At 40.2% G+C, this 121,896-nt stretch overlaps 7 protein-coding genes and 1 long non-coding RNA gene across 19 annotated transcripts; 5 read left to right on the top strand and 3 right to left on the bottom strand.

Moving 5' to 3' along the window:
• The first annotated feature begins 3,158 nt into the window (after positions 1–3,158).
• LOC131203789 (uncharacterized) lies at positions 3,159–8,217 on the top strand. The gene is made up of 4 exons (XR_009156481.1): positions 3,159–4,920; positions 5,046–5,154; positions 5,258–5,394; positions 7,974–8,217. It is a non-coding gene; the product is annotated as an uncharacterized LOC131203789 (long non-coding RNA).
• Positions 7,930–27,777, bottom strand: DDX25 (DEAD-box helicase 25). Its single transcript, XM_058194394.1, has 12 exons — positions 27,626–27,777; positions 25,976–26,033; positions 24,730–24,792; positions 22,562–22,697; positions 21,767–21,859; positions 21,083–21,185; positions 18,903–19,017; positions 16,214–16,391; positions 13,183–13,420; positions 12,007–12,169; positions 10,030–10,218; positions 7,930–8,014 (listed from the first exon to the last, which is right to left on the bottom strand). Exons 1-12 carry the CDS (start codon positions 27,713–27,715, stop codon positions 7,953–7,955), a joined length of 1,488 nt encoding a protein of 495 aa, XP_058050377.1. The 5' UTR covers positions 27,716–27,777; the 3' UTR covers positions 7,930–7,952.
• Positions 27,778–28,029: 252 nt separating this feature from the next.
• On the top strand, positions 28,030–37,125 carry PUS3 (pseudouridine synthase 3). Its single transcript, XM_058194690.1, has 5 exons — positions 28,030–28,114; positions 31,919–32,309; positions 33,518–34,074; positions 34,259–34,449; positions 35,122–37,125. Exons 2-5 carry the CDS (start codon positions 31,929–31,931, stop codon positions 35,439–35,441), a joined length of 1,449 nt encoding a protein of 482 aa, XP_058050673.1. The 5' UTR covers positions 28,030–28,114; positions 31,919–31,928; the 3' UTR covers positions 35,442–37,125.
• Positions 28,134–38,998, bottom strand: HYLS1 (HYLS1 centriolar and ciliogenesis associated). Of its 6 annotated transcripts, XM_058194697.1 has the most exons (5): positions 38,876–38,925; positions 37,144–37,197; positions 32,145–32,184; positions 31,617–31,698; positions 28,134–30,548 (listed from the first exon to the last, which is right to left on the bottom strand). In XM_058194697.1, the coding sequence occupies exon 5, from the start codon at positions 30,516–30,518 to the stop codon at positions 29,601–29,603; it is 918 nt and encodes a 305-aa protein (XP_058050680.1). In that variant the 5' UTR covers positions 30,519–30,548; positions 31,617–31,698; positions 32,145–32,184; positions 37,144–37,197; positions 38,876–38,925; the 3' UTR covers positions 28,134–29,600. The 6 variants fall into 6 exon arrangements, with proteins under 6 accessions (XP_058050680.1, XP_058050677.1, XP_058050675.1 ...); XM_058194694.1 differs by lacking the exons at positions 32,145–32,184; positions 38,876–38,925 and adding an exon at positions 38,977–38,998; XM_058194692.1 differs by lacking the exon at positions 32,145–32,184 and having other exon boundaries at positions 38,876–38,967.
• Positions 38,999–39,244: 246 nt separating this feature from the next.
• RPUSD4 (RNA pseudouridine synthase D4) lies at positions 39,245–46,477 on the top strand. The gene is made up of 7 exons (XM_058194200.1): positions 39,245–39,419; positions 40,487–40,652; positions 41,292–41,493; positions 41,690–41,783; positions 42,645–42,795; positions 45,595–45,692; positions 45,870–46,477. The coding sequence occupies exons 1-7, from the start codon at positions 39,276–39,278 to the stop codon at positions 46,092–46,094; spliced, it is 1,080 nt and encodes a 359-aa protein (XP_058050183.1). The 5' UTR covers positions 39,245–39,275; the 3' UTR covers positions 46,095–46,477.
• SIAE (sialic acid acetylesterase) lies at positions 42,880–80,295 on the bottom strand. Of its 5 annotated transcripts, none has more exons than XM_058194198.1 (12): positions 79,968–80,088; positions 77,448–77,633; positions 75,540–75,698; positions 73,536–73,711; positions 72,430–72,568; positions 71,931–72,114; positions 70,703–70,812; positions 70,487–70,620; positions 63,525–63,676; positions 61,444–61,639; positions 46,162–46,250; positions 42,880–43,468 (listed from the first exon to the last, which is right to left on the bottom strand). In XM_058194198.1, exons 2-12 carry the CDS (start codon positions 77,491–77,493, stop codon positions 43,465–43,467), a joined length of 1,389 nt encoding a protein of 462 aa, XP_058050181.1. In that variant the 5' UTR covers positions 77,494–77,633; positions 79,968–80,088; the 3' UTR covers positions 42,880–43,464. The 5 variants fall into 5 exon arrangements, with proteins under 5 accessions (XP_058050181.1, XP_058050180.1, XP_058050179.1 ...); XM_058194197.1 differs by having other exon boundaries at positions 42,881–43,471; XM_058194196.1 differs by lacking the exon at positions 42,880–43,468 and having other exon boundaries at positions 46,084–46,250.
• PANX3 (pannexin 3) lies at positions 46,621–54,565 on the top strand. The gene is made up of 5 exons (XM_058194199.1): positions 46,621–49,620; positions 51,700–51,842; positions 52,076–52,290; positions 52,796–53,445; positions 54,440–54,565. The coding sequence occupies exons 1-5, from the start codon at positions 49,440–49,442 to the stop codon at positions 54,472–54,474; spliced, it is 1,224 nt and encodes a 407-aa protein (XP_058050182.1). The 5' UTR covers positions 46,621–49,439; the 3' UTR covers positions 54,475–54,565.
• SPA17 (sperm autoantigenic protein 17) lies at positions 80,118–85,979 on the top strand. 3 transcript variants are annotated; one of them, XM_058194201.1, is made up of 5 exons: positions 80,118–80,254; positions 82,285–82,464; positions 83,279–83,349; positions 83,953–84,015; positions 85,587–85,979. In XM_058194201.1, the coding sequence occupies exons 2-5, from the start codon at positions 82,311–82,313 to the stop codon at positions 85,797–85,799; spliced, it is 501 nt and encodes a 166-aa protein (XP_058050184.1). In that variant the 5' UTR covers positions 80,118–80,254; positions 82,285–82,310; the 3' UTR covers positions 85,800–85,979. The 3 variants fall into 3 exon arrangements, with proteins under 3 accessions (XP_058050184.1, XP_058050187.1, XP_058050188.1); XM_058194204.1 differs by lacking the exon at positions 80,118–80,254 and adding an exon at positions 80,526–80,644; XM_058194205.1 differs by lacking the exon at positions 80,118–80,254 and adding an exon at positions 80,532–80,636.
• The last annotated feature ends 35,917 nt before the right edge of the window (positions 85,980–121,896 follow it).

Raw genomic sequence — 121,896 nt, 5'->3', positions numbered from 1 at the left:
CATTAGGTGTATAAGACGCATCCAAATTTTCACCCTTTTAGGGGGGAAAAGGGTGCATCTTATACTCCAAAAAATATGGTATATTGCTCAACAAGGGAAACTTGATGTACTACTGTATCTTTGTGCAGGATACAATGCAAGGATTCAGCATTCTTCTTTCTCTTCTGGAAAACAATCTGTGATTTTTAATTATTACTAATAACTTCTGATTGAAATTCATAGGGAAGAAATTCCTGCCGAGTTCTGTCATCACCTTGACGCACACCAGACTGCAACCTGTGCCTGTCGAAGCATTCTTCCTCTGCCTCCCAAATCAACAGTTGTTAATTATATCTGTTTAACTGGAGTGAATCCAAAGGGAGAAGAGGCTCATAACCAGCAGAATTAATTGGCAAAAAGAAGAGATAATTTGCCTTTCTGTCAATCGAGATGGTAGAGATTCTGGTTGGGCTTGCAAGCACAGTCAATGTCTCCGAGAAATAATGACATCAGATCTCAGAAGATCAATATGCAGGGAATTAATTAAGTCAAAATAGACAAGACAAGCGAGCTGCACCGCAGCCGTTGGTTCCCCTAAAGGTACTTCTGTCAGTGTCTGGAGACTAATGGTTGTCTTGTCTTCAGTGGGAACTTTGGTGCGATTAAACAGATAGAAAGTCTGCGGTAAGAAAAGGGCCACGCCAAGGCAGATTTGCCATGATGGCATGCCTTCTTTCTTCACTCTTTTGGGTAAATAAAACCTAGGAATTTGGAATCTAGCTTTTTTCCCCTAACAGCTCATTCTCCTCTTCTTTTGACTGCCTTAATCTGCTTGTTTAGTAAGTAATAGAAAGCAAAGCCTCCATCCAATATATTAAAAAGTTAAAATATCATTTGCAGAGCACAGATGTTATTTAGGCACTTGGAGTAAATAGAGGACCAGGACTGATTTTTTTTCAGGCCCAAGAGCTCAGTGTGAAAACAGATTAGAGGAAAATCCACCCCCTTGACTGAAATCACAAGGGCATTTTAAAAACACCGGGAGCTTCCTTGCCATCCACTGAAGCCTTAAAAGTTTCTCGGAAGATAAAAGGGCAAAATATCATGAAGTCCAGGGATATAATTAAAATGCAGACATGAAAGGGAGATCACCCTCAAGGATCAAATCATCTTGACATTGAAATAGGAGTTGGGTCTCAAATGTTCTCCTACCGATGAGAATGGGGAGAGAGGTAACCTGGATATTTTGCTCCGCCTGAGTTAATTTGCATGAGCTATCATTCACAAAGCATCTCTCTCCCTCTCTCCCTCTCTCCCTCTCTCCCCCTCTCCCTCTCTCTCTCTCTCTCCCCCTCTCCCTCTCCCTCCCTCCCTCCCTCCTTCCTTTAAAGATCATTGGGTGAGAATATGGAGAAAGACACAAATGTCTGTCCATTTATCACCAGCTGCTAAGAACTACTTTTCAAGATAGATACAGGATGAAGAAGCGTTACACAAGTTAGGACAAAGGAACTGTCATTCATAGCTGCTGGAAGAATGCAGTCACATAAATTGTGCCTCTCCTTCGCCAACAGAAAGTTCCAGCTTGGGAACATTGAGTTTTTAGTAACAGGAATCCGTTAGTTCCTCATAAATCTATCAAGTAAAGTTTAATCAGGACAGTGGTGGGTCATTTGGATGTTTCTTGAGATGATGTTGACGATGATGTTGAAAGGGATGATGTTGGCAATTATACAATACGAAGATTAAAAGCACCCATTTCAATTAGAACTGCTGACTGCATTGTATGTAAAACAATACTTATACCAGCTAAGAGCTGGAGAGCCCACAGCCATTCGAAAACAAGGATCTAAGGCACTTTTTTTCTTCAATATCCAATTTTAAAACATACATTTTGACTTTTTTTCCTGAAAAAAAAAATCTCATTTCAGTGACACTCTTATGAACAGACAAGAAACCAGCCCTGTTAGTCCATGGTAGCAAAAAACCAGGAAGAATCTGGTGCAGGTAGTCCTCAAATTACAACCACAATTATTGAGCCCAAAATTTTTATTGTTTGTGAGAAATTTGTTCAGTGAGTTTTGCCCCATTTTATGACTTTTTTTGCCACGTTTGTTAAGTGAATCACTGCAATCCTTAAATTAATAACAAGGTGATTAAACGAATATGGCTTCCCACTTGACTTTGCTTGTCAGAAGGTCGCAAAAGAGGATCACATGACCCTGGGACACTGCAACCGTCATAAATATGAGTCAGTTGTCAAACATCCAAATGTTAATCATGTTACCATGATTCAGATGCGGCAATGGACATAAGTGTGAAAAATTGTCATAAGTTATTTTTTTCAGTGCTATTGTAACTTGGAACGATCACTAAATGAACTGTTGTAAGTCGAGGACTTTCCCAACTAATAAATCTTGTTAAAAACCATCAGCTTTCATGAACTTTTGTCTTCCTTTTGCATCTTGAAACACGGACAAATCTTCCCCTTAATTCCTATATTCTCTCCACGCCATGGAGTGAATCTTTCAATTATGTTAAAATGTTGGTGTTGCACCCAACAATCGTTTCATGATTGCTGGTGGCCAATCAGGTAATTTATCCCTGTACATTATTTTTGGTTTTTTAATTTTTTCCCTTGAGCTCCCTTATCTTAATGTTTCATGACCAATAACAGACGAGTATCTTAATAAGTGTTTTAATCTTTAAGGTGCCATGCTATGCTTTGTTGTTCCTTAAAAATATAATTTCTCTCTCCCTTTTTATGCAGTGACAAGATCTGAATCCGAGACTTCCTCGTGTATTTAATAAGTCTCTTGGCTGTCCTGCTGCTTCTTCAATCATCCAAAGCAAATGTCCGTACGGGATAAGCTTAGCCATATCTTGTCCATTCCATCCGGAATTGCAGACTCAACCCTACAGCTGGTTCCAATGTTCTCCACTAACTTTATTGAATTTTTTTAAAAAAAACAATTTATCATTCCTGTTCTGCCGCAGGCCTGCTGATTAGCTACATATGACACGGGCCAATTGTGGAAATGATGCTGGCAATATAAAGGCAGGAATTGTTCAAGTAATATAGCAGGGAACTGGTGGGGGGGAGAGGGAAGGGAGATGCAGAAGTAAAGGGAAGTTGTAGGAAGAGCATAAGCATGCATGACTTAAAGAGGGTGAGTTTTTGAGCCTCTCTTTGCAATATCTTTTAAGCAGTGTTTACAACTGGGCCCATTGTTTGGTTCAGGGGAGAAACTTCTGGATATTGTGCTAAGCTACAGAAAGTGACACTATTTGGGGACAAATAGATCCACTAAGCCTTAATGCTGCTGGTGGGTTGTTTTAGCAAGTGTGATATGTCAACCCATCTAATTGTGGTTTATTCAATCAAATATGGCTAAGCCAGCTGTGTTTAGCGTAAAGAGTGCACAACTCATGTACAAAAAGCAAACTCAAAATATTTGCCATGCAGAGTGAGGAGATCTCTGAGCTGTCAGCTCCCTAGCAGCTGTTCGTTCAAATTCAGGATTCTGTTTTCATTCCAGCTGGGCAGAAGCTGGTCATGTCCAGCTGATCATATATGGCTGTCTCAGCTTGCTTCCTGCCATGTTGTGTGGGACAAACCCCCACTGGATCCATGACAATTCGCCAGGGCCAACTCACTGCAGGACAAAAGTTACATTGCGTTGGCCACCACTATGCAATCGAAACTCCACCCTTTTTACATCTGTCACAATGCACAATCAAGGGCGGAGGTTTGATTGCATGGTGATTTCCACCATGTTGATGTTTTTGACCACTTTGTGGACGTTTGGCAATGCAGGTAAGAAAGATTGGGCCTTTGAATGCATGGCTGTGGCCGCCATTTTGACTATTTTACTTCCTTTGTAGACACCCCTGAACTTGACAAATCCAGTTGTTTTATGATTCTGAAAGGGTTAACTGTATAGAAAATGAATCAAGGTCTCACCTAATGATAGGACTAGCTGTGAAGTTTCTTTCCTAACACCCTTCTTCTGACTGAGCGCTGAAGAGGTAAGATGGGAGAAGGCAGATCACAGATGGAGATGGTCCACCTTGACTGGTCTAAAGTTCCTGCAGCTTTTCCAAGCTTGGGCAGTTGAAATGGTTGTAGTGAGTTGGTACCCAGCTACACCCACATAAACTGTCCAAATTCTCAGCAATGGGCACACCGGCTGAGAAAAACCTGTAAGCTGAAATCCACCCAGCTGAAGCGTTCCAGAGTGGAGAAGATGGGTCTAAGCACAACAGTTTCGCTTGGCATATGACTTACAAAGATGTGTGACCTCAACCAGTTGTGGCTTCTTCAAAGCCGCGACTTAGCACAGTAGGTGAACGCAGCCTGGTAGAAGCAAAAGCTTAGAATATTTCATATATTTCCCTTAGCTACTCTTTTTCTTCTGGACAACTTCTTCCTTCTATTTTTCACACCACGGGAGATAGGGTTGCGCCATGCCAAACCTTTTCTAGCGATCGCATTTCCTTTTATTGCCCAATGTTCTTTCTGTGGAAAAAAGAAAGGGGGGAGGGAGAGAAATGTCCTGGGGTTTGTGTTTTTCAACCTCCCGTGCCATGTTTATTCGCAGGCCACCAATGTAGCAGGCAATTGGCTGTATCAACTGTGTGCCCTGGTGCCAATGATCCAGTTCCCCAGGGGTTGGGGCTGTGCGTAAGGAGTTATGCAAACTTGTCTCTGCAAGATTTTCAAATTGTTCTCTTTCTTCATGCCAGCTCCTGCTTCACTGCAGCAGAACTTGCATGATGCAACTCAAGTCTCCAGCTACACCTAGGAAGGACCACCACGTCCAGCAGAGCCAACGGGATCGACTTTGCATGCATTCGGATGCCAGGATCACTTTTATCTTCTGAGAAAAGCGCCGCTCAAAGTGGAACATTTTCCACGTGAAAAAATAAAGAGGGGAAAAGGTTTCCGCTTTCTGTCGCTTTTATAGCCCACACTGCCCTCGATGTGATTAAAAAGAAGCAGGAACACCATGCTGTCCTTGGGGGAAAGGATGCTCAAATAATCCTTTTCTAATTTTACTTTATAGTGGGATGACACATTTCTTAAACTGAAGTGCTGGCCAGAACAGACTAGCAGCAACCAGAATCCGTGTTTCATTTGGTGCTTGTGTTAAAATAGCAAAGAGAATGCAAGGGGTAAATACGTATTTTTGAGTATTTAAATAACATCTTGGCTGCTTCCTAAAATCTCCAGGAAATCATCCCAGAGGCCATGAAATATTTTAAATTTCTTTTTCAGAAATCAGAGTACAAGATCAAGGAATCCCCTGGAGAGAGAAAAAAACAGGCCTTGCATAGAGAAGTTTACCCATTATCTGCAAATGCAGCCTGAAAACCTCTGCACAGGCATCTGGGAACCACAAATAATTAATATAGGTAGTCCTCTACTTACAACCATTCATTTAGTCATTGTTTGGCGTTACAATGGCACTTAAAAAAGTGACTTACGACTGTTTTTAGACTTACAACTGTTGTAGCATCCCCATGGCCATGTGATCAAAATTCAGACGTATGACAGATGCCGTGTCCTGGGGTCATGTGATCACCTTTTGCAACCTTCTAAAGAACAGGTGTCAAACTTGCCGCATCACATGACACTTCACAATGCTTTCCCCATTTGCGGAGCTAGGGTGGGCGTGGCTTGCACATGATGCATTGGCCTGCACTGTTCTAAAGTCAGATTCACTTAACAACCCTGCTACTAACTTTAAAAACTGTGGCAAGAAAGGTCATAAAATGGGGTAAAATCCATTATCTCAGCAACAGAAGTTTAGGGCTCAGTTATGCTCGTAAGTTGAGGACTACATGTCTGGACTGCTAAGCAAGAAGGACCAAAGGACTGTCCATGTGTCTCTTTCTGGTTCAGTCGTTCGTCCAGTGATGCTCTGGATACCCATCAAGGTGATCTGGCATCTATTTGCTGCTATGTTCTTATTTAGAACATAACTCATAGGGCTGGATGGGACCTCAGGGGGAGGAGGAGCGTCTTCTAGTCCAGGGGTCTCCAACCTTGGCAACTTTAAGACTTGTGGACTTCAACTCACAGAATTCCTCAGCCAGCAAAGCAAAGTTGCCAAGGTTGGAGACCCCTGTTCTAGTTCAACCTCCTGCTCAAGGCAAGAGACTTTATATCAGTGGCCCCAAACCTTTTGGGCACCAGGGACCGGTTCCATGGAGAAGTTTTTCCATGGACCAGAGGGGGAGGGCATGGTTTCGCGTGCCGCCTGCATCCTGTGGATGGGGCTTCACCTGTTTGCGTGGCCCGGTTTTTGCCATGCCCAGTGCCGGTCTACAGAACCAGGGCTTGGGGACCCCTGCCTTCTACCATCCCGGTCAAATGGTTGTCCAGTCTATTTCAACAAGACATCAACAGGTAGGACTCAATCCTACATTATTTGGAGGGCAGTGTTAGAGAAAAGACGGTGGGTTTGCCTATTTTTTTCATTTAGGAAGTGAAATTTGTTGCTTATACCTACACATTATCCTGGCACGCTGTGGAAAGCTATGGAAATACAGTGCTAGGAACGGCTAAGATCCTACGCAGAGCCCTCAAATTCTCAGCCCAATGGGAGAGAATCCAAGACTAGGAAGACATTGGCCACCCATAGGAGTGAGAAGGGATTTTTTTAAAAACATACATACAGCACAAAATCTCCTTAAATCAAAATTGCTTGTAAGTCGGCTTTTAATACAAGCAGCTACTGACTCCTACAGGCAAGCAGAATAATTACCTGTTCTTATGCTCTCTTCTAAGTCACTTTATTAACTTAAACCTTAGCTCAAATCAGTGGTGAAATGTAAAATTTGTTACTACCGGTTCTGTGGGCGTGGCTTGGGGGGGGTAATGTGACTGGGTGGGCTTAGCCAACTTTTTTCTTTTACTTTTAAAAGCATTTTTTCTATAACCTCTTCGGCTGAAGAGATTGTAGAAAAAATGCTTTTAAAAGGCTCTGACAATCCCAGCTGAGCTGCACAATCAGCAGGCTTTTTTTTCTTTTAAAAGCGTTTAAAAAAATCTCTGATGATTGTGCGGTTCAGCTGGGCATGGGGGGAGGGGCAGGGATTTTTGCTACCGGTTCTCCAAACCACCTGCCGCCATCACTATCGGATCAGGTGATCCGGTCCGAACCGGGAGCATTTCACCCTCTGGCTCAAATCATGGTACAGATTTATCTCTCAAAGTCAAATATATGTATTCCGATCTGATGATACCCATGATCCTGGTACAAGTGACTACGGAATACTATCCAACTGTATGATGGAAATATTGGACATGTGGAACTAAGGCGTTTACGTAAAAACCACTTAACAGTGTGGATCGGCAAGTTCCTCCATTTTCTCAGAAAAAGAGCCCTCAAACGATTGCATACTCGTAGTCCCATCAGTGTAACAAAATGGCACCGTGCATCTAGGTAGAAAATAAGGGATTCTTGAGATTAAAGGTTTGTTAAGCTCATCGTAAGGGGACGCGGTGGCTGAGTGGCTAAGATGCTGAGCTTGTCGATCAAAAGGTCGGCAGTTCAGCGGTTCGAATCCCTAGTGATGCCTAACAGGGTGAGCTCCCGTTACTTGTCCCAGCTTCTGCCAACCTAGCAGCTCGAAAGCACGTAAAAAATGCAAGTAGAAAAATAGGAACCACCTTTGGTGGGAAGGGAACAGTGTTCCGTACACCTTTGGCATTGAGTCATGCCGGCCACATGACCACGGAGACGTCTTCAGACAGTGCTGGCTCTTCGGCTTTGAAACGGAGATGAGCACCGCCCCCTAGAGTTGGGAATGACTAGCACATATGTGCGAGGGGAACTTTTACCTTTACCTAAGCTCATCATCTGAACAATTCTATGTACCACCATAGCAGTTTGCAGAAGAAAAATACAGGAACAAGACATTTTTTCTTTAATCTGACAAAATCTCTTGTACAAAATAATACGGCTTCAGTCTTCTATTTTTTCTAGCGCTTCCATATCCTCTGGATCAAGGCGTTGGATCACGATCTCTGAAAAGAAATAAATCTGCAGCTGACTTTTTGGAAAGGCATCTAAGCCACTGAATTGCAGGAGGTACAGCTAGCCCTCCACTTACAACAGCTTGCTTAGTGACCGTTCGAAGTTTATAACAGCACAGAAAGAAGTGACTTATGACCATTTTTCACACTTATGATCGTTTGCAGCATCCACATGATCACGTCACTCACATCCGGATGTTTGACAAATGACTCACATTTATGACGGTTGCAGTGTCCTGGGGTCATGTGATCCCCTTTTGCAGTCAGACACCAGATTCACTCAGCAGCCATGTTGGTGATTTAAGAATGGCAGTGATTCACTTAACAAACATGGCAAGAAAACTCACTCAGCTGATTCCTCACTTAGCAAAATAAATTTTGAGTTCAATTGCGATCGCTGAGAACCAACTGTGCATCTTCTGAGGTTTTGTGATACAGCAGTGCCTACACTACCCTTTCTGCCTCCAAATTCTATTTTTACACCCTTCTGATTAAACGAAACTGCAAAACAAAAACACCTGTGGCTAAGGGAAGCCGTTTTCAAGAATGCCTCTATCCCTAGCAAAAATGCTGTAGGTAGGGGGAGGGTGGAGGTTTGTTCTCTGAGCTTGTGAACTGGTTTCCGAACATTTTGTTACCAGGCTAGGTAGCATCTTCAGTCGAGTTTAGGGGATGTCAGTGTTGGCGTTCTGCTTATAAGGGCTTTGTGTGGTCAGTGGGTCTTGTGATGGGAAGATCGCGTCAGGTGAGGTCCTTATGATGGATCTAGTGATAGGTCTTGTCATGGGTCACATCAGATGAGGATCTTGTCATGGGTCTTGTGATGGATCAGAACAGTGGTGGAATTCAAAAATTTTCTTTACCGGTTCTATGGGCGTGGCTTGATGGTCATGTGACCGGGAAAACCAACTATCACTCTTTACACAAAAATAACACAAAAGCTACACAACTGACTCACACACAATGCAAAAGCAGCTGGACTTCACACAAAAGCGGCCCCTGCAACAAGCAGGAACCTCACAGAGTCACAGAGAGCTCAAACACAAACTTATCACACTTTACACAAAAATACCGGTTTGGGCAATAGGTAGTAAAAAAAATGCTTTAAAAGGTAAAAAAAAAGTTCCGAGGATTGCGCGGCACAGCTGATTGTCACAGCTGATTGTTGGAACCTTTTTTAAAACTTTTTTTAAGCATTTTTCCTATTTGCCAGAACCGGTAGTAAAAAAATGCTTTAAAAAAGTAAAAAAAAAAAGTTCAGACGATCAGCTGTGCTGTGCAATCCTTGGAACTTTTTTAAAAAAAAAATTTTAAAGCATTCTTTTACTACCAGTTGGGGGAACCAGTAGCATTTTCACTACCGGTTTAGGCGAACCGCCCCGAACCGGTAGCATTTCACCCCTAGATCAGATGTGGAACACATCAGGAAAGGGTCTTGTGATGAATGTAGTGATAGGTCTTGTGATGGGTCATATCAGGTGAGGGTCTTGTGATGGAACAGATGTGGAACACATCAGGTGAGGACCTTATGGTGAGTTTTTTGATAGGTGAGGTGTGAGTCCTCTGTAGCAGGGGTCTCCAACCTTGGCAACTTTAAGCCTGGTGGACTTCAACTCCCAGAACTCCCCAGCCAGCAAAGCTCCCAAAATTCTGGGAGTTGAAGTCCACCAGGCTTAAAGTTGCCAAGGTTGGAGAACCCTGCTCTGTAGGCCTTCTAAGAAATTCAGAGGGTGCATTGCTATAGACAATGATGTGTTTGAGAGAGGTCCACCTGCTCAGATAAATGGCTACTTGATTTAAGGTGAATATTAAGAATTATTGTCAAATTAAAGGTAGGTGATTCCATCTCTTTGTGGCTCTGATCTTCCAAGCACTGCAGCCTTCAGAGTTTCCCGGTCTACAGCTCTGATGCAAACTAAAAGCAGAGGAAGCTTCTGACTTAATGTTTACATTTTGGATTGCCCAACCTTGTGGGGTTTCTGGCCCAGGGAACGTATCACACTCACGGAAGTGATCCTGGATTTCAAACAGAAGAGGTAAGTTTTTCCTTTCCACCATATTGAACGCCAGACCCTTCTTTCCAAAGCGGCCGGTTCGACCGATGCGGTGGAGGTAGGCCTCGAAGTCAGGCCCCCGGAACACTGTTGTAGGCAAGGTAAAGTTGACCACGATGGTGACCTGCATCACGTCAATGCCTAGGGGGAAATATAAACAAAGAGGATTCTGGGTGGCTGACCTGCCTGGACAGCAGCAGGAAAAACCAGGGCGTCATGCAGGGGTGAAATCCTCCCGGTTTGGACTGGATCGCCGGATCTAGGTAGCGATGGCGGCGGGTGGTTCGGAGAATGCTTTTAAAAGTAAAAAAAAAAAGCCTCTGATGATCGCGCGGCTCAGCTGGGATTGTCAGAACCTTTTCAAAGTATTTTTTCTACTATCTCTTCGGCCGAAGAGGCTGTAAAAAAAAAAAAAGCTTTTAAAGGGTTCTGGTGATCAGGCAACTCAGCTGGGATCGCCAGAGGAGTCTTTTAAAAGCTTTTAAAGGGTTCCAACGATCCCAGCTGAGTTGCCTGATCATCAGAGGCTTTTAAAAGCATTTTTTACCACCTCTTCAGCCAAAGAGGTTGTAGAAAAAATGCTTTTAAAAGTAAAAAAAAAAAGGTTGGCCACCCAGTCACATTAACCCCCCTTCCACCAAGCCACACCCACAGAACCAGTAGTAACAAATTTTACATTTCACCCCTGGTGTCATGGCGTCATCGGAACCCAGTTCAGGAGGAGGAGGAAGTGTTGGGATGGCACGTCTCCCTTGGAACGCTTGGAGAGGCCAGGGCCTGAGGACGATGCTCATAGACATAGGTAGGGATCGGCTGTAGACAGGCAGTGGTGCCAAGAGGCAGCAGATCAGGGGTGAAATGTAAAATTTGTTACTACTGGTAATGTGGGCGTGGCTTGGTGGGGGGGTAATGTGACCGGGTGGGCGTGGCCAACTTTTTTTTTTCACTTTTAAAAGCAAGTTTTCGGCCAAAGAAAAAATGCTTTTAAAAGTTTTTTTTTAAAAACCAACTCTGATGATCGCGTGGCTCAGCTGGAAATGGGTTGGGGGAAGCAGGGATTTTTGCTACCGGCGAGTTTTGCACCACCATCGCTACCGGATCAGGCAATCCAGCCCGAACCAGATGCATTTCACCCCTGCAGCAGATCCCCTCTGATGAAGAACAGCTGCCTCCCCCACTCAATCCGAGAGCAGAGAGAGTAGAGCAGAGGCCAGCTCGAAGGAAGGCTGCAAGGCTACTCAGGAGTAGGTCGCCCCGCCCCTCCTCACAAGAAACACCTGGTATGTTGACTTAAGGAGAAGTGGGGGAGGGAGGAGGAGTAGGAGTTCATCTTTGTCAAGAGCAATTGTTTCCTTTGGCTTTCACTGCCCCAACTTTGGAAAATTTATTTTATTTTATTTTATTTTATTTTATTTTTTTATTTATATATTTATTTGTCACAACAGTATATATAAGCATAAGCATGAAATAACTATACAATATATAAGCATATATATAAGCATAAGTATGTAATAACTATATGAATTTGGATACAATCAAAGGGAACATTAGGACAGGAATGGTAGGCACGTTGGTGCTCTTATGCACGCCCTTACAGACCTCTTAGGAATGGGGTGAGGTCAATAGTAGATAGTTTTTGGTTAAAGCTTTGGGGATTTTGGGAAGAGACCACAGAGTCTGGTAGTGCATTCCAGGCATTAACAACTCTGTTACTGAAGTCATATTTTCTGCAATCAAGATTGGAGCAGTTCACATTAAGCTTAAATCTATTGTGTGCTCGTGTATTGTTGTGATTGAAGCTGAAGCAAAGCTGGCTGAGGAACTCTGGGAGTTGAAGTCCACAAGTCTTAAAGGAGCCAAGTTTGCAGACCCCTGGCCTAGGCGACCTGGGTCATAAGACAGGGAGAGCTTCAGCTACTAGAACTATACCTCTGGCGCAGATGTTGGTTGTGATGAGGACTTTGAATTTCCCATCACGGAACTGCTGGATCACCTCTGCCCGCTGGTCAACTGTCAGTTCCCCGATCAGCAGGGACACTTGGTGCCCATCATCTCTTAGGGCATGGTACAGCCATTTAGCATTGTAACGCGTCTGTCAAAAATGTACAAGAAAGGAGAATGGCAACAAAGGGAAGCCCTGGAATAGACGGTCCACCGGTTGCATGTTTGATGTACTGTAAGTATTCCTTTACAACCCACCCAACAGAAACAGGTTTCAGGACGCAATAAATAAAAACACGGAACCCAGGAAGCCACTTACTACAGCGACTCACTCTTCTTTCTTCTTCTGTATCTCGTGGCATTTCTCAACGTCAATATAAACCAACTGAAAATGCTATTCCCTCTTTGGCTGCTTGGTAGCTGATGGGAATGTCCCAGATGTAGTGGTGAGACATCTGCAGGAAGATGCCTGAATGCAGCCCAATGCTGGCCAGATGTAACGGGCAGAAGAAAAGAAGGAACAGGAAGAAAAGCTGCTACCAAGACAATGCTTGGATAACAGAAACCCGAGCCAGGAAATGAACTGTAACGTCTACAGGTAGTCCTTGACTTACAGCAGTTCGTTTAGTGACCGTTTGAAGTTACAACAGCATTGAAAAAAGCGACTTATGACCATTTTTCACACTTAGGACTGTTGCAGCATCCCCATGGTTACGTGATTTACATTTGGATCCTTGACAATTGACTCAGATGTATGACGGGGGCAGTGTCCCAGGGTCACGTGGATCACCTTTTGCAAGCTTCTGACAAACAAAGTCCATAGGGAAGCCAATTCACTTAACAGCCACGTTACAAACTTAACTGCAGCGATTCACGTAACAATTGTGGTGCGAAAGGTCGTAAAATGGGGCAAAATTCCTTAACAAATTATGTTCATTTAGCCACATAAACTTTGGGCCCAATTGTGGTCATAAGTCAAGGACTCCCTGTACAAAAGTCTCAGATAAAACCCTCCCTGGTTCTATGGAGGGAGAGGCAAAGCACTTTCAGACTTGCAAGGTTTTATCGCCCTCCTAACTTTATCATAAAAGCAGAACTGGGCTGCAGGACTTTGGGTTCCTAGAATGGTTTTTACCTTAAAGGGAGGACCACAGAGCACCTTACCTGGCAGAAAATGATGGCCTGGCCGATGGTGATGCTGCCATAGATGTTGCACAGGGCTCTGAATTTCTCTTCCTTCTTCTCACACTCAAAATAATACTGCCGGATATTGCTGAGGGTCAGCTCTTCTCGGCGGAGCTTAATGATGTTGGGCTCAGGGATGATGCGCTGGGCAAACTTTAGTACAGGCTCCTCAAAGGTTGCAGAGAAGAGAAGCAGCTGGCAATCTGGAGACAAAGCTCTATGGGAAATTTTTTAAAGAAAGAAGAGTTCCAACATATAGGAATGAAAGGAGCCGATATTAAATACCCAAAGAAACCATTCTGCATCGGCCCTTGGCCAATCTTCCCATAAAGGAAGGAACTTATTTCAAAGAACCTGCAGCTCAAGTGATTTTACACGCATGAGGTTTCCAGATTTGATCTTCAGTGCTTCCAACGACAGAAAATTGCTCATCAGCACAGACCTGCAAGGCAGAATTGGGACAACTCGCCGTAGCCAACTCACTGCAGGACAATTTAACAATTCCATTTAATTATTTAAAATAAATAAATAAATATTTTGATTTTTGCCATTCACGTTTCATTCTGTCCCTCCTTTTGAATCCTTTCTTCAATGACTCTATTCCACTGTTTCTTTGACTCTTGTCCTGCAGTGAGTTGGACGTGGGGAATTGTCATAGACCCAGGCAATATTCAACTAATAGTATTAAAGCAACAGCACTTAGACTGGTAACACTTAGACGTAGTCTAGACTTAGACTATATATATAAAGCATGCGGAAGCTTCAGTTGGTGCAAAATACAGCGGCCTGCATGGTTTTGTGCAGACTTCAGTATGTACAGGTATCACTTCTCCAGTAGGAGCTGCATTGATTGCCAATTCTGGGCACAATTCTGGTTGGCACCTTTAAAGCTCTTCATGGCTTCGGATGAGGTCAACTGAGGAACAGTCTCTTGCCAGTCACATCCATCCGACCCACTGGAGCGGGGAGGCAAGGAATGTTGCAGGGCCCATCCACAAGAAGATACATCTGGAGAGACCCAGAAGGGCCTTCTCCGTGGTGGTTCCCTCCCTCTGAACATCATCCCTCTGGAAATTAGACTGGCCCCCACTCTGAGACTCTTCCGGAAGCCCTCAAGACATGCTTTTGCCAGCGGGCCTGGGAAACCCAGAACGGGGTGGAGCCCATGAAATGGTTGGTATGAGTGTTTGTTGTTGTTGGGGTGGGGGCAGGGGTGAAAGCTAAAAATTTTCCCTACCGGTTCTGTGGGCGTGGCTTAATTGGTGGGCGTGGCTTGGTGGTCAGATGACTGGGTGGGCGTGGCCAATAACAATAAATAATAAAAATAATAAACAAAGTATAAAAAACAGTAAGAGGTATCAAAAACCAACTTTCACACTTTACACACACACACACACACACACAAAATGCCACATACAGCTTTCTGAGATTTTGTGTGTTTGTGCAGTTAGAGTGAACACTACAGAAACACACCAAATCTCAGAAAGCTGCACAAATATTTTATTTTATTATTTTATTTTATTTTATTTTATTGTGGACTTCAAATCCCAGAGTTCCTCAGCTAGCAAAGCAGGAAGTCAAAGCAAGCTTTTTTTTTTCCTTCAGTAGCTGAAGAAAAGCATGCAGTGGCAGCCGGAAAGGAGCAGTAATTATAGGTAAGTGAGGAGGGGGAATTGGCTGGGCATGGGTGGGGGCTCTTGTAAGTGGGGGCTGTTAAAAAGTGAGTTTAAAAGCCTGTGAGAATCAGGAAACTCCTCTGGGATCGCCAGAGGAGGCTTTTAAATCCTGGGGTTTTTTTCTTTTTTCCCCCCCCTTTCGGCTGAAGAGGGTTTTTTAAAAAAAACTTTAAAAGGGTTTTGATCTCTGCTCAGCCGCGCGATCATCAGAGGGTTTTTTTTTTACTTTTAAAGGCATGTTTCGTTTGAAGAAAAACTTTTAAAAGTAAAAAAAAAAAACTGCTGATGGTGCGGCTCAGCAGAGGCAGGGGGGTGGGGCCAGGGATTTTTGCTACTGGTCCTCTGAACCAGCAGCTGCCATCGCTACCTAATCGGGGGAGACAGTGCGAACCGGGAACATTTCACCCCTGGGTAGGGGTTATTATTTTAATTTCTTTTATATTGTGTTTTTATTTCCTGGAAGCTGCCTTAAGTTGTCTTGAGTGAGTAGGCAGCAATATAAATTGTCCAAATAAATATACCACTTCATACAGCCCTCTCTAAGTAGTTTATGGAGTCAGCCTATTGCCCCAACAATCTGAGTCCTCATTTTAACAACCTCAGGAGGATGGAAGGCTGAGTCAACTTTGAGCCAATCAGGATCGAACTCCTGGCAGTGGGCAGAATACTGCATTCTAACCACTGTGCTACCATAGCTCTTGAGGATGGTAATTTCATAGATCAAAGATGAGCAAAGGTCTATTCGGACTGTAGCTTCCATGATTCCTCTCTATGGGCCATGCTGGTTCAGTTGATGGCAACCAGAACTGAGTAACAACTGAAAGTCCCTACATTTTATGGTCCTGGGATAAACAGAGCAATGGTTTGTTGACTCCATGGGGGCAGAAGAGCTCTCAAATTGGAGACAGGAAGACAGTGCATAGGAAAAAAATCTGGTACAGGAATTTTAAGAGGGGCATTGTATAACTGAAGTGACCAGTGACTTGGGTGATTTTGCAGCAGATACCATGACAAACGGTAGGCATCAAAAGTTGTCGATCAACCCAGCTTCTTGCAAAGCCAAAACATCCATGCTTTTCTTCTGTATCACATGAAGCAGCATTTGTTTAATCTGAGATCTGCTTTTGCCCTGGCAAAAGAATCTTAATGATGTTCTCAATAATATAAATGGATAAATGTTTTTTTATTATTATTTACATGATCTGTATTTTTAGGACTGTCTTTTGGATGACGGGTGGCATTGAGGCAACTTGGGAAAAGTTAAATATTCAGGATGTTTAGCAGTGGAAAAGAAACTATTATTCACAAACAAAAAGAAGAAAAACATGATTTACCTCTGGATACGAACACTCTGATCCAAGAAATTCTGTTTATCGATCATGACATCTGCTTCATCCAGCACATACACTTTGATATTCTTCAGATTAAAAAGCTTTAGTTTAAAACACCAATCTAGCAGGGTCCCTGGTGTTCCAATTATTATTTGTTCTCTTATTGAAGTCCCCCTCGGAACTAAGAAAAACATATATATATGTAAAAAGGATTATCTGTGCAATGAAAAAAACTTAGAGGACTATGTAATAGTATTTTTGTGAAGTTGTTTTTCTTTAATCTCGTTCAGAATGAGGGAAATATGAAATTGAATACGCTGGATAATTAGGAACCTCAAATCAACAGAATAACAGATTGGAAGGGACCTTGGAGATCTTCTAGTCCAACCTCCTGCTCAAGCAGGAAACCATCTACTATTTCAGACAAATGGTTGTCCAATCTCTTCTTACAAACCTCCAGTGTTGGAGCACCCACAACTTCTGGCGGCAACTCATTTCACTGATTACCGTATTTTTGGAGTATAAGATGCACCTTTTCCCCCCCAAAAAAGAGGGTGAAAATCTGGATGCGTCTTAATACTCTGAATGTAGCCCTGCCCAGCTTCTCAAACGGAAGTTTCAGAGGCTGAAAAAAGCATCAGAAATGGAGCCTCAGAAAAAAAGCCCCAAATGGAGCTTAGAAGAAAAGCCCCAAACGGAGCTTCAGAAAAGAAGCTCCCAAACAGAGCTTCAGAGGCTTTTTTTCTGAAGCTGTTTTGCAGGCTTTCAGAGGCAGAAAGAAGTTTTTTCGTTTCAGAGGCAGAAAAAAAGCAAAAAAAAAAAAAAGCAAGGCACAGAGCTCACAACCAAGGAACCTGTTGCTAAAATTCACCTCTGGGAACAGCTGATTGGGGGTATTCCCGGAGGCCAATCCACCTGCCAATCAACTTTTTTCTTATTTTCCTCCCCGAAAACTAAGGTGTGTCTTATACTCTGAAAAATACGGTAATTGTTCTAGCTGTCAGGAAATTTCTCTTTAGGGTCTCCAGGCCAATTTCATACTTAAGGAAGAAATCGAAGAGAATGTTGGGCACCCTATAGGACTGCTATGAAGGCAAAACAAATGTGAGAATAAACATTATTAATCTTATTGAACCCCAAAAGAGAAGCATGCATAGCTTTTGTGCCTTCTTTTTCAAAAAGGGAGTCAGGCAAGTAGGTCTTGGTGCCATCCAGATATTTTGGAATGTCACCCACACCTAATTAGATATTCCTGGTCTGCTGGCTGAGACTCATAGGATTTATAATATTGTATGGAATATATGGCGGGAATTGTATTATCTACTCTGGACCTCACAAAAAGAAGTTTGAAGAGAATGAGTTTACACCATGGCCCTCACACTATCCCATAAGCAACTGACAAGTTCTTCTCAATATACAGTATAGGCATCTATTGGAAGTTCATTCTGACATTTCTGGAGTATGGTTAAGCCAACATTACCAAATGCCATGGTGGGATACAAATAACTAAATACTGCAATAACTAGTAGTTTAAAGTAGTTCCTAATATATTATGGTTGTAAGAAAAAGTATGATTATTTTGTATATTTATCCACAATGTATTAAATTTGTTAAAATTGTACGGTTGGCCAAGGCCATCACAACTCTGGAGTAGCTTACAATCTAAAAACCAAACTGGACATGTCTAGTCTAGTGAAAAGAACTAGGGTTGACATGATAGCAGTGTTCCAATATTTGAGGGGCTGCCACAAAGAAGAAAGGATCAACCTATTTTCCAAAGCACCAGAGGGCAGGACAAGAAGCAGTGGATGGAAACTAATCAACTAAGGAGAGAAGCAACCTAGAACTAAGAAGAAACTTCCTGACAGTTAAAACAATCAACCAGTGGAACACCTTCAGAAGTTGTGGATGTTCCAACAATGGAGGCTTTAAGAAGGGACTGGACAACAATTGTCGAAAATAGTTTAGGGTCTCCTGCTTGAGCAGGGGGTTGGACTAGAAGACTTCCAAGATCCCTACCAACTCCATTATTCTATAAATTACAGCAATATCATTCATCCAATACAGCCCCACCCCACCCAAAGATTCAGACAAATTAACATGAACACCACAGAAAATTTCCTGGTCTGAAGCAAAAATCATCTAGGTGGATGAAAAATGGAACTGTAATATTGTTCTTAGTGACTGAAAAGATTCCTACAAAATTTTAAAAAAAACCTGTGAAAGAATCCCCTATATGAAGTAGAGATGCGGTCATGAGCATGCATCAAGGGAGATCGGCAACATTGCGTTCTACAAAATAAGTTCAGGAGTATTACCATAAGGAAGAGAGGGTGGCTTTGCAGAGAGAGACCCTGACAGTCAGGATGATGGACTTTTACTTGAGGACCCAGGATCAACTAGATCTTCAGTCACGAAAATTCACTGGATGACTCTGGACCAATTATTCCTTTTCAGTCCAACCCACTTCAGAGGGTTATTGCTTAGGAGGCTGTGTTTCTTAATGTTGGCAACTTTAAGATGTTGGCTATGGAATTCTGGGAGTTAAAGTCCACGCATCTTAAAGTTGTCCAGGTTGAGAAACAGTGGATTAGGGCCAAAAACTAGAAGAGGCAGAAGATGTAACTCCAGAAGGTGATGGAGGAAAGGCAGGTTAAACATCTAGCACATAGAGTATGTAAGAAATCTTTACCTCTGTTGCCTCGAACAGCATAATTAACATTTATATTGACACAGAATCTTCCCATTTTCTCAACAACATGTCCAGTTTGAACAGCCAGTTCAAAGGTGGGAGAGAGGCAGAGGCACTTCAAGGCAAGACAAGAGAAATGCATGACTTATCTATATAGCCTGTAGCCAAATTTTAAATGTAATTTTGAACAAGAGATGCACATTTTTACATTCATTGATTCAGCTTCCTGGGGTGCTTTTTCAATTATGACTTAACTATGGAGTAATTACCATTTCCCTGAAAATAAGACCCAACCGGAAAATAAGTCCTAGCATGATTTTTCAGGATGCTCGTAATATAAGCCCTACCCCCAAAATAAATCCGTTAAAATTGTCAGCCAGATGGGTGTTGTGGTCCGCCAGCTGCCTGCAAAGCTGGCAATGGAGTCAGACAGTGATGAGGCTGAAGTGGGGCCAGGGCCATCGGGGAGTGAGGTGCGGACTCCAGAACCTCCAGAGGCTGAAAGTAGTGAGGCAGAGGAACAGGAGAAGCCTGTTCCTAATGCACACATGAGAAGAGCTGCCAGAAGGCAAGAGCAGCTCAAGCAAAGAGGACGACTCAGGAGTAGGGCCGAGAGATGATTGGCCCCTCCCACAAGGCTTAAAACAGACCAGCAACGGCGTTTGGGCTTTGCCAGAAAATCATTGGTAGCTTTGTCTTCTTCTTTGTCTACGTCTTGCATTTATTTTTGTGACTTCTGAACATTTGCCAAGAAAGACCTTTGGCAGTTTGCCTAATTGGACCAAGGTTTGCGATGGGACTGAGGAATTAGTGTTGGGAGGAATTTGCTTTAATTTAGTTGAACTATGCTGAGAATGAGTTAATTCTCAGCTGTTCGAATAAAGTTTGTTTTTTCACTGACTGAGTTTCCTCCTACCTACTTGGGCCTGGGTCACAACAGTGGGTGTATTTAGTACCGTAGTTTCCCCAGAAATAAGACCTAACCAGTAAATAAGCCCTAATGCATCTTTTGGAGCAAAAATTAATATGAAACCCTGTCTTATTTTTGGGGAAACATGAGTATGGCTAACGAAGTATCTACCTCTTATGAAATCTCTATCTCACAGCAATTGTTCCCATGTTCCATTCAAAAGGATCTGAACTGCAGCACATTCATAAAATGTGGATTATTTTGGCGCCACTCTTTGTATTTTAAGCAAGACAGACTCATATTGGAGTGAGTCTTGTGATCACACACCTGAATTCCCCCCACCTTTGCATGAAGTTCTCAACTTACAAGAGTTATTTTAGTGATAGTGCAAAGTTACAATATCACTGAAAAAAGTGACTTATGACCATTCTTGACATTTGCAACCATTCCAGTATTCTCCATAGTTACATGATCAAAATTTATTTATTATTTATTTATTTATTTTTTCAAATTTGGATGTTTGGCAACTACTCACATTCATGACTGTTACAGTATCCCAGGGTCATGTGATCCCCTTTTGCGACCTTGTGGCAAGCAATGGGGAAAGTCAGATTCACTTAACAACGGTGTTACTAAATTAACAACTGTGGTGATTCACTGAACAATTGTGGCCCATATGTTCGTAAAATGGGGCAAAATTAACAAATGTTTCACTTAGCAACAAAAATTTTGGCCTCAATTGTGGTCGTAAGTCAAGGACTACCTGTACTTTCCTGACTGGTTACCCATTGACTAAATATGTCCTTGAACTTGTAAAAGATTTTTGCTGTTTCTATATGAACAACTCTAGAGCAAATTTTTTAAAAAGGCAGATATTACCTGAGTAAGTTTCTCACTCACACCTTGTTTTTTTAGCAGGCAATTTTGGAAAGCATTTTGAGATCAACTGTCTGTGTGTATGGGTGTGTTTGTGTGTATGAGTTGAATTGGTCCAATAAAATAATATTTGGATGAATTGTTTCATCACTGCCCACATAGCTAAATTCCTTAAATGTGTGCCAAAAAAGCAAGGAATTAAAATTTGAGTGGAAAGTATTTTTTTTTTAAAAAAACCTCAGATTATAAAGCTTTTGCTATCATATTTTTCAGGCAAGGAAAGGCACAGAAGCAGTCTTACTCGAGCTAAGGCCAAAAGTTCTGCTCACAGAACAGCATTGGTGAACTGTCCTTGAAGAAAGCAGCAAGGTTTGAGCAAATCAGTGACTTTTACCTGTGGAAATTCCTTCTTTGGGTCTGTTCTGCTCAGCATAGCCAGAACAAATGCAGCTGTTTTGCCAGTCCCTGACTGACTTTGTGCTATAAGATTTTGGGGTCTGAAATACAAAATTACTTCATTAACATTTGTGCAAATAGAGAGCAACTGACCAACGAGAGAAAAAGAAATGAAACCATTCCAGGATTTCTTTTTAAACAGACAAAAAATAAAGTGGAAAGGGCATTTAAATAAGGAGAACCAGGAGAACATTACATAAAACCAAGCCTGAAAGACTAAGAAAAGATACAATAATAATAACAATAATATATTAAAGTATACAATTTCAAAGGATGAACAAAACTGAATAAGCTGACAAGATTTCTGCAACAGGACTGTCATATGTAAAGCAAACATAAATCTCTGGATTGTTTTGGAACAATACCTCATCATCACCGCAGCCCCATCCAGAAAAAAGCTGTTTTGCTCATTAGAACCCCAAAGTCTCGTCAATCAGTTCAGCATTCTTTTTATACAATTACCATCTTTGACACCCCAAGAAAGAAATGCAATAGTTCAGCTTCAAGGCAGATAAACTGAGATTCCCATCAGATTCAATCAGCTAATAGACGTCACTGCCTAATTGATATGGGGTTTTCCTGAGCAAGCAAGGTCCTCCTAATTTCTTTTAAAGCAACTTACGGATCAGCAAGCATAATTGGCAGTGCGGATTCCTGTATCTTGGATGGCCTGTTAAAACCCATGCCATAAATACCTTGCAATAGTTCTGGCTTCCTGTCAAAACAGCAAGAGGTTCAAATGTACTGCTGAACAATTAATAACAATTCATAACATTGTTATTGTTATTAATAATAATTAAGAATGAATGCATCAAGGTAAATGACTTGGAAATTCTTTTAATGTTATGTATTGCTTTATCATTAAAAAATAAAATACAAACAGTAAAACAAACAAAATGAAACAAAAATAAACATTTATTCAACCCTAACAACAAAAAAGAAAAATAATAGTGTACAAAAAAAAAAAAAGAGAGAGGAAAAAGTGATCAATTAAATTTAACATTCAACATGTAGGATCCACCCTGGCTGATTGCTGAAAGAAAAGAAAAGGCAGTAAATTCATATATTTATGAATTCATATATATGAATTTGCTACTTTTTCTTTTTGTTGTTGTTGTTAGGGTTGAATGTATATTTTCTTTTGTTTCATTTTGTTTGTTTTACTGCTCTTTCTTTTCTTTCTCTCTCTATGTATCTATCTATACATACACACACACACACACACACACGTACATATACTTATATACATATGAAGAAAGTAGAAAAAACAGTCAACGTTAAGCTGAACAATATACTAATCTTCAAATCCCTCGGTTAACAATCTATTATATATTATAGACCGCTTTATAAGAGACTGGAATCTGTTTGTGGACTTTCTATGTGCTAAATATAATGATTTGGAAATCCTATTACTCACAAATGCAAGTTTTCGAAGGTGTTTACAGAAAACAGTGGCGATTTGGGATCCCGTTGTAGAATCTCCACATGATGACTCGATTCCACAAGAGACGTCCGGATCAGCTTATTCAGGAGAGACATTTCTGCCACACTCACTGGGTAAAGTGAGAAAAATAAACTAGTGAAGCATTTTGCTGAAAAAAAATGGACTCGGAAGCCAAGAGGGTGCTGCTTATACCCTCTACCGATAGAACACACCTAAGGGAAGACCTTTCTTTTCAAACTGCCTGGACAGTGGCTTTTTCACCAGGCTATAGGCAAAATTGTACCAACTGAAAAGTACTGGTGCTTGATATTTCTTGTACTGTTCCAGTTTCTATTCCTTTCCCATTATATCAGCTGGATTATAAGCCACATATGCAGGTGCCTTAAATGCCACAGCAGAAAAGTCAGCCTGCTGAATAAAAATGGGCTTCTTTAATTGGAGAAGAATGAACTGAAACCATTTCAACTTCTAATCTTATTAGAACTTCAACTTATTAGAAATCTCAGTGTACTAAATCAGGGGTCTCCAATCTTGGCAACTTTAAGACTTGTGGACTTCAACTGCCAGAATTCCTCAGCCAGCAAAGCTGACTGAGGAATTCTGGCAGTTAAAGTCCACAAGTCTTAAAGTTGCCAAGATTGGAGACCCCTGTACTAAATGGATGTCCTCATCAATGTAAAACTTTGGCAGCCAGCTTTTCTCTGGGGGATGGGGGGGGGGAGAGAATCTATCAATCACCAGAAAATGAACTAAGCATCAAGTGGAATTGCATTTGTATATGCATTTCCATTTCATCTTTGGCAGGAAGACAATAGGGACTGTTGGTCAGCAGGTAAGGAAGGGTTAATCTGTAAAACTTGAATAAATACTGCCTTGGTATATGGACTCAGCTGTATACAGATTACCCAGTTTATGCAGACATACATGTTGGTCTGCATAAACTGGGTAAGGATGTACAGCTGAATACAGATGGACTCTGGTTAATGACCATTCCTTTATCAACTGTTCGAAGTTATCGCAGCACCAAACAGATTGTACAATAGCTATGTCCGGTCCCTGAAGTTACGGCCATTGCAACACCCTCACTGTCATATGACCAAATTTCGGATGTTTGGCAGCTCACCTGCACTTAGGGCAGGGGTCTGCAAACTTGGCTCTTTTAAGACTTGTGGACTTCAATTCCCAGAGTTCCTCAGCCAGCAAAGCTGAGGAACTCTGGAGTTCACAAGTCTTAAAAGAGCCAAGTTTGCAGACCCCTGACTTAGGGCCACAAGGGGCTTCGACTGCCCCCAACCTCTGTCCTTTTGCCCACCCTCACTCTGCCATCACCATCTTCTTCCTCACGCATGTTGTCCACAATGGATGGTTTTTTTATTGCCACATATGGGATGTAAAGACTGGTTTCTGGTAAAAAAATGTTGTTAAATCCTTGCCTGGTGACTGCAGGTTGCTGCAAAAGGTCGTAAACGTGGGCCAGTTCCCAAGCTCTGAAATGCAATCATGTGACTTTGGGGAGGGGTGGAGGGGATGCCTAACTTCAAATCCAGGTTGTAAGTACAGGTAGTCCTCAACATACAACAGTTCACTTAGTGACTGAAGTGATGAAAACAACTGACAAAAGTGAGTTACAATTATTTTTCATGCTTATGACCATTGCAGCATCCCCATGGTCACGTGATCAGAGTTCAAATGCCTGGCAAACTGCTTCATATTAATGACAGTTGTTGTGTCCTGGGGGTCATGTGATCACTTTTGCAATCTTCTGACAAGCAAAGTCAATGGGAAAGTCAGATTCACTTAACAACAGCGTTACTAATTTAATGCAGGGATTCACTTATCAACCGTGGCAAGAAAGGTCATAAAATGAAGCAAAAATCATGTAACTATCTCGCTTAGCAACAAAAATGTTGGGCTCAATTGTGGTTGTAAGTCAAGAGCTTACCTGTATTCATGGGGAGGTCTCTTATAAGTGACTGGTCGTTTAACGGGGGGGGGGCGGGGAGGCACTTTGGAATACGTAGGAATATTTGATTCCCAGGAAAAGTGCCCACAATCTGAAGAGATCCAATCCAGACATCGGCATACTCTTTCAATCATAGCTAGGGCTAACTACAGCTTCCCATCATCCATAATGATCCTACCTCTGTCATCATCCTTCTCATCCTGTTTCTCCATGATCGCATTGTTCCTCCTAACGACACATCCTTAAAAGGAATTTTCCAAACATTTTTAGATTGGACCATGCTATTTTTTTAAAAAACTTAAATATAGCTAAGAAACATTTCAAGTCCAATTTAGAGATTTATGGTTCTGGAGGATTTTTTTTAAAAAAATAGTATGAATTAACTTACAGACCCATTCAGAACTTCATTCCAAAGAAGGGATGGGAGGAAAACAGGGCATCTGCTACATTAAACCATGACTTGCTTCATTGTGATTTAATTAATAAAACAAACTTTACAATAAATTTTAAAGAATGTCTTGTAAACCTATTGGAAAAGATTGGATCAAATGGTTTCCTTCCAGCTCTTATATTCCATGGTTTTATGAGAATGAATGGGTTCAAAATAAAATCAATCCATTTGGGGGCCATTTGAAACACATGCACACATATTCTGGTACCTGCAGTAGAAGTCATCTATAATACTTGGATGGACAACCAATAGTTCTCAGATCACAAGCTGAGACCCACTGATCTGGACAAATGCAGATCAATACAAAAATATTAAAACAGTACAGTTTTGGTTAATAGCGTAAATCAGTGGTTCTCAACATTTTCTTCACCAAAGCCTCCCTTCAAATACCTTTTGTGGCCATGGACTACCAAGACCTAATTCAAGATTTAAATCATAACACTTCTTCAAGCCTTTGCAGACCCCGTGACAACCACACACTGTGGAACCAGGGGTCTATGGACCACAGGTCCAGTACTGCTGTAAATAATAAGCAATGAGCTCCGGATATCATCAGATGAATACACATCACTTAGATCAGTGGTCCCTACCACTGGGCCACAGACCAGTACCAGTCCTGGACTACTAGGAACCAGGGCACACGAGTGGCAGGCGAGCAAGGGAAACTTCATATGTGCATGAAATCATTCTCTCCCCCCCTCCTCCCTCCCCCCCCATTCATGGAAGACAATTTTTCTTCCGAAACCGGTCCCTGGTGCCAGAATGGTTGGGGACTGCTAACTTAATATCATCATACCAACATATGCAGGGGACTAATAATCTTCCTTGAAAGTATTGGTATATGATGATTTATAAATTGATGCCTTATAACTTAGCAATTCAAATACTTCTCGGATGCATTATTAGGGCACACAGTTTAGGAAACAGTGCTGTTGTGGTCTTTAAACAGTAAGTACCCAAACTCATCTCTTACCTGTCCCTGAGAAAGGCTGAGGATGTTGAAGTCTTCCAGGGAGGCTTGGCCTGCAAAGCTATGAGCACAAAAGGCAGACAACAAACCATCTGAGACTCAGTAGTTCTACACAACCAATCTGATACCAATGTGCTACAGTGTAATTTAACCACGGTTAGCTAATAATTAAACTTGTATGCCAACCGATTCTCAACAAATCTGATAATAGATGGTAGATGGGTGTAGATGGATGATACAGAGACTGGTAATGGTGTTGTGGTTGAGGTATTGTGTGAATAATGGAGAAAGTTCTACACTTCTAAGCCCAAGAAAAAATTGGAGATAAAGACAAGTAAAATTCAAGAAAAGTAGGAATGAGATGAAGGGATTGGAAAAGTACCAAGCTGTGTATAAGAGAGGGATTGGCATATCTACTTATCTGCTAAATATCTACTTATGCCAGCAATGGAGGAACAGGCATAGCACTTGGTGTGAGATAATCAGAAAGAACCAGATAAAGGAGAATTCAGATATTGATAAAAAAAGAAATTGAGCAAAGAGAAGTCCTGGTAGGAAACTGATGAGTTTATGACCAAAAGGTTTGGGCAACTGGAAAAAAAAAGTTCTGCTGGATCATATCTACTTTGGAATAGTAGAATATAGAATATATTCACAAACAAAATTGTCCACACAACAGTTAAGTATATCGTAACAAAAAAAGCAGATAAACAAACATTAGTCCATAAATACATAAGGAATTAAGGAATGAGATAAAGAAAAAAAAATGCAGCCACATCTAGTTTATACTGATGTAAAGCTCTCAACTATTTCCTACAAACCTTGCCTCACACCTTGCCTTTTGTTTTTAAACTTTTCTCCTCTCTTTTGTTCAGGATTTGATCAACTCCATCCAACTACAGTTTTCTTGATGTTTATTTCAGTAGTTCTGGGTGGCTTATACTTTAAAAAGCAAGACAATATAACATCCTAAAATATTGTGTATGTCAGGGAGTGCGGGAACCACATACATGATACTCTATAGAACTTCCCACAAGGGACCAGCGCCTACTCTACTCCCCAAGGCCAGGAAACAGACAGGTTTTTCATTATTCCGAGATCTTTATAATATCAGAATTGGAGCCATGTGAATCTATCTCTCCAGGGATATTGCTTTAGAAGACAAACATCAAAATGGAGAAGTAGAGGAGGCAATGACAAAAAAATGGTAATATAGAGGGGAAAAATAATCCTCACTGAGAATGCTTTGGTGGGGGGGAAAAAACCCATAAATGAACGAGAAAGTCTTCAAGGGAAGACCCATACTTTTAAGTTGCCAATTTGAACCCCCTTGGATACTCTATATCTGGCAGGCCAGCCACTGAAGTTGAGAATTTAGCCCCAATCCAGTCAGTTGCTTTCAACCCACCACTAGGGAGCACCCACAGAAGCGCCTCTGGGCATGTGCAAAGATCACCTTTTGTTCCCCCACCGTTATTCAGGATGCGGCTATGAGGGGAGGCCTTCGGGAAGGCGCTGTGTGTGTTTGTGTTTGTGTTTGTGTATGTGTGTTATGTGGTGGTGGTGGGGGAAGGCAAAGGCCTAGAGGGAAGAGGGAACTCTCTGATCGGGGCTCCGGGGTGCCAGAAGCTCCGTCCCTCGCCTGGCTCTTACGTTGTTTTCCACATGCCCGGGGTGCCCCATGGGCATCCCCCCAAGCCCCATCGCTAAGTAAATCGGCTTCTCCCACGTCTTGCCCTCCATGCTGAGGGCGACCCAGCGGCTGGGCCGCAAACAGGCCGGCAACGATCACGGTTCGAGGGCGCGACGGCTCACTATTTATAACCGCCGGAATGGGACGGAGCGACCGCGCTGTTGCTATGGAAATCACGCAAAGGGGCGGGGCCTCCTCACGTGCCCCGCCCCGCCTGCCTGCCTGCCTACAGATTGCCGAGGGGCGCCTGTTTTAGAAACACTGGTACGTAAAATTCTTGACGTTCTGCGGCAGGCCACGCAGGGGCTGGAAAGACTCCACTTCCCAGAAACCTCCATTCTGTATCGGAACAGGGGAAGGATGCGTCATTTCCTGTATGGAAGTTGCCTGTGGAACGGCGCTGGGCGCTCTTTGCTTCCAACCCACGTGCGCGTGGAAACCCCGCGGAGGTAGGAATGGGCTCTGGCGCCGAAGGGTCCCCTCACCCCTTCCCAGAATTGATGGAGGGATCGCTTTGCTCCTGATATTTTACGGATGGCACCGGAGGATCTCTTGGGGGCGGGGGGGACTCATTTAAAGCAGCTTCTCCGACCAACACCTTGAGCTTTCCCCATATTGAAACATTTCTCAAACTTGGCAACTTCTGAGAAACGCCAGCATATGGGGGCTCTCAGGTGCCAGGCTGGGCGGGGGGAGGGTGCTGCCTGTCATCCACCTGCTCGACTGAGGGCAGCTAACGGCCTGCGTGCCGTCTTATAAAGGAACGTGTGGCTTGTGCAAATTTGTTGTACACTGTTCTATACACGCAGAGGGGCACAGGCTGCAAAATGTACGTTTTGTAGAAGCGAGCAGTTTTGCTTACCCACATTTGCTAATAGTTTATGTGAATTAACAAAGAATATTTGTAGCAGCTTTGCTTGCAAACCTTTCATTATCAAAGCTAGGCAATATAATTTAGCACCGATGATGACACCTAGTTTGGGCAATGAAAACATTTGCAAGAAAACAACCAAACTCAGAGAGCACCAAGGACCCTTCATTATCTGAATTACCTCCCCCTTCTTTTATCTGAAGATGGCAAAACATCCCCATTAAATATAGTTTTGTAGTCTTTTTTTTCAATCATTATTTCTTTTAAGATAACAGTAAGAATTGGAAGGGATCTTGGAGGTCATCTAGTCTAACCCCCTGCTCATGCAGGAGACCTGTACTAGGGATTCAAACCACCAGCCTTTCTAATGACAAGCTCAGTGTCTTAGCCACTGAGCCACCGTGGTTCTTTGTTTTATTTCAGTAGACTAACTACATTAGTTTTCATAATATAAAGGCCTTCATGTATAGGAAGTATATTGCTAAAAATCAGTGGAGAAAATATCCCACCTTTCTGACATGTATCTGTAAAACAGCACTTTCATATACAAGGAAGTATACCTGTTAACCTCATTCCAGAGAAAAGTTTACTTCTGTAGCTCTGACCAGCAACGCTAATGCGTGATGAAAAGCAGGAGAAAGGAAGTTTGCCCTCGGAAAGAATAAAATAATCATTTCACTTCATAAATTTAATTTAATCTATACATCCAGAAGTTAAAACTTTTTAAAAGTACAGGAGTTCAAAGAGGGAGTGTGTGTGTGAAGTATCTTGGGGAAAAAAACAAGGATCCATTTTCTTGACTATACTTCAGTAGATTTTATCTTCTGCCTGCCTTTTTATAAGGTAATATTTACATTCAAATAATATGATCTGAGACAATGGTAGCTTTTAAAAAATACTTTGCAAGAAAGTAGGCATTCAGATCCAAGATAGATCTTAAGATTAAATGGGTAGGGTTTGGAATTGGAAAGAAATAAAAATAGCTTAGCTGCATATTTGAGGTAGCTAGCTCTTTGGGATCTACTAAGTTCTTCTGTGTGTGAAATTTTAAAGATTCCAGGTTTTTAGGAGGAATAGATGTTTCTAGGCACCACACCGTTTGCCAAGTCACAGCGTATTCCCCAGCGCAGGGCAGATCTCTTCTTCTCCGTAGGCACCAGATAATTGTTGGGGATATAAACAGGCTGAGCCTTAGGAGGCAATTCCGACTTGTAGAGCATCTGTTCCCGAATGCTCCAGCGCACATCTTTTCTGGGGTCTTCTCCTGGAAGCCGCAGGGATTCCCAGTCGTGTTTGTGTTCCAGGTAACGGGCAACTCGATCGGTCTTCATTCTGTTCCGATTGAGCTGCTCCAGCTTTGGTAATATGAAAGACTTGGGATAGCCAGTTAGGATGAAGTCCTGCTCAAAGGACGAAGAGCTGAGGCTCTGGCTCTCTTTTCGGGAACACTGATTCTGGCTTTCCTCCAAAGGACTCCAGGAATAGACTGACCCAGGGGAACTTTGGGGCTGGTTCTCCTCATTACACTCTTCTTCCTTCTCCTTCTGAGCATTCAGAAGGCACATTCTCTGATTTAAGTTCTCACATTCAGGACTGGATTGTTGGACACTTGGATTATTGGATTCTGTCGCACTAGTGATAGATTCATCTGTCACTTGCACTTCTCCATCAGGCGTTCGCCTCAGAACTTTCCTTTTCATCACAGGTTTCTTAGAAACTCTGGAATTCTCGAGGTTGTCTGACTGGAAGCTGGATTCGGTCTGACCTTGCCTGATCATCGTAGGAAGCATAGGTCTGGCCACTGAGGCCACCGAGGCTCTTGGGTAGGGGTCCAGCTGAGGGGCCATTTGAAGTTGTCTCGGGCTATCACCATCACCCTGTTCTGCACACATGCGAATAAAGTCCATGGCGGCTTCTTTGAGCCGTTCTTCTCTGCTCATAGAGTTCCATCTGTATCGGTTGGGTGGTACCAGGGCTTGCATTGCTTCTCTCAGTCAGGGTAGTTATGATTTCTGGAAAAGAGATACCAAGCTAGGTTTGTACTGTCTGCTAAGTCATAAATGCCTTACAACTCATGCTTATTTATCAACTCCATCTCTATCAGATCATCTTATTAGTTTAGAAAACTCCATCCTTTGTGCCACATTGTGAAGGCTGCCCCTCTGGCCAGATAGAAATAAAACACACCTACTGCACATCCCAAACCCATTTTTTTCAGGCAAAGGCATATTTGCCTCAATCCCTTCTTCTCCTAGAGATTTTTTTTGGGGGAGGGGGATGTTTGAGGTGGGGGGAGGGCAGATTTCAGGGTCACAAAGCAAGATGTCCCTGTGCCTAGACTGGAAAAGTAAGTGGAGTGTAATAACTCCCAACAGCTTGGTAAGTGGCTGCAATTATACTAAAGAGCAAGGATGGAGTTTATTTCTGAAGGAATATACAAGTCTAAGAAGGAATGTACAATAGTATTTGTTATTTATTTATCAGTGCTCTTTAAGTCCTTCCCCCCCACCCCAAACTCAGTAATTATCAGCATTTCAGCTTTCCTTTAAAAGAACTTGTGATTGTGCAATTCCTACCTATTTTCTAAATAATGACAGCAAAATGATGCACTTTCCAATGAAATCAATTTGTGGGTTTTTTTTGTTTTTTTGTTTGTTTTGCTTTTCTTTTTAACCACTTCTTCCTTAACAACTTAGAACAGCTTTAAAAAATCTTATTTAATTCAACTTCATACTTCCTGACTTCAACTCTGGGCAATTCACAGTATAAAAATAAACAACAAATATAGGAAAAAGACAACAATAACAAGATGACAGAACTAGCCAAAAAGATAAGCATATCATATACCCATCAGTCTAGCCCTTGACTGGGAGAAGGATCAGGCCTTTAAGGCTCTCTGGAATGCCTTTAGGATCAGAACCCCTCGGACTCATTCCAGAACACCACGACGTAGAAGGAATGCTTTTGGGGTCCCGATAAATGTCATTGCTTAATTGAAGGTGTGCTCTGGATGCCTTTGAATAAACAATACTATCAGGATGCCAGCAGGGCTTAGTTTGGTCATAAATTAGTATGCATACCTGGAAAAGGTACCTTTTGCTCCTCTTTAGCCAGCTTAGAAATGGAGGATCCAAGTATAAAGGTGATTTAAAACAGATTCTTCTGCAAGTGAACAAAAGCAGACATTCAATTCTCAGTATTTTATGAAATTCATAAAATCCCAACAAGTTTTCTCCACAGAAAGTTGGCAAGCAAGCTAGTTAATTTTTTCCAGCTGAATAGCTTCTAGTAGCAAATACAGATTGCATTTGTTTGGTTATTCGCAGACATATCCTTTTCCACTATTGCATTTTCATATTGCCAGATTCTTTTTTTTAAATAGCATTCTACCAATGGCCAAAGGCACAGAAGAAACAGAAAGGCTACTGAAGAGAATCCAGGAGCTGGAAGAAACAGTGCAAAGGCTAGAAGGCAGGCTCTTGGAAAACAGAAAAAGCCCAAGCAGGGGGAATGGCCTCCCAGCATCAGGAAAGGGGAAGAAACGTCCACAGCGGCCATTCAATTTCAGTGCATATGGGCAGAGGCATGTGGCACTCAAGATCGCCTACCTGGGGTGGGAATATCAGGGCTTTGCCAGCCAGGAGAACACTAACAATACAATAGAAGAGAAACTGTTTGACGCTTTGGGAAAAACTCGGTTGGTGGTCAACAGACAGACTTCTAACTATCATCGCTGTGGACGCACAGACAAGGGAGTCAGTGCATTTGGACAAGTAAGTCTCATGTTTAATTTACACTAAATTGAGGATGGGTGACACAGAACATGTGTTATTGCAACTAATAATGCCCCCCACATCTGTTTAAAAGGCTGTTATTGTGCAAAAATGCTTAGTGAATTTCATTAACAATCTCTTCTATAATATAAAAGTCTGATAGCCCTTTTCCAACTAATAAATATTAAGACAAGCTTTTCTGGGGTGCTTGATCATATTCACCTGATAAAAATTTACAACTGTTAATAACATTTTTAGACAATAAAAGATACTTTCAGAATCCTGATTTTTTGCCATCATAGACTAACATAGCTCTCTTCCTACAACCCTTTAAAAATTCAGTGTGCTTTGTTAGAGCTTTGGGCTATTGCCCATCCTATAAGCTGATATTTAGTCAACTGTACAATAAGTTAGAACTCAGTAGTTTTGCTATATAGCATGATGACTGAAGAGTTAGAAAACTCTGAACATATGAACAAGAACTACTGATTTATTATTAATGGTAAACAATGGTTTAAATCATAACATTTGTAAATAGTCAGCTAAGACATGTTATAAAATTAGATGAGCCTGAGAATCGATCTGCAACTGATGACAAGCTACTATTTCTGCAAAAAAGATTTAGCTATTTAGAAAAGATCTATTATTACAAGCAACAAAAATTTTTTTAATTAAAGCAGTTGAGATCCAGAGTTCCCACGCAAAACTACTCCAAAACCTTTATTCAGTGAAACGCTTTAATAGATTGTGGGGAAATGTTGTTATACATAAATGTTTGTTAAATGCAAAAGCACTTTACATTGTTTGTGAAATGGTGCCATTTCAATTAGAGTAATGTCATTTAGACCAAAATGAATTATGTGCCTAACATCATTCTGCAAATGACATAAATTGCAGTGTAGTTCACTGCATGCAGAATCTGTTGTATGAAGCTCCACTAAATCAAAATTCATTATATTGCAATCCCAATGATGGTGATATTTCAGCATTCAGGTTCTGGTTATATTTTATTGGCAGAAGAGGCACTTAGGAATACATTATAAATAAGCAGGAAAATTATGAAAACATCAGTATATCAAAAAATTATACCACAGCCAGTTAGCTAAAAGCTCTTTATCACTGGATAAACAGGAAAATTGTTAATGATAGTTCAGCAGAAAAGAAATGTGCACCTAATTCTAGAATCACAACTTTTTTGCAATTTTCAGGCGATCTCTTTGGATCTCCGGTCAAACCTTTCAGAAAATAAATCTGGGGTTGTTTACACAGAAGGCAAAAGTCGTATTTCAGAGGAGATCCGCTACACCCATATTTTGAATCAGGTACTCCCTCCTGACATAAGAGTATTGGCATGGGCCCCTGTAGTTCCTAGCTTCAGTGCTAGATTTAGTTGCCTGAAGAGGACCTATCGCTATTTCTTCCCCCGTGCTGATCTGGATGTTGCTCTTATGAATACAGCAGCTCAAAGATTTATAGGGACCCATGATTTTCGTAATCTCTGCAAAATGGACGTAGCCAACGGCGTGACTAACTTTCAGAGGACAATCCTGACTGCAGAAGTGAAGCTTGCAGATCAAGAAAGGAAAGTGGAAGAACTAAACCATTTCCAAATATATGCATTTGAAGTAACAGGCCAAGCATTCCTTTATCACCAAGTCCGCTGCATGATGGCCATTCTCTTCCTGATTGGACAAAAGATGGAGAAGCCAGACATTATTGATGAACTGTTTGATATAGAAACCAATCCTAGGAAACCACAATACAGGTAGGAATTCCTGAAAGCATGTAGAATCTTACTGTATTGGCAATGGTTCTCTATATTTGAGCTTGCCTTGTTAAAATTATGTTTTATCATTTTTGATCTGTTGTCAAGAGCTATAACATTTTCAAAGCAATGTGCACTCTGTTGGAATTACCTGATTTGCACTAATTTAAATTGATCCTTGCAGCATGGCAGTGGAATTTCCTCTAGTTTTATATGATTGTGAGTTTGAAAACATCCAGTGGATCTATGATCATCAAGTCCAGGAATTTAATGTTACACGCTTTCAGCAGCTTTGGACGAACCATGCTATTAAAACTCAGATGCTGTACAGCATGTTATGGGGCCTGGATTTTGCAAAGATACCTACAGAGCCAGGTAGGAAGAATGATATTTTTAAAAACTATTAAAATGAACGTTCAATTTACCATGTGGTAGACTGCTGGTATACTGTATACTTTGGTCTATCTGTAAAATTCAATTTTGTCATTTTATATATGCGTACAACTCACTTCATACTTAATGAACATTTTGTTTTTGAAGAACTATTTCCTTTTATTTAACATATGTTAACATATGTTAAACAAAATATATTATTCGTTTACTACTGTCTTTCCCCCAAAATAAGCCTTCCCTGGATAATAAGCCCAAGTGGGCTTTTGAATGCATGCGCTAAAATAAGCCCACCCCTAAAATATTTAAACACATGCGCAGCCAGTCCCTGCCATTTCCTCTGGTTAGGTTAGGGAGACAGAGCTGGAAATCAGGTAAGATGACAAGAGGAGCCCTGTCTTGCTCCACACACCCAAAATAATAAGACCTCCCAGAAAATAAGGCCAAGTGCTTATTTTGGGGTTCAAAAAATATAAGACAGTCTAATTTTGGGGGGGAAATGGTATATCCAGCAACATGTTAAAACTATATTGTTGGGTAAAGTGGTTCTAACAAGTTCCAATATATTAGAACTACTTCAAAGGGCAGAAGCAGTTAGTAAATTAAATGCTGGTTTTGTTTTGTTTTGTTCTGATGATGACTAATTGTTGATTACAGCTTCAAGTAACAGTTCAACAATACTCTGGAGAGAGGTAACACCACCAGTCCACAACCAGATTAGTGCTTTAATCGAGGGAGTGAAAGCCCGCAATTACAAACCGTTAATGGATCGGCCCAAATGTGAAGGTCTAGAATCTCGTATAAGTCATTTTGTGCGTAGAGGACGCATTGAACAACCAAATTTGAAAAAAACAAAACATCCTGAAAGGGAATTGGATGATCAAATGGAAATTAAAAACAGCCCAGTGGATTCTATTCAATTGGACAAGGCAATTCCAGAACAAGCTGCAAAAAGGATATGTATTAGTAGAGATTGAAGTTTCTTGACACTATCTTGCTATCTTGAAATTATCTATTACAGACATCTAAAGTTACAATGGTAAATAGTTGGATTACATATAGACTTGAACATATTACCTTTAACCTTCAAAAAATAAACATTTTGTTATATAACTGTGATGGGCAGATATCTAATTATTTTTTTAAAAACCTGAAGCAGATACTAATATTGGTTCTTCGTTTTTTGTTTATAGCTGCATACAGAAAGTATCTAATACTTAAACAATTGTAAATAATGATTATAACAATTATACTTGCCAAAGTAGTAATTCAGGGAATATGGGGAAACCTAGACAAGTAGATACAGCTTCCCAGGGAATTGTATTTTAAAGTTTAGTTTTCTCCAGAAAATACCGTAGCTAGTTATGCAAATTTCTCACTCCTTTACATTTTTCTCATATTTTTAAAAAACTAATTTTTTGATCTACTTTAAACATTTGGTACATTCATGAGAATCAGTCTGGCATAGAGTGTAAGGTATGTGGTTAGAAATCAGGAGATTATGAGTTCTAGTTCTTTCTTGGGCACAAAGCCAACTGGGTTTTTTTAATCAGTCCTAGGAAGTGCAGAATGGCAAACTATTTCTGAAAAACTTTGCCAAGAAAACAGCAGGCTTTGTCCAAACGTCTCCAAGAATTGGAGATCATTAAACAGAAGAAAAAAATATACTGTGTGGAAACTCTGGATATGATTACATTGTCTCCCATAAAATTCCTGAGGATGCCTTCCCTAGAAATCACTATATACACTTTATGAAAAGCATGATGTAACTCAAACAAGTCTAGTGGGAGATTTAGTAGATCACCTGGTTGTCTCTCAACTTTACAGAAAGCCATATGAAATATTAAAATATTCAACTGTTTAAATGTACAACAATCAGTGGTCAAGACACAAAAAGCCTGCATCTATTAAACCCTCAAATCATAAACTTAGTTCATACATTTTGCTAAGTCAGGATATGGTTTCTTCTTAACATAACTAGTGAATTCAGTCATTATGGATTGCAAATTAAGGCATACAAATTAGTGCATGCTCAACATGGTGCTTATCGCACCTGAAATCAGTTTCCATGGCTATACAATAATAATATACTGCAAAAGTTTCCTTTTAAGATTGTACAAAATCAGTTAAAAATAAACAACCACAGGGATGATACATACAGCATATCAGGAGTGATTACATTTAGAGTAGTTGGAGTATTAAAAGATTGTTTATGAACTAGGCCCATTTGGGTTATTCAAAAAAGTAGTTAAATAAATGGTGAGTTATTTGTAATTTATAAATCTAGCCCCATCAGACAGATTTTACATGGGTGATTAGGCTCAATAACTAATTTTCCTAGTACACCCCTACACCATTACTTTGGCTAACATACTGACTAAGCCAAAAATGGCTTCTGGTTTTATGGCTTAGCATAATGTGTAAACTAGACAATGTGATTATTATACCATAACTTAACATATATTTTTACCCAAGTGAGTCGATGGGTTATTTAATAAATCAAAGTAAACTATGATTTAGTGTGTCTATGAATACATGATAGAATTAGTTAAATAAAGAGGAAAATTATGCAGTCTTCAACTGTAGTAACTATACCCCTAACTGGATACAGCAATCAACCTCTTCATATCACAAAACTGATGTCATTTTGTTTACAAGAATTAAAAAGGGCTCTCATACCTGTAATATCTTCTAACAAGTAATACTGCTTCAAAATGTTCTTCATGAATTTACCTGGTAAAAAATCAACACAATAAATATTAAAACCTGCACTAAGTGTGGGTAGTAACAAATGGAAAAATTATGTATACAGAAACAGGTTTTGCTAACATTTATAGCAAAAATGTTGTGTCTTTCAAATTCTAGCCATTGCTGAATCTATTTCGGTCCATTTCTCTGATCCACCTCTTATCAAGCCGGCACTTAGAATAAAATTATTTCATGGTCACACCATTTATTGCAAGGATCTCCAACCATGGCAACTTAAAGTTGCCAAGGTTGGAGACCTCTGGTTTACTTTTTTAAAAAATAAGTTTTTTATTTATTTTTCATTAAAAACATATATAAACAATCCATCTATCCTTAAGCAGTGTGTCATCTGAGTACAAATATTTCTGTGCAATATCCTTCCACAAATTATATATATTAAACAATTATATCTTGTGTAACTCTTCATTTCCTTCATATCTTCTAGTACAAATACAATAACATTAAGCATAGTTATTTTCATCATATTCATATTATCAATTGCCATTTTATTCTTATCTCTGTTTTAATATATTTTCTATTCTTACGGTCTTTCTTTATTTCCAATTTCCTTTTTTCCTCTAACCATTGGTAAAATACTTCCCATATCATATAATGATCAGTTTGTTCTTTCTCTTTAATTGCTAGTGTTAAGTCAATTTATTTCTGAACATTCTAATATTTTCCTAATCACCTTTTCTTCAGGAGGAATCTCTTCACTTTTCCAATATTGTGCCAATACAATTCTAGCTGCTGTTAATGCATGAATAATTAAATATATATTTTCTTTGCTATCAGTTTCGGGCACGATCTCCAACAAAAATATTTCTGGTTTAAACTCAATACATTGTTTTATCATCTTTTCCAACCATATCTTTATTTTTGTCCAATACTTCTCTGCTTCTCCACGTCCACCACATATGATAATAAGATCCAGGTATCTGGTGGCCACTTCCAACATTTAGCTGATTTGTCTTTAAACATCTTTGCCAACCTCCCCATCTATAAAACATCTTATATAAATTCTCAAAACATGCAGTTGGCATCGTTAATTTATAATTCCTGTCCCACGGTTTCTGCCATTTATCTAGTTTTATGGAGACCCCTGGTTTACTGTAGGGGTCGGATTACTTATTCACATAAATCAGGGGTCTCCAACCTTAGTAACTTTAAGGGTTGTGGACTTCAATTCCCAGAGTTCCTCAGCCAGCTGGCTGAGGAACTCTGGAAGTTGAAGTCCACAACCCTTAAAGTTACTAAGGTTCTTGGAGACCCCTGACATAGATCACATAAGGAACTTTTCAGGCAGTCTAGCAACCGTTCTCCGCTTTATATTAATCCAGAGGCAGCGAAGGGAACCCCCATCCGAATTGGGCTTGAGGCTGCGAGTTTATAACTTTCCCATTCACAGACGGGGTTTTAAAGCAACGCTTCTCAAATTTCAACTCCCAGAATGCCCCCAGCCAGCATGCTGAGGGGTTGGAGTCCACCACTTGAGAGCAAGGACTAAACTCCTCACAAAGTGGGAGTTTTCTCCTCAGCCTCGTGCTTTCCTCGCTTCCCCTTCTTCTAACCGGCTCCGAATCCACCAGCCTCTCCCCCTCCTGAGCTTGCTGAGCCTCGCGACGCTCCCCAGGCTTCCCCGGGGCAGTCCCACCGCGAGTACCTGGCCACCGCCTCGCCCGCACTGCCTTCCCGGCTGCCCGACAAACCGTTAAAGCCGCTCCTCAACTGCCGTTCTTGAAACCCAAAGAAAACAAGACCCACCTCGCCCGCCGGCATGTTGCTATTGGCTGCAAGGGCTCCGCTCCTTTCTTTCTCATTGGCCTGCCCGGCTTTGTTCCGCCCCTCCGGTTACGTTATTGGACGGAGAGAGAGAGAGAGAGAGAGAGAGAGAGAGACGGCATAGAGTGTCGCACCGGCGTCTCATTGGAAGGAGAGTGCTCTTCTCCCGAACGCCGCGATTGGTGGGCCTAAGGCGCGAGGAGAGCCCGCGAGAGAAAGGGGCGGGTCATGGAAGAGTTGAGCCCACCCCCTTTCTGACGTCACCTGGGAAGGAAAGGAAAATGGCCGTCCGAAATGTTCCGTGCTCTTTTCTACGAGCGGCTGTTCGGAGTTTTGCCCATAGTCCAGCCGCGGCCGCTTCGGTAACCGCCGAGCAGATGGCGGAGAAGCTGCGGGAACAGAAGAAGCCAAAAGCGGTCCCGGAGGTGAATCTGTGGGCTTATCTGGGAATCATGAGGTGGTGGGGGGGGGTGGATTTTCCCGGCATGCACCACGGAGAAACTACATTTCCCAGCGTGCATTCGTGGCTGGAACGCTGAAACTTAAGCCAACTGCGTCTCCCAGTTACGGGCGATGCTGCAATGGAAGTTTTGTGATGTGCAAAATCCTAGAAGGATTTGCCGAGATGCAGTTACCCTCCCTGTTCATCGTGAAGGACTCCGTTGGGAAGATAATTTAAAGACCCAGTTTGTCTAGAAAGTGATCTGACCGTGGTTCTGGACAGATAGAATAGAATAAAACTTCATTGTCACTTTAAATGTACACTAATCAGCATATATTAAAAGGAAATTTCGTTGCATTCTGCTCTCAAAAGATAACCAACATGCATAGACCCACATACACATACACATACACATAGATGTGACTATCCTTTGCCCACCATCCTGTTACCTTCTAAAGCAGGGGTCCCCAACCTTGGCAACTTTAAGCCTGGTGGACCAACTCCCAGAATTCCTGGGAGTTGAAGTCCTCCAGGCTTAAAGTTGCCAAAGTTGGAGACCCCTGTTCTAAAGGGAACCAGTAAAATCGTTCATATTTTATATTTATAGGAATATTTATATTTTAGGCTACCCTGGACTTTAAAGTGTTTGCATCAAAACAGGCTGCAATAATCTTCAAAAGAAGCATGGCTAGAGTATAAATTCTCTTTAGCTGTGTTGTTCCATCGGATTTATTTGAATTTATCTTTGAATAACAATTAGTGGATTGTCCAAATTTGGAAAAGCAGACTTTTTAACAAATGAGATGGAAGAACTGCTCTCTCTCTCTCCCTCTTAAACCATCCTATCATTTTATCCTATAGCACCCTCACATTAATTTTCACCCTACCCTCCCCCACCAAAAAATCCCTCTAACATACATATTTTCTGTGTAGCACCTTGTTTGGCACCTTGTCTTTTATGCATTTCTGCTTTGTTGTATGTTGTTGCTACCAAAGCTGAGTGTTAAAGAGACTAACTACCCGACTTGTTTTTTAATTGACTATTCAAAGGTTCCAAAAGACCGAGTATTGAGGCGAGTGCAAGAATATGTTCAGCAGACCCGATGCTTCCAGCAGCTCCATCCTAACGTCCTAGCCAAGGTTCTCAAAAAAGGAATCCTCTATTCGAATAAAGATATTGTAGTAATAAACAAGCCATATGGACTTCCTGTCCATGGTAAGTGTAGCATAATGCTGATTTTCTAGCAATGTTGATAAAAATGTATTAAACTAGTTTGGTAATAAATGTCCTGCTGAGAAGTCAAATGATTTTGTATGTGTTACTGAGGCTGTATAGGAATTCATCCTGAGGAACTAGGTCTTATTTTACTTTCAGAATGTAGCTTGAGACTTCCTAGTTATATATATGGCAGATGCTTTATATTGTGGATTCTCTAAGCAAACACTGCTGGGGAGGATGTTTCTTTTTGTATACTGTGTAGATTGGTATTAAAAGCAATAAAAATAACCTGAGCTTCATCATCTGTCTAAGCATCTATGTTTTCATGGTAACGTAGATATTGGAGTGGCAGCAAAAAGAATACTCAACAATCAGAATAAAGTGATACGTGTTTCCCTGGTAGCTTAACAGAAAAAAAAATTTTTTCCTGAAATTGGTCCAAGTTGAATTTAATGTGTGCAAATTTGGATATGCTGTAGCACCAATAAAAAACATAGCTTTGGAAATTATGTGATTTGTGTTAAGTGTAAAATAGTTTGGTTTACCTTAGTGGAATAAATGAACCTAACAATTACTTGTTAGCCAGGGTTTATGCTTTTGCATTCTAGGTGAACCTAAATTATTCCTGCTTCACAGGTGGCCCTGGAGTGAAGACATGCATTACAGATGTGCTGCCAATACTGGCCAAGATGTTAGATGGCATGAAAGCTGAACCTCTGCATTTATGTCACCGACTGGACAAAGAAACTACTGGTGTGATGGTCTTAGCAAAAGATGAGATGATTGCACACCGAGTCCAAGAGATGTTCAAAACCCGTCAGGTGGAAAAGAAATACTGGTAGGAGAACTCTTACAAATGATGAGTAAGTTGTTATTGTGACTTGATAATATCGACTTTCAGTAAGCCAAAAATTTACTAAGGACTGCATTTCTGTAGTATAAATTATAGTATAAGGAGAACTCAGCAGCCCTTAGTCTTCATGCAGAGAGCATTGATTGGTGAGAACTAAAATCCCTCCCTTTTGTTTTCATAGGGCAATTTGTATTGGAAAACCAGAGCCAGAAGAGGGGCTGGTGGACATTCCCATTATGGAGAAAGAAGTGGAGAGCCACCAGTCGCATTTCAAAGTGAGTATACCTGGCAGCAGAGACTTGCCAGTTGTGGCCACAGCATTGCACTTGGAGATCTCTGTTTTATTATTGCTTACCAGAGAGCATTTAGGCAGATTTAGAATTAGCACCCTCAATTCAGGGAACTCACCAGCATCTTCACCAACATGGATACCAGTTCCTGAAAAAAATGCTGAACAACTTGTGCCCCAAGTATCACTATTACAGTAAGTTGTGGGATGCTTTATTTGAGGAGGGTTAGTCTTCAAATCAGTCTTGATTCTTACTGTATTTCCCCGAAAATAAGACTCTTATATTTTTTTGAACCCTGAAATAAGCGCTTGGCCTTATTGCCCTGTGCTCAAAAGCCCGATTGGATTTATTATCAGGGGATGTCTTAATTTGGGGAAAGCAGGGTAGCAACTGGCTTGACAAGTCCTTGCAGACTTCTAGATAACGTTTTCAAAAGTGGTTTGTCATGGCCTTCATCCTAGGGCTGAGCGATGACTGATCCAAGACCCCTCATTTGGCTTCACACCTAAAGTAGGAATAGAACTCTCAGTCTCCTAGTTTCTAGCCTGATGCCTTCAGCACTGCACCAAACTGGCTTTCCTGTTATACATATAATATTTATGTATAATTGGTGGGCCCACTTGAAATTGAGAGCAAGTGTTGGCCTCTAAAAGGCCAATAGATCTTATGTTGCCTGTTCCTCTCTAGCTGTCATACCTAAATGATGTAAGTTTGGATGTTCTGGATTACCAGTGGAGCAACAGTTTTCTCCATTCTATGTAACCTATTAACCTTCTCAACTGTTGTCCTATTGCCTTTTGGATGTTATGAAGAATTGATTTTGAATCATGTACATCTTTGGCTTAGATGACACTTGCACCAAATTATCGTGTATCTTTAGAAGACAAAAAGTTGCGCAAAGTGCACCGCAACAAAGATGCTCACTTAGCAGTGACCCGGTATCGTGTGCTAAGCAGCTGGTCTACTTGTTCTCTCATTGAATTGGAACCAATCACAGGTAAGCAATTACATGCCCCTTTCTTTGATGCCTATCCTGTTCTCTAACAATTGGTGTTAAGAAACATCAAATCAATACCCATAAACCTCCTCAAGCATTTGAGAATCTGACCTTTTTTAATCTTCTTGGTTTTTTCTACTGAATCTAAATGAAATGCTATCGGATTGAAGCCTTAATTATTATTATTTTTTATTAAAAAGTTTTACAAAAAATTTTTTTCCATACATCCCCTCCTCCTCCCACCAACCCTCACCCTTTCCCCTCGCCCCTCCCACCTTCACCCAATCCTCCCACCCACCCCCCAGACTTCCCAGAGCAATATACAGGGTATAATATCTAACAATCATAAGCTAGAATACACAAACTATCCACTGACTCCCATCCATCCCCTAGAACCTTAACTCTCCTTCTCCATAGTAAGGAAAAAGAAAGGAAAAAAGAAAATATACAGTACATTCTATTCATTCATAAGCTATTTGGTAGTTCTTAATCCAATATTCGTTTTAAAAATAGTCGATCCATCTTCTCCTTTCCAATATACATTTTTCTTGTGGGTAGTCTTTCTGGTACGCTGAGATTTCCGCCTTCTTCAGTAAGTTCACTGCTTTTAGCGTCCAGTCTTCAATGATAAGCAAATGTTCCATCTTCCAATATTGCGCTGCCGGTTATCTAGCTACTAATATTAAATTTAAAATCAATTTACGCCCTTAAACGTTATCTTCTTCTTCAAAATATTTTGTATAATCCACCAAATTTATATATCCACCATATATAATATATATCCAACAAATATAATAATAATTATTATTATGTATTCATAATAATACATAGTATCAGCCCAACCAAATCTCCAACATTTAAATTATAATTTCAAATACATACATGCCAGTATTTAAAATCTAGATATCATCTCTAAGACATTTTACAAAATTTTCCTTCTAAATTTTTAACTTATATAAATTTAACCTTTAGCCCAATTTCCCCTTTTATCATACAATCCTTGACTAATTCCATTTCTTATTCTATTTTTATCAACACCTTATATAACCCCAATCTTTTATTCAGAATATATATGGTGGATTTGTCAAAAACTAAGTTATTCAAATAACATTGCATTTAAATTCCAGATCATCTACAAAACGTTTTAAAAAACTTAACTAATTCCATTCCTTATTCTATTTTTATCAACACCTTATATTCCCAAATCAAATAACATTACTACAAGTACTTCTTCAAAATTTAAGTACATACGCAATACTTTTTAAATATATTCAAAAATTTCAGTTATGATTTACCCTTTCCCATAAAAAGAATCCCTTTTCGCTTGATATTGCTGCTTCTTTACTCTTTGCTCTTTTCGTTTAATATCTATTCGAATCAATCTTTGCTCATTTAAATCCCCTACTTTTTCCAGTGTTTCTTCTTCAGCAGTTGCCATCCCAACTTTAAATCGTGTGTGCTTTACTTCCTTCTCCCACTTTTTTCCAATCTCTACTTCGCTTCCCATCTTAGCTTCTAGCAGTGGTGGACTTCCAGCCTTTAATACATTAGTATAAAAATCTCTTGCTTTAAAAACTGTGTTAAGCGATATTTTCCTCCTTTATAATTTACTATTAGTCCAGCTGAAACATCCCATCTATACTGCATCTGACGATTTCTAAGTTCATCAACCAAGAAAGTAAACTCCTTTCTAGATCTTAACATTTTAGGAGGAATTTCTTTGAGCACTAATATCTCTTGTCCTGATATTTGAATTTTATTTTTATAAAATACTTGTAAAATTTCATTCCGAATCCTCCTAGTTGTAAAATAGATAACAACATCTCTTGGTAACTGTCTCTGTCTGGCAACCCAGGAGTTAACACAATAAATTTTTTCGATTTGATTTACAAATTCTGCTGGTTGTTCTCCAAGTATATGTGCAAAAGCATCTGCAAAAATATCTTTTAGATTCTCACGTTTATTTTCTTTGAGACCTCTCACTCTCAGGGCAAACTCCATCGATCTATATTGCAGCAAAATCAACTCTTTGTCTGCCCTGTTCATCTTTGTCTGGACCTCCTCTATTTTATTTTCCAAATTCACATTAGCTTGATTAATTTCTTCCACTCTTCCATCCAACTGAACCGTGTAATCAAACAATCTTTGAAATTCTGCCACCACATCTTCCCTTATATCCTTATTCCTAGTTTCAATAATGTCTTTTATTTGAGATATTTCCTCTTCAAGCTCCATAAATTTTTGATCTATAGCAGAGGTTTGAAAGTCTAGAGCTTCTTCTAAAAGACCTTTTAAAAAACCCTTCAAATCTTCTTGTAGCTTTTGCATTTGAACTGGCAAAATCCCAACATCCTACAGTGCCACCGGAAGTCAAGCCTTAATTATTTTTTGATGTATGCAATAACCAAAGATTTGCATCATTACAACAATAAATGAAATGGTAGATATTGCAAAAAGCATTAAAGAATTGAGAAGAACAGTAAAATAAGAAAATATAAAGGTTATTATCCTAGTATAAGGGTCAAAGGGTCAAAACTAGTAGGCAAAACTGCCTTGTGGAAGAGAAATATCTTTATACTTGGCATGTCCCTTAAGGAAAGACATTGTACTATTAAACTACTGATATCCCTTTCTGCTTTTTTTTTCTGCTAAAATTTGGATATGAAGCTGTTTGAATCAAACGAACCTTAAATTTTCCCTCGGGATAAATTGCATATGAAAGTCATTTTATGTAACCTGATCAAAACCAACCAAATATATTTAATGGTTATTTTTCTCCATACGTTGTTCATTATGCAGGAGTGAAGCATCAACTCAGAGTCCATTTGGCTTATGGCTTAGGTTGCCCAATCCTTGGGGATCACAAATATTCTCACTGGAGCAAGCTAGCACCACAGGTAAGAGGGGTATTAAGAAGAACCCAGGCGGATAAGGCCATGAACTAAAATCCAAGAAGATGGTAGGGTGAAATGGGCTCCAGGGTAGCTAGGATTGTCAAATAATATTTTGTTGGACTCAACATAATTGGAAATGCGAGTGGATCATTGCTTCTTTTCTTTTTTATGCACATATAGAAACTCTCTCTAGGTACACTGAAGAAACTGGGTTTGGAACAAGTCAAAGCCCGTTACCTCCCTCTCCACCTACATGCCTGCGAGCTGACCCTGCCTCCGATAAACGGCAATGAGGAGCAGAAAATCCACTTATTTTGCAAGCCAACCGTCTTCTTCAAGCTCTCCTTAAAACGGCTAAAGCTAGAATTTCCAAAATCGGAACAAAAAGAAACTAAGACTGATTAGCTGACAAACTTCCTGTCATTTCCTGACTTTATAAAGCCATGGGAGGATCCCGTGAAAGGGGAAATACCTGGCACCAGATGTTCTCAGCTGTGGAATCACAACATATGCTTCTCTGGAAGCTTGCAGCCTTTCGGAGAAATCTCTCCTGCCTGGCAGCTGAAAATAGAACCGAGAAATGGTCAGAGATCTTCCAGGGCCTGTATGCTGGTTTCAGCTGAAGTTGGAAGATTTGGAAGGATTCATAACATTTATATGAGCTGCTATACCTGGAATAAGAGTTAACTGGGCACATTTTTTCAGTATTTGAGAGTCAACATATACTTGACTTTCAACCAAACAGAGTTAAATGGTTTACTTAAATAAAAGATGTGGCCTGTGCTGAATGAATGTGATATAACTGGAACAGATATTGGGGCGAGGAGAGGAACACTCAGAGGGTCCTTATGATTGGGGTATGCAATAATTGATGGAGCTATGAATTGGGGAGTTCTTGGTTCACATCTCACTTCTGTCATGAGCTTACAGGACGGCCTTAGGAAAGTCAACCTCAACTTTCTCTTGCAATAGAACACGAAACTGCTTTTTGACTACTGATCTTCTGTCTAACCAGTGTTATCAGTTCTGAATGGCAGCTGGAAAGGATAAAGATTAAGCACACTTCCCTAAAGCTGGAAGTATAGGCAATAGCAATAGCAATAGCACTTAGACTTCTATACCGCTTCACAGAGCTTCACAGCCCTAAGAGGTTTACAGAGTCAGCATATTTCCCCCCAGCAATCTGGGTCCTCGTTTTACTGACCTCAAAAGGATGGAAGGCTGAGTCAACCTTGAGCCTGGTGAGATTCAAACTGCCAAATTGCAGGCAGCTGACAGGCAGCAGAAGTAGCCTGCGGTACTGAACTCTTAACCACGGCACCACCATGGCTGTTATTGTAAGGGCATTGTAAAGATTACAGATAAACAGCCTACACAAAATGTCTTACATATTCCAAACATGGATGGTTTTAATGCATCACTAAAGCATCGCTGTTGCTCTCTTTTGTCCTTTCAGTTGCCAGTTACAACAAGCCAGTCTTATTTTACTTTCATTGGATTTTTCTGGTTATCGCATTCCTTAAATCTAGGTTAACCCAAAATTGAGTGAAAGTGTTTTTTCTATAGGTAACACCACAAAAAACCCATTACCCAATTACAACTGGGGCATTTAATTTGGCTTAACATGTTTTACCTACATTGGGTAAAGAGGTCTTTTTGATAAGTGATCTTGGATAATGAAGGATTTGGGAAGTTGGGAAGCGCAACCCTAAACTAAGGGAACACAATTTCCATTAGCATTTGGGCCCTGCTGGACTGTTTGTCCTGTTGAAGAATAGGATCTATTCTGGGAAGACATTTTAAGAGGCAAACATTTGCTACTCACTGGCAAGTCTTTTATAAACACATTTTGTCCGTTAAATGCTTTACAATTCACCCCATCAAAAAAGTAATTTTAAGGTATAATGATTCTTTTGTATTGCCTGAGTGCCCATGTTTCCTGCTAAGAGTTTTAAACAAAATATCAGTTGATTTGGGTGTATGCTGTTTGCACATACACTGAGAATAACGCAGTAAAAGAATCTAGAGACTGTCTATGGACTTATTTCTGGTATCTTTTTGATTCCCGTATTTTCCTACCATATGTATTGCTTTTGGTCATAATGTATTATGTATACACTGTCTTTTTGGGCTTAGCATTACAAAAACTGCAACCCGAGGCCGCATCCATCTTATTTGCTTTTGATTACTCATTTTTTTCTAATTAGAGTAAAACACCGTGGTGGCATTTAGGGTTACAAATCTAGGGAAAATAGGTAACTTTCAAATCCCATTATTTAGCCTCATGGCTGATAGCCAGTAGAACTGTAAATGGCATTTTATTACAGTATTTCTGGAAGGTGGGATAATTGTTGCATAATATTGGAGAATATCAAATTTTAGAACTATTAACTAATCTCGGAATGAGTTTTTTAGATTGTGTCTTAAAAGTGGTTAAGAATCATCTTTTTTCTACAGGTGCCCATTTTTCACTCTAAAGGATGGTCTTCTATATAATGATCTCACATTGTTATTAAAATAATTTAGAACGGTTCTTACAAAAATTAGAACAACAAACTGGGCTTGACTGTATTACTGCAAAAAATATGTTAATGCCCACCAAAGAAACTTTATTAAAGAATTAGCACTATATAAAAATCAGAAGTATTTTAGGGGGAAAACAAGATACTGGTTTATGTGCAAAGAAAATTGGAGGTCTTGGTAGCCCTAGAAAGCCACATATATGTGAAGTCAGCCACTGTAGTTTATAGGAGAGTTATGATAATCTATGATTAAAGCATAAACTTGGAATGCATGGAATGGCTAAACTGACATAGGACTTTAACTGGAAGCGGAAGACAGTATATGTATGAGATAGATTATCAATTGTAGTGTGCTAAAAAGGTGCAGTAACCCACAAAAACTTTCTGAGGTTGCCCAAAATCTTCCCATATGTTAACCTTTGTAGATTTAACATGTTATTTTGCTTCTTATTTTAGCAAGGAAAATCACACAGCTGGGAATTAGTTTTGCCACCAATTCAAGCAATATGCTTTAGGAGGTGCAGCAATTTGTCCGATGGCTACATGCAAGTTACGGATTATCTAAGTTGCAGATCCTTATAACTATGTTTTAGAACTCGGCTGTATTTAATTTGATGGAGTGGTTGAGAGAAGGGGGGAAATGCAATGAAATTCTTGAAATTTCAGAATTATCTGGTTTTATAGCAAATACAGAAGAAAGCATTGCAGATTCACATTACTAAACCACTTCTTAGGTGTTCTGAGTGTGTTTCTCTCTCCCACTTTCACCTTTGAAGATACGAACTGTTGACCAGTCATTTGATATTCCCCCCACCCCATGGAAATTGCTGGATCTGAAAATCAAATACACTGGCCTACCTCTTTACCCGAGGTGGCTAGAAATAACATCTGCTTATGAAAGAGGAAGATAAAACCACACGGCCCAGCCTGGCCATCATAAGCCTGTGGTTGGCCAGAAACAGCGGAGCCCTTACCAATCACAGCATACCCCCAGTCAGCGTCTCTATTTCTGGGCTGAGGATAGTTGTAGAGAACAGGTTGCCCTGTAATTATCATTTTGTTTAGCAAACAGCCAAGCTGGTCATTTACAACTGCCTGATGCTTAATTCCCCATGGAGAAAACCTACAGTATCCATCGTCGAGCCGTCTCCTGCTTTAGATGTAGCTGAGCCCTTGGAGAAGCCGTCTCCTCTTGTGTGTGCACGCTTGGCCCCTTTAGAACAGAACCATGTCGATTGCACACACGGCAGGCAATTACATGCTCTCAGATGCACTGCTGCCAGACCCAAACAGGTCCAGGGCAAAAGGGCTTCACTTGGAGCTGCCATGCGATCGCATCATGAAGTTTGTCACAGTGGGGCTGCCGCTGCTCTTGGTGTCTCTCATGTTTGCCCAGGAATTTTCCACTGGTAGGTCAATTTATTATTCTTTGAAGAGGGAAGGGGTGGGTGGGGTGAACATGTTTTTTCTCGAGGCCTTCCGAGGGGCTGAGGGAGATGCCAGCAGAGTGGCAAGGACAAAATTTTCATTAATTTTTTTAAATGAGTTTACTGCAAGCCTAGTATGCTAACTTGAAACAATCCAGGAGTTTCATATCTGAAGCCTTGAATTGGCCTCTCTGGATTCACTGTGGGACTTCAATAAATATAGGATTAAACTATGAAGCGCATTCAAAGCACACCTTACAATTTTAACAGAATAGAATAGAATAGAATTTTTAATTGACCAAGTGTGATTGGACACACAAGGAATTTGTCTTGGTGCATATGCTCTCAGTGTACATAAAAGAAAAGATATGTTCATCAAGAATTCTAAGGTACAACACTTAATGATGGTCATAGGGTACAAATAAGCAATCAGGAAACAATATCAATATAAATCGTAAGGATACAAGCAATGAAGTTACAGTCATACAGTCATAAGTGGAAGGAGATGGGTGATGGCAATGATATATAAATATAGCGATATATATATAAAACAAGGGATGCGGTGGCTTAGTGGGTAAGATGCTGAACCTGTCGATCAAAAGGTCGGCAGTTCATCGGTTTGAATCCCTAGTGCCGCGGAACAGGGTGAGCTCCCATTACTTGTCCCAGCTTCTGCCAACCTAGCAGTTCGAAAGCACGTAAAAAATGCAAGTAGAAAAATAGGGACCACCTTTGGTGGGAAGGTAACGTGTTCCGTGCGCCTTTGGCGTTGACTCATGCCAGCCACATGACAATGGAGACGTCTTCGGACAGCGCTGGCTCTTCAGCTTTGAAATGGAGATGAGCACCGCCCCTTAGAGTTGGGAAAGACTACCATGTATGTGCAAAGGAAACCTTTACCTTTATATATAAAGTATATAATATATAAAATGTGAAATCTCCTCTGAACTTAAAATTGTGACATTAGACATTTTACTTCCAGCAGAGAGTGATGAAGAAAACATGTCAATCATCAGCCTGAGTGATGTTTCTATATAGAGAAAATTAGACGTTTCAGAAACACTTAAAAATTATTCCATATTCAGATTTCACTGCAGTAGGTAAAAGCCGATTACAGTTCTTGCCCAATGGGGTTCTCCAACCATAGGGGAAGTTCTGAGATGACAGTTGCAACAGATTTAGAGAATGTCAAGTCGGAGTAGCCTGGAGAAATCCAGCTTCAAATTTTCATCCAGCCATGAAGTTCATTGGGTGGCCTTCAATCACTGCTATCTTTCAGTCAGACTTTTGTGATGCAAGGGCTGAATCCAAATATGTATCTTGGAAAAGAGACGCGGGAATACATCCAGATGTTTCTTTCTCAAAATAACTCCCATTAAGTTTGGTAGATGCAATTCTAGGTATTTTTTCTTTGGGAACAAGCCCACCGCAAAAATGACAATTCAGAATAACCAGCATTACACTGACTGAGGGAGGATACAAAGGTACCCATTCCAGAAGACACAGTGTCTCGTTTGATAGCATGTACCCAAAACAGGATGATCTGTGTGTGGCGTTGCACAAATCTGACATTGGTTAGATGAGGTTTCATGGCTGCAATTCACAGCCTGCCTCAGGAGTTTATTTCTGGAAAAGAATGTCTCTGTGCGGTTTAGTCTATCCAGATGGAATAAACAAAACTTACTTCTCTCTTTGGCTTGCCTCAAAGCTTGTAAAATATTTTAGGGATTGATTTTTTCTCTCTTTTTTTTTCGTAGCACACCCAGCTAGAGAGATGATGGACAGAAAGAGTTTACAACAACTGCCACAGGAGGGACAGCATAATAGGCCCAATTTCTTAGTTAAAATTAGTTAATTAGTTAAAAAAAAATGGGGAGCACTTTGATGCCGAATGCTGGCTTAGAGAGATTAAGGTTGTGCACGGACCGTCCCTGCTGCAGGTGGTTCAAAACATAGCAGAGAAGTTCTCTGTTTTTACTGCGGTAGAGGAACCTGATGGATGTTGCTGTGTTAGGAAGAAGGATGGAGATGAGTATGGTTCTCTTTCTCTTTCTCTGATAGGATCCCAAATCAGTTGCTTCTCTCCTAGCAACTTCACAACAGAGCAGTCTCATTTTGTTGATGCCGTGTGTTGGGACTCCTTGCTTCGCTACGATTCTGAACCTGCAAGAGATGCTGCATCCAATTCCCTCTGGGTCTTCAAGGTATTGGAGTGGAGAAGAACGCCATCCGTTATCTCTTGGCTGCACACTATGTGGACCTCTGGGCATAATTTGTAGTAGTGTACCCCAGTGTATCTCAATGTTGGCCACTTTAAGAGGCAAAGCTGGCTGGGGAATTCTGGGAGTTGAAGTCCACCCCTCAACCAAGGTTGAGAAACACTGTTCTATCCTTCAACTGACCACACCACCACTCCTTTTGTTCTGTTTTTTTCTAGGTCTTCCCATATTCTTTGCTGGTCATCGCAGTTGCCATGTACCTGCCTTATCTGTTGTGGAAGTACGCAGCTGCCCCCTCACTCAACTGCGATTTGTTCTTCATCATTGATGAGCTAGATAAATCCTACAACCGTTCCATCCGCTTGGTGCAATACATGGTGAAGCTCCAGCAATCGGAAGAGGATCCAGAGGATTTCTGGGAGGAGCTTGACCTGTAAGTGACAGGCGGATGTGTGATCTGCATGCTAAAGAGCCAAGGTGGTGCAGTGGTTCGTGTGCAGCACTGCAGGTTGCTTCAGCTGACTGCTAGCTGCAGTTCTGCAGTTCGACTCTAACCAAGCTCAAGGTTGACTCAGCCTTCCATCCTTCCGAGGTGGGTAAAATGAGGACCCAGATTGTTGGGGGCAATATGCAGATTCTGTAAACCGCTTAGAGAGGGCTGTAAAAGCATTATGAAGCAGTATATAAATCTAAGTTCTATTTCTATTGCTAAATTTCCATTCCCGTTCCCAGAATTCTCACTTGCAAAACCACAGGTGACAGGAAGGCATTGTAAATTTCTCCCTGCATTCATATATAGCAGTGGCTATTCTTGGGGTTATTCCTCCTTAATCCCCAGGACTGTTCTCTTCTGGGTTGGTTGTTTTTAAGCCCAACACATGGAAAAGTAGAAGAGTTCTAGTTTATTCTTATTGTTGTCTTGTTTTCCTCCCCCCAAGGGCTCGCAGTGAGAGATACTTTGAGTTCCCTCTCCTGGAGAGGTACCTGACTTGCAAGCAACGTTCCCATTACTTGATCATCATTTACGTATTGAGGAACCTCTTCCTCCTCTTTCTTCTGGCTGTAAGCTGCCTCTACTTGGGATACTGTCACATCCAGGTCTTTTTTCACGATAAATTCAGATGTTCAATCAAGGCAGGGCTTCTAGAAGAATCTGATGTTCCAGACTGGATTCCTTGCAAGCTGGTTTTCTTCTCCGTTTTCCAAATTACCAGCATCTGTCTTGGGTCTGTATACATCCTTCTGGGCCCAGTTGTCCTCTACCACCTGCTTCAGCTGTGTCAGTGGGACAAGCGGCTTCTGTCCATTTATGAAATGCTGCCGGCATTTGATCTCCTCAGCAAGAAAATGCTGACTTGCCCATTTAATGATCTCAACATCATCTTGCTCTTCCTGCGGGCCAACATCTCGGAAGTCAAATCTTTCAGTAGACTGAGCGTACTGAGTACTCTCAAGGACATTTCACCCAACAAAGAAAGCATAGACACAGTTGTAGATTTTATGACCCTCTTTGCTGGCCTGCAGCTAGCAAAGCCAAAGCATAATTCCAATGCCAACAAGAATTTGCTCCACCTGGAAAATGAAGCTGGTAAGTAACACTTACTGAAAGCTGTGCTGAAATCTGCTTGTTTCTTGGCGTATTTTTTTTACTGCACAAAATATATTTCCTGTTATGCTCAAGGTGTATTCTTTTGATGAGATATCTCTACCTTCCCTTCATTCCAAGGGAGCTGAAGGCAACTGTATAAATTGTGGCTTCAATACTCTGCAGCCTCTTTGGCTGCTCCATTCCAGAGCTGCAAAAATCTCTACTGGGTCTTTGTTTGGAATATAACCCAAACTACTGCTGTCTGAGGTTGTGCACTTTTTTTATATAACCCAAGGTGTTATTTTAATCAACATTTTGCTGTTATTGGATAGGCCTCACAAGTTCTCCTACATTTTTGTGAAAAGCTCTGGGAATTTTCTGTCCTTGAAAGGGGAAGGAGAAATTGTATGCAATAATACTTTCTATAACTGGGGGGAGGGCTGGGGGGTGGAATCATTTATTTCCCACATGACTAACCTGACTTTATGACCATTTTGTGGTGGTTGCTAAGCAAATCACTGCTGTCATTAAGCAAACCTTATGGAGAGTTGTCCATGAGTTGTCCATGGACAGAGTTGTCCATGGGGTCGCGATGGGTCGGACACGACTTCGCAACTAACAACAACAACAACATGGAGAGTTGTTGCCAAAAGCCAGAAACAAACACAGCAAAAAATGCCGAAAATGCAATCATAAGACTGCACGGGGCGGGGCCTGTTGGAACTTGGGTCATAAAGACCTTTTGTAGGGGATCCATCATAACTGTGAACACTCACTAAATAGCTGGTCACAACTCAACACTATTGGATTGTTATATGCTACCAGAGTCACTTTTCTTGAGATAGGAAGCCGTATAAATTTGGTTAATAAATTAAATATGTTCCACTTTAAACTTCTAGAGGAAAACAATTCAAATATCTGAATTACAATATCCAATTCCAGTCTAGGAACTGCTGCATCATTTTAATACAGTCTTGTCTTTCTTTTATACCAGAAATGAAACCTGCTCTGGAAGCCAGAGAAAACTGACACAGGAATGGATTCGATACAGAAGCAAATAGCAGAAAAATCGGAATTGGTGAAGAGCACTGAGCATAAAAAAGAACTAGAAGTGTATTTTGGATCATCTTTATTCATTCTTTTTTGAGAGGCAAAAATGTTTGTCCATTAACACTGTTTTTTTTCTGGTATTACATCCATGGATTTCACCCTTATAATAAATATAAATGTACAGGTTACCTAACTGAATCCTAAATTCTGCATTTGTTTACAATCTGATTTTCTTATAAAGCTAGATTTATATTTCCTCTATGATAACTTCAACCTTTCTGGCCCTTCAGATCTCTGCTACTTTCCTTAAATTTATAAGATCCTCATTTTAAAAGCAGACTTTTATTATCTCAAGTTTTCTACTCTGAAATCACTAAGAAGTATATAAAAAATAAACCTCATGCATTTTTAAAATAGTGGGTGGTTACAATCCACGGAGTAAACAGTTTGAAATACACCTCTATTTCTTTACACAAAAAACTGGTTTATAAACTGGTTGAAATTGATAAGCTGAATCATCTTTCCAATGTTATACAACTTTGCATAATTGAGTTAAAATTATATTCTTTAAACTTGGCACTATCATCATAAATACCAGTGATTAAGTTCACAGCTCTATTTACCCACTGTTTATTACATAAAATTAAAATCAGCTAGATAAGCCCCCCCTTTTTAAAGTGTTAAAAACATGCTGAGCCAAAGCTGAACGTGGTGGTTTAAGTACAACGTATGAATGAGGCTTATGCTTCTTGTACTCACTACTTGACTTATCAGAGCTGAGCAGCAAGTTCAACCAGAAGCAAAGTATTCAGAGAAAATTCTGTGGTTCTAAATAATTTATGGTTTTAAATATTAGGGGTTGTGGGTTTGGGCAGTGGTGGGACTTGAATAATTTAACAACCGGTTCTCTGGCTGGGTAGGCGTGGCCGGTTGGTCATGTAACTAGGTGGGTGACGTCACTTATCACACCCAACCCTGCCTCCCGGCCACTCACCTCAAAGGCAGAGGTAGAATTCAGCCAGTTGGGGCTAATCCCACCACTGGCTGGCCCTGCCCCAACCTGTTTTCTAGGCTGTTTTCAGGCCATTTCTTCGGCCGTTTTCAGGCTGTTTTCCGGGCCGTTTTTGGCCAAAAAATGGCCTGGAAAACAGGCCAAAAACACAAGCAGGGGCTGGGCCAGTCAGTGATTGGATTTGCCGGTTCGCTGAACTGTGCAGAATCTTAACTGCCAGTTCGCCTGAACTGGTGTGAGCCGGCAGCAGCCCACCTCTGGGTTTGGGGGAGTTTGTACTTGGTTGCCTCCATGTCAAACTTGAATCTTGGAGACTGCAGAGACTTCTTCCTGAAAATGTTTTCTTTGCACCATTTTTGGAAGTGATTTTTCTCTTTCCAGGTATCACAAAGAGGGACTGGTCCAAAGTTCCCCCCAGCTGGCTTAGTTCCTAATGTGGGGCTAAGGCTTCCCAATTTCTAACCTTGTGTCTTTAACATTGACACCAAACTGGCTTTCTTCAAAGTTTAAGACCAGCCTTTGAAACCAGGGGTCACCAATCTTTCGGACATCAGGGACCACTAAATTCATAATTGTAAATCCTGTGGACCACTAATATGAATTTTTAAAAAGATAAATAGTATTTAGTGCAATATAAAAAATGCAAATAATTTTTCTGCAGACCACCAAAATTTTCTCATGGACCACCAGTTGGTGACCGCTGTTTTAAACTGTTGCTGGGAAGAAGTGAAGACAGAAATCCAATACAATTAAGCTAATGCTCTTCTCTTCAGCATTCAATAACAGCATGGATGCTTTAGATTGATAGTTGTTTTGATAAGCAGCCACATATACAGATTGCTGCGCAGTGATTGTGAATTATAGCAGGCATAAATAACACTAACAAGGAAAATCAATGGTCTAGCAAATCCATTAACAGAATCTCACAGGTAATTGAATTGAACAGCCTTCAATGCTCAGTGGAAAGGCAAAATATAAACCAACATGACAACATGGAGAGAAAAGTGCAACCTTCTATAGCTTATATTAATTACATTCCCCTGTAATGGGATGCTTTATTCTAAGAATGTGCTTAGAAATCATCTAAGCAAAAGAAAGTATGTATGTATCAACTGTCAAAATTTACCATAGCTTAGTTTTATCTTCTTTTTTCATATAGAGACTTACAAACTTAAAAACATAAAAAAGAAAAAAAACCCAACTAAGTATATTTTTTATAGCAGGGATGGGCATATTTAGAGGAGGACAAGAACTGCAGATTGGGCAATTCAGGATCAGGATTGTCACCTTTGAATTTAACCAGAATTTTTTTTCTCTTAAAAGGGTTTTTTGTTTTTTTTTGCAAATAGCTCTGCATGGAAGCATCCTGAAGCTATCTGCAATTGTCTAGAGCTTGTGAGAAAAATGATGCTGGAGCAAACTGATCCAAAATGTTTCTTATTTCTTAGAGCCCACACATTATTAGAGGGAAGACCTAAACTTAAATCTGTGGTATCAAATTCTTTTATACAATTCCTGTCAGGGTGAATTATTAAATAATCAAACTTCCAGGCAAGAGGGGATTGTTTTAATTGAGACCACTTAAACCAGAAAGACAATTTGTAATTTTTAATCATGGGTGGAAATCATACTTCCACTTTGCTATTTCAGATGATTTCCTCAACAACAAAAGAATACCAATTGGCACAACATGCAAGTATAACTCATTCATTTTACATCATACAGGATCATTATCCAAAATATTTACCTATGCAAACAAACAGAAATCCAAACACCCATAAATTTCTAGAACTGTGAAAGAGGAGCAATTGTAAACCAAGAATTTTTGTCTGGCTCTTTCTGTACACTTGTAAAGATTTTATCAAATGTAGGCCCTGCTCCAGTTTACTCTTAAATCCATAAGAGGTAGTCCTCAAGTTACGACCACAATTGAGTCTTGTTGCTAAGTGAGGCAGTTGTTAAATGAATTTTGCCTCATTTTACAACTTTTCTTGCCACAGTTAAGTGAATCACTGCAATTGTTAAGCGACACCTTTGTTAAGTGAATCTGGCTTCCCCATTGACTTTGCTTGTCAGACGGTCGCAAAAGTGGATCACATGATCCTGGGACACTGCAACCGTCAAAAAATATGAGTCAGTTGCCAAGCGTCTGAATGTTGATCATGTAACCATGGGAAGCTGCAATGGTTGTTAAGTGTGAAAAATGTCTTAAGTCCCTTTTTTCAGTACCATTGTTAACATTGAAAGGTCACTAAACGAACTGCTGTAAATCAAGGACTACCTGTACAGTGTTTGGAATTTAATTCCAGATACACACAAATTATTAGAAGGTTTGGGACAAGTGACTAGAATCTTCCATATAATGTGATTCTAACTGCTAGGCAAATATCCATGCTCTTTTGGATAGAAAATAATCACTCCTTGCATATTAACTTACACATACGTCTGTGCTGAATAACTGCATACTTTTGAATGAATGAATGCAAATGATGAATAATTTTTTCCCTTGGAAGTTGTTCTGCATAGAAATTTGGGGATTAATCTGAGACGCCTGCCGGAGGCTTGCAGATTCATTTTTAAAGAATGATTATGTAGACAAACATATATATCTTGCCGTTGTCTGCAGATTTCATTTCAAAGTAGGTATTTTTTATCTAGGGTAAAACTTTCCATTAAATTAAGCATAACTTGATTTTAAAAAAGAATGGATATTACATGCAAACACTCCATATCCTTTCATTTGCAGTTAAATTGCCATATTTGCCCTGGCTGTCTCAAACAGCCATGTAATTATAGGAAATGTTAACACTGCTTTTTCATTCCAACTCTTAAAATTTGTTAAACAAAGAAAAGAGCCATACAAGGGTTCAAAAATATAGGCACAGCACTGCAAAACATTTTAAACGAATGTTCCACCCAAGGATTTGTTTTCAGAATCACAACTGACATTCTCACAGACACACCTCCTACTTGCTCCCTAATTTAGGAAACAGCCCATCTAAATCATGGATTTCGGAAACCCCTCCTACAGCTAATCTGAAGTATACCTCCGTCTACATTCAGCCCACCCTTGTCAATCTTACTTGGCCACATAAAGGACAAGATGATCAATCCAGGAGTGACAGATGTTCCACAGTAAGGATGGATGGAGAAGTCACCTGGTCCATATTTAATTATGAACTTGATTCTGCATTGTCAGATCAAGAGAAAAGCTGAAACTTACTTCTTCTTTGAAGTATCAACTTCTCTGAATTTTGCAGAGCTCATTGATTTATAAAAAGGGGAAAGTGTACCAAACCAGTATTAGCGAAAACACCAGTTATTAGGGGGAAAAAACAATTACTGTGCAGAAATACACACTTTAGCTCGAATTGCAACATGACTGCACACATTTAAAAATAAAATACCAATTTTGATTCCAGCTTTAAAAAAATACCTAACATGGAAATGGGACATTTGAAATTGTTAAATCAATGAAACAAAGAATCCACAACACACTGAAGGTGACAGATTTACCCATCTATATTCCACAACCCAATGCCAGAAGTTAATTTACGAAGAGCAAAGTCAAACAATCTCTACCATCTGGAATCCTCTAGCCGAAATAAATCTAGTACATGATAAATCTCTTACCCACAAGTCTGTGTTATTTAACACAGATCAATCCATTATTATTGTTTCTTATACATTACTGGGAAATCTCAGTCATTTGACTGTCTGTCTGGAGAATTCTGGGAGTTGAAGTCCACAAGTCTTAAAAGTTGGCAAGTTTGGAGACCTCTCGTCTAAACACTATGCCCAACAGACAGCACATCACTCTAATCCAGGGAACTGATTCACTCTGATTCACAGCTCTATAAATCAATTGTTTCCCATTTTCTACTTTGGTTTAACACAACCAGATCAATCCCTGTTTGGCAGGTTGTTCTTCTAAGACAAACATACAACATACATACACAAGTGAGGAAAACAAGTTGATCCAAGTCCAACATAGGAAAAACCTCCCTGGCTTTTGGCTTAAGCCAGGGATTTTGCTTGAAAAAAGAAATATATGTTCTATGTTCTTATTTTTGTAAAACGATATTGTGCTTTTAATGTAACATTTCTTATTTGAAAAGGTTTTGGGGTTTTTTTGCTGCAAGAATAATTTGCTGCAAGTGGCAGTACCACATAACATAGATCTGGAATACAATGAAGCCCAAGACCCTTATTTTAATCTGAAGGTCAATAGTAATTCACTTCAGGGACAAGATACACAGTCTAGATATTGCCTTGCCAAGGATTGACATCCAGCAACATCTGGAATGCCATAGCTCGGCCATTCCTTTTAGCATAAAGCTGTGGCTTGTATTAGGCTTACTCTTGCTTTAGTTGCCTAGGAGAGTGGGAGGGGGAGAATGTGGAGTGTTTGTTCCCTGCTTTCCTGATAACACTCCTCTGCAGATCAGCTGGAGACAAGAGAAGAGCAAATGGCTGGACCAGTACGGCATCTTACAACTGGCCCGTCCAACTCGTATCTGTACTTGGGAGCTTGGCCTGCTAAATTCAGAAAGACTTACGTTTAAACATGCACTGGAACGTCAATGTTCCCAGAGGAATCTTTTATTGATCACCCATTATGCCTCGTCATTCAGAATCCTGGCTCTCTTGGTTGTGTGCAGGTAACCAGGGATTGTTTTAGAAGTGGTGTGATTTCTAGTGAAGTACTTACAAAGTAATTCCGGTTATTACGGCACCTCAGGCAGGTAGCAAGAATAAGAATCACCAACATCTGATCCACCCTCCCTACTATGACCTTTCTGGCAAGTAAGTAGCTGGGTTGCTCATTTTAAAATTCTTCTCTGCAGTCATCAACCGGAGAGGTTTACTGCTTTAAGAAAAGTAAGCCATAGCTGTGTGCGCCACACTTTTTTTTCCGCCTGCAAAATAAGCTGCTGATTCCTCTTTTCACTCTCAGCTCACTCACAGCAAAATCCATGCAGGGTTATTTTGGGAAAATGTAATGAAGGGAGGGGCAGGCAAGTCCTGTAGATTGTAAATGGGACACTGTTTGTATTCACAAGGCCATTCAGACCAGGCGTAGCGCAAGCCCTTTATGCCATCTGAACAGGTTGGGTTCTGTAGGATTACCGAGTAGGAAGAGGATGACACAATGGATGCGGGTTTCCAATTGCACGTTCCCTGATTAGGGCAACACACCTGCAAAAAGGCAAGAGAGAGCAACTGCTTCAATTGCAGATTCTGCATCTTTCAAAGCAACAACTGCTGAGGGCTTGGCATTAATTTGTGAGCAGATGTTTTAGTCCTTGTTACTCCCTCTACCTGTGTCTAAATCTCATCCTTTTAATCTTGAAGTTTCTGGGGAAAAGATACAGCAATGACTTTATATGTTTTAAGGATTAGAGGAATTTATGCAAGAAAATGTATTATTATAATTCATTAAAGCTTGCCATAGCTGAATGCCTCTTAACAGGATGACAAGTAGATGATGGTTTAGTATGTTGCTTCCTACACAGCACAAGATAGTAGACAGCACTTTTAGAATTTGGGCTGAAATTCCCTCTTTCTGGTGCCGTTTCTCCCTTTCTCTTGCCCAATGTTCCTTAACCTCAGCAACTTTAAGATGTGTGGACTTCAACTCCCAGAATATCCCTGCCACATATGCTGGCCGTGGTATTCTGGGAGTTGAAGTCCATGTATCTTAAAGTTGCTGAGGTTAAGAAGCACTGCTCTAGCCCCATATTTTCTTTCTCTAACTTTTAACAAGGCCATGTACACTGTACACATACATATAGTCTTAGCAGCTACATTTAAATAAATGGCAAGCAGGCTATAATTCAAGGCATAGAGAATCCTGCTGCATTCAGGTAGCTAACTAGATGTATTGGACACTAACTGCTGTAACCCTAAGTCAACATCTCTTCCGGGTCTTTTACCTCAAAAGTCTTGTTGTCCATGTGACGCAACTGAACACATTGCTCAAAGGTGATATTAAGAAGCCTATGAGTTTCATTCACTTGCACTTTCTGAGGATAGGGTCCCTGGAAGATTATACTTTTCTCCCCATAAGCCACTGCCAGTGCTCCAAGATGCAACCTGTAGGCCACAGTCCGCTTATCCCGGGGGTGGATGCTGAAGGACAAAGAAAAGGGATGAGAGGGGTCAATTGGAACTAAGCCCCTCCCCTTTTTTCATGCTCATGTTTTAAAAGGCTAAGCAGCTGGCAGCTTTAAATATTGCAAGTGAAAGCTGGAAGTAAAGGTGCCATTTCATGAAGAACAAGAAGTCTGAATGGATATCAGAGCTGCTTAATAGAGAGGTAGATGGCATACAAATTTAATAAATGCCAGCCAAAAGCTTCTAGAACCCATCTCATGTTGTACTTACCAGACTTGTATTTTTCGGTTTTGCAATCTGCCATCACTCTCTCTTCTTGATTCTGGCTCTCATTGTTAGGAATCAATCTCAGGCTTGGGACATTATAAACTATAGTGCAGTTCATTTTTCCCATGGGATAAAATTCATTTCATCAGATGATAAGAACTCTAGTCCATAATAGATTGTGCCCAAAATGAATTTGATAAATCCTTAAGATGGCTTTCAGCACTTTTACTAGAATAGGGTAACAGTCACTTTTTTGGGAACTGCCAATTAGTACTATTTACTAGATCAGTGATCTCCAACGTTGGCAATTTTAAGACCCATGGACTTCAATTCCCAGAATTACCCAGCTTGCCATGGTGGGTGGGGAATTTTAGGAGTTGAAGTCCACAAATCTTAAAAGTTGTCACCCGGTACTAGATAGCCTGTTTTTCTAGTCTCTGTTTCTGATCAAACAGACAGAAATCCCACCCATCCTTCTTTCAACCAGCTTTGGTTCACCCTCCAAATTCATGTCACAGTCCCCTTCTCTGTTTGCACATCTACTTTTTCTCCCCATAAGCCACTGCCAGTGCTCCAAGATGCAACCTGTAGGCCACAGTCCGCTTATCCCGGGGGTGGATGCTGAAGGACAAAGAAAAGGGATGAGAGGGGTCAATTGGAACTAAGCCCCTCCCCTTTTTTCATGCTCATGTTTTAAAAGGCTAAGCAGCTGGCAGCTTTAAATATTGCAAGTGAAAGCTGGAAGTAAAGGTGCCATTTCATGAAGAACAAGAAGTCTGAATGGATATCAGAGCTGCTTAATAGAGAGGTAGATGGCATACAAATTTAATAAATGCCAGCCAAAAGCTTCTAGAACCCATCTCATGTTGTACTTACCAGACTTGTATTTTTCGGTTTTGCAATCTGCCATCACTCTCTCTTCTTGATTCTGGCTCTCATTGTTAGGAATCAATCTCAGGCTTGGGACATTATAAACTATAGTGCAGTTCATTTTTCCCATGGGATAAAATTCATTTCATCAGATGATAAGAACTCTAGTCCATAATAGATTGTGCCCAAAATGAATTTGATAAATCCTTAAGATGGCTTTCAGCACTTTTACTAGAATAGGGTAACAGTCACTTTTTTGGGAACTGCCAATTAGTACTATTTACTAGATCAGTGATCTCCAACGTTGGCAATTTTAAGACCCATGGACTTCAATTCCCAGAATTACCCAGCTTGCCATGGTGGGTGGGGAATTTTAGGAGTTGAAGTCCACAAGTCTTAAAAGTTGTCACCCGGTACTAGATAGCCTGTTTTTCTAGTCTCTGTTTCTGATCAAACAGACAGAAATCCCACCCATCCTTCTTTCAACCAGCTTTGGTTCACCCTCCAAATTCATGTCACAGTCCCCTTCTCTGTTTGCACATCTACTTTTTTCTCCTCCTACGTACACATCACTTGTTTCTTCACACATTCCACCTGCTTGTTTCTCCCTCTCCCTGTGATGCTGTCATCTTTGACTCCTTCTATCAAGACTGATGTGACCACACTGCAGTATCAGTTTTCAAAGAAAACAGAAGCATTTTTAATGAGAGAAGAAAACTTCCAGGAGATTAGAGGACAGATCTCAAGCAATTTTAAAATGTACCTGCCATAAGGAGATTCGTTATCACCAAGATCTATCGTAACAGCCATGAAAGTATTAGACATTCTCTTATTAGGGACATAGCCGTAGTCTGCAGTTTGATGCCACCGAATACGTGGAAACTTGTTTATCTGCACGTGCTGAACTGTACATAACTGAAAGTGGGTAAAGAATGGAGATCTTCAAGAAAAACTAGCTACAGATGTCACAACTTGTCATTCTAGTCAGTTCCTACTCAAACTGAAAGTCCTGGATACAAATCATGGACAGAACAGCTATGAAAGTCCTGATCTTTACCCTTAATAACCATCATTCACTTATGATTGTAGAAACATACATACACAATCTGAGAATGGAAACAGTCCATAGTTGGTTATTATACTCTACCAACAAACAATCCTTCTTGGCCCCAAAGGCACAAAGTTCTTGGGTCTCGATACTATAAGACAGGGGTCTCCAACCTTGGCAACTTTAGACTTGTGGACTTCAACTCCCAGAGTTCTGGGAGCTTAATTCTGAGAGCTTAAGTCCACAAGTCTTAAAGTTGCCAAGGTTGGAGACCCCTGCTATAAGAGCAGCAAGTGGGAAAAACAAACCTTTTGCATAATTCCATTGTCTCAATATTAGGCAGCCTTCCTCAACATGGTAACTTTCACATGTACTGGATCAACTCTTATAGTTCTCAGGAATAAGAATTGTAGTCAGGAAAATGGCATGCTGTCTGAAGAATTATGAGAATTAAAATCCATTGCATCTGGAAAACAAACTGGGGAATGACAAAGCAGTGGCTTCATAAAACCACATGCATTATTAGAGACCTAACAGTTAAGCCTGCTGCTTAACAGTTAACAGTTCCTGACGCACTGTTCTCTATGGCTGAAACAGACAGGGGTTGAAGTCTGAGGTCTTACATAGTATGAATGGATCCATGCATCACAATGAGTCATAATCTGTTTAGTTTTGGCTGACTATATGTGTAAATCCAGTCACGTGCTTAGTTATCTAAACAAGTCCACTGACTTTTTCAATAATTATGATTAAAACCCACTACAACTTAGAGCAATGTGCAAATCTAGCCAATGCTTGGAAGAGGAAATCATGAATCTGGAAATATGAACCAGTATTTATCACTGATTAAGAATTTCAGAAATAATTAGAAACAGAAGTCTAAGGCTACATCTAAATGATTTAGCAAAATACCACTTTTCTGCACATGTCCCTTGTATTTTATGATGACAACCTACCATAAAACATTCACATCAAAAGCTTTAGATCAGGACTCTGCTCCCGAGGCTCCAGTGACGTCACCCTCCTGCTGGGTGCTCTAACAGAGCACTCCGTGTTAGAAGATTGTAAAAGTCAGTGAAACAGAAAAAAAATCACTGTTCACTGAGCTTAGCATAACCTCTGGGTGAAAGAGGTTATCAGAGTTGTGGGAAAGTGGCAGGTCTGACAGGGGGTTTGCTCTTAAGAGCGAATTTTCCTGGATTTATGACCCCACCGAATTCCACTCCCTCCAATTTCAGCACGCTCCTGTTTTTATCAGGAAAAAGGAGTGGGAATGTCGCTTCTGCTCTAAAGGACTTATTAAATTGATTGATATTCTAAGCAGACGGGAATTTCACAAGCGTTCGATCTTTCATGTAGAATCAGCACGGCAAGTACCGACTCCCTTTTTGAAACTTGAAACCTTTCTTTGTCTTTGATTAATTGACTTTTAAAATGGCGTCTGAAAGTGAAAGTAAAATTTTTTAGTACGATGAAGCAGCGTTATTTGTGGATTGTTACAAACGGAGTTTTTATACTGAAAGGAGGAAGGAGAGTTATTAAGTTTGAATTCCTGATTCTTTTGAAGACAGAATGGCAGCTAAACCTTTAAAGCCTTCTGGAAGAAGGGATCTGAACCAAGTCTTGAGGAAATATTGAAAGAACAATTAAAACTTTCTGAAGATAGGCAAAAGAGATGATGGAGAATTTTAATGCAAAAATAAGAGAAGATATTCTTATGGCAGTTCAAGGACTGAGTAAAAATTGAAGGATTGGAAGTGGAAATGCAACAGATCTCTCAGTCAAATAAGCATTTAGAAGACAAAATGAAAGGTGTTCAGAAAAAGTGGATCAAAATGAAGATCAGGTTGTGATATTACAATATAAACTTATGGAAGGAGCTCTTAGAATTCGTGGTATGCAAGAAGAGCGAGAGAAGACTTAAGAAAAATTATATCAGAAGCATTGGCTGAATTTATTGAAGTGGACCCCAAGAGGTAGCTTACCAAATTGATAAAATATATAGAGTTAATTCTTGGATTGCAAGACAGAGAAAGCTTCCTCGGGACATTGTGGTTTATTTTGTGAAAAGGACTATGAGAAATCAGATTCTGCAAGTTTCATATCAGACAACTTTAAAATTGGAGAACAGGAGTTGAAGGTGTTGAAAGAGATTCCTTCAAAGATGTTAAGAGACAGGAAGGAATTTGCTTTTTACACAAGAACTTAAAAAACATCAGATTCAATTCAGATGGGAGGTGCCAGTTGGACTGACAGTATTCTATCAAGGAAGGAGATATAGAATTGACACTGTTTTAAAGGCAAAGGATTTTCTTTCTACAGTTTTGAAAGTCGAAATAGAAGTGATAGAAAACTTCAAGAGACTCAAGAAGGCGTGGTAATCCAAGAGCCTTTATTGCTGCCAGTATTAGAGGAACCACAAGAGCAAAGGGTGACAAGAGGAGCCCTTAAGCGTAAAGAAGAGCAACAGTCTCAAAGTAAAAGTCAGGATCCCAGTATGGAAGCTGTGGGAGGAGCTAGACGGAAGATACCGGAGGAGGAGCTGTTGTCTGCTTCAAAGCTTCAGGAGGCCAGTAATGGCAAATAGAATCTTGTCATGGAATGTTAATGGCTTGAATTCAGCTCAGAAAAGAAGGAAAATATTTCACTACTTGAAACAATTTAAAAATGATGTGATTTGTTTGCAAGAGACACATATAAAATTATCAGACCAAAAATATTTAATTAATTCAAAATTGGGTAACCATTTTGTTGCATCAGCTTTGGAAAAGAAGCATGGAATTGTTGTATATATCAGGAAGGATATACCAGCTAAGTTAATTGAGGCAGATATTCAAGGAAGATTTATTGCTATTGAACTGGTGATAGATGCAAAAAAGACTTTGGTGATAGGTATTTATGCACCTAATCAGCAACAAGAAAAGTTTTACAAAATGTTACATGAGAGGTTGACCCTCTGGGATTATAGTTCGTTTATTTTATTAGGAGACTGGAATGGAGTAATTGATACAAGAAGGGATAAGAGAACCTCCTCCAAGAAGATACCTATACATGCAAAATTACCAAAATCCTTTTTTGAAATGATGGAAGACTTTGAGTTTAGAGATATATGGAGGTTACGGAATCCAGATGAGAGAGATTTTACTTTTTTTTCTGATAGGCATCAATCTTTTTCACGTATTGATTTTATTTTAATTTCTAATGACTTGCTTTCTAGGGTGAAGAAAACGAAGATATTTCCGAGGTGTTTAACTGACCATAGCCCAGTATGGATGGAATTATTACAAGGGAAAAAAGGTGGTAGAACATGGAGGTTGAATGAAAATCTGTTTAGATATGAGGATAATGTAACTTATTGTAAGAAACAGTTAAAAGAATTTTTTGATTTTAATATGTACAAAGGGACACCTATAGGAACTGTGTGGGAGGCGAGCAAAGCGTTTACTAGAGGGATATTGATTTACTTGGACAATAGGCAAAGGAATAATAAACAAAGGCAGCGTAGGTATTTGGAAGAAGAAATTCAAAGGAAGCAACAGTTATTAATTCAAAACCCACAAGATCACAAACTTAAAGAGGCTATAAAAATATTACAGAGTCAATTTAATATGTTAATGGCAGACCAGGTGGCAACGAATATACAATATGCTAAACATAATACCTTTTGTAATGCAAATAAACCTGGGAGATGGTTGGCATATAATTTAAGGAAGAAACAGAAAGCACGTGACATACAAAAAATAGAATATAAAGGTAAAGAGATATACCAACAGGATAAAATTAAAAAGGCATTCTCAGAATTTTATACTGCACTATATGCAAAAGACAAAATATTGAATAGGGACATTTATGATTATTTGAAAGATTATAAGGTTAATATTCTAACATTAGAACAGAGGAGGAGCTGAATCGGCCGATAGCTACTGGAGAAATAGTGGAGGCAATTAAACAATTAAAATGGGAAAACCCTGGTACAGATGGTCTTACAGCAACTTATTATAAAAAACACAGGATGAAATATTAGGCCCACTTAAAGAATTATTTAATCAGATACAATTAGGAGTGGAATACCCCGTCATGGAAAACATCTTTTATTTCACTGATACCGAAAGAGGAGCAAGACTGCTCTAAACCTGGTAACTACAGGCCGATTTCACTTTTAAATAATGATTATAAGATTTTGTAAAAATAATAGCAAATAGATTAATGTTAGTTTTACAACAAAGAATTCATACTGATCAATCTGGTTTTATAAAAGGGAGGCAGATGAGGAATAATGTTAGACAGATTATTAATATATTGGAATATTTGGAAAAGAAGAATACTTCAGCGGCACTTATTTTTTTGGATGCAGAGAAAGCCTTTGATCGATTGCATTGGGATTTTTTATTTAAATTAATAGAGAAAATGCAATTTGGAGACTGTTTTATTAGAATAATTAAAGCGATTTATGGAGAGCAAACAGCACAGATTATAGTAAATGGTAGTTTGACAGAAGTTATTAAGATTGCGAAGGAACGAGACAGGGTTGTCCCTTATCACCATTATTGTTTGTTTTGACTCTGGAACCATTATTAGATAAAATACGAGAATTAATGAAAATAGAAGGAATTAAGATTAGACAATATGAGTATAAAGTTAGAGCTTTTGCAGATGATGTAGTGGTTACGTTAATGAATCCTATAAATTCAAGTAGATTTTGTTGGAAGTAATTGATAAATATGGAAAGGTATCAGGATTTAAAATAAATCAGAATAAAACAAAAGTGATAATTAAAAATATGTCTATACAACAGAAACAAAAACTAGAGGAAATGACAGGATTTGAGGTAGTAAAAAGGTTAAATATTTAGGGTCTATATTAGCTCATCGAACAAGAAACTTTATAAGAATAATTATGACTTGCTATGGCAAAAGTTCAGAATGATATGAGTGGCTGGAAGAAATTACAGTTATCCCTATTGGGAAGGATTAAAATGAATGTGTTACCTAGATTTTTGTTTCTGTTCCAGATGATACCAATAATTAAAAAGGATAAAAATTTGGAAGATTGGCAGATTGGGATTAACAAATTTATATGGCAGGGTAAAAAGGCGAGGGTTAAAATGAAAATAATACAGGACTCACGGGAAAGAGGTGGTTTAAGAATGCCTAACTTTAAATTATATTATGAAGCAGTAGCCCTTTCAGTAATAAGTGACTGGTTTAACTTAACAGAGGAAAGAATTTTGAATATAGAAGGTTATGACTTGTTATATGGATGGCATGCGTACTTATTTTATGGAATTAAAGTGGATAGGGCTTTTAAGAATCATGTGTTGAGAAGTGCTCTTTTGGGTCTGGAAAAATATTCCTATAAATTAGAATACAAGATTCCTATATGGGCGAGCCCTAGACATGCAATAGAGAATATAAATATAGAACAGAAACAGGAAATGATTACTTATAAAGAACTTTTGTATGCTGAAGGAGGTAGATTGCAATTAAAATCATTACAGGTATTAAAATGAAGAAGGAGGAATTATACTTGGTTTCAATATGGGCAAATAAGTGCTAGATGGAAAGAAGATCAAAAATTGGTATAATGCAAAGGAGGAAAATTTAATAAAGCAAATTAGAAATCAGACCCAGGAGCATATAAAGAGATTGTATAATGTGTTGCTTGAAATAGATTCGAAAAGGATTTGGTAAAGGATTGTATGATAAAATGGGCACAGAATATTCAGGAACCAATAATGTTGGAAACATGGGAGAAAATTTGGGTTAGAAATGTTAAGTTTACACAAGCACAGAATTTAAGGAAAATTTTTATAAGATGTTTTATAGATGGCACTTAGATCCCAAAAAATTATCATGTATGTATCCTAATATTCAAGCGAAATGTTGGAGGTGTGATTGTGATGATGCTACATATTTTCATATTTGGTGGACTTGCAAGAAAATTAAGGTCTTTTGGATAAGAATTTGGTGGATTATTCAAAATGTACTGAAGAAGAAGATAAAGTTCCTGCCACAATTTTTCCTTTTGGGAATTATAACGGATTGTACAGGGATTGAGACTAAATTGATTCTGAATTTAATAACAGCAGCAAGACTGTTGATTGGACAATACTGGAAGAAGAAGAGATACCTACAATAGAAGAATGGATATTGAAAGTTATTAATTTGGCTGAGATGGCTAAAATCTCAGCGTTTTAAAAGACAATACCGAGGAATGATATTTAATTGAATGGAAAAAATGGATTGATTATCTACAAAACAGATATCAGATTAAGAAATATCAGATTGCCTTTGAATAATTAGAAAGTTATTTTATGTAATGGGGAGGGGGTTGGGAGATGAAAAGCTTTGGATGTGGTTATTTGGATTGGAAGGGAAAATTTTATTCTATGTTTGGTTTATGTATAACAATACCTTGTGATTGACCCGGGAAGCCGGGGGGGGGGGAGGGAGGGGGGAAGGGTTTTTTTTTTTTTTTTGGGAGGGAGGGGGAAAAAAGGGGGAAAAATGTTTTTGTTTTTTAAAACTTTCAAAAAAAAAAAAAAAAGCTTTAGATCAGGACATCTATTTAGATAGGAAGATTCTTCATCTTGAAAAGGATGACATCAAAATTTAAAGGAACAGATTTAAACGAGCCCAAATAACCTGACCAGGACTGCATTTCCCTCATATGCTTACCTGAACGAAACCAAAGGGAAACTGCTTATTGGTTTGACCATCGGATCCTTCATGAAAGGCTTTTCGCCAATCGTCAATGAGTGCAGGGAAGGTGCAATTGTACATATCAGTGTTCATAAGAGTGTTGGCTTCCCCTGCAGTAGACAAAGGTCCAATACATTAGCAGGGAGGGGCAGCAGCATTCCAGTCCAATCTTGCACTGGTACTCAAACATACCTTGATACCATATAACTCCTTGGATGGTCATGTTGACGAAAGGGTGAATCATTGCATTCCACAGCACGGATGCTTCTCGGGGACCAGCATCGAGGTACGAGGGAGGACTTCTGTAAGACAGCATGAAAAATAATGAGTAAAGAGTTCTCACCAGGTAGATTCTGAAAGATCGGGAGCTTTCTTTGTAAAAAAAAAAAAGACAACTTGGTTGTCACAATTACTGAATTACTTTTACAAATAACTTTATTAGAGTTTTTAAAGTAAAAGGATAAGAATATTAGAAATAGAAATAAGAGAACAGAAAGAAAATGCAAAGCCAAAAGTGCAAAAAAAGGGAAAAGAAATACAAAGAAATGCCTTCCAACTGTCTGCTACAACAGATATAATTATAAACTGGAATTGACCTCTTATTGTAAGGTTACAACATGACTTTCATTTTTTCCATTATGTAGTATTTTTCTAATCATCAAATTCCTATATCCTAATTTCATTTTTTTTTGTTTCATGAAAAACATCCAAAACAGGCACCTGAATTATTGATCGCTAATGCCATCAAGGATCAGGCCTACTTCATTAAGGCAAAAAAAGAGAGAGCTTTGCTTAGTAAAATAGCTTTCTCTAACTGATGTTGTTCTGGAATGTGGTCCTTTAACTCTTGGAAGACACATAAAAGGGCAGTAGTTCATTTGCAACATAAGGGGGACATATAATCACACACACACACTGAATCACACACACTGAATCCTAGCACTCAAAGATTGTAGGGTTGGAGGAATGAGACACATAATTAACTTATGGATTCCTTTCATGCACTCCTCTAATTTATGGGGAAAACTGGTCCCTTTAACTGGTATGGATTGAAAGGAATGATTACACTTTCTCACTGCACCCAAGATGATTTTTAATTTTATTGGACGCATCCTGAATTAAGCAGTACAGTAAACTATTAGAAGGGGAAAATGTAGTAGTTACCAGAGAAAAACCGTTAGGAGGGTGTAGAGTCACATAACTCTTTCCGAATATTAAGCCGTAATGGTGATTTTTAGCTTAATGCAATGTGCAAACACAGCCAAGATGGTTTGCAAAGTGAGGTTTATAGCAGAGCATGCGAACGGAAGATAAATCATAGTGACATAAACCATGGCTCAGCCAATATGCAAACTCGTTATCTAGGTTGGAAAGTCTCAGATTAATTAAAAAAACAGATACACGAGTCAGTTTTCCTTACCTTTCAATATACTCTAACAGACCACATTCATTCAAGGCCTTCTTGGAGGACCAGGCCTCAACTGGAGTCCCTCCCCAGGAGGTATCTATCAACCCTATGGGGTACTTGAGTTTCTCGAACAAATACTGGCCAAACAGCCAACATACTGCAGAAAAGTAGCTGAAGTCTCCATGGCCCAGGTTTCCTGTGTAATGGAATATTTTTCTGAAAGTTTAGAACATTCTGATGTTGCAGAAATAATACAACAATTACCTTAAATTAGAAAATATGCATTGTAAAAAGATCAAGTATGAAGGACCCATTCAAATAATTAAGCCTAACCCTCATGCAATTTGGCCTTCCGATACTTGCTGTTCCTCCAAATATGTTACGCTGGCCAAGCTGCCATTATCCAACTAAAATGGCCAGTTCTTAGCCCACCAATCAACCATAACATGAAAAATATCTTATTTATCCTGCTGATTTCTTGCTAGATGTTTGATGTAAGTCAGGCTCTTACTGGCTGTTGGAATGGACCACTGCAAGTTGATGCCTCCAAGGTCCTGCAGTTCCACTTCTGACTGAATAAGGGCAGTGGAAAATATCCGCACAAGGGGATACTTGGATGCATCTTCCATCTCCTTGCTAGCATTGAATATCTAGGAAGCAAAACAAAAGTATTGACAAAGTACATCCACACTTGCAGGCAACAGAACGAGCCAGGATCAGCTGTGATCTGTTGGTCTCCCTCCTGCCTTGTTGATATTCTATTTATTTATTTATTTTATTTATTTAATCAAATTTTTATACTGCCCTTCTCCCGAAGGACTCAGGGCGCACTAGCACATAGTGTCCTAACATTTCCTTTAAAAAAAAAAAACTAAACTAGGCATACATACGCTTGCGGTCATAAGCTGCTGCATTTTTATTGGATATTAGAAGTTGTAAGATAGTTTTCAAATCTAGTTTTCTATAACCCATAGAGCTACGGGTTAGAACAAGTAAACCAGAAACAAAAAATAAGTATAGATTGAGCCAAGGTGGTGCAGTGGTTAGAGTGCAGTACTGCAGGCTACTTCAGCTGACTGCTAGCTGCAGTTCAGCAATTCAAATCTCACCAGGCTCCAGGTTGACTCAGCCTTCCATCCTTCCGAGGTGGGTAAAATAAGGACCCAGATTGTTGGAGGCAATATGCAGATTCTGTAAACCGCTTAGAGAGGGCTGTAAAAGCACTATGAAGTGGTATATAAGTCCAAGTGTTATTGCTATTGCTCATGGTTAAGGCAGAATGTCTGAATCACAATCTGGACTTTAGGTTGAGAGCTTAAGTATCATAAGAATAAGCCCAAAATATCCTTTTAACAGAAGTAATTCTTAGCCTGGGTCTCCATAAGCAGAATCAAGAGGCTTGATATGAGTTCCCAGAATGCTTTGTCATCTGATCCCTCTCTTGCATGGTCCTTAAACCAGGGGTCTCCAACCTTGACAACTTTAAGCCTGGCGGACTTCAACACCAAGCAAAGCTGGCTGGGAATTCTGGGAGTTGAAGTCCGCCAGGCTTAAAGTTGCCAAGGTTGGAGACCCCTGCCTTAAACCATAACTGGAAATTATAGGAATGTAGTTCACCTGTGAAACAGTCATCTCCATGTTACTCTGTCCACTGCAAATCCAAACATCTCCAAAGTAGATATCTTTTAATGACAAATTGGACACTTCTTCCTTGATGTACTGGTGTACCTCTATAGTATAAGGGCCTCCTTGGGCCACAGGATCCAGCATAATTTTCCAAGTCTCCGAATTTTCTGATAATATTGATAGAAAAAAAAAACCCCGAAATTAAATCCCAGGCTTGATATCAACTTGGAACTATTCAGAAGCAATGAATGTATTAACATCAAGCCAAATTTTATTTGCTTATAGATTGATGTTTACCATAAAATTGGGGAGAAAACATCATGACAGTCGAGATGATGAGGAACATGCAAGAGAAAATCTGCCAGGAAGGTGGCCTACAGTTACAATCTCATTGCTGAGAAGACCCACTCATTTGCACCTGCCGATTCACCCATAAGTGAAAAGCAAAGAACAGAGCTGCCAAGGCTGAAACCAAGTGATTGGGGAATATTTTTTAAGCAATTTAAAATCCTGGTGGGCTTTCCAGATGCTTCCTGCAATACCTTCCAGCAACCATTAATACTGGCCTGGCTGACTGAGACTGCTGTAGGTTGTCCAGCAAAACATCCGAAGGATCTCAGATTTCTGATGTTTGATTTAGATCAGCTTGGGAGTTTTGGGAGTTGACGTCCACACATCTTAAAGTAGTCATCTTTGAAAAACACTGATTCAGAGTATTGAAAGGGCAATGCCAACTCTTTAAAACAGGGGTCTCCAACCTTGGTCCCTTTAAGACTTGTGGACTTCAACTCCCAGAATTCCTCAGCCAGCTTTGCTGAGTCTTAAAGGGGCCAAGGTTGGAGACCCCGGCTTTAAAACAAGCCTGGTACAAATGGCAACAGAAACAAAGGACAAATTTTACTCCTAGTGGATTGTTAAACAGCAGCATTTTCTACTGGACTGTTTTAAAAGCAGCTCCACGTAAAAAAGATTGGAGCCTTCACTGGGACATAGCCGGCTATCTTAAGGAAGGAATGCAGCTAGAAAACACAATGAAGCTGACAAATGGCACCTTTCCTGTTGCCATCAGGTCATCCATAGAAAGTGATGGGTCAAAAGCTACTCCCACGCTAGCCCCTTGTGGTTTTGAGCAGTACAACCTACCCATTAGAGATCAGTACCTTTCCTAAAATGACCAAACCTCTGACAGTTTCTTTATTGGTTATAGCTTTCTTGTAAGAAACTGATGATTTATTGCCATATTTCTTCTCTCTGGCATCCTGCCAAACATTTGGTAGAGCAATTCTCTTCACCCAGGTGGCCACAATCATAGCTTTATTTGGATTCCTGCACAGAGCAGAAGTTAAATTTGATGGTCTGAAATGCAAGAAGGAAATTTACAGCCACCCATACAGGAACGGAATGATCCTAGACCAGGGGTCTGCAAACTTGGCTCTTTTAAGACTTGCGGACTTCAACTCCCAGAGTTCCTCAGCCAGCTTTGCTGAGGTCCACAAGTCTTAAAAGAGCCAAGTTTGCAGACCCCTGTCCTAAACGGAAGCCTCATTTCTTCAACTAACATTCCCAACTAAGGGAACTAGGCATGTCTAGCCTAATGAAAAGGACCAGGAGTGCTATGATAGCAGTCTTCCAGGACTTGAGGGTCACAGAAAAGAGTGGATTAATCTATTCTCCAAAGCACCTGCGGGCAGGACAAGAAGTAACAGGTGGAAGATCATTACAGAGATCCAACTGAGAACTAAGGAGAAATTTCCTGACAGTGAGAACAATTAATCAGTGGAATAGCTTACCTGGAAGTTGTGGGTGCTCCATCACTGGAGATTTTTAAGAAAAGACTGGACAGCCATTTGTCCAGAAAGGTGTAGGGTCTTCTGCCATAGGCAGGGGGTTGGAGTAAAAGATCTTCAAGATTGCTTCTAATTGTATTACTCTATATTCTATGCATGAGCATTAGGACAAGGAAGCCGTGTATATATTGTTAATATTATGGATTACCTTCAATCTGTACCATTTTGGTCGCAACACTATGATTCTGGGAGAGTGTCAGCATCACCTTAGAACCAGGATCTCCAAAGCCCCATATGATTGCATGAGATGGTTCCTTCTGGAGTACCATGTGATCAGCATAATAGGAAGCAAAGTGAAACTTAGCACCTGAGGCAGACAAAAAAGCACGACAATCTGGTTTACAGTTTCAGCTTCTCAAAAATATTCCAGAAATCCCTGTGCTAGGGAACAACCATTCAAATCTTAAGACATTTCTGAACAGCAAAAATAGCTGGCAATTCATTAGAGATTGTCAAGGAAGCATAGTACTGAGAAAGAAAGAACACATCTCAGGCTCATTAAAAAAACCTTTCAGGTGATCCTGTTTTTCCTATTTTTGTTTTCAACTCAAGCCATTCTCTGCTGCTCTTCCCATACAGACATTCATACAATCTCCTGTTTTTCTATCCGGTATGATCTTTGGAATTTCACTTTTATAGGACTAGTTTTTAGGAAAGTACGACATAGAATATGTCTCTGTATCTTTATGAGTGAACAGTTTTTTCAGCCCGATTCTCTGAGAAGAGACCATTTCTACCATGTGTCACTGTGTGACTGAGGAGACTGAGCCTACAGTCTGTCCCCGATTCCCTCCTCACTGCAGGAGAAAAACAGAGGCCACTTTGCCTGCTTGCCATTATTTGTATGGATTTAAATAGTGCATTGTTAGTCTTCATTCAATATGCTGAACCCAGCTTAATCAAATATACTGCCTGTGTACTCCTATCACAATGCCTAAGCAAATATAGCTAAATGTGATTGCTCGATTAACTAACATATAAAGACAATGTCCTGAACACAAACACCTCAATTTAGTCTAGTCTAGCATCTTGTGCAAACCCAGCTGTTAAGTCTTTAAATAACTTGGCTCAGCATATTGTATGAGCAAAAACATAAAAAAAGAATTTAAAAATCCCTCCTTCTCTTACAGCTATGGCAACCCTATACTTATTTACTTGAAAGTCACTAATACAAGTCACTAATACAAAGAGATACATATATAGCATCATATCCTTAACACTGAATGACTGAAAGAGAGGAATCAGTCTTCCTATATTTTATTTGAGGCCACCTTAGCTATTTTTGGAGAGGATTATTAGAAATATAGATTGACAAATACTGAAGGGTAAACATTTAAATTAAGGCTCCAGCAACCAATATCTTTCTCCCGTCATTTGAATCTCTATTAGCAAGAATCACTTTAGTATTTAACTGAGTTACGGCCTAGTTTGTTTCATACTCTACTATAACATTTGCAGATGCTACAGAATATAGGCCACTGTAGATATGCAATATAAGAAACAGAAACTGAGCTAGGGCAGGATGCCAAGCAAGTAGTGTTTCCTTGTACTGTTGTGTAGTAGGAACAACTGTATGCTGCTTTTCAGGATACAACGTAAAGTTGAGAATTGGACAAGTCAATGAGAAAATTGCAAGAAAATATAATAAACCCTTTATCAAAGGAGCAACAAACCTAAGCAACTGCTTACAAAAACTCTTACAAGATGCAATCCTGAATAGACCCAGGAGTAAATTTTGTTGGGGCACTGAACTCAAGGGACTTTCTTTGTAAATATATTTAAAGTTATTCCGCTACTGAGATGAGCTAATTATCTGATGTATCCTCACCAAACGCTGAACCAAACTTTATTCAGGATTTTGCTCAAGGAAGCTCATCCTATACAGGATACAAACAAAAAGTATCTGGTGGAAGCTTAGCATCGTGGAAGGGAAGCAAATTCCTTCTAGTTAAATGCTGCTATTGTATTTTCAAGATACTGTTTTCTCCAGATTGCACTTGCCTGGCCAGTAGTGTCCATTCACAAGTAGCAGCAGGAGCTGTCTTTTCTCACTCACCTGCTGTGCAAGCCAAGAGCAACATGAATACCAAGGAAGCCTCCATTGTGCTTTTTGATAACGTGAAGTCAGAAAGTCAGAGCATGCAATTCTGGGAGCAGAGAATGTCCGGAGTCTGTATCTTAAAGACATCAATCTCCTTGTGACCTCACACTGGGCTGATCCAAGCCAGGAAGTAACATAGGGCTGGTAGGGAGAAAGTAACATAGCTGTTCATAGGTATGGCAACCTTGTCACCACCCAGCAGATATGAATCCTTAATAATGCTCTAGACAATTTCAACTGTTAGGCTGAGATGGAAAAGGCTATTTGACTGTATCCTAAATCTGACCTACAGGATCTCCTTATGACTTCTCCCTCTTCTGAAAATGTGCTTTTTGAACTTGAGGAAAAATAGCCTCTGAAGCAGAAAAAAAAAGCTGTTAAGGATAGCAAACCATTCAAATGCTTCCCAGTACCCCCTGAGAAATTATTTTGAATTCAAATTCAAACATGTTACATTATTGGCACTTGTAACTCTGCAAAGCCACAATTTGGGCTTAGTACATTGAGGGGCTGGATTCCACAATTAAAAAGGTTTTTTTAAAAAAAACCAAAAAAAAACCCCTAGCTTATTCACTAAGCCTGGGTAGTTAAGTTGTATACAATCCACATAAACCACATAATGCTTTTGTGTGTAAACCAGCCACCCTTTGCCTCCTGCCCCATTTCTTCTTTGTAACTTCACCCTGACACCCCTCTATGATACTTTACCCTTATTACTCTGACAGAATGGCTTGTATAGTATTCTGAAAGCTCAGCTAAGCATGTGGCAACCACCAGGATACCCCAGGACTGCTGGATAGATTTGCACGAGTGCAAACTCATGTGGCAACCACCAGGACACCCCAGGAGTGCTGGATAGATTGAGAGGCAAAAACCATAGCAGATACTTAGGATGATGAGAAAGACCACACATTTTGTCCATGATAGTACACTATTATCTGTGGTGTTGGCTTTATACATAGTGCCATACTTAGCAATGGAAATTTTGGTCATACGTTGGGTTCATACATAATGACAAATCATGTATGGTTCGAACTATTCAAAATAAAAATAAAAATAGAAACGCTGGAGAGAAAAAAACATTCTTTCCTTTGAAGTTTGTATTTTAATTTTCTATACAAAAATATCTTTCTTATAAAAAAAGAACTTATTTTGGAATAAGCCCCAAGTGGCTAAATCTGCCAAGCAGCTTAATACGGAAATGACAGAGGGATTCCCACAACATTCTAGGACGGGGTTCCCAACCTTTTCTATACCCCGCACCTCTAGAATGCTTCTGATATATTCAGGTACCCCTTACAAAAGTAAATAAATATATGCATATAATTATGCATATACACTAGAATTTTGAAACTTCTAAACCCACGTTTTCACGTCCCCTGGAATATCGTCTTGCATTCCCGGTTGGGAACCCCTCTTTTAGGTTATGCTGTGGTGCCTTGATGGGTGAATACAGCCTCGTGTCTGCATTCTAATATGTGCTCTAATATCCCCTTCAGCAACCTGATGCCCACCTCCAAAAACATTGATTTACGATTTATTTGAAACATTTCAACTAAAAAGGATTCCCTTATTGATTTCACAAAAGATAGAACAAAGGGGAGAAATCACACCTCCCCTTTTGATAGTTTGCACACATAAAAAGTTTTTGATTGGGTAAGGAAAAGTCCTCTGTCTAGTTAGTTTGTAAGAATTAAAACGTCTGCGAGCAACTACTAAAGGAGCAGTCCCTTGGACTGCAAGGCGAAGAAACTGGTCCTAGAGGAGATCAACCCTGACTGCTCTTTAGAAGGCCAGATCCTGAAGAGGAAAGTGAAATACTTTGGCCACCTAATGAGAAAGAAGGACTCACTGGAGAAGAGCCTAATGCTGGGAACGATTGAGGGCAAAAGAAGAAGGGGACGAGAGAATGAAGTGGCTGAATGGAGTCACTGAAGCAGTAGGCATGAGCTTCAATGGACTCCAGAGGATGACAGAGGATAGGAAGGCCTGGAGGAATGTTGTCCATGGGGTCGCGATGGGTCGGACACGACTTCGCAACTAACAACAACAACCAAAGGAGCACTGTACTCCGGATAAAAGCAAAAGAAACACTTGCAAAGAAAAATGTCAGAATGGATATAGGTAAGATACATTCTCAACACTTCCCATCATTGAGCCTCAATACTTGCTTTTTTTTGTTTTGTTTTGTTTATGGACGCTTGAGAACAGCTGCAAATGAAACTTGTTATCTACAAAACCTTTGGATTCTCTCTTGCCCCTCCTGGTTTCTGAAAGGGAGGCCTTTCTTGAAGGTTAAAAGCTCAGGCAGGGCAAATCATGAGCCACACCTTTCGAAAAGGGCAAATTGAAAAATACAAGAAAACCCCCATGTAAACTGGCCAGTGTTAACAAGTACTACAAAAACCATATCGCAAGTATTACAAAGTCCATACTGCGTGGCCCTCGGTGCCCATCCCCGCCCTCGCAGCCTACCCCATCTGCAAAGCCACGGGGGATGGAAGAGCTGCCCGAGCGGCTTAACCCGGGCGGAGGCCCTGCCATGAGACCCCCGGTGTGTGACGTCACCGCGGCCTCTCTGTGACGTCACCGCCGCGGGGCCGGTCTAAAGCGAGGCCTCAGGCCCACCCTGCCCGCAGAGTCCCAACTCCATGGGCCCTGAGAAGACGTACTAGGAGCGCAGGCTCCCCGCTTGGACTTTTAAAACCTCGGCCGCGCCACCGCCTCCTTCGCCGGCGCCCAAAATCAGAACCGAGAACGCGGTGAGGCGTCTGGCCGAGACCGGATTTTAATTGGAGGCGGGCTCAAGAGGGAGGAAACGGGGAGGGGAAAGGTTTGGTGGCTGAAGGACGGAACTCGCAGCCAATCGGCAGGCGAAGTGGGCCGATCTAGGGGGAAGCCAACCGCGCTGAAGCACCGGGGCGGGACGAGATTTTAGTTGGGGGCGGGCTTCAAGAGGGAGGAGAGGGAGGAGGAGGGGAAAGTTTTGGTCGTTGAAGGGCGGAGCTTGCAGCCAATCAACAAATGGGGTGGGCCGACCTGAGAAGCCAACCGCGCGTTTTTCCGCTCTATTGGCCCTCCCCGCTTGCCGTCTTGATTGGAGTTGCTAAGCAACAGGAAGGACGCTGGTCTCTCGTCCTTGCGGTAAAAGGGTAAAAGGAGGCCTGGGAATGGTCCTCTTGGCGGGCCGGGGACCTGAAGAGGACGGGGCGGCGGTGTGGGGCGCTAAGCGCCTCCCCACGTGTTGATAGCTCCAGGCTGGGAAGGAAGGGGCGCAGACAGGCCAGGAATCTGGCTGCATCAGAAGAGCGCTTTTGAGCATGGGCAGAGGGCAAATAGCCCCTGCCAGAGTACAGGCAGTTCGTTTAGTGACCGTTCAAAGTTGCAGCGGCACTGACGAAAGTGACTTACGACCATTTTTCACACTTACGACCTTTGCAGCATCCCCATGGTCACGTGATCAAAATTCAGATTCTTAGTAACTGTCTCATATTTATGACTGTCACAGTGTCCCGGGGTCACATGATCCCTTTTTGTGACCTGACAAGCAAAGTCAATGGGGAAGCCAGATTCATTGAACAATCATATTAGTAATTTAACAACTGCAGTCATTGGCTTAACGACTGTGGCAAGAACGGTCGTAAAATGGGGTGAAAGTCACTGAACAAATGTCTCACTTAGCAACAGAAATGTTGGGCTCAATTGTGGTCATAAGTCGAAGGCTACCTGTATTTCTCCCCATGAGGAAGAGGCTTCCATTATTGCTTCCTTCCCCGACTTTTAGAGGTACAAGAATTCAGCCCCCATCATTCCCAGGAATCAAGGCCGGGAATTCTTACTTCAGTGTCTTAAGCAGGCTCCTATTTTGTAGCCCTGCTTTGTGCCACATTTTTCACAGAAAATCTGACAAGTCTATTCAATACCCTGTTTTCCCCAAAATAAGACATCCCCTGATAATAAGCCCAATCTGGTTTTTGAGCACATAGCAATAAGGCTGAGTGCTTATTTCAGGGTTCAAAAAAATATAAGACACGGTCTTATTTTCGGGGAAACATAGTAGTAAATGTTGCTAAGAAGGGCAAAGTAAAATACTGTAAAGTAGGGATGTCCAATCTTGGTGACTTGAATATCTGTGGATTTCAACTCCCAGAATTCCCCAGCCAGCCATCCCCATTCTAGTTGGGGAATTCTGGGAGTTGAAGTCCACAGGTCTTCAAATTGGCAAGATTGGATGGACACCCCTGCTGTAAAACCTAAGCTTGAACAGGCGTGCAATAGCAAATAGACATGTTTATCTCTATGTGAGAGTCAATTTTTTAAAAAAAACTTAGTGAATTCTCTATATTCCTAAATTTAATTATCTGTTTCAAATTGGGTTGGGTGATACTGAGATAAGCGGACTACTAGTCTGGTTCAGAACAAAGCAATTCCTTCTTTAAAATGTTACGATTAAATAAATTTGTAGCAATTAAAAATATTAAATGGTGTGAGCTTGACTTTCAGATTTATTCATTAATTTTTTTATTCTGCCTTTTGTAACTCAAGGTGGCAAGAATACATAATACTCCTTCCTCCTTATACTTTTTCCACAACACCAGATTGTCAGGTGAATTGGGCTCATAGCATCTTCAGACAATGCTGGCTCCCTCAGCTAAGAGACGGAGAAGAGCACCGCCCCGCAGAGTCAGACATAACTGGACAGGGGAAACCTTTACCCTATCTTTTTATCCAATATTTAATGTCTTATTTAGATTATAAGTCTCACTAACTGTTCTTGTAAACTGAACTCTAGGTATAAAAGAAACTTTTTCAGAAACAATGGCTATTCCGTTCTCGAACACCACTCAACGCATTCCTCCAGGATTTGCCAATCTGCTTGAAGGACTCGCCAGGGAAGTCTTAAGAAACCAGCCTGATGATATACCAACTTTTGCAGCCAAGTATTTTGAATCTCTCCTTATTGAAAGAGAAAGTAAGTTTCAATTGACTATATTTAAGGTTTTTAACATACATTTGCATTATTGGGGTTCATCTGGTTTGCAAGAAACCATTATTTACTCATTTAAGTATCCATCATGTGGCATTTTTCTTTCTCAGGAATGTTTTTGCACCATCCAGAAAGTAACTAGGATTCTCTGTTAAAACTGATGAAGGCCTGTCCAGTTTAGCCACTATGTAGATTCTGAATGGGGCTATTCTCAAATGCTCAGTGCCTTCTTCAAACTCCTTCAAACATAACATCCTATCATATATTTAATTGGGGGGGTGTTTTAATTTTGACCTATTATCCTTCATACTATAAAGACAACTCGCCATGGCTGACTTGCCACGGTCATCTTGCCATGGCAGGCTCACCCTCGCTGACTCGCTGTGGGACTATTCAACATGGGATAACTCAACAGTAGGGAAAAATTGAATTTCAGCAGGACTTGTCCTGCTTTAGGTTTGAACCTTTTCAGGTTAGAAGTCTTTGAGGCTGGGGTGAGCCAGAGGGTAGAGTCCCAGAAATTCATTTGTCCCTCTCTTCAGTTATCCCACTTTGAATTGTCATGTGGTGAGTTGGCCAGGGCCAGTTGTCTTAGGCCCTATTTTTTCCTCTTTATTACAGATAATTGAAAAGCTGTAGAGCTACATGTGCATGTTTACCTTTTTTCAGTTAAGAAATCTGGACTGTTGTTAAAGGAATATCAGTGTCATGATTCCCAATTGAATTAAGCATCATTTGACCAGGAAGCTTTTAAGAGAAGTCAGTATTTTTTTTTCCAAAAAAAGTCATGTCTTTTCAGAAACCGGATATGATCCAACTGAATGGGGAGCAAAACTAGAGGACCGATTCTACAATAACCGTGCTTTCAATGTAAGTATTATGATATAGTGAACAACTCTTCCCCCCACTTTTGACATGTAGACCTTTGAATGAAACTAAACAAAATATAGGAGGTTAAAATCCAGATTAAAAATAATAGCCATGAGGTTAATTAGGATCATTGGCATATTTTCAAAGGTATGTGGATTATTTATTAAGTTTATTTGCTGCGATGCAACTCTGGGCAGCTTACAATAATTAATTCATACAACAATGATTTGTGAAAAGCTTATTTAGAAAAATGATGAGTGGGAATCTAAAATTTCCCCTACTATTGAAATTCAGATTCACTCGCTTTATCCTATGACTGCTATAGCATTAAAATATCCCGTTATGCATACCTGTACTCATAAAAAGGACTGAAATCACTTCTTTCCTTATGAAGTGGCTTACTACAACATCATTTTACATCATCATTTCAATGGATTCTATATGGAGCCTAATGAGAGCTTGGCATACATTTAGCAATTTTATCACCATGTGCTCAGTTACCACTTTAATTATTTGCCTTTAGGGTTTTGCTTGCATCAAAATTCAGTGGGCTCTCATACCAATAGGCTCTCGTGTATCAATAATACCCTCCTGCTTTTTCAGGAACTTGCACCACCAGGAGATGGAGTTAGAAAGGAAAAGAAAGAAGAAACTACTGGAAAACCAGTAAGTAATTTTTCCAGAGATTAATTGCATACCTTTTCTAAACTAGCCTTTGTTGTAGATCAGGGATGTCAAACTCGATTTCATTGAGGGCTGCATCAGGGTTGTGTTTGGGCCGGGGTGGACATTGACGTCATTCATGATGGGAGTGCCTGAGGTGGCCCGAGCACTCTGCCAACTCTGTTTTTGGCTGCAACTGCCTCCTGCAACCCTCTGCCAGTGAAAACAGAGCTCGGGAGGGCTCCCTCACATGGTCAGTTTTTGCTGGCAGAGGCACCGTGGGCCAGTCCTTCGCTATTTCCAGGGCAGCCTCACGGGCCAGATCTAAGCTTCCCCTGGACCTTGAGTTTGACACCCTGTTGTAAATAATACTTGCTGACTTTGGTGTGCCTAAAATGTTGCAGTGAGATTATCCACTATCATAGAGGCCAACATTAATTTTATATGAGATCCATCAAGGGTCAAATTGATGAAGGCTCATTAGCAATTTTTCCATTTGAAGTTAAAGAATTGAAAGAATTTATCTCAGTGAAATTAGTAAATACTCTATCTCCAAAGCTGTTTGGCATAAAGAAATGCCCACATATTCCCTGAAGACTTAAATCGCCTCTTCTAAGTTACTCATACTCTAGACTTAGATTTAATAAAGAAAAAATATAGCTGAAAATGCAACACCTTTCCAGTGAAGATATATGTATGAACAAAGAATAGAGGTGCCCACTCGGAGCACAGTTTAAATTGTTTCTTAAATCCCACCAGTTTTAACCATCAAGACACATTGCAAAATCCTGTGCATATTTTAGCAGCCTTAAGCACTGCTAAATTTACCCAGTGAAGTTATCACAAAACTATATTAACTTTGTCATTTACATTCATTCTGTATAAATAAAACTAAAGACATAGACAATGTGAATTTGCAGCCTATACTTTTATTTAGTTGTAAGGGTTATATTATCTTTATGATTTATATTATCCTTGCTGTAGCAGTGCAGGCAGTGTAAATAGTGCTCCCTCTTCCCATTTTTCATCCCAAACAACACTAAGAGATTTTGTTGGCCATCCAGATGAGTAATGAAGCTCAGCTTTAGCAGGGAGCTTCCATAGCAGTGGATGGACAAACCAGATACTGGTTACTTTGACCAGTACACTCTAAGAATCTTTATATTGGTATTTTTCTTTTTCCAAATAGGATACGTTTGCTGTTGGATGAACAATTGGTCTTATCTAAACATTAATTTGGGCATTTGTATCAGACACAACTTTCTTTGAAAACTGAGCAAAAATTGCCCAAGTAGTATTTGCAGAGTTTAATATTCAGAATAGCCCTACTGATTTTTTGGGGGGATTTTTAAAAACCAAACAAAAGCAAGATGCATCTTACTCCCCACCTAGCTTCAGCATCAGTCTTCTAAAGTATGCTGATAGGTTGGCATTTGGTTGGCATTTATTGGTTGGCATTTATTGTAAATTTTTTTTCTTCCTTTCTTCCTTCTCTCTGTACACCCCTTTTTGAAACCCAGTGGGCAAAATGCAAAGGTGAGAAATGTAAACTTGATTTGTTTTAAATTGTAAAGCAGGAAGAAGACAAACCAGAGGTGGATATTCAAGGGACCTTATCGGAAGAACAAGCTGCTGTAAAAATCCAGTCCATTTTCCGAGGATACAAAGCAAGAAAAGAAGTGAAAGACCGAGAAGAAGGAGAAGATGAAGAAGGGAAGGAACCTGGAGAGACAAACGAAGCTGGGAAGGAGGAAGTATCAAGTGAGCCTGATAAAGGACCACAGTAATCAGACTCACCAGTTCCATCAACAGTCCCATTTTCAAACAGGCGTAAGGCGAAGTCCCACTGGTCTGCTTAGAAACAACCTGCCAAGTTTATTAAATAAACCATACAGTTTAAAGCTGCATGCAATCTTGGTGCTCATCAGCGGATCAATAAACTGACCCTGTTTTCATGTGGAAAGATCTTTTTGATGTAATGGGCACTTTCTTTTTGGCTTCGGCTTCAGTGAGTCTTAAGTTAGTTAATCCTTGCCAATATGAGGGGAAAAAACTTGGTTAGGGCTTATATGCATGACACCAGGCCATTATAACATTGTCTCATGAACAGCATCATATACAGGTAGACTTCCACTTACAGCAGTTCATTTAGTGACCATTCAAAGTTACAGTGGCACTGAAAAAAGTGCACTTATGACCATTTTTCACATGATCGTTGCAATATCTCTATGGTCACGTGATCAAAATGTGGATGCTTGGCAGCTGACTCATATTTATGACGGTTGCAGGGTCCCAGGGTCATGTGACCCTATTTTCTGACCTTCTTACAAGCAAAGTCAATGGGGAAGCCAGACTCACTTAACAAGTGTGTTATTAACAACTTCTGTGGTTTACTTAATAACTGTGGTCGTAAAATTGGGAAAAACTCACTTAACAAATTGTTTCACTTAAGAAAATTTTGGGCTCAATTGCGGTCGTAAGTCGACTACCTATACAGAGTTCCAACAAAGCCTTTGGTGCTAGTTTCCACAATGCTGATACCTCAATAGCTGGACTGGAAATCTTTTGTGTTTGATACATTGTGAGATAAACATCTGAATCTGTTTTACAAGTTTTAAAAAGATTTGTATCATTTTTTGGGGGGAATATGTGTACTCTGATCCCCACTCCCAAATACCACCTTCATGTACATTCAGTGGTACAGAGACTAATACTGTATTCACTTTTAATGTTGTTCAACTATTTCAGTTTGTAATATACACATGCATCAGGTTTCTTTCCAACAGAGAATGAAAAATCTGAAGAAAAAAATATTCACACTTAAACCTATGTACATTTTTTTATGCATAGACCTCCATTGTTCATCCCCATTTTTGTAACCAGTCTCCTTTCGTCAGCTTTATTTTATACATTTTTTCAAAGTCTCTTTAATAGATTTCATTCCCTAAGGATATCTTGAAGGAAGTCAATGTTACCTATAAGATGTACCTCTGCTCCTTTCGAAGTTTGCAGCTTGATTCTTTGCCCATATACTTGAAAATACATTTTGTTGGTATCAGAGTAGTTTATTCTCTCGCTCATCCTGAGTGTTCAAGTTGTTGCAGTCTGAATTAAAAGATCAGCATATACTGTACTTTTCTTTTCAGAACATGTCTTAATTATATTCCTCCGAGAAGTTTGGTAATAACTAGAATGTGGAACAAAGGAAATGTCATTTTGAAAAGCAGACACAATTAACTCTGAAGAAATTACGCTTCCTTATTTTGAACCTTTTTTTTTTTAAAGTTTCACTCTTCAATTGTATGCAAGATCGTATGCGGATAATTGATAGGCAGAAGCAAAAATGAGCAGATTTTGTGGGATTCTATTGTTTTTTTCTTGTCAGCACCATTTTCTCTCTCCAGACTGTCTGAAATTAGGATGTAGGTTTCAAGAGTAACAATCACTTTCCATTTTTTCCCCCCGGAATAGTCTGTCTCTAAACCAATAATTGAGGAACAAAAGAGCTCCTTGGCTCTTGGGGCAGAAGATTGGCTCATCACGACATCTGTTTAATGAAAACTTAATAAATTACCACCAATAATTAGCTATATCCCTGAGGCCTCTCTAATTATTACTCACGATTACCTGGGAGAGAGAGAGAGAGAGAGAGAGAGAGAGAGAGAGAGAGCGATCCTTCTCAGAGCTTCATTATTTAGGGTAGAAGGAACAGTTGTAATCTTATCTGAAGAGCTGAAGAGTTGTACTCTTATCTTGTCCTGCTACGGGAAATGCCAGAAAAATGATCTGCATGTGCCTCTCTCTCCTTCTCTAGATGATACTTGCAGTTCTAAATTTAGTTTCCTAGTATCCCAGGAGGCTTGTAAAGCTCTTTGTGAGGCAAAAAACAAGACATCTGCTATTATCTCAAGCTTCATGAATATGTAATGGAAAGAAGTAAAATACTACAGGGGGGAGGAGGAGGGAAGTTGGAGGGAGGCCTTCTGAACATGTATAGAGATTATGTCTTCTAAGGTGGACACATAGCTTTGTCCCAAAGGGATGAAGGACCGGACATTCCTCTTTAATAAGCATGGAGCAAAGCTCTCCAGAAGGAAAACAAAACAGGTTTATATATGCTATTAGCAGAAGAGACTTATCAGAAGTCATTTATTTTCCAAGTGTCCTGCTTCCTTCTAACTCAGCACTTTCAACATCAATCAGACGCAATGCATGATGGCGAAAGTAAACCTAGAAACAATGCAGAATGATGGAAGAATCAAGAAATTTGAATGCTTAATGCAGGGATCTCCAACCTTGGCAACTTTAAGCCTGGCGGACTTCAACTCCCAGAAAGCCCCAGCCAGCTGTGCTGGCTGGGGCTTTCTGGGAGTTGAAGTCCGCCAGGCTTAAAGTTGCCAAGGTTGGGGACCCCTGGCTTAATGAAACAAAAAAAATGGAGGTAGGTACTGAGACAATCACTTTGCATATCCTGGACACTCAAAAGTGCTTTCAGGAGGATGATTAATCGTGCAATCCCCCTACCTCTTTCTTGGAACTGTATAGAGGGTTTTACACAGCTGGGTCTTATATTTGTAATGATTGTGCATCTTTTTTTCATAGTACAGGAAGTTCTTTTTGGAGGGAAAGAAATGAGAACTTCATGATGCTTCTTCACCTGTAATGTTAGCAAACCTCAATGTATAAGATACCCCCTAAGAAACCTCCAACTCTTTCCTAATCATTGACCATATTTTCCCCCATCTATTCTTTATTTGGAGAACTCATAGTTTCAGGGCAACTATACTTGGGAACCCCCTGAACTTCACCCTTCTCTCCAGGGTTCCAGACATATTGGACCCTGAATTTGAATTATTCAGGCAATTCTAGCAAATAACACTGCTAGTAAAGCTAATAGCCCATCAGGACTTGGTGACCGAGAAGATTGGGAGTCATCAGAAAATGCCTTTTCCCAAAGCAACTACAAATGTGGGTCCTTCTCTAGTGCTATCAAAGTGAAATATGAAGTCATCCAGTTCTTACCTGATCTTTGATTCTGTGCCATGAAATAAAGGAGATGACAATCCACACATTAGTCATGTGTTCTATGACAGCTGTAAAGACACCCCCATTTTAAGGAGCTTGGTTTATCTGAGATTAATCTATCTGCCTTGTTAGTAGCTCTTAACAAAAGGAAGCTTGCAGTTCTTTGGCAAGCACAGAAAGTTGGAATTAACTTTATAGTGAATCCAAAATAGTTTAGATTAAGGAGACAAAGAGGTTTCAGCAGAACTTGTTCTTGGCGGGAAGTGGGGGGGGCTCCTCAAACAACATAACAATAACTTGCTCAATAGGAATTCATCTACCACTTAATCACTGTGACTAATATAACAGAAAATGTGCACACTGCAGCCAGCTCATGTGGAGCCTGCAAGTTAGAAGGTTTTTTGATGTTGACTTTCCTCTTCCATTGCAACTGAAAGACAAACGATTGGAGTATAGGAATGTGTGTGTGTGTGTCTTTCAGAAGCAATCAAGAAATTGAAGTTTAATCTGAATGTTTCTTGCCACCTATTATAGAAGACCTACTATACCAGGGGACTCCAACCATGGCAACTTTAAGCCTGGAGGATTTCAACTCCCAGCTGACTAGGGGATTCTGGAAGTTGAAGTCCTCCATGGTTGGAGACCCCTGTACTATACTGTAGGTAAATAATAAGCAACCTTTCCAGCCATGGCAATTCCATCTAACATGGGGGGGGGGGGAAGGAGTGTCATAATCATTGAATGATTCTGAAAAGTGGGTGATACCATCTTGCCTGAAAGTGTGGCTAGAATTTTCTGCATTTGATTTGGTTTTGTTTGTAATTAAGCCTATCTTAATTTACAGTTTACATTTCAAGCTAGCAACAAACCATGTCGCTGATTTTGAATAGACATGGTCACAAGGAGCTTTTCGCTGTGAGTGTGATTTGACTAAGTAAGGCAATTGGATTGGATTGCACATGAAGTCAATGTAGGATGAGCAGAATAAGATAACTTACTAGAAAAGAATGAATAGGTGATAGCAAGAAGGAGACACAATTAAAACAATAATACCAGTATTGTCAAAGGTAGAGACCCTTTGAGAGCTGTATGCAATGAAATTTCATTTTAATGTATGCTGATTAGTGTACATTCAAAGTGACAATAAAGTTATTCAAAGTCTAAGTCTAAAGATTTCACTTGTAAAATTAGTTTATGTAGTTTTTTATAAATTAGTACTGATTCTAACCACAAGGCTGCTGAGAGTTCAGCTCATCTTCTATGTTAGCTAAATTACCTCCCTCCTTATTCCTGGCTCAGATTCATACTGCCTCCAGCTACTAAGTCAGGGGTCTGCATCCTTAAACAGTCAGAGAGCCATTTGGATCCGTTTCCCACAGAAAAGAAAACACCGGGAGCCACAAAACTCTTCCCGTGTCTGACTATTTCCTGAGAGGCCACAAAACTAGCATATATAGTTGAATAAAAGAGTCTGTTTTCTTCTGAAATTTTTCTTTTCTTGGATTTATCCATGGTTGCCCTACCGGGAGTCGAAAATCTTAATAAATTGCGCGTCTGTGGGTATCACACACTGGCATAGTTTGAGCAACAGGGAGCTGCAGCAGAAGGAATAAAGAGCCACATGTGGCTCTAGAGCCGCGGGTTGCTGACCCTTAGTCTAAGTCCTCCTCCCTCAGCTGAGAGAATGCTTGAAAAGATTATTAAGTTTCTATAGTGATATCATTCCGAGTTGTGGTGTACATTAAGCTAATCTTGCATCAAAGGTAGAAGGGTTATAAAGGAAATTTCAATCTTAGAAGATTCAGAAGATCAAATAATAAGGCTAAAAGGATTTAGATTGATTGCAATTTTAGAAATTGGCACCAAAGATAGGATGTGAAAATTCAGTCTTAGTAAATTCAAAGAAGTGTCCTGGCTATATTGCCAGCAAATAATTCACATGGGTCAAAGTTCATCTATCATTCTATGGAAGTCCATATTTGTGAAGGATGCCATAGCTCTATTAAGATCTTGGCTTCCAATAAATTTTTCAGAGAGTTAGCAGTTATGTAATTGACTTATTAGCAGGAATTTATTTACTGTATATTAAATAAATGTATGTGGCCATCCATCTAGCCAATGAAACTCTGGATGATGTACAGAAAATAAAAACATGATGCACAATTATCAATGAGAAGAACCAAGCTGAGGCTATTGTTGTTGTTGTTTTTTTGTTTTGTTTTTAAACTCCTTACCAATATAATACATTATGATTTCATTAACATTCTGGTTCCAGTGCTTGGGAGAAAAACCAGTACAATATTAACAGCTTTCCAGAAGGACCACGGAATTCTGGCTCTTCAAATATCTAGGGAGAGACTATTCCATGAGGAAAATGAAATGAATAAGCCATACTTCCAAGGTCCTACCAGGTTACTCTGCTCCAGTAAGGAGCTCCAGATCATGCCCATCCTACCAGATCTTTTGGGATGGGCAGAGATAATAAAGGATGCATAAACAATGCTTGGAGGATTTAGTCATTCTAGACCTTTATACGAACAGGGCAGATCTGAAAAGTCCTTCATGGATTCTTCACATCTTCAAATTTTGCAGTGCACTTGGCTCAAAAAAGTCTGCATATTTTAAAATAGAAGAAAGGATCATTTAGGATAAAGAACATTTATGACGGCATACATGAAAATAAAAGTTAGATTTTGATTGTTTAAATATTTCATTCCACATTTTTGTTCATGCAGATACAGATCAAAACTAGCCAAACTGAACATCTGTGAAACTGATGCAGGCTAAGAACAGAATAAACCAGACAGCCTCATCTGGGTCACCCCAAATAGGCTGAGGTTATCATCTGTCTCAGAATTATGGGAAATGTAGTCCCAGGTCAAAAACTGCATTCTGTCCAATTGGGCATTAACCCCATTACAGTTCTTTTTAAAAAAAAGATGGGCAGAAAGGAATTTAGTAGGAACTTTATCCGAGAATGTGGGCTGAACGAAAGGAGCTGGTACATATTCAGGGCACTTCCGCAGAGGATTCTGTGCCAGTTCAAAAGCTGTTTGTGGAATTCAGCAGCTGAGACAATTTATTTCTGTCTCAACTGCAATCCTACTCAAATGGCACACAAAAAAAAGTTATAAAATATAATCTTGCTTTTTGTATTGGTGAAGCTCAAAGGCCTTGTGAGCAGATCATTTGCCCACCGAAGAGAATTATTGTCTCACCTGTCCTGCTGGCTCTTCAGTTTCACCTGTCCTATCAGAGAAATGATGGCTGAGATCAACATGGGAGAACTTGACAAGGGTTTTGTCCAGGAGGGGTTTGGGTTATTCAAATAGAATGAACAAAATAAGTGGTGGAGTAAAATTGATTTTACGATTACTTCCAGTTCCTGCAACTTGTGAAGTACAAACTGTGTTTGGAACTTTTCACCCCCACTCGCCCCCTCGTGCCAAAACCTCCAATAAGTATGGTGGAGGTGTTGAGAAAACCTCCTTTGACTACAAAATCGAGGACTTGATCCTTTGCCATTTCACAATTTCAAATGGTGTTTTTCAAAACAGAAGGAACGATGGCTGGGTACCCAGTCTCCTCAGCCTATTACAAACGTTCAGATGTTTTGTACCCGGTCAGACCAGCCCACACAACATGTAGTGAAAACATGGAGGAGAAAAATGCAAATGGAGGTGAACTTCTTTTGTTGTCCCAACATGGACATAGCATGGATTGAATATATTTTAAGGTTTTGTGGGGGGGGGGGTTTTGCAGACACCTATTGTCTCATCTAGAAGGAGTAAACCAGAGGTGGGTTTCACCAGGTTCTGACCACTTCTGGAGAACTGGTAGCAGAAATTTTGAGTAGTTCGAGGAACCGATAGTAAAAATTCTGACTGGCTCCGCCCCCATCTATTTTCTGCCTCCCAATTCCCAGCTGATTGGGAGGAAATGGGAATTTTTGCAGTATCCTTCCCCTGGAGGGAGGTGAGAATCAGTGGTGGGATTCAAATAATTTAACAACTGGTTCTCTGCCCTAATGACCAGCTGGGTAGGCATGGCTTGGTGGTCATGTGACTGTGTGGGTGTTGCCAACTCAATGTCACTCACATTGATGGGCGTGAGCTGTTACAATGTAATAAGAGTTAAGCAGAGAGGTAGTTTCTGTAAGCAGGGCAGTAAAGATTAGGCTAGAAATACCACCGGAATGTTTCCTTCCTGCCTTCCTTACAGGATTAGTCCTGTAAAGTAAAAAAAAAACAAAATAAGATTTCTTCCAACAACCGGTTCTCCGAACTGCTTAGAAATTAACAACCGGTTCTCCCGAATAGGTGTGAACTGGCTGAATCCCACCACTGGTGAGAATGGAGATTTTACAGTATCCTCCCCCTGCCACGGCCACCAAGCCACACCCACAGAACCCACCACTGGAGAAAACCGACTGACTCACTGTGTTCCCATCAGGTTCTCAGATCAATAGATGATCAGCACAGCTATTCCTCATTACTTTGGAAGGATTAAGGGGTAGAAGCTATGCCATTTGGAAGTGCCCTCCATTTAAAGTTGAATGGATATGTGCAAAATGTTCACTGTCATCTTCTCTGAGTAGTGAGAAGGTCCAAAGATTCACCATTATCAAGACTGGCTCCATTGAGAAGGAGCTCCCTAAAAATAAATTGGCATTTCTTTTATATTCATTTAGAGTTATTTACATATAATATGGCTAAAGAACTAAGTAGATAGGTGGATGGATGGATGGATGGGATCAACTATGTGTGTGATGAAATTGCTTATGTTTCAACAGGTAATTGAATTACCCCAGATCACATTTCCATCAATTATTTCCTAAGAGGATGAAGTTCCCAAAGGTGTCAGAATCTTTTTGCTCACTTCAATCTCTCTTTAAAGGTAAAGGTTCCCCTCGCACATATGTGCTAGTCGTTCCCGACTCTAGAGGGCGGTGCTCATCTCCATTTCGAAGCCGAAGAGCCAGTGCTTTCCGAAGACGTCTCCGTGATCGTGTGGGTGGCATGACTCAATGCCAGAGGTGCACAGAACGCTGTTACCTTCCCACCAAAATGGCTCCTATTTTTCTACTTGCAGTTTTTACGTGCTTTCAAACTGCTAGGTTGGCAGAAGCTGAGACAAGTAACAGGAGCTCACCCTGTTACCCGGCACTAGGGATTCAAACCATTGAACTGCCGACCTTTCGATTGACAAGCTCAGTGTCTTTGCCACTGAGCCACCCCATCCCTATTAATCTCTCTCTAAATGCAATTAAATACCTGTCAGTCTTGTCAGGTAGATCAGACAGGAAACATGACCATCGAAGCTAATTCTACTTTATTGTAAACCTACATCAGCAGAATCTTATAAGTCTGAAAGTTTCTCCTGCCATCCCCTTTACAGCCTTTACAAACTAGGGAGGGTCCCTTCTTAGTCTGCTGCCCCACCCACTATCCAGCTGCAGGCTATACTCCCCCTTATCTAACCGTTCCCTAGGCAGCATCTCCTCTCCATATCTTCCAAGGTCTTTCCCACAAACCATTACAACACTTGAATTACTTCTTCTTTAACTGAAAAGAGAAGGAAGGAAATATATATCAACAGCTCAGCTCAGTTTTCACATTTACAACATTTTCTGAGAGTATCAAAAAGCAATTGGCTAGTTATGTAGTTCTCATGGCAACATGTCACCTATAGTTCACTATTAAAAAAAGGTTGCATGGTGACAGATTTCACCCTTTCCCAGCCAAATTCTGTCTTGCCTCCTAAGGTTTGCTGTAGCTTCACAATGGTAAAGTGGACTAAAAGCACAGCTAAAGTGATGATACTAAAAATGATATCTAAAAATAAGTCATTAGAGGATTGCATATAATTTTAATCTGCTGAAGAAAAATAAACTAGACGCAATTATTAAGATTTAAATAGAAATACAACACATTGTACCATAGTTTATGGTCAATCAATATATGAGCCAGATTTGAGCTAAAGAAGGACAAATTAAGATCCCTACTCTCTTTTGGGATGTCTGTCCTCCTTTTCAACCACACCTGGACTGGAAAAAAAAATAGATTCTTTTAAATAGAGAACTACCTACTACTAAAAAGCCCTAGCTGTGATGGTAATACTGATAGAAGAGAATATTTGCTCAGGGTTGAATTGTAGGGTCAAATGTTTCATTACCAATGCACTGATGATGTTACCTAGTTTGGTAATGAAAGATCTCCAAGGGGCCTCTGGTGGCTCAGACTGCTAAGACAGTCTGTTATTAACACAGCTGCTTGCAATTACTGCAGGTTCAAGCCCCACCAGGCCCAAGGTTGACTCAGCCTTCCATCCTTTATAAGGTAGGTAAAATGAGGACCCAGATTGTTGGGGGCAATTAAGTTGACTTTGTATATAATATACAAATGGATGAAGACTATTGCTTGACATAGTGTAAGCCGCCCTGAGTCTTCGGAGAAGGGCGGGATATAAATGCAAATTAAAAAAAAAACCAAAAAAAAACAAACCACCAAGCTCAGAAAGTAGCAAAGGTCCCGTTCTACTAGTACTTATTTGACCTGTCTGATCTTGAAAATCTAAGCAGGTTTAGATCTGATTAGTCCTTTGAAGTAAACCAGGAAGCCCAACAAAGCTAGATAGAGCTGAAAAATACATGCCATAAGATGGCAATGACAATCCATGGAAATAATGTACATGTAGGCACCAGATGTTGAGTTAGATTAGAAGACTTTATCTCTGCAAAGAAGGGCAAATGGGCTTTCTAATTATATGGGACTCATAGCATCCAGACTGCATGGTAAGTGTTAAGAGCGGCTGGAAGTTGTAGTTTAGTCCCATGAGAAGATCCAGAAACATTCCACCTTTGCATAAAGCCACAAAAGCAACAGAATTATGCATGGAAAATAAGGCTCCTGAACGACCCTGAACTTTTCCCTTTTCATAACAGATGTTTTCGGTCAAGAAAAAGAGAAGAGCAGTGGGAAGATACAGGAAGATTCCAAACATAAAATGCCATCTAGTCTCCTGGAAAATTTGGGATAGTCTAGCAACATTTGATGTATATCAAATATGCATTGATCTGTTTCCTATTTTATGAGCATTTGGACTGCAGAGCTATATGAAAATAAACAGTAGCAAAAGGACACTGTTAGTTTTGTTGGAGGATGAAAACTGTCCTCTTTTATTAAAGCCTCTTGGGCTTCCTTCAACCTAACATGAACTTGAGGTTTTTACACTAAACAAAAAACAGGGAGAAAATCTAGCTGTGAAAGAAGCTAGATATTGAGCAAAGAGGAATCTAGGAAACGTCCAAAACTGAATTGCGAGAGCATCTGTTTAAGATCAAATAGAAAACACACTCCCTGGGGAGGATTATCAACAGAGTTTATAACACCCACTGAAAGAAAGACAAACCTCTCCTTTTTTTTTTTTTTTTTGGTTGGGCTTTGAGCCACAGAAATAAACGAACCTTTATTTAGAAGCCAATTTTAATATGAATATTCTTGAAAACATTGTCAAGACAAAAATACAGAGGGAAGAATGACTCTTGGAAGAGTTAGAACCATAACCTTTGCAACCAGCGATCTGTTGACAATGAGGATTTCAGAAGGGCTATAAAAACCTCTAATTTCAGAATCAAGGCTTGCCGGCTGAATAACCAAGAAGTAAAAATCACAGCACGGACTTCCTTTTCAAGTGAAAAATCTCTCTCTAAACTGGGTGATTGGCGATTCATAATGATGGGCATTAAGACGGGCATTGAGAGGCAGTTTGTTGTAGTGGTGAAAGCATCAGGGTAGTGTTGTGTCATGCCCGCTTTCACCGCAGCCGGGGCCTTCTTATTTGCTTCCGAACGCTGAGGAATGTCCTAGTATGCCTCCCGGCCCCAGCTTTGGCAGAGCTGCAGAGGCACGCCTGATTCGGATTTCCCTGACCCGGCCGTCAGCGGAGGAGTGGGACACGACAGGTAGAAACTGGGAGACTGCAAGTTCTAGTCCTGCCTTAGGCATGAAAGCCTTCAATGTCTTTATGAATGGCTTTGACAAAGTGATAGAAAGAATGCTCAAGAAATTGGCAGATCATACAAAGTGGGACAGATTGTTAGTAACTCAGAAGAAAGGTTCAGGGTTCAAAGGGATATAGTTAGATTTGATATTGTCCAACAATATCACCTTGGCCAGATGGGTGGCATAGTTGTTTAATAAATAAACATGCAGTTCAGTGGTGAGAAATGAAAGGCTCGTAACCCAGGTAGGAAAAACCAGACACACGAGGTATGAGACAGACAATTCGTGGCTCAGCAGTATGATTTACAAGAAGGATCTTGGTGTCCTGGTACACCATAGATTAAACATCAGCCAGCCATGTGCTGCAGTTGGCAGAAGAGCCAATGTAGTTTCGGCTTGCATCAAGAGAGGTATAATCTCAAGAGGAATAATAATTCTGCTTTATATTGCACAAGTCAGGCTACCTGAAATACTGTTCTGAGTTTTGGTTAAAACAAGAAAAAGTATAAAGAACAACAAAGATGGACTTACAGGGTAAATCAGTGGTGAAATCCATTTTTTTTTTACTACCGGTTCTGTGGGCGTGGCTTGGTGGGCGTGGTAGGGGAAGGATACTGCAAAATCCCCATTCCCACCCCACTCTGGGCCTAGCCAGAGGTGGTATTTGCCGGTTCTCCAAACTGCTCAAAATTTCCGCTACCAGTTCTCCAGAACCTGTCAGAACTTGTTGGATTTCAGCCCTGAACTCATCACTATAGCATTTAACTGGAATGCAGGAAACTAGGATAAGTCCCATTAGAAAGGAGACAGAACATTTGAAGATAGAACATTTTCATCCCCTTTGGCAGTCGTGCTGCTAACGCAAGAAGCCAAACCATAAGGATTTCAGAACGAGCTTCTTCTTTGGAGCAAGTGGATTTAGAAACATTTTGGTTTCATCACTTGACTGAGATAGATTGGTTTAATTTTTGTTTTAAGTTAGGCACAATTCTTTTGCCTCAGTCTTTTGCTTTCCAGATTTTGGCTTGAAACTCTGAGAGGTGTAGTCTTGAATATCTGGAAGAAAATCTAGCTGGAGAAAGACTGCTGTGGATCCAAACGTCGATATAGGCTAGTCTAATCTCTTATAAATCCACCTCAGCTGGTGCAGTAACTGTTCTTAGCAACTTCTCTCTTTATTGCGATCTGCTTGCTGTAGAAAAATCAACACTTAGTCTTTAAACATCTTCACCACTGCAACAAGCCATGCTGTTCAGCCTTATATAAATTCAAACAAAACTTGACAAGTATTGTAATCAACATGACAGTAATTGCCCCTGTGTTTAGAGTGGCTACAGGCCAACAGCTTTTTCTTCCAAGTAGAAGAACTAGAGAACTGTCTCGCTCCGAAAGAACCACAGCTTTTAATGGCTCTTGCTCTAGGAGTGGCTTGATGGGATCGGATGCAAATAGATCACACTGAAATCAGAAGAAAATCAACTTGCAAAGGTGGAGCCTAAATTAATGATAGACTGCGACAGCGGAGAATATATGCAACTTAGAGTTGCATTGTTGGATTCTTGGTGTTCTCTGAGCTATTGTGCTTTTTTCCTGCAGATATTTGATTATCGGGTCAGATAACTAATCAGTGCATGGCAAAGTTCACTGCCCCATTCACTGATGATATTACCTAGTCTGGTGATGAAATGTCTGCAGGAAGAGAAGCAAGTTATGAGAACTTAATACACTGTGTTTATCTGAGTAGAAGCCATATGAGAAGCTTAGCCCTTTCCTTTCATATCGGTTTCCTGATTTAAAAGATAGCCCTACCCCCTCTAGACACTCTGAACTAAAAAGGGGAAGAAAGAGGCATAACTATATCTTCCCCCCTAACAGAACTAACAGATTTTGATAAGGTTGCTCTGGACCAGGTAAACAGTGTAGGACTACAAGTTTAACTCATATCCTCCCAACTCCAGTATTCACTTGGCAGTAATCCAGATCAAATTACTCTGTGGAGTCCTTGGTGCTGCCTAATGATGTTGCCTAAAGGTGAAGGTAAGGTTCCCCTTGCACATATGTGCTAATCGTTCCTAACTCTAGGGGGTGGTGCTCATCTCCGTTTCAAAGCCAAAGAGCCAGCGCTGTCCGAAGATGTCTCCGTGGTCATGTGGCTGGCATGACTCAACACCAAAGGCGCACAGAACACTGTTCCCTTCCCACCAAAGATGGTCCCTATTTTTCTACTTGCATTTTTATGTGCTTTCGAACTGCTAGGTTGGCAGAAGCTGGGACAAGTCACGTGAGCTCACCCCGTTACGCGGCGCTAGGGATTCGAACCACTGAACTGCCGACCTTTCAATTGACAATCTCAGCGTCGTAGCCACTGAGCCACTGCATCCCAAACTAGATGTTGCCTAGTTTGGTAATAAAACATCTGCAAGAAAAACACCAAGCTCAGAGAGCACCAAGGACTTCACAATTCATGATCACGAGACTGAAAGAGTGCCTTTCAGTGGAATTGGCAGAGAATCTCATGGACAATTGATCTAGTAAGTTCTTTTTTTCTGGCATCTTCCTAGAAATTATTCCTTCTTCATATCAGTTTCTTGGAAGCGTTAAATATATATTGCTTTCTTCATGCTGAGGATTTCCTATAAACACATGATTGACGTTTTGGAAAACAGAATGTTGAAGAAACTGGATCCTGATTTAATTCAACAAGTCCCTTCTGCAAAATATAACAGCCGTCTCTCCTCTGTCTCAGTGTAACTTAAAGTTTTGGATAACTAACAGCATGTGCTTAAAATGTGTTCCAAAACATGATGGTCAGTTGTTTGTGGGGTTTTTTTTTTTAAAAAAAACTTTTTTAAAGCCCTTGCTAATGTGTGCATGCATACACACAACACATTAAGACAAGCCAAGGACAAGTTGCAAGATGGAGTGGGAGAATTCTAAGGTTGCATAGCAACGTCCAATTGCTTCCATTATTTTATGGAAGCACATTTTTTTAATGTAGGCAGGCAGCTCAGATGGGAGAAAGAAAACACATAGCTGAGCCACACTAATTCACACCCTCTCACTTTGCTCACACTCAGACAGAATTCCCCTCTTTCCTTAAAGTCTTGCACAATCTTAATGAGATTTTGGATTGCTGAGGCATGCCATCTGATCCATGCCTCATTTAAGTTAGGGGGAAAGAATTAGTTAAATCTATCCACAGATTGGGTGTGAACTTTTAGGGTTTTTTTTATTATCATATCTATATCTCACTTTATTCTTAAGAGATGACAAGTCTTCAAGACCTTTAAGTGATTAATTTATATATGCTATATATGAACTCAGGAGTCTCAGGAAATCATGACAAACACTCAACAGTGCAACTGGCAAGAAATAAATCCTAGAAGTCCTCATAGTTTTATGGTGAAGCAAAATTTACTTCCCTTATCATAAAATAATGTGCAATATTAAGCCTCCTCTTGATAAGCTTATGAAACTGGCAGAATTCAGAAAGGATGACTGAGTTGACACAATATGAGAAGCCTGCTTAATAGACATACTCCACCATCTTGGGATGAAGTCTTCAGATGAACTTAGTGTGCCATCTGAATCCAGGATGGCCTCTATTTTACTTGTGCATAAACTAAAATTTGAATCCAAAGCTTGTCCTTGGTTCTTATAAACCAGAAATGGCTATTACTGCTTTGGATGATATGTTAAGCCTTAGATGAACATGATTTAACTAGATGAGATAAGAATGTGAGCCTGTTGGTACAATGTAAACTATCCTGTTCCACCCCCCCCAAAAAAATTAGACATCCCCTAATAATAAGCCCAATTGGGCTTTTGAGTGCATGGCAATAAGACCAAGCATTTATTTCAGGGTTCAAAAAAAATAAGACAGGGTCTTATTTTTGGGGAAACACAGTAATATGAAAGCAAAGACATCACATTGTTAACAAAGGTCCATATAGTCAAAGCTATGGTTTTCCCACTAGTAATGGATGGATGTGAGAATTGGACCATAATGAAGGCTGATCATCGAAGAATTAATGCATCCAAATTATGCTGCTGGAGAAGACTTTTGAGAGTCCCTTGGACTGCAAAGAGACCAAAGTCAAGGTCAATCCTAAAGGAAATCAACCCTGACTCTTCTTTGAAAGGACAGATATTGAAGCTGAAACATTTTGGCCATCAAATGAGAAGAGAGGACTTATTGGAAAAGACTCTCGTGTTGGGAAAGACTGAAGGCAAAAAGAGAAGGGGACAGCAAAGATGAGTTGGTTAGATAGTGCTGTTCACACAATGAACATGAATTTGGGCCAATTCCAGGAGACAGTGGTGGATGGGGGGGAGGAGAGAGGATAGATGCCTCACTGTCCATCCTGAAGGCCTGATCTGCCATCAGCTGCAGGTCACTTTTCATCTACGTTTGTAACACTCCATGTTGCAACCAAGCTGCTTTATTGTGTGTGTTCACACCACATATCTGTTAATGTCTAAGACCAATAAGTCCATAATGAATGAGGTTTTGTAGGGAATATAAACCAGCCATAAATAGGTCTCAATGCACTAATAAAAGTGACCTGCTGAGGTGGCCCTAAAATGTTGGGTGTGGTTTTTGCCCCACTGCTTTGTTTCTATGGCAAAGAGCTCTTGATGCTAGACTGCCTGTCTCTTTAAGTATTTACGGGTGTTAGTTGGAAGCAAGGGGAGTTGCTGTAAAATAAGCTAGAGAGAGAGAGAGAGAGAGAGAGAAAGAGAAAGAGAGAGAGAGAGAAATTAAAAGGCACAAGAATCAGAGCTGCCTGGTTAGACTTGAGAAGCTGTCCTGGATGCCACAGGCAGGAAGCTCTAGTCAACTTAAGCACCTGCCAAAGAGTAGATCCGATCGGAGGAGAAAATAAAGCAAGCTCTTCTTTCTTTGAAGTGGAGCAGAAAACGGATCACAGACTTCCGAGCACCTATCAATCTCCCAGGATGGATTGCTGTAATGTATGTACAAATTATATTATACTTTTAAAAAAGAAAAACCCTGTAGCATCAAATTTTGCACAGGAAGGTGATAAAGTTGAACTAGGGGGACAAACAATTAAAGTCAAGGAACAAAAGCCAGGATTTTTTGCAGTGCTGCTGTTGTCATTGACAAAAGATTAATGGAAACAAGTCTTTGGATTTCCAGCAAAACTGTAGGTGGTGTTAAGGGCTGAATCTCTGTTCTTAACATTGCTAAAAAGCAGACTTCTCCACCTTGGCTGAAGGTCTATGATGCCCTTTATGGGACATGGGAAATTAGAGAGTGGGAGTCAGAGGTGGTTTTTCTTTTTCTTTTTGTATTTACTTGAGTTTGCTAACATTTTGGAGAATGAATGAAAGATGTGTATCCATGAAAAAGTAGATGATAGATAGATAGATGGATGGATAGATAGACAGACAGACAGACAGACTGCTTTTTAGAACTGTTGGATTCAACCAGTTTTTTTCATTTGTAGTAATTCCAAATTAATGTAGGTTATTTTGCTTTAAACTGTTGCAGCCCCTTCCCCGACCCCCTTGACATCTCGAGACTCAGCGTCTCTGCCTGGCACAAACAATTCTAATTACTGGAGCGCTAAACATGAAATAACAACAGGGCCAGCAGAACTCTTAGTTTATGTGTAGGAGTTGTTGCTGATTGCTGTTCCTGTACTACAGAGGGGAAAAAGAGAGCGAGAAAGAGGAGGAAAAAGCAGCAACGTTCTTTTGCAAGGGGCGTTGAGATGGAAGCGTATCCTAGCCCCTGTTAATTAGAGGACGAGGATTAAGAATCCTTTTGCCATCTTACCAAACAGGAAAGAAATTAAAACACTTTATTTTAAGAAAGAATAGAATAGAAACAGTTTTTTCCCGAACGCCGTCACTCTGCTAAACAAATAATTCCCTCAACACTGTCAAACTATTTACTAAGTCTGCACTACTATTAATCTTCTCATTGTTCCCACCACCCATCTCCTTCCACTTATGGCTGTATGACTGTAACTTTGTTGTTTGTATCCTTACGATTTATATTGATCTTGATTGTTTCCTGATTGCTTATTTGTACCCTATGACTATCATTAAGTGCTGTACCTTAGAATTCTTGATGAAAGTATCTTTTCTGTTATGTACACTGAGAGGATATGCACCAAGACAAATTCCTTGTGTGTCCAATCACACTTGGCCAATTAAAAAAAATCTATTCTGTTCTGTTCTATTTTAGATAAGTGGGACATATTCTTTTATCTAGACAGTCTAGAGAAAAGAAGGACTGGGGGGGGGCACATGATAGTAGTATTCCAGTATTTGAGGGGCTGCCAGAAAGAGGAGGGGGGGGTCAACTTATTTTCCAAAGCACCAGAAGGTAAGGCAAGAAACAATAGGTGAAAACATTTATACCCCGCCCTGAGTCTTCGGAGAAGGGCGGGGTATAAATGTAAAAAAAAAAAAAGAGAGACAAACAAGCTAGAAATAAAGAAAAACTTCCTAACAGTGAGCACAACTAACCAGTGGAACAGCTTTGCCTTCAGTAGTTGTAGGGGTTTCATCACTGGTGGTTTTTAAGAAAAGACTGGACAGCCACCTATCTGAAATAGTATGGGGTCTGCTGCTTGAGCAGCGGGTTGGACTAAAAAGCCTCCAAGGTCCCTTCCAGCTCTATTCTGATTGATTGGATGATTGACTTTTCAATGTGTGGGTTTGCATTTTGGAAGAACTCCAGATCAGGTGCAAATGATTGGCTCTTTTCCAGATGTTTTGCACTACACTTCTCATCATTCCCAGTTGGGAGGGGAAGACGTCAGCTCATCCTTTTGGGGAAGGAGAAGGTTAAAGGATGCCAACTATTTTGGCGATGCCAACCATGCCCGTTTCCCACTTATCCAGATCATCTTTGCTTTGAAGAATGTCAAGTTAAAGTTTCACACATCCGAATTGCTAGGCCAGATCCGATTTGGCATTCATTCAAATCTCTGCTTAGTTGGACAGATTCCTTTCAGCCATCATTTAGATATAAATTCATGCATGTAAGTACTGGCTTACTGTGTAAAACATCCGGCAGCTGCTGTCATAAGTTTTAAATAGTGGATCATGTACAGTACTGTAGGATGCAGACGCTTCAGTATTACAGTTTCCTAGGCTATCTTTAACAAGGAGGAAAAAATATTTAAAAAGCAGCATGCAATAAATGGCTAGGATGTAACCAGAAACCAAACCTCCTAGCACTGAGCACACATCCAGAAACTGAATATTAGCCTACTACTTGTGCAAATGCCCTTGACACACCCCATCTATTTCCCCTGGCAATTGTGATTGCTTCTTTTATGCCCCAATCTTCACTAAGGTGGCTTTTGAAATTGTCAACTTATTCTGCAAAGCACCTGAAGGCAGGACAAGAAGCAATGAATGGAAACTAATCAAGCAGAAAATGAACTTACAACTAAGGAAGAATTTCCTTACAGTGAGAACAATTAATCAGTGAAATGACTTGCCTCCAGAAATTGTAGGTGCGCCAACACTGGAGGTGTTTAAGAAGAGATCGGACAACAATTTGTCTAAAATGGTATAGTTTCCCATTTGAGGAGGGGGTTGGACAAGAAGACCTCCAAGGTCCCTTCCAACTCTGTTGTTCTGTTCTGTCCAGCCTTAGAGAACTGGAGGCTAAAATATATAAAGAATGGTTGCTGGAATTGGGTATGTCTAGTTTAATGAAAAGAAGGACTAAGTGACATGATAGTCAGGTTCCAATATCTCAGATGTTGCTACAAAGAAGAGGGTGGTCAATCTATTCTCCAAAGCACCTGAGGACAGGACAAGAAGCAATAGATGGAAAATAATCAAGGAGAGAACCAACCTAGAACTAAGGAGGAATTTCCTGACAGAACAATTAATTAGTGGAACGATTTGCGAAGTTGTAGGTGCTCCATTCCTGGAGGTTTTCAAAAAGAAATTGGACAACCATTTGCTTGAGCAGTGGGTTGGACTAGAAGATCTCCAATGTCCCTTTCAACTCTGCTATTCTATTCTATTCTATTCTATTCTATTCTATTCTATTCTATTCTATTCTATTCTATTCTATTCTATTCTATTCTATTCTATTCTATTCCTTACTTCACAAATGGACTACTTAAGAGAATTTTATCACTGATGGTTCTTCCCTTGTACTGCTCCAGTGATTTTCCAGCACTACTCCTGTCCTTTCTCTATTGGTCTGCGGCCATAAACAAATAAAAGTTCATTCAGGAAGAATAATTGGGCATCTCTGTACCACTGGCCATTGCTCAGGAGCATCCAAGAGAGAGAGAACAGGAAAGTATGCAAAGGTTGTTTGCTCCTTGGAGATGATGGTGGGACAAGCAGCAATTGGAAGGAATGCTAGAATTGCTAAAAAAATGTTTGGCTCTCTTTCCCTACAGTTCCAATGAAGTGAGTTGCAGCTCACAAAAAGTGAATAAAAATTGTTAGCCGGAAAAGGAATGACCAGATTCCTGACTTTTTTGCCACCTTAGACTAACATAGCTCTTCTTCTAAAACAGGGGTCTCCAACCTTGGTCCCTTTAAGACTTGTGGACTTCAACTCCCAGAGTCCCTCAGCCAGCAAAGCTGGCTGAGGAACTCTGGGAGTTGAAGTCCACAAGTCTTAAAGGGACCAAGGTTGGAGACCCCTGTTCTAAAATGTCCACCTCTCCTTTTGAGCTCAATCTGCATAATGACCAGAATTGCTCCATTTCAATAAAGGATTGAAATGCTTGGTCAGGTCAGCATGTAAGAAGCAGTCACAACACAGGAAGGATGTTTTAGATAAGAGAAATTGACCTCCCTGACTTTGGCAGATGCTTCTTTGCACAAATCTGCATTAATTCATGTGCAACAGACGCTTAAAATATAACTGGTTGTTTCCTATCCCTCTGATAGACAGATGGCCCATCTCAAAAAAACCATGCAGGATTGGCACTGAACAAAATGTAGATGGTCAACAACCAGGAAACAGGGCAATAAGCTAAATTAGAAAGTTGAAAAATGAACCACTGCAAGAAGGCAACGATAAACCATTTTGATATTACTTGAATATGTTCTTGAAGATCCAGGAATCAAATGCTAATTATGCCATTGCTTTTCACAGGTGTCCTCTGTGCTTTGGCATATTAGAAGAAATATGCCAAAGCACAGAGGACATCTACAAGTTATTCAGCTATTTAAAAGTATGGGAACTTCACATGCTTCAAAAAGAAAAGAGAAATATTTGCAAAGTCCACCCATTCTTTTTTTTATATATATAATATTTTTTTTTATTTTTTTTAAAAAAGCAAACCACATACACATTATTTTGAACAAGATATCAGCCAGGAACATAATCAAACACATTTCAAAATCCCCCCCACCCCATTGTATTGTTTATCCAATATTTTTCCCTTCCCTCTTAAAATTTTATTTATTTGCACAATTCTATTAAACATCTGTTCCATCCCCCTATCCTGAAACTAATATTAAATCAAGTCTAGTCTATAGTGACCAGACGTCCCGCTTTTGGCAGGACAGTCCCGCTTTTTAATAATTTGTCCCGTGTCCCACGGCATTTCAAAAAAGTCCCGATTTTTTTCCCACTCCCATTCTGAAAATGGGAGGCGGCAATGCAAGAGAAGGAGGAGGAGGTGGAGAAGGGGGAGTGGCGGAGAAGGGGGCGCGAGATCGCCCGCTGCCTGGAAGAGCCGAGGGGAGAGCCGAGGAGAGCCGAGCCTGCCTGGAAGAGCCGAGAAGCAGCAGCTCCTCCTCCTCGTTCAGTCAGGTGGCAAGACTCAGCGCACATGCACAGCCCCCTCCCGCCCCCCGTCAATGGTGTCCCGCTTTGCCATCGCTGAAATCTGGTCACTTTAGTCTAGTCCCTATATTTTTGCCCCCTTTCTTGCCCCTCTCTTTTTCATAAAAATTATATGTTCCCCCCACAATTCTCTTTCTTTCCATTCCTTATACTCACTATCTATAATCCTTACATTTCACAAGATACAACAATAATTTTACCTAATTTTATTAAAAACAGACCAGTAACAAAAAAGAAAAGAGAAAGAAAAGCAAGGCAATATCTATAAAATCTCTTATTCATTTAATCCTCACCCTTTAATTTCAAAAAGGTCTCCCATCACTTATTGTTTCGTAATCCAATTCCAAAAAAGAAAAGTAAGGTAAAAAACAAAATAAAATCTAAAAAGTTCTCTCATACATCCATTCTCACCCTGCGATTTCAAAAAGGTCTCCCATCATTTTTTATTTCTTCCTTAATCTTAAAAAGAAAAGAAAAAGTCAATATGCTTTCACATTTCCCCCCAAAAAAGAATTTTTTGTTCCTTATTATAGCTTCAATACCATTCTTTCCTTATTCAATAACAATTTCCACGTTATCTATTCTTAATAGAAGAGCAAATTAAAAAGGAGCAAACATTTCTTGTATCTTAAAAAATTCCATGCTTATACTCAAATATTCTATTGGAAATTTTATCTCAATATATTTCAATTTCATTACATATGCTTAAAAATGTCATATTTTCTTAGCTTATTTTAATCTCATAACACTCCTTTCCCTCTTTTCTCACCCTTTTTTTAATCCTCTGATAATTTTTAATACTAGTTTAGCTTTATGTTATTACATCATGCTTTTTGTATTCTTCGCAAACATTGCTATAAGCAGCTCTTCTCTTTTCCCAAAAACATTATTAGTATTCCAGTTTTATGGTTATTTCTTGCATTTCTTGCTTAGATGACATTTGTATATTTCTCTTGTTGCCCATTGTTCTTAGCTTAATCTTTAATATTGTAAATCTTGAAGGTCAGCCACCTAGTTACTAAAATCCTCCTTTGGAACTGTCCTGAAATCACAAAGACATTTCCCCCTTGTGTTTCTTCTTCTGCCTTTAGATGTCACTCTTTAGTTTACTGTTGCATCCACGAATAACAAAGTATCCATTTTGTCTGTAACATAGAATGGTGTCCTTTTTTGTTTCAATTTGTTTCCTTTGCTTTAAGTTTGTCCCATTAAAATAGTTTCTTTATAGGCCTTTAAATCCAAATTCATAGAAAGTAGAGGAAACAGGAGATGTTCAATTAAAGTCCAATTTTAAAATCTTCTTTAGGTCTTTTCTTTTTCCCCTCTTAAATGTAATCTTTAAACAATCAATAAAAACCTCCAAAATTCTCCAAAGTCTATCCCAATTAAAGGTCTTATTTTCCCCTGTTTCCTCTGTTTAGTTAGGGCTCTAGATTTCACTTCCAAGCCAAATTCTATCTGGTTTTAGGTATAATTAATTATTTCCTTCCATTTTCATTTCCTGTTTAAATTAGCCACTGTTTCACAATTTTCCCTTAAAGGTTTGTTGCTAAAATTATTCCAAGTGCCTCTTCATGAGTTGGTATTAACTAACCTGGTTTCAATATTTTGTTCAGTATTTCCGCTTTATCCTCCTGCCTGAACTTAGTGGCCATCCTGACTTTAGGCAGCTGGGAATGGCTGCAGCCCACCTTGCTGGGTTGAGGGGGAAAAAAAGCTGGAGCTACAGGGAACTTGCAACTTCCCTGTCCGCTCCAGCAGCTCCCTCATTCTTCACTGCTCCTACAGGGCAGCTATGGTTCAGTCCAGACCCCCATATCAAGGGGATTTTCGGCGCTCACCCTGGAGCTCCTGGGGTTTGCGTCTGTTCCGTTGTGACGCTGGCCACGCCTCCCTCAAAGTCCACCCATTTTATTTGGTACCAGTTAGTGTATTTGTAATGGAATGCCATGAATCTGTTCTCATCAATTAAAATTGTAGTCATTAAAGAAAGTTCACCTCCCTGCTAATGCCTTGACCCAAAAATTCTTCGAAGTCCATTAAGTTATCATAAAGCCAGAAGTTAGCTTTCTAAACCAGATGAAGGTGCACATCTGTTCCAGCTCCTAGAAGTTTGGGATTATTTCAGCTGGGAGATGGCAGAGCTCTTGGTGCAGTCTAGTTATACCATTAGGCCTTTGTAAAGCTGGGGTTGCATTTAAGAGTGAAGGTGGGTTAGGGATGTCTGGCTTCTGAGCTACCCGACCTTCCTCAGCTTTCTATCAGGAGCATAAGCACAAAGCCTATTTCTTGAGAACAGCAGCTCCCACCCCTCCTTGTCAGCTGCTGCCAGTTTTTAGTGGGTTAAAAATAAACTTGATAAGCTGAAGACCTGATCAAGTCCGAGAGAACAGAGAACAGGGTTAAGAAAACCTACTTTCTAATCTGGACATGTCCTTTTCTGTCTTCATGACACCCAAATTTCTTCTACAACCAGTTATTGGAACAGAACAAATAAGATGAGCTGTCCATTAGGGCCCGGGTACTTACGGGACCGCCTGCTGTTACCCTATGCCTCCCACCGACCTGTACGCTCACACAGAGAGGGTCTTCTCAGGATACCGTCCGCCAAGCAATGCCGGCTGGCGGCCCCCAGGGGAAGGGCCTTCTCTGTAGGAGCACCTACCCTCTGGAACGAACTTCCCCCTGGTTTGCGTCAATTACCTGACCTTCAGACCTTTCGCCGTGAATTGAAAACGTACTTGTTCATCCAAGCGGGACTGGCTTAATTCTTAATTTTTAAATTTTGAATGTTTTGAATTTTAACAATTTTAAATTGGGTATTCTGTTTTATTGGGTCAAATTTGATGGTTTTTTAAATTTTTTTGGCCATTATAGAATATGTTATTTTAATCTGTTGTTTTAAAATTGTATATTGTATTGTTTTAATTTGGCTGTACACCGCCCTGAGTCCTTCAGGAGAAGGGCGGTATAAAAATCTAAATACTAAATAAATAAATAAATAAATAAATAAATAAATAAATAAATAAATAAATAAATAAATTAGCATTTCTCCCGAAGACTGGGTGGAATCAAACTTTTTGGCCTCTTATTTGCATGTGAGGAGCAGATTGAGAGATGTATAAGGAGTCTTATAGATACTTAAGTACCCATTTCTCCCTTGAAACTCCTAGAAATCACACCACAAATGGCTTGTTTCCCAGCCAAAGACATGCCATATGAAGCCCTCAACCAACTGAAGTTGGTGTCCTGCTTTTCAGAGCTCAGGACTGGTTTTTCCAAAGGAAAGGAGATGTGTGTTGGAGAATGTTCCCACTAGCAGGGGCTGACAGCTCTTTTCCCTTCTGAATAATGTGTGTCATTCCAAGCAATGCATTACCAGCAAACCATAGTAGGTGAAAGTTGGAAGTGAAGTTTGAATTATTGGAGGAGTCATTCTGTTTGCTTGCTAGAAGTGATGAAAGGTGAGAAGTCCTAGGCCTTAAGGCTTGTTGCTAAAAGTCTTTTTCCCCAAGGTGGATGTCACTCACAGCTGAAGTGAGAAAGCAGAGTTGCAATCCCAGTTTACCTGGAGTTTGAAAAGTCAGCATTTTTGGTTCAAAGTGCAAGACAGAAAGCATTTGGAAAATGATCGAGAATTCCAGGCAGACTGATGTGACCTGGAAAGACAGGCTGAGTTGCCATAAAAGTTGCTTTGTTTCACCCTGAACCCTAGTAGAGCAAGTGAAGATCTTCACTGAGACACAGTTGATATCAGTAAATCCTGATTACAGGAGATAAATTGCTTGGGAACAGTCTACTCCTAAGCAAGTCGTCCTATCTAAGGGGGCTTTTTACACAACCTGGTGCTTCCTTGCTTCAATTTTCCAACATTATCCACAGTAATGGCAACATTCCCATGGGTTCAGTATTTCCAGGGGCAAAATATGTCAGGGGCAGAACTGTCCAGGATCTTGTTCTACTCTCCTCCTTCCTCTTCTACCGACAACTCACAGGTCAGATAAGATAAATTCATGGTTCTACAGGGTGCAAGAGTTAGTATTCCCGGATTTCTGTCCGAATCCATCACATGACAGGGAACGGGACTGGCATAAATTGGATATGCGGAGGGCCTTGAGAATATATATTAAGCGAACACAGGCCTTCAGACGCACTTTGTGTCATATATACTGGCATCAACGGGACAGAAACTTAGCAGTTGGTCAGTGGGCAGGTTGTTACGGGCCACCATTGCCAGTGCCTATGAGACGCAGTCATTGCCATGTCCTAGGGCGGTTACGGCTCATTCAATGAGGAGTGTAGCTACAACTGCTGCCTGGATGACCCAGGCTTTGGTGGAAGAAATTTGCAGAGTGGCGGCGTGGTCAACTCCATCATCGTTCATACGTCATTATAGCATTGACGCTTATGCTTCGGCAGAGGCAGCCTTTGGGCAGCAAGTTCTACAACAAGTTCTGGAGACGCCACCCAGTAAGGACCAGATGATAGCCCACCCATGAGGACTGTCGGCTTTGGTAAGTCCCAAGGCTGGATATCCCATAGCTACATAATGGACAGAGCAAAAAGCTCAGAAGGGACCCTGTGAGAGCAGGAGAATCGGACTTTCAGACTCCCAAGATTCTGTTAATGTAGCTTTACAATAAAATAGAATTAGCTTATCTGGTTTGTTTCCTGTCTGGGCCACCTGGTAAGGCTGACCCAAAGGAAGAACTACTTCACATCCTGCCCAAGGACTCCCAAAAATCTAGAACTAGCATTGCAGAGGTGCCACCACAGAGAAGGATTGCCAACCGGTGAGATCCACTGCTGTTTTTGCAGCGGGGGAAAAAATTAACCATGTGAAGCTTTTATTAAGTAAAACATGGCCTTTAGCTAACAGCAGTTGAAAGTTGGGGCTTGTTGAAAGCCTTGCCACAAAGTGAGAATGGAGTAAAAGTGCCTACAAAGGACTGTAGAAGCTGAGCTAAGGACAAGGCAACGAGAAACTGGAGACAACCTTCCTTTAACTCTATTGAGGGATGAAGGCTGTATGTTATCATCAAACAGACTGACGCATTCGTAGAGCACATCTCAAGTATCTACTTCTTAATTATTCAGTACCGAGGCAGAAAAATGGGTCACTGATGCTGGTACTCATTATATCTCCTTAAAAGCAGGAAGGTTTATATGGCACCTAAAAGATGAACAGGGACATTGTGGCATCAATTTTCAAAGCCAAAGACCCATTTCTGAAAATTAGTGAGGTGTTACACTTAGCTGGATAATCTGGGTCTCTCTTCCAAGCCCATATTCTCCTCTATGACTTTTTATAGTTGTTTTGAAGTTGTGAATGCTCCAACACTGGAAATTTTTAAGAAAATGTTGGATAACCATCTGACTGAGATGGTGTAGGGTTTCCTGCCTGGGCAGAGGGTTGGACTAGAAGGCCTCCAAGGTCCCTTCCAACTCTGTTGTTATATTATATTATATATTATCCCTTTTCACCTTTGGCCTTTGTTTTGTTGTTGTTGTTTTCTATTTTCTATCTAGTAGATGGCTACAAAAATTTTTTTAGCAAGCATATATAGTATTTACAATACCTATTCTAATTTACGAAAATTAGGCAAAATTATGGATAACTTATGTACATTAGGGAAAAGTAGTATAGCAAAATGCAGAAGGAAGGAAGGAAGGAAGGAAAAGAAAAGAATATACAAAATAGGATACAATGGGAGAAACATAAACTGAATACGCAAAACATGCCTATTTAAAAGTTTAAAAATAATACAGAACTTTCAGGTTAGAAACACGTACAATTAACCAAAGCCAACAGTGACAAATTACACAAGCACAAAAGTTCTACTAGGGATGAAGAACAGGGTATGAACTGAGAATTTTCCTTTTAAGTACTTGGCCCCACAAATGTAATTAACTAGTGGAAGGAAAACAATTTATCAAGCAACTCCCTTTTTGGCTTGCTGGTGAGAAAAGTCCGGAGGTTTTTATTGGTTGCAACTTCATTAAAGACAAAAAAGTTGTTCCAAGAAGAAGAAGAAAAGGCAAGCTGGTTAGTTTACACGGTTACTGTGGAGTCAGGAGACCTGAAGAAAATAATCAGATGATCCTGGATAAAGAGCAGAGAAATGTTTAAGCTGACTTTTATTTGGAAGTTTTGAGTAGCAAATGCATAGAGAAGGCTGACCTTTTGCAAGGACAGAAGCCTGTTGAACTATAATATCTCCTAGTACTCCTATTGGTGTTCTGATGGATCTTTGGACTCATCCCAGATTTCCTGTCCTTATTTTTCTCTAATTTTAAATAGCTATCAAGTGAACACTTGGTATATTTAACAACTAGCAAAGCCCAGAGTTGGTCTTTGGTCAGAAAGTCACTATATTCATCACCCATGATGCTTTCATAGATTATCACAGCAGGGCATTATGAGTTTAATTTAAATGACTTCCCATTGCTTCCTTAGTAAATACGCCAATGCAGAATAGACTTCCTACCACATTGCCCTTTTTTTTTTTTTTTTTGTTTACATTTATACCCCGCCCTTCTCCGAAGATTCAGGGCGGCTTACAGTGTATAAGGCAATAGTCTCATTCTATTTGTATATTTTTACAAAGTCAACTTATTGCCCCCCCAACAATCTGGGTCCTCATTTTACCTACCTTATAAAGGATGGAAGGCTGAGTCAACCTTGGGCCGGGCTCGAACCTGCAGTAATTGCAGGCTACTGTGTTCTTAATAACAGGCTTTACCAGCGTGAGCTAAACCGGCCCTTTGATAAGTTTCTCTTCTAACTTGGAACCAGTGGCGAAGTCCACTTACCTTCGCTACTGGTTCGGGAATGGGAACACGTGCGCCTCATCTGCACATGTGCAGAGGGTAAAAAACAGAATGTAAAGGTGTTCTAGCGGGTGGGTGGAGCCTCCTACCGCTGGCACTACCGGTTCGCACGAGCAGGATAGATCCGGCTGGATTTCACCACTGCTTGGAACCCATCCTTTATCTATAATCTGTAAGTGGGATATGTTGCTTGTTTACACATTATACTAATTTAGAGTTAAACCAAAGTTATTTTAAAAAAAGGATAATAAATTATTGTTTGCAAATCCTGATTGCTAAGCCATGATATGGGCATACTAAGTTTTGATTTCGTATGCTGGGTGAACGAAACCTCTAGTTAAATATTTGTGATGGTTTGTAGAATGTGGAATGATCTTGTGGTATGAGGAGAAGACATGCTGCCTAGGGAATGATCAGATAAAAGGCAGAAAAATCCAACAGCTCCTTAACAGTTATCACAGGGCTGTTAAACTCCCAGCCCATAGGCCGGATGCGTCATGTGCTGACCACGCCCACTTCTGGTTTAGCGAAGGGGAAAATCCCGATATGTGATATGACGCCATCGTGATGACATGAGTTTGACATCCCCGAGTTATCAAAAGAAACTTAGGAAGGATCCACCCTAAGTTAATCAGGCTGTAAAAGAGACCCCGGGAAATTTGTATTTTCAGACTTGCAAGATTCTTTTAATATAGCCTTACAATAAAGTAGAATTAGATGCTCTGGCTGTGTTTCCTATTTGGTTTATCTGGGATAGTTAACAGCATTTAAACTAACTCCAATTTCATAGATTAAGTTAGACTAGAGTATGAACTAACATACTATGTCATCAGTCAACCACAATTTATACAACTGAGCCTTGTACGATGTGTAAATTTCCTCCCATTTGTAATGGATTTCTCACTTGTCTAATCAAAGCCCTGCAGTTCAGGGACAGAGTTGTCAGGAAGTACAGACATAGCATAGAAGCCAGGAGGATATCTCACGGGCTCGAATATCATTAGGCAAATAATACTACTTAATTTGCACGATTTAGATATCTAAATAATTTATGTGGCCACCAAATGTGGACCCTGAGATTCTGAGCAGCGTGCAATACATCAGAAAACCAAACAAAAATAAATAATTGTAATTAAAATCCAAAACATTAATAGGTGACCAGGAATCACAACCCTATCCTTCTCCAAGTTGTCATCCTGACAGACCCTCTGGTCCTTACCTGTGTTTTTGGGTGGGTATTTATTACTGAAACCTATAAGATGTATCGGTTACCAATTTCTTAGACTCGTACTATCTCTTTACATGCATCTGACTCCTTAAAAGACACTTGAGCTGTGACAGGCAACTTTGCAATCAAAATTAAGTAATCAGTCAATCATTTTCTTTCCATCATTGACAAGCATAACAAAACAGTCACAACTGTTTAGAGTAGAACCATGAAATCATATAACAAAACAAGTGAAATGATCAGTTAAAGAATTCAAGAGGTAAAAATTATAATAAGTTAATAATTATAATAAGGTATATACAATTTATATAAGGCAATTAAATTATTGTTTGTAATAATGGAATGCTAAAATTACCGATTTCACATATATAGAACCACTATAATAATAAAAGTTTCATTGAAAAGTCATAATTATTATTATATCTAAAGAAAATGCAATGTATATGGAAAAATAATACATAAGGAGTGATTATGGTTTCAGAACTGAAAAGAGTTAAATTATATCATTTCTATCTATGTTGTTAAAGCAACTAAAGTAAGCTAATGAAAATTAAGACAAAAACTGACAATGAAACATTGCTATAAAGACAATAAGACATTACTAAATGAACAGCTGCAACTATCGGACTTAATTTAACCTTTTATTAGTTGAACCTTGAAACTTTGATTCCTGTCTCATTTCCTTTGCGTATTTGTTGTGTGATTCCTTCAACAATCAAACTGACTCATTTTTTCCCAATATAATGGGGAAAATTCATTGATTCATTTATTAGTAATATTTGTAGGCAGCCCACTCAGAAAAACTCTGGGCAGCAGGCAGAAAAACGATAGGAATTTTTTTTCTTTTAAGTCTAGTCTCTCCGAAGGACTTCTGAGTTTATCTCAAGGAATTGTGGCATTGCTTTTGATAACAAAGGAGCAAAAAACTATAGTTCGTGTGTGTGTGTGTGTGTGTGTGTGTGTGTGTGTGTGTGTGTGTGTATGTGTGTGTGTGTGTAGAATGATCTAAATAAACCAGAATATTGTAAAAAGTGTATGTGGAAATGTATACATGTCTTCATGATTGTTTTTGCAAAAATATTTGCAAATTGAAGCAAAAATGAATGAATTTAAGTTTGGGGGTCAGAAATTGAATGTGGAACTTTTTTTTTTGTAAAAAGTTTTTTTTTTTTTTAAATTTTTAAACAAAAATACATCAATCCTTCCATGTGTCATCTCGGTGTTTCTTCTATGACTTCTTCTTTTTATTACTCCTCCTATCTTCATTTCTTCCTTGGTAGTTCCCATTTTTCTATTTACAGTATCCCCCCCAAAATACAATACATTTAATATAACATTCTCCTGTTTAATTATCAAAATCTTTATCTATATCTCTTTTCTAACCAATCATAAAATTTCCCCCGTATCTTAAAATATTCCGTATCCTCTCTCTCTTTAAACATCAAAATTAATCTGGTCATCTCGGCAAAATCTAAGATTTTTCTAATTACTTCCCCTTCCAAAGGGTTTTCTCTGCTCTCCATCTTTGCGCAAATACTATCCTTGTTGCTGGAGCTGAATGTGAAACTTGACTAATTCCTGTCTAGGGAGATTCTCAATCATCTAGACCAGGGGTCTCCAACCTTGGCAACTTTAAGCCTGGCGGACTTCAACTCCCAGAATTCCCCAGCCAGCTGGCTGGGGAATTCTGGGAGTTGAAGTCCACCAGGCTTAAAGTTGCCAAGGTTGGAGACCCCTGATCCAGTTATTGTCACACAGCTGCTCTTTCAAAAGGCATCTGGACTTTCTTGGTTCTTTTTTTTTTCATTGAAAATGTTTTGCTTCAAATCCATTAAGCTTCTTCAGTTCTTCAGACCTGAAGCTCCTTGGATGAGAAGCGGAATATTTTCAAGGGGAAAAAAACCAGGAAAGTCCAGATGCCTTTTGAAAAGAACCTTTGGGCTGACTAATGTATTCGGCATCTTCTATTGGATACAGTTTAGCAATAGCAATAGCACTTAGATTCATATACTGTTTCACAGTGCTTTACAGCCCTCTCTAAGTGGTTTACAGAGTCAGCCTATTGCCCCCAACAATTTGGGTCCTCATTTGGGGGACCCTTGCAAGGATGGAAGGCTGAGTCAATCTTGATCCAGGTGAGATTCGATCTGCCGAACTGCTAGCAGCCGGCGATCAGCAGAAATAGCCTGCAGTACTGCACTCTAACCACTGCGCCACTCAGTAAAGATCTTAAAGATTGTAAACTTTATAAATTAATGATGTGTTGTATGAAGACATTATTGTACTGTGTATCTTTTTGTTTGTCCTAGATTAGCTACTGATCAGCAAGTAGAACCTTCAGCCCCAGTTTATTTTTGACCCGGATAACATCAGAAAAGCTTAGACTACTTACACAATCTTGAATAAAATATGGTAACTTTTATATCTGCCCTCTTCCTTCCCTATCAAAAGAGAGAGAGGTTATGCATTAAATTGTATAGGCTGCTCTCATCTTAAAAATCACAAAGTTATGCCCACACAGGAGGTTAAAAAAAGGGAACTGCAAATAGCAGGGAATTACCCACCCCAAGATGGACTTATATAACCATTCCCCAGCTGTGCAATGTTAATGAGCTGAACACACACACACATGGAAAATGCAATGCAGCGCAACCAGTGTGGCATTTTTCAACGTCTAAACACAACACATCTCAAAATAGCTTGCAGGGGAGGAATGTAAGCACTCAAGAGCTCCGTTCATGTATAATGAAATGATAAAATACATTTTTTAGGAGGCAAGCATATTTTTCATCTGGCCAGTAAGAGGCATTTAAGCTCTGCTGGTCATTTGTAACAGTCTAGTAAACTCACAAAGTTTTTTTTCCCAAACTACAGTGCTGGAGAGTGAGTTAAATATGGTTTATTCCTGCTAACCTCCCACTATGTTCCAAGGGCAAGTCTCTTCAAAAGGAGTCACCACACTATAAAAAAGATGTTGAGACTCTAGAAAGAGTGCAGAGAAGAGCAACCAGGATGATTAGAGGACTGGAGGCTGAAACATACGATGAATGGTTGCAGGAACTTTGCATGTCTAATCTAGGGAAGAGAAGGACCAGGGGAGACATGATAGCTGTCTTCCAATATTTGATGGGCTGCCATGGAGAGGAGGAGGTCAAGCTATTTTCCAAGGCACCTGAGGTCCAGACAAGGAATAATGGATGGAAACTGATCAAGGATATGAGTTGATGATTCCGTTATTGTGCAAACTGAGGGTTAGTAACCAAGAATGGATGACTGAGGGAAGATGACAATTAAACGGTGGTTGTCAACGTCCGAGACGTTGTAGCCATCAGGAAGGAAAGGAGTTTAGGAACTAATTCAACAGAATGAGTTGGAACACAGAAAAGCTGCCCTGTGACATACAAAGAACTAAGCAAAATTATACCTACTACCATCTAAAGAACTCAGTCCCCATAAGATTTAGTTATGTAACTGCCCTACTTGAGTTCAGAACATGTGTTTGAATGACACACTCGTCAACACTTGGAGAAACAACACCTCTCCTCAGCTAAATTGAGCAGCAAGAGAGGTAGAACAGCAAAATCCCATTTGAAAGTGGCAAAAACAGATAGAAACCTACCCCTCGGCACTTGTATCTGACACGTGTAGCACATTTTTGTAGGAATCCTTCCTTGCACTCTTTGAATAAAATCCTAGTTAACGTAGAACTGAATTCCTGATGATTTCATTGATACAGCTGTAGCATTTTCTTGAAAATAATACATGTATATTCCCAAACAATGTAGATAAGGCAGGATCGAAATGTCAGCACCTTCCTGAACATACTGATGTGCTCCAAATCTGTTGGTAATGTCCATTTTGCTCTCCAAATTCATGGAGACCTAACCCTAACCCTAAGTGGATTTGTTCCCAATGGAATTTTCCCATGGCTTTTCCCAAGAAACATTAATAAGGCCATATCGAAAAGTCATTACCATCCTAAGCATACCTACAAACTGGGAATTGTAGGTAAGGTGGGTTCGTAAAGTCCTAAGTATACCCATGCACTCCAAATCCATTGGCAAAATCAATTTTGCTTTTTGAATTCATAGTAACCTAACCTTAACCCTAAGTGGATTTGCCCCCCTATATCTTTTCCCAGGAAACATAGATAAGGCAGGCTCAAAACGTTATTGTCCTTTTAAGAATACCTACGCGCTATGTATCTGTTGGTCATGTCAATTTTTCTCTCCAAATTCATGGAGACCTAACCCTAACCCTAAGAAGATTTGCTCCCAATGGGATTTCCCCAGCTCCTAGTCAGCCATCTCAAGGCCAATGAACAATGTATGGCTTCTCAATATTTTGCTGCCACTGCCTATCCTAAAGAAGTTCTGCAAAAAAATCCCCTCTATAACCCCAGGCAATAGGTCTTGTAACCAATCTTCCACCATCTGTCTTTCGTCTTACCTGGTCATGTTTTGTTTTGTTTTAACATGGCAACCGGTCTTTCTTCACAGCATTGCCCAGAAGCACACCTGTGCAGGTAAGTTGATGCAAAAAGCAGGCAGAGTTTCACTGGTGCTGATTTTGTATTCTCATCAGGAAGGAGCTTGCACCAAACTGGATGAAGACATCTTGGATATTCCATTAGACGATCCAGATGCCAATGCAGCTGCTGCCAAGATCCAGGCCAGTTTCCGTGGCCACATGACTAGGAAGAAGATTAAGGGGGGTGAAATTGAACGCAAAAGCAAGGACCCTGAGTGTACAAGCAGCACCCGGGCTGGAGACTTGCGCAACGGAGATTAAGCAGCCTGGTAAGGATTCTCCTCATCTCTTCCTGATAACATATCATTTCAGGCTATTGTGAGATGGCTTTTCCTAAGCACCTGCTATATCCTTCTGTTCTTTCTCTCCCCACCAAAAGTAACCCTGTGAGACCATGATAGATTGACCAGAGTGAAAAGCTCAACACCTGTAATTCATTCTTACATCTAACTGGCCTACCAGAGCAGGAAGGCAGGGGATGTTGCAGACCCCAACCATAAAGGAAATATGTTTGATGGGATCTGGCAGAAGGACCTTCTCTGTGATGGTTCCTTCTGTTAGGAATTGTTGTGACCCAGGCCCAAGGAGGTAGTAGGAAATTCAGTCAGTGTAAAAACAAACAAACTTTATTCAAATAGCTGAGAATTACTTCATTCTCAGTGTAGTTCAACTAAATTAAAGCAAATTCCTCCCAACACAATTCCTCAGTCCTATTACCAACCTTGGTCTAATTAGGCAAACTGCCAAAGGTCTTTCTTGGCAAAAGTTCAGAAGACACCGATACAAAACAAATGCAAGAAGACTAAGCTATCAACGTTGTTTTCCGGCAAAGAGCTCAAATGCCATTGTTGGTCCTTTAAGCCTTATGGGAGGGGCCAATCATCTCTTGGCTCTACTCCCGAGTCATCCTCTTTGCTTGAGCTGCTCTTGCCTTCTGGCAGCTCTTCTCATGTGTGCATTAGGAACAGGCTCTTCCTGTTCCTCTGCCTCACTAATGTCAGTCTCTGGTGGCTCTGGAGTTCACATCTCACTCCCCGATGGCCCTGGCCCCATCTCAGCCTCCGACGCAAGGCCCTCATCCAGGCCTTCCCCAGCCTCCAGGACTGGCCCACGCTCTTCCTCAGCCTCATCACTGTCTGACTCCATTGCCAGCTCCGCAGGCTGCTCGCGGACCACAACAGGAATACCATTGCCCAGAGATAAGATGAGCTCCTCCCAATTGCTTTACCACAAAGCCTCGAAGACATGGTTTTGTCAGCAGGTTCAGGGACCCAATTCAGAGCCAGTCAAGTGACTTGGTTTATTAAAGGGTGGAGAAGGTGAATTTTTAACTGTGAGGTTTTCAATGTTAGAATCACTGTGTGTGAATTTGGAAGCTATATAAATTTGTTTAATAAATTAATAATACCGATAAAAGAGCAGATTTGTAGCTCAGGGTTGAACTGCGGAGTCCTTGGTGCTCTCTGAGCTTGGTTGCTTTCTTCCAAATGTATCATTACCCAACTACGGTAGGTAACATCATCAGTGCTAAAAAAAATAACCAAGCTCAGAGAGCACCAAGGACACCACAAATAAATAAACAAACAAACAAATTCTAGTTGTTGTAATGCACAAAACTGGAGAAAGATTAGTATCGCAACGAATCAAAATGTAAGTGCTACTGGGTTCCCGAAATTGTATTTTTCAAAGGCCATTCTCCAAATTGGCTACCTGCCCATAGTATCTATTTCCGTACTCTAGAAATTTTTAGGATTTTTCCATCACAAAAATGTTCATCTCCCTCCCTGCAAAAAGCAGCAGTACTGAACCTCTACATGGGAAAGAACATTGAGATACTGTAAAACATACCGAGTGATGTGTGATACACAACTCAGGTCGGCATGAACTGAACTCGTGAACCACCACAACAAAAAATCCTTAGTGATTTTTACATAAACAAAAGCAAAGAACTCACGACGAACAAGCCATGCTGGTGAGCTTGTCCTGGGTGTGCATCATCAGTTGATAATCTGGGGCAGGGGTCTCGTAGGAATTGAGATCTGGAGGGAAGCAGGCTGAAAAAACTCTAGCTTAGAAGGGCTTTGCTCTACTTATTTAGCCAGGGTAAGGCTCCATTGTCACTCCTACCTCTGGCTTCCATGGCGGACAGGTGCAATTTATGCCCTCTTGGTCACATTCGGCCCTTACCGTCTTGACATACATTTTTTTTTGCCCTTTACCACCACAGTGTTGATTTAGCTGGAAAAAAGGTTGCAAAATAGAGCTGGTCACATAGATTAGGGCTCTCCAACCTTGGCAACTTTAAGCCTGGAGGACTTCAACTCCCAGAATTCTGGGAATTGAACTTCTCCAGGCTTAAAGTTGCCAAAGTTGGAGACCCCTGACAAAGATGACCTGTTTTATGGCCATCACGACTTAAAACTGTAATGGGCAGGTTCTATTATGATTGTTAAGTC

The sequence above is a fragment of the Ahaetulla prasina genome, chromosome 9, assembly GCF_028640845.1.
Source record: "Ahaetulla prasina isolate Xishuangbanna chromosome 9, ASM2864084v1, whole genome shotgun sequence".
Lineage (NCBI taxonomy): Eukaryota > Metazoa > Chordata > Lepidosauria > Squamata > Colubridae > Ahaetulla > Ahaetulla prasina.
The sequence above is the reverse complement of the archived record's forward strand: the minus strand, read 5'-3'. Positions and strand labels throughout refer to the sequence as shown.

Excerpts from the sequence above, each read along its gene's own strand:
- DDX25 (XM_058194394.1), bottom strand. The coding sequence starts at position 27,715 with ATGGAGGGCAAGACGTGGGAGAAGCCGATTTACTTAGCGATGGGGCTT. Across the intron at positions 13,421-16,213 it reads CAGAGTGTTCGTATCCAGAG|AGCTTTGTCTCCAGATTGCC; the intron begins GTAAATCATGTT and ends AATTTCCCATAG. Across the intron at positions 12,170-13,182 it reads AGGCCATCATTTTCTGCCAG|ACGCGTTACAATGCTAAATG; the intron begins GTAAGGTGCTCT and ends CATTTTTGACAG.
- SIAE (XM_058194195.1), bottom strand. The coding sequence starts at position 77,493 with ATGGAGGCTTCCTTGGTATTCATGTTGCTCTTGGCTTGCACAGCAG. Across the intron at positions 75,699-77,447 it reads GCTCTTGGCTTGCACAGCAG|GTGCTAAGTTTCACTTTGCT; the intron begins GTGAGTGAGAAA and ends TGTCTGCCTCAG. Across the intron at positions 72,569-73,535 it reads TGGAGATGACTGTTTCACAG|ATATTCAATGCTAGCAAGGA; the intron begins GTGAACTACATT and ends TTTGCTTCCTAG.
- PUS3 (XM_058194690.1), top strand. The coding sequence starts at position 31,929 with ATGGCCAAAGGCACAGAAGAAACAGAAAGGCTACTGAAGAGAATCCAG. Across the intron at positions 32,310-33,517 it reads GAGTCAGTGCATTTGGACAA|GCGATCTCTTTGGATCTCCG; the intron begins GTAAGTCTCATG and ends TGCAATTTTCAG. Across the intron at positions 34,450-35,121 it reads AAAGATACCTACAGAGCCAG|CTTCAAGTAACAGTTCAACA; the intron begins GTAGGAAGAATG and ends TGTTGATTACAG.
- SPA17 (XM_058194201.1), top strand. The coding sequence starts at position 82,311 with ATGGCTATTCCGTTCTCGAACACCACTCAACGCATTCCTCCAGGATTT. Across the intron at positions 83,350-83,952 it reads ACAATAACCGTGCTTTCAAT|GAACTTGCACCACCAGGAGA; the intron begins GTAAGTATTATG and ends CTGCTTTTTCAG. Across the intron at positions 84,016-85,586 it reads AAGAAACTACTGGAAAACCA|CAGGAAGAAGACAAACCAGA; the intron begins GTAAGTAATTTT and ends TAAATTGTAAAG.
- HYLS1 (XM_058194694.1), bottom strand. The coding sequence starts at position 30,518 with ATGCAAGCCCTGGTACCACCCAACCGATACAGATGGAACTCTATGAGC.
- PANX3 (XM_058194199.1), top strand. The coding sequence starts at position 49,440 with ATGTCGATTGCACACACGGCAGGCAATTACATGCTCTCAGATGCACTG. Across the intron at positions 51,843-52,075 it reads ATTCCCTCTGGGTCTTCAAG|GTCTTCCCATATTCTTTGCT; the intron begins GTATTGGAGTGG and ends GTTTTTTTCTAG. Across the intron at positions 53,446-54,439 it reads CCACCTGGAAAATGAAGCTG|AAATGAAACCTGCTCTGGAA; the intron begins GTAAGTAACACT and ends CTTTTATACCAG.
- RPUSD4 (XM_058194200.1), top strand. The coding sequence starts at position 39,276 with ATGGCCGTCCGAAATGTTCCGTGCTCTTTTCTACGAGCGGCTGTTCGG. Across the intron at positions 39,420-40,486 it reads AGCCAAAAGCGGTCCCGGAG|GTTCCAAAAGACCGAGTATT; the intron begins GTGAATCTGTGG and ends GACTATTCAAAG. Across the intron at positions 45,693-45,869 it reads GGAGCAAGCTAGCACCACAG|AAACTCTCTCTAGGTACACT; the intron begins GTAAGAGGGGTA and ends ATGCACATATAG.